Source organism: Haliotis asinina, chromosome 11 (genome assembly GCF_037392515.1).
Source record: "Haliotis asinina isolate JCU_RB_2024 chromosome 11, JCU_Hal_asi_v2, whole genome shotgun sequence".
In the NCBI taxonomy this organism is placed as follows: Eukaryota; Metazoa; Mollusca; class Gastropoda; order Lepetellida; family Haliotidae; genus Haliotis; species Haliotis asinina.
Window position 1 is genome coordinate 30,279,574 of NC_090290.1, and position 144,179 is coordinate 30,423,752.

The window sequence follows — 144,179 nt, forward strand, 5'->3', positions numbered from 1 at the left end:
TACTATCCCTGGGGTGCCAAAGTTGACAATCACGAAACTGTGTTTGGACCCTCTAGCACTCCATCAGGAACCCTCCTCTATCATTTGAGCTGGTTTTAAGAGCTGTACCTCCGATTCACATTTTTACCTATTTCCCAACCATGATTTATCCACTGTTACCCTTTCACGGGATTACTCTTCCTGGGGTACCAAAGTTGACTTTCACAAATTTGTGTTTGGACCCTCTAGCACTCCATCAGGAACCCTCCTCTTTCATTTGAGCTGGCTTTGAGAGCTGTAGCTCCGATTCACATTTTACCTATTTCCAAACCATGATGTATGAACTTTTACCCTTTGACCTGATGACTCTCCCTGGGGTGCCAAAGTTGACTTTCACGAAACTGTGTTTGAACTCTCTAGCACTCCATCAGGAACCCTTCTCTATCATTTGAGCTGGTTTTAAAACCTTTCGCTCCGATTCACATTTTTACCTATTTCCAAACTATGATGTATCCCCTATGACGGTTTCACGGGATTACCCTTCCTGGGGTACCTAAGTTGACTTTCACAAAAATATGTGTTGACCCTCTAGCACTCCATCAGGAACCCTCTTCGATCATTTGAGCTGGTTTTGAGAGCTGTAGCTCCGATTCACATTTTCACCTTTTTCCAAACCATGATGTATCCACTATTACACTTTCACGGGATTACTCTTCCTCAGGTGCTAAATTTGACTTTCACAAAACTGTGTTTGGACCCTCTAGCACTCCATCAGGAACCCTCCTCTATCATTTGAGCTGGTTTTGAGAGCTGTTGCTCTGATTCACATTTTACCTATTTCCAAACCATGATGTATCCACTATGACCCTTTCAAGGGATTACCCTTTATGGGGTGCCAAAGTTGACTTTCACGAAACTGTGTTTGGAACCTCTAGCACTCCATCAGGAACCCTCCTCTATCATTTGAGCTGGTTTTGAGAGCTGTAGCTCTGATTCACATTTTCACCTATTTCCAAACCATGATGTATCCCCTATGACCCTTTCAAGGGATTACCCTTCCTGGGGTGCCAAAGTTGACTTTCACGAAACTGTGTTTGGACCCTCTAGCACTCCATCAGGAACCCTCCTCTATCATTTGAGCTGGTTTTGAGAACTGTGGCTCCGATTCACATTTTCACCTATTTCCAAACCATGATGTAGCTCCGATTCAAAATTTTACCTATTTCCAAACCATGATGTGTCACCTATCACCCTTTAACTTGATTACCCTTCCTGGGGTGAAAAAGTTGACTTTCACAAAACTGTGTTTTGACCCTCTAGCACTCCATCAGGAACACTCCTCTATCATTTGAGCTGGTTTTGAGAGCTGTTGCTCTGATTCACATTTTTACCTATTTCCAAACCATGATGTATCCCCTATGACCCTTTTACCTGAATACCCTTCCTGGGGTGCCAAAGTTGACTTTCACGAAACTGTGTTTTGACCCTCTAGCACTCCATCAGGAACCCTCCTCTATCATGTGAGCTGGTTTTGAGAGCTGTAGCTCCGATTCCCCTTTTTACCTATTTCCCAACCATGATGTATCCCCTATGACCCTTTCAAGGGATTTCCCTTCCTGGGGTGCCAAAGCTGACTTTCACAAAAATGTGTGTTGACCCTCTAGAACTCCAACAGGAACCCTCCTCTATCGTTTGAGCGTGTTTTGAGAGCTGTAGCTCCGATTCACATTTTTACCTATTCCCCAAACATGATGTATCCCCTATGACCTTGTCACCGGACTACCCTTCCTGGGGTGCCAAAGTTGACTTTCGGAAAAATGTGTGCTAAACCTCTAGCACTCCATCAGGAACCCTCTTCGATCATTTGAGCTGGTTTTGAGAGCTGTACCTCCGATTCACATTTTCACCTTTTTCCAAACCATGATGTATCCACTATTATACTTTCACGGGATTACTCTTTCTCAGGTGCTAAATTTGACTTTCACAAAACTGTGTTTGGACCCTCTAGCACTCCATCAGGAACCCTCCTCTATCATTTGAGCTGGTTTATAGAGCTGTAGCTCTGATTCACATTTTCACCTATTTCCAAACCATGATGTATCCCCTATGACCCTTTCAAGGGAATACCCTTCCTGGGGTGCCAAAGTTGACTTTCACGGAACTGTGTTTGGACCCTCTAGCACTCCATCAGGAACCCTCCTCTATCATTTGAGCTGGTTTTGAGAACTGTGGCTCCGATTCACATTTTCACCTATTTCCAAACCATGATGTATCCCCTATGACCCTTTCACGGAATTACCCTTCCTGGGGTGCCAAAGTTGACTTTCACAAAAAAGTGTGTTGACCCTCTAGCACTCCGCCAGGAACCCTCCTCTATCATTTGAGCGATTTTTTAGAACTGTGTCTCCGATTCACCTTTGTACCTATTTCCAAACCATTATGTATACCCTATGACCCTTTCACGGGATCACCCTTCTTGGGGTGGCAAAGTTGACTTTGACGAAACTGTGTTTGGACCCTCTAGCACTCCATCAGGATCCCTCCTCTATCATTTGAGCTTCTTTTAAAACCTGTAGCTCCGATTCCCCTTTTTACCTATTTCCAAACCATCATCTATCCCCTATGACCCTTTCACGGGATTACCCTTCCTGGGGTGCCAAAGTTGACTTTCAGAAAAATGTGTGCTGACCCTCTAGCACTCCATCAGGAACCCTCTTCGATCATTTGAGCTGGTTTTGAGAGCTGTAGCTCCGATTCACATTTTTACCTTTTTCCAAACCATGATGTATCCCCTATGACCCTTTCACGGAATTACCCTTCCTGGGGTGCCAAAGTTGACTTTCACAAAAAAGTGTGTTGACCCTCTAGCACTCCGCCAGGAACCCTCCTCTATCATTTGAGCGATTTTTTAGAACTGTGTCTCCGATTCACCTTTGTACCTATTTCCAAACCATTATGTATACCCTATTACCCTTTCACGGGATCACCCTTCTTGGGGTGGCAAAGTTGACTTTGACGAAACTGTGTTTGGACCCTCTAGCACTCCATCAGGATCCCTCCTCTATCATTTGAGCTTCTTTTAAAACCTGTAGCTCCGATTCCCCTTTTTACCTATTTCCAAACCATCATCTATCCCCTATGACCCTGTCACCGGACTACCCTTCCTGGGGTGCCAAAGTTGACTTTCGAAAAAAATGTGTGCTAAACCTCTAGCACTCCATCAGGAACCCTCTTCGATCATTTGAGCTGGTTTTGAGAGCTGTACCTCCGATTCACATTTTCACCTTTTTCCAAACCATGATGTATCCACTATTATACTTTCACGGGATTACTCTTCCTCAGGTGCTAAATTTGACTTTCACAAAACTGTGTTTGGACCCTCTAGCACTCCATCAGGAACCCTCCTCTATCATTTGAGCTGGTTTTGAGAGCTGTTGCTCCGATTCACATTTTTACCTATTTCCAAACCATGATGTATCCACTATGACCCTTTCAAGGGATTACCCTTTATGGGGTGCCAAAGTTGACTTTCACGAAACTGTGTTTGGACCCTCTAGCACTCCATCAGGAACCCTCCTCTATCATTTGAGCTGGTTTTGAGAGCTGTAGCTCTGATTCACATTTTCACCTATTTCCAAACCATGATGTATACCCTATGACCCTTTCAAGGGAATACCCTTCCTGGGGTGCCAAAGTTGACTTTCACGGAACTGTGTTTGGACCCTCTAGCACTCCATCAGGAACCCTCCTCTATCATTTGAGCTGGTTTTGAGAACTGTGGCTCCGATTCACATTTGTACCTATTTCCAAACAATGATGTATCCCCTATGACCCTTTCACGGAATTACCCTTCCTGGGGTGCCAAAGTTGACTTTCACAAAAAAGTGTGTTGACCCTCTAGCACTCCGCCAGGAACCCTCCTCTATCATTTGAGCGATTTTTTAGAACTGTGTCTCCGATTCACCTTTGTACCTATTTCCAAACCATTATGTATACCCTATGACCCTTTCACGGGATCACCCTTCTTGGGGTGGCAAAGTTGACTTTGACGAAACTGTGTTTGGACCCTCTAGCACTCCATCAGGATCCCTCCTCTATCATTTGAGCTTCTTTTAAAACCTGTAGCTCCGATTCCCCTTTTTACCTATTTCCAAACCATCATCTATCCCCTATGACCCTTTCACGGGATTACCCTTCCTGGGGTGCCAAAGTTGACTTTCAGAAAAATGTGTGCTGACCCTCTAGCACTCCATCAGGAACCCTCTTCGATCATTTGAGCTGGTTTTGAGAGCTGTAGCTCCGATTCACATTTTTACCTTTTTCCAAACCATGATGTATCCCCTATGACTCTTTCACGGGATTACCCTTCCTGGGGTGCCAAAGTTGACTTTCACGAAACTGTGTTTCGACCCTCTAGCACTCCATCAGGAACCCTCCTCTATCATTTGAGCTGGTTTTGAGAGCTGTAGCTCCGACTCCCTTTTTTACCTATTTCCCAACCATGATGTATCCCCTATGACCCTTTAACTTGATTACCCTTCCTGGGGTGCCAAAGTTGACTTTCACAAAACTGTGTTTGGACCCTCTAGCACTACATCAGGAACCCTCCTCTATCATTGGAGGTGGTTTTAAAACCTGTAGCTCCGATTCAAAATTTTACCTATTTCCAAACCATGATGTGTCCCCTATCACCCTTTAACTTGATTACCATTCCTGGGTTGCCAAAGTTGACTTTCACAAAACTGTGTTTGGACCCTCTAGCACTCCATCAGGAACCCTCCTCTATCATTTGAGCTGGTTTTGAGAGCTGTAGCTCCGATTCACATTTGTACCTTTTTCCAAACCATGATGTATCCCCTATGACCCTTTCACGGGATTACCCTTCCTGGGGTGCCAAAGTTGACTTTCACAAAACTGTGTTTGGACCCTCTAGCACTCCATCAGGAACCCTCCTCTATCATTTGAGCTGGTTTTAAAACCTGTAGCTCCGATTCAAAATTTTACCTACTTCCAAACCATGATGTGTCCCCTATCACCCTTTAACGTGATTACCCTTCCTGGGGTGCCAAAGTTGACTTTCACAAAACTGTGTTTGGACCCTCTAGCACTCCATCAGGAACCCTCCTCTATCATTTGAGATGGTTTTAAAACCTGTAGCTCCGATTCACATATTTACCTATTTCCAAAGCATGATGCATCCACTATAACCCTTTCACGTGATTACCCTTTAAGAGGTGCCAAAGTTGACCTTTACAGAACTGTGTTTGGACCCTCTAGCACTCCATCAGGAACCCTCTTCGATCATTTGAGCTGGTTTTGAGAGCTGTAGCTCCGATTCACATTTTTACCTTTTTCCAAACCATGATGTATCCACTATTATACTTTCACGGGATTACTCTTCCTCAGGTGCTAAATTTGACTTTCACAAAACTGTGTTTGGACCCTCTAGCACTCCATCAGGAACCATCCTTTATCATTTGAGCTGGTTTTGAGAGCTGTTGCTCTGATTCACATTTTTACCTATTTCCAAACCATGATGTATCCCCTATGACCCTTTTACGGGATTACCCTTCCTGGGGTGCCAAAGTTGACTTTCACGAAACTCTGTTTGGACCCTCTAGCACTCCATCAGGAACCCTCCTCTATCATTTGAGCTGGTTTTGAGAGCTGTAGCTCCGATTCCCCTTTTTACCTATTTCCCAACCATGATGTATCCCCTATGACCCTTTAAAGGGATTTCCCTTCCTCTGGTGCCAAAGCTGACTTTCACAAAAATGTGTGTTGACCCTCTAGAACTCCAACAGGAACCCTCCTCTATCGTTTGAGCTGGTTTTGAGAGCTGTAGCTCCGATTCACATTTTTACCTATTCCCCAAACATGATATATCCCCTATGACCCTGTCACCGGAGTACCCTTCCTGGGGTGCCAAAGTTGACTTTCGGAAAAATGTGTGCTGACCCTCTAGCACTCCATCAGGAACCCTCTTCGATCATTTGAGCTGGTTTTGAGAGCTGTAGGTCCGATTCACATTTTCACCTTTTTCCAAACCATGATGTATCCACTATTATACTTTCACGGGATTACTCTTCCTCAGGTGCTAAATTTGACTTTCACAAAACTGTGTTTGGACCCTCTAGCACTCCATCAGGAACCCTCCTCTATCATTTGAGCTGGTTTTGAGAGCTGTAGCTCTGATTCACATTTTTACCTATTTCCAAACCATGATGTATCCACTATGACCCTTTAAAAGGATTACCCTTTATGGGGTGCCAATGTTGACTTTCACGAAACTGTGTTTGGACCCTCTAGCACTCCATCAGGAACCCTCCTCTATCATTTGAGCTGGTTTATAGAACTGTAGCTCCTATTTACATTTTTACCTATTTCCAAACCATGATGTATCAGCTATTATACTTTCACGGGATAACCCTTCCTCGGGTACCAAAGTTGACTTTCACGAAACTATGTTTGGACCCTCTAGCACTCCATCAGGAACCCTCCTCTATCATTTGAGCTGGTTTATAGAACTGTAGCTCCGAGTCACATTTGTACATATTTCCAAACCATGATGTATCCCCTATTTCCCTCTCACGGGATTACCCTTCTTGGGGTGCCACAGTTGACTTTCACGAAACTGTGTTTTAAACCTCTAGCACTCCACCAGGAACCCTCCTCTATCATTGGAGGTGGTGTTTTTAGAGCTGTGGCTCCGATTCACATTTTCACCTATTTCCAAACCATGATGTATCCACTATTACCCTTTCAAGGGATTACCCTCAGTGGGGTGCCAAAGTTGACTTTCGGAAAAATGTGTGCTGACCCTCTAGCACTCCATCAGGAACCCTCTTTGATCATTTGAGCTGGTTTTGAGAGCTGTAGCTCCGATTCACATTTTCACCTTTTTCCAAACCATGATGTATCCACTATTATACTTTCACGGGATTACTCTTCCTCAGGTGCTAAATTTGACTTTCACAAAACTGTGTTTTAAACCTCTAGCACTCCACCAGGAACCCTCATCTATCATTGGAGTTGGTGTTTTTAGAGCTGTGGCTCCGATTCACATTTTTACCTATTTCCAAACCATGATGTATCCACTATTACCCTTTCAAGGGATAACCCTCCCTGCGGTGCCAAAGTTGACTTTCGGAAAAATCTGTGCTGACCCTCTAGCACTCCATCAGGAACCCTCCTCTATCATTTGAGCTGGTTTTGAGACCTGTAGCTCTGATTCACATTTTTACCTATTTCCAAACCATGATGTATCCACTATGACCCTTTGAAAGGATTACCCTTTATGGGGTGCCAAAGTTGACTTTCACGAAACTGTGTTTGGACCCTCTAGCACTCCATCAGGAACCCTCCTCTATCATTTGAGCTGGTTTATAGAACTGTAGCTCCTATTTACATTTTTACCTATTTCCAAACCATGATGTATCCGCTATGACCCTTTGACGGCATTACCCTTCCTCGGGTACCAAAGTTGACTTTCACGAAACTGTGTTTGGACCCTCTAGCACTCCATCAGGAACCCTCCTCTATCATTTGAGCTGGTTTATAGAACTGTAGCTCCGAGTCACATTTGTACCTATTTCCAAACCATGATGTATCCACTATTACCCTTTCAAGGGATAACCCTCCCTGGGGTGCCAAAGTTGACTTTCACAAAACTGTGTTTTGACCCTCTAGCACTCCATCAGCAAGCCTCCTCTATCATTTGAGCTGGTTTTAAAACCTGTAGCTCCGATTCACATTTTTACCTATTTCCAAACCATGATGTATCCACTATTATACTTTCACGGGATTACCCTTCTTGGGGTGCCAAAGTTGACTTTCACGAAACTGTGTTTCGACCCTCTAGCACTCCATCAGGAACCCTCCTCTATCATTTGAGCTGGTTTTAAAACCTGTGGCTCCGATTCACATTTTTACCTATTTCCAAACCATGATGTATCCCCTATGACCCTTTCACGGTATTACCCTTCTTGGGGTGCCAAAGTTGACTTTCACGAAACTGTGTTTGGACTCTCTAGCACTCCATCAGGAACCCTCCTCTGTCATTTGAGCTGGTTTTAAAACCTGTAGCTCCGATTCACATTTTTACCTATTTCCAAACCATGATGTATCCACTATTATACTTTCACGGGATTACCCTTCTTGGGGTGCCAAAGTTGACTTTCACGAAACTGTGTTTCGACCCTCTAGCACTCCATCAGGAACCCTCCTCTATCATTTGAGCTGGTTTTAAAACCTGTGGCTCCGATTCACATTTTTACCTATTTCCAAACCATGATGTATCCACTATTACCCTTTCAAGGGATAACCCTCCCTGCGGTGCCAAAGTTGACTTTCGGAAAAATGTGTGCTGACCCTCTAGCACTCCATCAGGAACCCTCCTCTATCATTTGAGCTGGTTTTGAGAGCTGTAGCTCTGATTCACATTTTTACCTATTTCCAAAGCATGATGTATCCACTATGACCCTTTGAAAGGATTACCCTTTATGGGGTGCCAAAGTTGACTTTCACGAAACTGTGTTTGGACCCTCTAGCACTCCATCAGGAACCCTCCTCTATCATTTGAGCTGGTTTATAGAACTGTAGCTCCTATTTACATTTTTACCTATTTCCAAACCATGATGTATCCACTATGACCCTTTGACGGCATTACCCTTCCTCGGGTACAAAAGTTGACTTTCACGAAACTGTGTTTGGACCCTCTAGCACTCCATCAGGAACCCTCCTCTATCATTTGAGCTGGTTTATAGAACTGTAGCTCCGAGTCACATTTGTACCTATTTCCAAACCATGATGTATCCACTATTACCCTTTCAAGGGATAACCCTCCCTGGGGTGCCAAAGTTGACTTTCACAAAACTGTGTTTTGACCCTCTAGCACTCCATCAGCAACCCTCCTCTATCATTTGAGCTGGTTTTAAAACCTGTAGCTCCGATTCACATTTTTACCTATTTCCAAACCATGATGTATCCACTATTATACTTTCACGGGATTACCCTTCTTGGGGTGCCAAAGTTGACTTTCACGAAACTGTGTTTCGACCCTCTAGCACTCCATCAGGAACCCTCCTCTATCATTTGAGCTGGTTTTAAAACCTGTGGCTCCGATTCACATTTTTACCTATTTCCAAACCATGATGTATCCCCTATGACCCTTTCACGGTATTACCCTTCTTGGGGTGCCAAAGTTGACTTTCACGAAACTGTGTTTGGACTCTCTAGCACTCCATCAGGAACCCTCCTCTGTCATTTGAGCTGGTTTTAAAACCTGTAGCTCCGATTCACCTTTTTACCTATTTCCAAACCATGATGTATCCCCTATGACCCTTTCACGTGATTACCCTTCCTGGTGTGCCAAAGTTGACTTTCACGAAACTGTGTTTGGACCCTCTAGCACTTCATCAGGAACCCTCCTCTATCATTTGAGCTGGTTTATAGAACTCTAGCTCAGAGTCAAATTAGCACCTATTTCCAAATCTTGATGTATCCCCTATTTCCCTCTCACGGGATTACCCTTCCTGGGGTGCCAAAGTTGACTTTCACGAAACTGTGTTTTAAACATCTAGCACTCCACCAGGAACCCTCCTCTATCATTGTAGGTGGTGTTTTTAGAGCTGTGGCTCCGATTCACATTTTTACCTATTTCCCAACCATGATGTATCCACTATTACCCTTTCAAGGGATAACCCTCCCTGGGGTGCCAAAGTTGACTTTCACAAAACTGTGTTTTGACCCTCTAGCACTCGATCAGGAACCCTCCTCTATCATTTGAGCTGGTTTTAAAACCTGTAGCTCCGATTCACATTTTTACCTATTTCCAAACCATGATGTATCCACTATTATACTTTCACGGGATTACCCTTCTTGGGGTGCCAAAGTTGACTTTCACGAAACTGTGTTTGGACCCTCTAGCACTCCATCAGGAACCCTCCTCTGTCATTTGAGCTGGTTTTAAAACCTGTAGCTCCGATTCACATTTTTACCTATTTCCAAACCATGATGTATCCCCTATGACCCTTTCACATGATTACCCTTCCTGGTGTGCAGTAGTATAGGGAATGATAGTCCGAAAACACTTTTCAAAAACCCCTCTAAAAAGCCTCATTTACTAAATGAGGCTTTGGTGGGACCCTTAGCTCTTGATACTATTGCCCCTACCACAAAGCCACGCCATCACGTTTACCGTGACTTGGCAGGCGGTAACACTGTGCCGTACGGTACGATCAATAATTCTTCTCTTACAAACCCCCTACCCGGCCCATCCCTCAAGTAGTATAAGTTAGGTTCGTCGGCTTTCATATCCACTTTATCTATGTTGTAAGTTTTGACTGACCATATAGGATCGGTGGCTCGCTTACGGCTATCACCCTCGTGTTCCCCAGGCTGGTACAGATACCTCACTAGGGCCCTATCCGGTATCTGTTTCTCCTTCCCACGCAATGGAGCGGCCGACTCTGCAACTATTGATTTTAGTTTGATAGCGTCTGCCGGTTTCTTACCGGTGAGACGGGTGACTTCATGGTTGATTGCCGACACCACCTCGGGTAACGTCGTGACCCATTCGGTCGATCGTTTTCCAGGGGTGGTCATCTCCCTAGCATACTGATGGCCGAACAAGCGCTCAGCCAAAGTCCTATTAAATCTCTCAACTATAGCTTGGCTGCGATGGGCTCCAGCCGTGCCACGCCTGACCTTCGTATCGTGTTTGGCTAGCAGTTGTGACACGGCACCCATGAACTCCCGTCCGGGATCAACTTGCAGCTCTGTTGGCCAAGTCAGCGGGCTGCGTTTGTATATGCGTTCTAATCCTTTGGCTATTTTGGCCGAATCTTTCGTGGTCAAGGGTTCGGCTTCCTTGTAACGACTGGCTACGTCCACTACGGTTAAGGCATACTTGTACCTCTTATCATGAGGTAGGAACAGTAGGTCTGCCTGGTGAATGCTATTAGGTATGTTAATTCCGAAACTCCTTCTAGGTACGTAGCGTGGCGCCGGCAAATAGATCTGCCACAGGGCTTGTTTTTCAAGCCACGCTTTGGCTTTCTCTGGTGATACTCGTGCCATTTTAGATAGCTTATCTACTGCGCTAGCTCCTTTCCAATATCCACGCGGGCTGTAATAAATAGCCTCAAATTTTTTCATGTCCATACGCGTATGTGTTTATACCATCAATAGCTATCCAACGTTTCGTGTCCATAGGCGATAGGGACGTCTTGTTTATAGTCAGTCCGTATATCTTATGTCCATCACTTCTAAGCGTGTTCATCTTATGCCTAAAGGTACGGGTCTTGAACAGGGCTTCCTTGAATCTGGCGTGTTTGATGTGTTGTTTCACCACATACTTCTTAACCCCTTTAGCTTTTCGGATCTCACTATTGTCGGCTTTCAATATGGAGTACATCTTAGGCCTCAAACCTATGTACTCAGCTATTGGCGTGCCAGCACACTCGTCCTTCATCTTACCTAGGACCTTTTTATTTACCGTGCTGTGTATAGTATGGGTCTTAGGATAGTCGCTGGTGTCGTATAAATCGATGTGTTTTTTCATGTCCTCGTACACGTCCTCGGTTCGAATCTTCATCAGCAGGGAATCCGTGTCAGTGTACAGCACTTCGCACCTGTCGCCGTACTGTTTCTTGAGCTCGTTGTAGTAAAAGTCGTACATCAGGTGTTTGGATAAATCGAGGATACTCATCCCAACGTAAACAGGTCGGTTGAATTTTATGTGGCTTTTCTTCATGTGTATGGCAACTAGGTCGTCTGTGAATATTTTATTACGGTTGAATGCCGGACTGGCTATCAATTTCCTGAGCTTGTCTTCCTCACTAGATCTAACCAGTTTCACGGTTACGCGTTTCCTCAGGTTTTCCATAGTCTTACCAAACACCGAGTTGTTCATGAGTTTGTAGAGATTTTTCTCAAAATCACTGGTGGCTTTTTTTCGTAGGTCTGTGTTCATTCTGATGTAGGGCTCCATCCATGGGCTCTGGTCGAACATGAGCACCCTGTGTATTTTGGTCAGCCTCATACCCAATGACAGGTACAGCTGTAGGTTGCGATAGTGAACTATGTACTTGGTCTTATTCATTAAGTTAGGCACGAGTTTCTCAACGTCCGCCACACGACCACCTGACAAGTTATGTTGGTACTCAGACATCCAGTCTGGGTTAACCCTCATACGTTCGGGTGCAAGGGGATAGCTGTTGTGCGATGCGTGTAATGCCTTGGGATACTCTAAGTCAACTTCGAGGATATACCCTTTGTTCGAATCTGGTGCAATGCTCATAACTTCAACGTTTGGTACCCATTCGAATCCTCCTGTAGGTAGATACTGGCTCATGGCCCAGCCGTACAGGTTATTTGCGTCGAGGTAGAGAATGTGATTGGTTGGTTTGTTAGGATCGTAACCTTTCACGTATTGATTATTTGCTTTCGCGTATCGTTTGGATACCATGGAAATCCCACCTCGCAAGCCTTTCTCAATGAATAGGTGCATGTCGTAATCTGTGAGCAATTCTAAATTAACTCCTGTCTTTTTAAGCAAGGCGTCCCACGACAGACCTGGGCTGGTGTAATACCATGCGGGGTCGAGTTTATACTGCTTTACACATGTTTGCCGAAACGTCTCGAACACGTCGGCTAACAGCAGTACATCTGTCCTCAAGTACAGGTCATGATAATCGCCAAGGTTCTTACAACCCAGTTTATTCCATACGTTAATCGCGTGCGAGTAATCGTCTCGTGAGACGGACGCCTCATTCAGCTTGCTATAAAAGCAGTCGATAGGAGGTAGTCTGGTCTCTGTGAACTTAGCCCAGCTATCCATGTACTCATAGGGGTACACACCCTTCCTCATGAGCAGGTGTCTAGTCTCGGCGTCTGTGTATCGATCTGTGATAGGGAAGGTATTGTTGGCCTTGACCAGACTGTCGAGTGACGACAGGAGGAATTGAAACGAGTCAATGAACCTAAGTCCGTTTAAGCTGAAGGAGATGTATCTCTCCATGTTGTTGGGGATACACGATATATTACCATCAATTTTCGCGATGGCCTGCATGATCAAGTGTGAGTCGTACCCTCTCAAGTTGTGAAAGACAACGGGGATGTTTATTGTCTTAGGGTTGATTTTAAGCTTGAGGTTGCACGCGCTGTGAGCGGCACCTCTATACTTACCAGTTATGTGGCAGTGATCTCTCACCGAATCACCGTTAAGCGGCGAGTCGCACACATGACAGTTAGTGCTACTGGTGTGAGCTATCTTGTCGGCTCTGGTCATACGCATGGGAGCGATTCTATACAATGTATTCCTAATAATTTTTTCTTCCTCCTGCAAGCACTTTAGAAACCTTTCAGCCGCGTCAGGACCTCTATACACTACCGGAGCTTTCGTTTCCCCGTCACAACGGACAACAATGTATCCAAACGAACAGGCTTTATGCTCTTGTGTTTTGTGTGTGAAACTCCCACTGGGGGATGATTCCCCTACCACCAAGGCTTCGAAGTCGGCGTATATTATATAAGGCACAGACATTTGGTTCTTGTGATTGTCGAATTTTAGGATATTTTCACCTTCCTTAGGCATGTCGACTCGTATGGCCGTCTGCCCAACACCTTGGCAATCCTCCAGGTGGGATTCTAATAAATCGGCCCGACTGAAACAGTGTAGGCATCGTACACAAAAGTGTTTTTCCCCAACGTGTTTCGACTGGTCGTGCAACAACCGGCTGAGATGTTTTATCCACGTGTAGTGATACTTTTCACCTTTTTGAATCATGAATAAATTAATAACTTGACAATCCTTCACCGGGCTGACCCTGTGTACTATTGTTGTGTTACCTTCGTGCCCAAAGACATTTATAGCCAGATTATTCTGTTTTTCTACTTTAGTGATCTGGGATATTGGGGTGGGTTCATCTATACCATCCCAGTTGAGCCCATCGTCCTGTGGATAATTAGAAGGCCTGTTCGGATTAGTGGCAGCTGGAAATAAGGCTGACCTGATAGATAACCTCAAGCAATCGTTTCCTCTATTCTTAACGTTTACTATGGCTTGTTTGTTCTTATAGTAGGGAGGCAAGGCTAGGTATGACCCACCTCTGAACGGCACGTAGTTAGCTATATCTAGATAGACGTTATCGATTTTATCTACAGCCCACCCGGACCCCATGTGCGTGTAGCGTTCTAGGTATTCTCGTATCTGCTGAAAACTATTATCGATTGATGCGTCAATGGTCTCTGCATGTGTGACGACCTCTTGTTTGCCTCGGAAGTAAGGTTGAACATACTCAGTGGTACTCCCAACCTGCTTATCGAGCGACATTTTCACTGTGATCTGAAACTTGATACTTCCTAGATTATTTAGTTCCTGGTTGACCTTATCAGCTATCAGAGGCTTAATATCTGTAATGTCTATGTTTCTATCAATGTGCATGCGCCAACCTCTCAAATAATTGCCTACGGCGTGCTCAGTGCGCACAAACTGTAGGTCAATAGCTCTATTCTGTCGTAATAATTCTACAAGCTGTGGTTTTCTCATACGAGAATACCCGCCTAAACCCAAATCGTGTGCCTCGGCTTTCAGTTGTTTTACAGTTGGACGTGCTACTGGGGCATGTGATAACAATGTGGTTAACCCGGCTTTCCCCAGTTTTGAATAACCCGTGTATCCAAGCTGTTTCGCTTGAGCTTTTAACTGTTTTACCGTAGGAGGGACTTCTAAACCTAGTAATCTCAACAATGCTGGCTTCCGCATTCTAGAATACCCGATAACACCTCTCTGCTTTGCGGCCCGCTTGAGCTCGCGCACAGTAGCCATAGTGTTTACACCTAAGAGAATCAATGTCTAATTGGTCGGCAGTAAAGGGGAGGTAACTCTTAAAAAATATTTTCTGGTGGCCGGGTACAATTCTAGACATTCTGTCAAATCACCCCACGTACCTGGTAAAATATATAGTGTGGCTGTTTCAATCCAGTACTCGCCTTGGGTATAGTATTCCTTGTATTCACTTATACTCGAAAAACGTTCTATATGGTATTGAGACGCGATATCCCGCTCCCATTCGAAGGGGCGAGTATACTTAACACCCTCTTTAATCCATACCACGTCCACTATTATCTTAAATCTGAAGCTGCCCCATAAGGCCAGTTCATATTTGAATATGTTTTCCACAGACATAGCTATACGTAGGTGTGTATAATCTCTAATTGGAGTCTATCTTGAGCAGTCGCCTACGTTCTTTTATGTAGCCTTTTTTATTCTCGTATATGAGTTGATGTCTGACTACGTTCGCTCCGTGAGCTTTACATAAACAGTAGTGCCCTTTAACCCCGATACCACACACAGAACACGTGTAGTTAGGACTTCCCATATGGAAACAACAGAACCCCTGATTCCTGCATTTCCTACCACAGGCCTCGGTCTTCCCCATAAGTATATATTCGCATCGGTATGGAGCGGGTCTCATGTTTACTTATATAGGTATTTTAGTTTAATTGCTTAGCAACCAACGCAGTAGCTGCTATACCCAACACTATGAAGCCCAGTTCACGATTCATTTGTCCCTTGGATGGTGTGTAGTACTGAGCGAGTGTGGGTTTATTGAGCGGTTCCAATTGTTTACCAGTTAGTAGATAGTATTCTTTCATTGCTTCATCGACATCGTTGAATGTTTGAACGGCATGGTTTTCACGCGTGAGTTGTTCGTTAATAAAATCGATCCTCTGGAGGCGTTTTTTAGCGTACTCAGCCTGTGCTCTTTGTAATTTCTCAGTAGCGAGATCGTGTCGCTTCCTTTCTTCCTGTATTTCAGCCGCGTGATCATCTCGTAGTTTAGAGAAGAGGAAATTACTCCCGGAAAATGCCAGGGCATTCACTAACGCCCCACCGACCATCATAGCTATCGTGGCCATCCCTATATTTATTTCATTATATTATCAGGTATGATCCCTTGTTTTACTAGGATGTCTTTTGTGGCCATCGCCATACCAAGGTTCATTATGAGCATACCCATATCCTGCAGGTTGAAATCTAGCTTGATAGTTGGTTGTTTAAGCACCATTTTAGTCAACCGAGCGTACCCTACTGCTAGACTGGCTACCACTGTGGCGTGGTATGCGTCGTTGACGAATGTTTTCCCCTCAGACATTATGTATATGATATAAAATATTAAAATTATAACATGATATGCGGGTCGACGGTGGGGGTACCCCCCACAGTGGGGGTTACCACCTCAGGTACCACCTCACGGTGAGGGTTTCCATCACGTGTATATAACCATGTTATAACCACGGCAGCAGTTACGCCTACAGCCAACAACAGTCGGGTTGGGTTGGTCACTTTATGTTGGTTACACCACCGTTTTTTACCGGCAGCTACTCTCTTAGGATTCTTCTGCCTGGTTACTGTTGGAGGTACCTCCACTGGGGTCACTGGTTCCTGTGAAGGGGTCTCCACCGTCACCTCGGGACTCACTGTTTCCTGTGCAGCATCCATCTATACTATTATTATTATTCTTTCTCTCAAATTGACAATGTTTTGCCGTGATAATCGCCGCCGTCACTGGAGCCAACAACATACCATATTTGTGGTACAGCCCGCAGCTGATAGAGCTCACGGCGTGTTCGATAAAAGGGTCTTTCTCGAGGTCTTCCCACAGGTAAAGTCGGCGCTCTGGTGGAATGGGAAGGAATTGTGATACAATACCGGTGTATATCTGGGTCATAGCCGATCCTATTGTCTTTGTCATTTCTGCTCCGAGCCGGGACTCGTATCTAGCGTACAGCTTATCGATTTCTTCGGCTGACATTTTGTGAATTTTATCCGGGGTGTAGTCTCCAAAGTAATGTTTGGCTTTGCCGCCAACAGCCAACGCCACCAGTTTCTCTCGCTTGTCATCAGTGGGGCCTGCGGGCGACAATTGTTCGAGCAATTCCTCACACTCCATCTTATAATATAACAAGTAAGATTTAGTTTTAACTATATAATACCCGATACAAACAAAACACAGAGAAATGAAGGTTAAGTTGCACACGACAAATACTTCAAATATCATAGCTATGCTTAGCATTTGCTTAGCTTTGCTTAGCTTTTACTTAGCTTTGCTTAGCAAACTATATATGCTACTGGTTGGTCGGTCTTTAGAACGAGCTTAGCGTGTTTAGTTTCAGCGAGCTGTTTCTTCACCCGTTCCCGTTCTAATTTACTCATCACATCGTTCTCTCTCAAACACTCCTCGAACGAATCCCTGTCCTTGCAGTGAAATAAGGCCACCCATCGCGTCTGCTCCCTGAGGTCTTTCAACACCGAGTTGAACTTCTGCGTTAGCACCCAGACGCTGTGATTTGCATGCCGGCCGGAGAAGGCCAGGTACGATAGCATGTCTCTCTTTTTTGTTATCTCGCGATTAGCGCTGCAGTCGTCCAGTATAAACAGCGTCGGTTCCCCTTTAAATTTCTCGTGAAGAGCTTTCAACCAGTCCTGCAGGCGTGTTCCAGGGTCGATTTTGTGTACGTCCGGGTCCGTCATCACCCAAGGTCGCGCGTACGTTTTATTCATGCTCAGAGTAGGGCACATGATAACGATGTTATCGAACACATCCTTGTAGTAACCCTCCAACATATCCAACACGAAAACGGTCTTCCCACAGCCAGTCTGCCCGCATATGATAGCGCAGTGTGGGTCAGTGGGTAGTTGTGGGAGACCCCCACTAGTAGATGGCTTGCACAAATCTCCCATTGTCTATATTAAGTTGCGCGTCCATAATAACGTACAGATATAATTTCAACTTACCAGCGGTTTGAGCCTTCTTATTAATCTGGATGGTTATCCCTTCGCTGCCGTTATCTATACGGCGTCCGCTACCGTGCAGTTTATCATCATCCGTGGATCGCATGTCCAACCATAGGGCGTACTTGGTGGTCAGGTATTCACCGATCTGCACGGAGCCTAGGTCCAGGTCCTTTGTTATATAATCCCCCACTGGTAGCTTTTTTATCTCATCCCACTGCTGGTGTGGCCTCATACCATGACTGAACAGCTGGTTGGGCACGCCCTCGATGGTAACTTCCACCTTTTCAATCTCGGGGTTGAAAAACTTCTCGCTGTCCCTCCGGAATGGATCGTAATCCTCCACGGGGACGACCAGGATACCTTTCATCGATCGCGCCGGCACGTTCAGGTTGATATTCCACACAGTGTCGCTCTTATCTCGCACGACTGATCTATGCCTCAGTACGCGATCGTACAGTATAGCCATCTTCCCAGAGTACTGACTTCGAACCTGCCTGGCCAGCTCCGGGCTAGTGACCATGTCGAACTCCAGAGAGATGTTGTCTATGGCATAACTGGCCTCATCACCGTTCGGCGTACGCACTACTTTGCTATAGTCGTTAAACGTGAGCTCGTATTCTAGCCTATCACCCAGCGCGGCCTGGTAAAACGGCGCGTGTCCCGTGAGCAACTCGAAGTCGAGCGGCACGCAGAATCGATTCCCGTATGCTAGAGCGATAGCCTTTTCACCGTCCGATAGCTTGTCTTGCTGGTCTGTCGTGAAGACGTATCCTATGCGCGCCCGGGTTGATTTGCTGATACCCTGGTACACATCATTGACTCGTTCTCTCTCGCTTTTCCAGAGATCCTTGTAGCAGTGAAACACGTCGCTGTCATCGATGCTCAGTACCTCGTTACCGCTTATCTTGACGGTCGTTTTCTTGATGATAGCTCGACCCACGTTCCGCACTAGCTCGCGTTTGTCGTTGTCGGAGGTCAACGTGATATTGAACGCCAGTCGAACAGTGCCTGGTACAATGAGGTCATTCTCACCAAGGTTTGGAAATCTAACCAGCAGAGTTTGGTTCTGGTCTATCTTGCTGGGATTGTTGGTGATGGTCACCGACTGGCGCACGGCTCTGGCACCTAATGGCTCTCTCAATTTTCTGAAAGGATCTAATTTTCTACCGTACATTGTTATATATAAATAAAATATATTTAAATACTAATGGATGAAGACATACCTATGGATGATATGCGGGGCGCTAGTGCCCAGGCATTCAATGATGAGCAGGAGACCTCATTTACTAGTTCACCATTGAGCCAAGAACTCTTGGAAACAACGGTAAATGATTATTACAAAAGTTTAAGAAGAGATAAAAACTACGTTGAACCACAGGGTATATACCATAAGAATTTTTTTGTTGATACAAAGGGTGTTCTACGTCTTAAGTCTGCCCCAGGGGTTGACCTCTTTAACAAGATCAATAAAAAACCACTGGCCTTGTCAACTCTAGCCAGCCGCAATGGTGGTGCTGAATTTATCCGTGAACATCTAAACATGACTGATTACGGTGGTGTAATACCTAAGACCGTTAAAGAAGATCTGCAAGCTACCAGATCCCACCTCACCACTATAGATGAAATGACGCCACAGCGTGCTACAGAAGCCTCGGACAGCATAGAAAAACTGTTGAGCACCTACTGGGACAAACCGTTACCGGGATTTGACTTTCCGGTAAGGGAACTGCGCGGCTTAGACGAAGCCGTGAAACGCGTGCGTGGAGAACTCGTGAACAACATGGGGAAACTGAACGAAATCGACGAGCACATCGCTAGGGAAAAAACCAAACTCACCGAAACTGACGACGATGATATGAAGCGTCGTATCAATGAACGACTACGCGATTTAGAAGACGAGAGACGTACACGATTGGAAGCCGCTTCCTCGAATCGTGAACATCTTCGATCCCAGATCAGTCGCATTCAGGAAACAATCGATAGAATACTGAACGAAGATACAACTTTAGCCAACAGGATTCGGATATTATTCCGGGAGCAAGGGATCACCATCGCCAGCATTCTGACTGCATTGGGTTTAATCATATCAACCCTGGTGGTGTCACTGGTGGGGGGTGCCCCCACACCCCCAAGTGCCGGCGGGGGAGTTACCCCAGGCGGTGGTGGTGGTGGTGTTAAAGACTGGATTAAAAAACTCGGGGAAGGCCTAGCTAAACTGGCTGGTAAAGCCGCCGAAGCCCTTCCCGGCATACTGGGTAGCATCGTCTCGTGGTTGTTGAGCGCTCTATCTAAAACTGCCATGTGGCTCAGTCAAAACCTGTGGGCAGCCATCATCGCCGTGGTGGGTCTGGTGTACGTAGCGGCTAAGAAATCTTTAACCAAATAAGTCCCAAAGTTACCCCACCAACCACCAGGGCCGTTTTATTATTAATATGCTGCTGATAGGTGGTGGAAACCCCCACACCCCCCGGGGGTACCTCCACATGAACTTTAGGCTCCGGTGGTGGCGCAATTATACCCGTTTCACGTGGTTGGGTGTGTGGGATATGTGGGGTGTTAATATCGGGGTTGATACCCAACTTTTGATCCTTCGTGGCTATGACTATTTCGTTGTTATAACCCACCACTTTTTTTATTCTCAGTTGCATATCACTCGGAGCCATGTACAACCCCACGCCGAACACGTAATTGACTTTCGATCTGGCGTATTCTAACACGTTTTGGTAGCGTTCGATGGCCCTCGGGAGATCAACTGGTGAATTGATAGCATCATCAACGTTGGAAACGAATTGTGTCTGAGCGTCGTAAGCAGTTCCCTTACCGAGGATGTTAGAACGCGTCATCGACTGCGCACCCAACAGCGCCCACACGTACGTTCGAATCGAGTCGTTCAAGCGTATTGTACCAGCACGAGTGAATCCTTTCGATGTTTTTGAGATCATTTTAGTCCAGGCTGTGGCTGCATCAGGACTGGTTTGTTTTATACAGCTGACATGGATCTTTTCATTCGTTGTGGGGCCTGTAAATGTATGCCGGTTTGGGTTGTATGAACCATCTTTAGAACCGGCATAATATTTTCCGGACCTGTAGAAGTACACGAGAACTATACCGAGACCATGGTTCACACCAGGAAGGCGAAAGTCTTTATTCGTTGGAATCTCAAACTCCCCACAAATACGTTCATAAGCGCGTCTATCATAGGGGTTATTCGTCATACTCCACGCTTTATCTTGGGGAAGAGGAGCACTTATTTCCTTCAATATTCGTCTCGTTTGATAATAAATATGAAACAAAACAACCGCCTTACTCAGTTCGTCTATACCATAGTCTGGTGTCACACCCGACCCTGTCGTCGCACACCACACAGCAAAGTTGAGTTGGTTCTGCCAAAACTGCATTGGGTTTTGATTCCAGTTTACCACCGCCTGCGCGTTATTAACGGACACGACATACTTTTCAAAGATATCAATAAAGGTTGTTTTAAACCCAGTACCATCTGCATTCACCACGATTTTCAAGTGTGCTAAATCCATATTATAATTTATAATTTATATATTATAATATGTACATAACACTTCCAGGAATAACTAGCGGTGAGGCCGTTCAGCTGACGCACGCGATCGATAACACGTCAGGTCAACTCGAAGTCGCACTCTGTGATATCACCTACCTACCGCAATGGACTAACATTAATATCAGCAACAATAAGCTGTTCGTCAGTGGAACTCGCAGTCAAATAACTGACGGCTACTACAGCGTGTGCTCGCTAAACGACGAGGTCTTCAAACCCCTGGGAGCCGAACTCAAGATGAACGACTCAAACGGCACAGTGGTGTTAATCAACAACGGAAGAACCTCCTTGAGGCTCGGCCGACCATTAGCGAGGATACTCGGTATGTCTCCTGACGAGATAAAACCAACAACAACCGTCACAGGCACGAAGTTACCCGAACTAGTACCGTACCGAGAGCTATACATTCATCTCGGTCAGGTGAGCACAACGTATAACATTCAAGGAGGCCACCCTTCCACTATACTGAGAGCAGTGCCGGTGAAAACTGAGAAATTCAACGACGGTAGAACCGAGTCATTTTCACCACGGCAGTATAAGAGATTAACCCAGGGTAACATACCTGAACTGACAATATCGGTGTTAGATATAAATCATAATCCTGTAAATATAGGATACCTCAGCTTAACACTTCATGTAACATGACCAGCGCACAAGGGCCCGGAGTGAAAAAATGCGTCAATATCGGGATCTCCGACCTCGGAGACACACGCGGTTTCGACGCTCCCGGAGTAGATGGTAAATCGTATGCCTTGCAACTAAAAAAACAACATTTACAAACGTGTTGAAATCCCCTCCGGTGGAGCCCTAAGTGATATGATAGATACCACAGGAGCAACAGCCAACACTAAGTACGCCCTCGTCAACACCGGTGATGACAACTGGAGAATATACCCATCATTCGGAGGTAAACTGTTCGACTTAGACGATGTTGAGAGCACTACCGTCGTCAAAAACAAACCATATATGCTCGTCTTCACCGAAGATGACAAGTGGGTGTTGTTACCCGATAACAAATGGTTTCTCAATATTAGACTCGTCTCCCCTTACGTGTTCACGGATAACAAAGACAACCACCTAAACAAAGTCGTAAACAATGGAACCCTGCTCGTGGCTTACGTCCCAACTCAGAGGCGTAGCATAGTCGTCAGCCCAGTCAACACTATAGCAGCCCACATGCTATCGAGTAAACCAGCCATACAAAACGTGAAATTGCAGTTGGTGTCTGAATTCGAAGGCGTGGTCAAGATACTAGAGAGTCTACCGGCAAACTCAACACTGTTCATCAAAGTCTACCTAGGGGAACCATCGGTGAATGATGTTGAGATCGTGAAGGGGATCAAACTCGGGTGGGTGAAACGACACCAGTATCAAGTTTGCAACGTTTACGTGCGGGTTGGTGTCGACTCCAAGACCAGTCTGCAGGGGGTCAACGTGATCGTAGAAAACAAGATATCACTAATCAATATCTTCCTGCCTGACAACATACACTTCATGGGTATTAAGTTAACCCCTGAATTATTATCAGAAAACCAGTTGGAAATTATATCATAATAGTATAATAATGACCAGTCATCATCCCAACACTACACTTAACGACCTGGGAGATACGGAGGGATTCGATCAGCCTGGTGAGGAAGATGAATTATACATCCTACACTTCAAAGACAACGTGTACAGACCGGTGCCGTTACCAGATTTTACAAAACCTAAATGGCTGATCAACTTAACACCCACCTCACCTTATATCACAATAGACGAAAATAATTGGATCACTAAGATTAGGAACAACGGTATCTGGGCCGGGGATTTCATTCCGGAGAGGGGATTAGGACCCAGACAATCTGATGGTTACGACAAAAATGGGTTATCAACTTTCTTCGAAAATAAATTAACATTTAGTAATCCTGAAATAATAACCCCCCCTTTCACACTCATCATAGAAGTCTTCTTTAAGGATTCATTCGATGAAGACCCCCCAATAGTACACCAAATTTTACCCGGGGTGTCAATACGCTGGGGTTACACAAGAAACCAATATTGTCGTATTGTTATACAACAGGATACCACGGGTCCTATAAACCACTTAATAAACCCCAGTGGGGTTTTTATTAGAATAGGATATTTTATTAGCCTCTCACCTATTGCCCTGACTAGTAGTCTAGAACTTATAGGCTTCAAATACATTGATAGATTTTTAACTGAACCCCAATTAAAATATCTTTCAAAATATATATTATAGGATGGGTCTGTACCCAGTCGTAGAGGAAGTAGCTAAGACGTTAGAAACCGTAGATGGGTTCCGTTTGAGGCAGTTATGTGATGTAAAACGTCAACTAGAACAAGACCGTGACACGCGGAAAGCACTATGTAAAAAATATAATAGAGCTTTCAATATCGTGGATGGGGCTGACACTACCCTTATGGCAACCAGCATGGGACTAGGGGCGGCAGGTGTTGGGTTGTTAACCACCATCGTGGCTGCACCTATAGTGTTAGGTATTGAAATAACGGCTGGGGTGACAGGGTTGGTAGGGTTGGCGCTTAAGTTAGTATCACGCAGACTTAATCGTAAGGCATTGAAACACGACGAGATCAGGGTTCTGGCCGAAGCAAAGCTGAACACAGTGTGTGAGCGAATTTCCACGGCACTCTCTGACAGTAAGATATCAGAAGAGGAGTTTAGTTCAATCCTCTCTGAACTCAAAAAATATAACGGAATGAAACAAGATATTCGATCTAAGTCTCGTAAGTCTGCTATCAGCGAGGACGAGAAAAAAAAGTACATAGCACAGGGAATACAAAAAGCCCAGCAAGCCTTTATTATGAACACCAAAGAGATCGTAGGCGGTTCACGTTAAACTGTTTCATCGATATAAACATAACATAGCCGTAAGCGAGCCACCGATCCTATATGGTCAGTCAAAACTTACAACATAGATAAAGTGGATATGTACTACTTGAGGGGTGGGCCGGGTAGGGGGTTTGTAAGAGAAGAATTATTGATCGTACCGTACGGCACAGTGTTACCGCCTGCCAAGTCACGGTAAACGTGATGGCGTGGCTTTGTAGTAGGGGCAATAGTATCAAGAGCTAAGGGTCCCACCAAAGCCTCATTTAGTAAATGAGGCTTTTTAGAGGGGTTTTTGAAAAGTGTTTTCGGACTATCATTCCCTATACTACTTGTGCCAAAGTTGACTTTCACGAAACTGTGTTTGGACCTTCTAGTACTCCGTCAGGAACCCTCCTCTATCATTTGAGCTGGTTTCTAGAACTGTACCTCCGATTCACATTTTTACCTATTTCAAAACCATGATGTGTCCACTATTACCCTTTCACGGGATTACCCTTGCTGGGGTGCCAAAGTTGACTTTCACAAAACTGTGTTTGTACGCTCTAGCACTCCATCAGGAACCCTCCTCTATCATTTGAGCTGGTTTTAAGGGCTCTATCTCCCATTCACATTTTCACCTATTTCCAAACCATGATGTATCCCCTATGACCCTTTCACGGAATTACCCTTCCTGGGGTGCCAAAGTTGACTTTCACGAAACTGTGTTTGGACCCTCTAGCACTCCGTCAGGAACCCTCCTCTATCATTTGAGCTGGTTTTGAGAGCTGTAGCTCCGATTCATATTTTTACCTATTTCCAAACCATGATGCATGCACTATTACCCTTTCAAGTGATTACCCATCCTGGGGTGCCATAGTTGACTTTCACGAAACTGTGTTTGGATCCTCTAGCACTCCACCAGGAACCCTCCTCTATCATTTGAGCTGGTTGTTGGTGATGCACCATGCATTGGTGGATGTTATGGTGTACTCATGTATGCCGGTGGTGGTGCACCATGCATTGGTGGATGTTGTGGTGTACTCATGTATGTCTGTGCCGGTGTGCCATGCATTGGTGGATGTGATGGTTATGTCTCATGTATGCCTCTGGCGGTGCCCAATGCATTGGTGGATGTTGTGGTGTAGTCATGTATATCAGTGGTGGGGTGCCATTCATTGGTGGATGTGATGGTTATGTCTCTTGTATGAGGCTAGTGGTGCTCCATGTATTGGTGGATGTGATGGTGGTGTACTCATGTATGTCAGTGGCGGTGTGCCATGCATTGATGGATGTTATGGTGTACTCATGTATGCCGGTGGCGGTGCAAAATGCATTCGTCGATGTTGTGGTGTGCTCATGTATACCAGTGGCGGTGTGCCATTCATTGGTGGATGTTGTGGTGTAGTGGTGTATGTCAGTGGTGATGTGCCTTCATTGGTGGACGTGATGGTTATGTCTCTTGTATGAGGCTGGTGGTGCACCATGCATTGGTGGATGTTATGGTGTACTCATGTATGCCAGTGGCGGTGCGCCATGGATTGGTGGATGTCGTGGTGTACTCATGTATGTCATTGGTGGTGTGCCATTCATTGGTGGACGTGATGGTTATGTCTCTTTTATGAGGCTAGAGGTGCGCCATGCATTGGTGGATGTGATGGTGGTGTACTCATGTATGTCGGTGGCGGTGTGCCATGCATTGGTGGATGTTGTGGTGTACTCATGGATGCCGGTGGCGGTGCAAAATGCATTGGTGGATGTTGTGGTGTGCTCATGTATACAAGTGGCGGTGTGCCATTCATTGGTGGATGTTGTGGTGTAGTGGTGTATGTCAGTGGCGGTGTGCCATGCATTGGTGAATGTGATGGTTTTGTCCCATGTATGCATGTGGTGGTGCGCCATGCATTGGTGGATGTTATGGTGTACTCATGTATACCAGTGGCGGTGTGCTTGTATTGGTGGATGTTGTGGTGTACTCATGTATGCCGGTGGCGGTGTGCCATTCATTGGTGGATGTGATGGTTATGTCTCTTGTATGATGCTGGCGGTGCCCCATGCATTGGTGGATGTTGTTGTGTACTCATGTATGCCGGTGTCGGTGCACCATGCATTGGTGGATGTTATGGTGTACTCATGTATGCCGGTGGTGGTGCACCATGCATTGGTGGATGTTGTGGTGTACTCATGTATGTCAGTGCCGGTGTGCCATGCATTGGTGGATGTGATGGTTATGTCTCTTGTATGAGGCTAGTGGTGTGCCATGCATTGGTGGATGTGATGGTGGTGTACTCATGTATGTCGGTGGCGGTGCAAAATGCATTCGTGGATGTTGTGATGTACTCATGTATACCGGTGGAGGTGCCCCATGTCGGTGGGGGTGTGCCATCCATTAGTGGATGTGATGGTTTTGTCTCATGTATGCATGTGGTGGTGCTCCATGCATTAATGGATGTTATGGTGTACTCATGTATGCCGGTGTCGGTGCGCCATGCATTGATGGATGTTGTGGTGTGCTCATGTATACCAGTGGCGGTGTGCCATGCATTGGTGGATGTTGTGGTGTAGTGGTGTATGTCAGTGGTGGTGTGCCATGCATTGGTGGAAGTGATGGTTATGTGTCATGTAAGCCTGTGGTGGTGCACCATGCATTGGTGGATGTTGGGGTGTAGTCATGTATATCAGCGGTGGTGTGCCATTCATTGGTGGATGTGATGGTTATGCCTCTTGTATGAGGCTGGCGGTGTGCCATGCATTGTTGTATATCGTGGTGTACTCATGTATGCCGGTGGTTGTGCGCCATGCATTGGTGGATGTTTTAGTGTCCCATGTAATGCCGGCGGTGGTGCGCCATGCATTAATGAATGTGATGGTGGTGTCTCATTTACATGTATTGTGGTGTACGATGCTGAGATGATTTTTTTTACTTTAAACAAAACTTAAACCAGACTAATTACCAGTGAAATTAATATTTCGAATCCACGTCATTTTATCTTGCAACTGAAAATTTAAGTCTTAGAATTTTATTCAACTTAGGATAGAAGTTGTTTAACAAACGATTATAGATTCAAATCGTGATTACTGGTTTGTATTGCAAGGAGGTAAGCGCAGCAGTTAGAACAGTGAAACAAGTGCACGTGCGGTACGCGATGAGCGTTAACTTAGACCAACCCAATTTCTCGACGTTTTATTTAATGTGCACCCCAAACCCCCTGTAATAGAAACAAAGAAAGTGATTTGAAATTACGATCGTTTGTTTAACAACTTTCATCTTAAGTTGAATAAACTTCTGGGAATTAAATGTTCAATTGGCAAGGTATAAAATTATAAGAAATGTGCCATCGTTATTTCATTTAATTCGATGTACGTTTTTGTTTAAAGAGACATTCATCGGTACGCTTTCACGGCAAACGGACTATAATCACGAAAGCGATGAGCAGTGATAAGCACATCACAATTTACAACATTCCCACCCACGGACGACAGTTTGTTTTAATTCATTTACATTGAATGTTCCATACCCCTATGTCACTTTGGGTTTAACTTGTAATTTTAAATTTACAATGGGTTATACCTGTATTGTATTAGCCGTTGATTATGTTTTAGCTATAATGTCTTACATAAATACATCTGTAATTAATGAAAGAAAATTTTGTTTCGTTTTCTTTCAATAATGAATATTACCAGGTCTTACTTGGCTCACGCTAAATAAGAAAACATGCCTCCGTGCAAACACTTGTGATTGAGGTGCTGTCAATAGCTCTAATCCTTTGTTTCGGGTTCGGCGACTGGGATTAGGTTGCGTAAGCGAGCGACCCGAAGCGAGCGACTGAAGCCCGCTTGGAGTTTGAGCACCCACCTATAGTGACGTGAAATATTCGTCGTGGGGACAGAAAGTCTTGAAATCCTGTAGAGGTAGGACGACTTCAAGGATTCTTCGGAAGGGCGACAGAGGACCATACAGGTAGGTGTTTCCATATCTATTTGGAAGAAAATATGTATCTTCGTGGTTTTTGTTAATATAAAGGGCACACTCATTCTCTCATAGTACACAGCCCTTTAGGTATAGATGGGAAAGGTTGATACTGGTTTCTGCATGTAAACGGAGTGGTAGTGTAGCCTAGTTGTTCAAGTGTTGACACGTCATGTTCAGTACCATTGTTCGAGTCCTCACTAAATATTATGTCCCACGCCCACTTATGAGGCAAGTCGTTGGAATATTGCCCAAAGCGGCAGAAAACCACACTTACTCGCTGTTGTTAATGCAATCTACATCCGCGAGAAATGTGATTACTGATGCTTATGCATGACTCATTTCTTTCAGACGCAGGAACCCTGGCACACTCTGGATTTGGTGTTGTGTCACTCTAAACCCTTCCACCTGGACTTTAGTACACTGGCTTTCCGAGGGTCCGATGGGATGAGCTTTTGTCTCATGGTGGCTCCACTGTGCGTCTGCTCTCCGCGTAGCCCCCTGCCGAGCGTACATGGAGTAGGTTCGGTGCTAGGGCCTGACTGTACAGTCAGGATGGTTGTTACAGCAACCCAGCTAGTTTAGGGTTGGCACACTCTGTGGCCCCAGTCTTTTCAGCACCCCCAGTAGACCCAATGCTGACTGCACTTGACTGGTAGATTAGGGGTTAGTGTAGATAGGGCCCCCTTCGTGCATGCCCTGTACGATGCTATCTATAGATAGTATAACTTAGTGTTAACCCACCATTCCGTCCTTCAATAGGTAGTTCGAGGCAAAGCAAGTCCCGGATGGTCACTTTGAAAGTCAGTGTACTGGCCACCTGCTGGTAAAGCATTCACTATTTCAGTTTAAAACTTAAGTTAAATTTTGTTTTTCACGTCCCGACATATTTGCTTTGCATTTAAATGTAAGGGGATCGTCGAATAACCGAATGGTTAAAGCGTTCGCTCATGACGTTCCAAACAACCTATTTCGATTTCCTATATCTGAATGATGTGTGAAGCATCTATTTGTTGTTTCTCGCCGTGATATAGCTAGTACATTGCTGAACGCGGTGTAAAAGGACACTCATGCAGTCATAATCTGTGTGAGAAGCATAAATTATGTAAAGTGTTCTTTGCCTTTTTAAGTAGAACCGTTGCTTACGCATGCAACTGTTCCTTTCAAACAATCTTTTGAATAAACCATAACATGCAATGCATCCTTGTTTATCATGACGTCTACTGCAAAATCACAACTTGAGTTTCATGTTTGAGATTTTACGTGTAGGCATATAAGTTGCATTTATGCACACAGTAAGTGCCAGCGATGTAAACTATATTCTCTTTACTGTAATGAGCAGGGATGCCATCTACCTGGGGGCGGAAATGGACCCTGAAGTCCCCCAGAGGCAGGACGACTGCCGAGAAGATATTCCGTGGACAGAGGTGGATCAAGGTCTCTTCTGGCGGCAGGACAACGACCACAAAGCCGCCAGACTACCAGGGAGGCAAGTTCTCCAAACTATCGTTTGAAGACAACATACTATATATTCTTGTTGACAATGACGTCATGAGCAAGTTACAACTTGTGTTTCAGGTTACAGCGTTTTCCTGACCAAAAAGCATATGCTTTTAATATTTATTATCTACGTAGTAAGTATCAGTGATGTGAAAAATTAACCTATTCGTTGTCGTCACTATTAGGAACGTGGATGCCATCGTCCTGGGGGCGGAAATGGACCCTGAAGTCCCCCAGAGGCAGGACGACTGCCAAGAAGATATTCCATGGATAGACGTGGACCATGGATTCTTCGGAAGGGTGACAGAGGACCAGACAGGCAGGTGTTTTCAACTCCATTTGGAAGAAAATATTTGCTTCATATATAGTGCACACTAATTCTCTCATACTATACAGCCATTTAGGAGTGAGTGAGTTTAGTTTTACGCCGCACTCAGCAATATTCAGCTATAAGGTGACGGTCTGTAAATAATCGAGTCTGGACAAGACAATCCAGTGATCAACAACACGAGCATCGATCTGCGCAAATGGGAACCGATGACATGTTTCAACCAAGAAGTCAGCGAGTCTGACCACCCGATCCCGTTAGTCGCCTCTTACGACCAGCATAGTCACAGCCATTTAGGAATAGATGGGAAAGGTTGATACTGGTTTCTGCATGTAAACGGAGTTGTAGTGTAGCCTAGTTGTTCAAGTGTTGGCACGTCATGTTCAGTACCATTGTTCGAGTCCTCACTTAAATACTATGCCCCACGCCCACGTACGAGACTCGTCGTTGGAAAATTGCCCAAAGCGGCAGAAAACCACACTTACTCGCTGTTGTTAATACAATCTACATCCGAGAGAAATGTGATTACTGATGCTTATGCATGACTCATTTCTTTCAGACGCAGGAACCCTGGCACACTCTGGATTTGGTGTTGTGTCACTCTAAACCCTTCCACCTGGACTTTAGTACACTGACTTTCCGAGGGTCCGATGGGATGAGCTTTTGTCTCATGGTGGCTCCACTGTGCGTCTGCTCTCCGCGTAGCCCCCTGCCGAGCGTACATGGAGTAGGTTCGGTGCTAGGGCCTGACTGTACAGTCAGGATGGTTGTTACAGCAACCCAGCTAGTTTAGGGTTGGCACACTCTGTGGCCCCAGTCTTTTCAGCACCCCCAGTAGACCCAATGCTGACTGCACTTGACTGGTAGATTAGGGGTTAGTGTAGATAGGGCCCCCTTCGTGCATGCCCTGTACGATGCTATCTATAGATAGTATAACTTAGTGTTAACCCACCATTCCGTCCTTCAATAGGTAGTTCGAGGCAAAGCAAGTCCCGGATGGTCACTTTGAAAGTCAGTGTACTGGCCACCTGCTGGTAAAGCATTCACTATTTCAGTTTAAAACTTAAGTTAAATTTTGTTTTTCACGTCCCGACATATTTGCTTTGCATTTAAATGTAAGGGGATCGTCGAATAACCGAATGGTTAAAGCGTTCGCTCATGACGTTCCAAACAACCTATTTCGATTTCCCATATCTGAATGATGTGTGAAGCATCTATCTGTAGTTACTCGCCGTGATATAGCTAGTATATTGCTGAACGCGGTGTAAAAAGTAAAATCATGCAGTCATAATCTGTGTGAGAAGCATAAATTATGTAAAGTGTTCTTTGCCTTTTTAAGTAGAACCGTTGCTTACGCATGCAACTGTTCCTTTCAAACAATCTTTTGAATAAACCATAACATGCAATGCATCCTTGTTTATCATGACGTCTACTGCAAAATCACAACTTGAGTTTCATGTTTGAGATTTTACGTGTAGGCATATAAGTTGCATTTATGCACACAGTAAGTGCCAGCGATGTAAACTATATTCTCTTTACTGTAATGAGCAGGGATGCCATCTACCTGGGGGCGGAAATGGACCCTGAAGTCCCCCAGAGGCAGGACGACTGCCGAGAAGATATTCCATGGACAGAAGTGGATCAAGGTCTCTTCTGGCGGCAGGACAACGACCACAAAGCCGCCAGACTACCAGGAAGGCAAGTTCTCCAAACTATCGTTTGAAGACAACATACTATATATTCTTGTTGACAATGACGTCATGAGCAAGTTACAACTTGTGTTTCAGGTTACAGCGTTTTCCTGACCAAAAAGCATATGCTTTTAATATTTATTATCTACGTAGTAAGTATCAGTGATGTGAAACATTAACCTATTCGTTGTCGTCACTATTAGGAACGTGGATGCCATCGTCCTGGGGGCGGAAATGGACCCTGAAGTCCCCCAGAGGCAGGACGACTGCCAAGAAGATATTCCATGGATAGACGTGGACCATGGATTCTTCGGAAGGGTGACAGAGGACCAGACAGGCAGGTGTTTTCAACTCATTTTGGAAGAAAATATTTGCTTCATATATAGTGCACACTAATTCTCTCATACTATACAGTCATTTAGGAGTGAGTGAGTTTAGTTTTACGCCGCACTCAGCAATATTCAGCTATAAGGTGACGGTCTGTAAATAATCGAGTCTGGACAAGACAATCCAGTGATCAACAACACGAGCATCGATCTGCGCAAATGGGAACCGATGACATGTTTCAACCAAAACGTTAGCGAGTCTGACCACCCGATCCCGTTAGTCGCCTCTTACGACCAGCATAGTCACAGCCCTTTAGGTATAGATGGGAAAGGTTGATGCTGGTTTCTGCATGTAAACGGAGTTGTAGTGTAGCCTAGTTGTTCAAGTGTTGGCACGTCATGTTCAGTACCATTGTTCGAGTCCTCACTTAAATACTATGCCCCTCGCCCACGTACGAGACTCGTCGTTGGAAAATTGCCCAAAGCGGCAGAAAACCACACTTACTCGCTGTTGTTAATACAATCTACATCCGAGAGAAATGTGATTACTGATGCTTATGCATGACTCATTCCTTTCAGACGCAGGAACCCTGGCACACTCTGGATTTGGTGTTGTGTCACTCTAAACCCTTCCACCTGGACTTTAGTACACTGGCTTTCCGAGGGTCCGATGGGATGAGCTTTTGTCTCATGGTGGCTCCACTGTGCGTCTGCTCTCCGCGTAGCCCCCTGCCGAGCGTACATGGAGTAGGTTCGGTGCTAGGGCCTGACTGTACAGTCAGGATGGTTGTTACAGCAACCCAGCTAGTTTAGGGTTGGCACACTCTGTGGCCCCAGTCTTTTCAGCACCCCCAGTAGACCCAATGCTGACTGCACTTGACTGGTAGATTAGGGGTTAGTGTAGATAGGGCCCCCTTCGTGCATGCCCTGTACGATGCTATCTATAGATAGTATAACTTAGTGTTAACCCACCATTCCGTCCTTCAATAGGTAGTTCGAGGCAAAGCAAGTCCCGGATGGTCACTTTGAAAGTCGGTGTACTGGCCACCTGCTGGTAAAGCATTCACTATTTCAGTTTAAGACTTAGATGAAATTTTGTTTTCCACGTCGCGATATATTTGCTTTGCATTTAAATGTAAGGGGATCGTCGAATACCCGAATGGTTAAAGTGTTCGCTCATGACGCTCCAAACAAACCTATTTCGATTTTCAATATCTGAATGATGTGTGGAGCCGATATTTGTTGTTTCTCACCGTGATATAGCTGGTATGCTGGTTAAAGCAGTGTAAAAACGACACTCATGCAGTCTTAATATGTGCTGGAAGTATAAATTATGATACAGAATACTGTTTACCTTTATTAGCAGAAGCCACTGTGTTTTTCCAAATGATCTTTTAAAGAAAACACACAGTGCCTCCTTGTGTACAATGACGTCTACTGCCAAGTCACAACTTGATTTTTGTGTTTGAGATATGTTCTCGTGGAATCATACATTTTGCATTTATTCACACAGTGCAAATGATGTAAAATATGTTTACCTTTATTATCAGGAGCGTGGATGCCATCGTCCTGGGGGCGGAAATGGACCCTGAAGTCCCCCAGAGGCAGGACGACTGCCGAGAAGATATTCCGTGGACAGAAGTGGATCAAGGTCTCTTCTGGAGCAGCATGTGGATGTTTTACTGTTCGGACATTTTGTGACAATGTACTCTGCGTGTCTACTACTGTAAACCCTCCAGTAGAATAGGTGGCGTTGCATACGTTGAGGGAACACGGTTCCAGAGTTTTTTTTCTCAAAAATGTTTTTTATCTCTGGTTTTACGTGTCGGGCTTCAGTTACCTTTGACCTTGTTCAAATCTCAAATTTGATCAAGATCAATTTAGACACACAATCTGCGACAACAATGTTGGTGTTTCTGTTCGAGGATTTGGTACTGTTCCATGTTGGGAATGATGACATTAATAAAACATAATCCGCACAGCTGGTCCAATTGTACTTGTTTGTTTTGCTGTTTTGTTTGTGAAACTTGTGAACTGGAGAAGAATTGTTTTTGTCCATGGAAATCGGATGTGCACGACTTTATCGCCTTGTAGGAGTGCTTGTTTTTAGCCATACACTGCCATGCACTGCTAAACACCGCCAACACAGAAACACATCACGAAACAAGTCCAACGTTAAAACAATAGATCAATACACGGGGGTATTCTAATGTCTACAAACCAGAACGTACAATACAAAAGCCTATCAACATTACTAGATCACATCGCACAGACCTTTAGTTCAATGTATGTACTCAACAATCCAGTGGTGTCTGTAGATGAGACAATACATTAAATGAAAAGCTCCCACCAACATCCAACAGTCTAGAATATTACATTGCGCAAGTAAACAACCAAGTGCATGTTTGCCAATCATATTCCTTTACCAGTTGACCATGGTTAGAGCATTTGTGATGGTCAGCGTATCCCTGTTCAGGTGTTCTGATGTCGAGAGATGCTGCTCTCCATCGAATGGTTGAACTGACACAGAGTAAATGCAATAAAGTCAGTATGCCATCAGAGAGAGATCTATATCAAAGCAGATAAACTGAACAAATTGTAAGCTTCTGAATGTATCAAAAGTGATTAACAGTTATCTGACAGACCATTTGAATAGCTACTACGAGAGCTTAGAGTCAGTTATCGATCGTGAAGCATAGTTTTCTAATACTTTGGATACTGCTATTTCATCAAATAGTCATTTTCATTATTTTCAAAAGCAAATATCTGTCAAAATTTTTTACACCCTTTACCAATACACATACGTCACAATGACAGTGATCAGATTGATATTAGTTAAACTATCCATGATTAACTTTGAGATGTTGTCGGCCAGCAAACCAAATGTCATGAAAATGCTCACAGACCTCCACCACATAAAATGGCCTGTGAAAACCTGAGTATTAAAGGCCTTTTCATGAGCCAAAGACATCATACTAATTGAAGATAGTGTCAAACAAAGTCAGTACTGGGGAGACTACGACATCACCTGTTTTGTGCCCGAGTCACCACTCTAGAAGATACAAGTGTCAAAAAACATAAAAAGTATCAACATTGGCCGTAAATGGACACATTCGGTGTTAATTTTTATGTAAATGTAACTGCCGAGAAGACAATTCAAAATGGAGGTCATTTCCATTATTTTCAAAAGCAAATATATGTCCAAAAACATATACACACGTTAGCAATACACAAAAGTCACAATGACAGTGATCAGATTGATATTAGTAAAACTATCCATGATTAACTTTGAGATGTTGTCGGCCAGCAAACCAAATGTCATGAAAATGCTCACAGACCTCCACCACATAAAATGGCCTGTGAAAACCTGAGTATTAAAGGCCTTTTCATGAGCCAAAGACATCATACTAATTGAAGATAGTGTCAAACAAAGTCAGTACTGGGGAGACTACGACATCAGATTTTTCAGCTGCCTCCTCCTGTACTACTTCAATACCCTTGGATACAGCAAAGGGGTTCACCTTTTACGGTGTCTTGTCAGGAGTCTCGATCACAAGGAAAAGAGGCCAATACTCAATCGATGCAGAAGGTCTGTGATCAGTATCAATAGGGTCAATTTCAAGTGGACATTTTGGGCTTTTGGGCGGAATTTCATAGGTGTAAGCCATGGTTAGTGTAATATGGTTCATCATCCGAGCCACCCACCCACCACGGAGTATCACAAGGACAATGCTAAAAGCAAGTGGGTCTCCAACTTACAGCACCAATCATACCCGGATGATCTACTCCAGCAGAATAATGAATATTAATATTTCTACCAGATTGGCCCATGAGCCATATTAACTACGAGATCGAAAATATCGGGGCTCATATTTTTCATACGATGACCTAGGGGAAAATATTACTTTGGCATGGTGAGGTGATGTCGTGAGCAATGCAAGGACGCCACGTCTCCTCTATAACGTTGCGTTCTAAATGAGGCCATTGTGGGTAACCAGCCCATGTTTGAAAGTTGAGTTTGGTAATAGATAGGCACACTCGTGGCTAAATATCTGTATATAACTCGCTTCCGTTCGGGGAATACCAACATTCCAAATAGTGTCGTAAAACATAGTTTCACATTAATTAGCAACAGCCTTAACAATAATAAACGTATTGCATCGTGCTTACGTCAACTTTGAGGGTGTATTGCACTCTGTAGTCAGATGAAAGATGGCACCCCAGAAAGGGTAATCCCGTGAATGGGTAACAGTGGATACATCATGGTTTGCAAATAGGCAGAAAGGTGAATCGGGGTTACAGGTTTTCAAACCAGCTCAAATAATAGAGGAGGGTTCCTGATGGAGTGCTAGAGGGTCCAAACACAGTTTCGTGAAAGTCATCTTTGGCACCCCAGGAAGGGTAATCCCGTGAAAGAGTCAGAGTGGATACATTATGGTTTGGAAATAGGTAAAAAAGTGAATCGGAGCTACAGTTCTAAAAACCAGCTCAAATGATAGAGGAGGGTTCCTGATGGAGTGCTAGAGGGTACAAACACGGTTTTGTGAAGGACAACTTTGGCACCCCAAAAAGGGTAATCAAGTGAAAGGGAAATAGTGGATACATCATCGTTTGGAAATAGGTGAAAATGTGAATCGGAGATAGAGCCCTTAAAACCAGCTCAAATGTTAGAGGAGGGTTCCTGATGGAGTGCTAGAGGGTCAAAACACAGTTTCGTGAAAGTCAACTTTGGCACCCCAGGAAGGGTAATCCCGTGAAAGGGTCATAGGGGATACATCATGGTTTGGAAATAGGTGAAAATGTGAATCGGAGATAGAGCCTTTAAAACCAGCTCAAATGATAGAGGAGGGTTCCTGATGGAGTGCTAGAGGGTCAACACACAGTTTTGTGAAAGTCAACTTTGGCACCCCAGGAAGGGTAATCCCGTGAAAGGATCATAGTTGATACATCATGGTTTGGAAATAGGTAAAATTTTGAATCGGAGCTACAGGTTTTAAAACCAGCTCAAATGATAGAGGAGGGTTCTTGATGGAGTGCTAGAGGGTCCAAACACAGTTTCGTGAAGGTCAACTTTGGCACCCAAGGAAGGATAATGCCGTGAAAGTATAATAGTGGATACATCATGGTTTGGAAATAGGTAAAAAGGGGAATCGGAGCTGCAGGTTTCAAAAGCAGCTCAAATGATAGAGGAGGGTTCCTGGTGGAGTGCTAGAGGGTCAACACACATTTTTGTGAAAGTCAACTTTGGCACCCCAGAAAGGGTAATCCCGTGAAAGGCTCATAGTGGATACATCATGGTTAGGAAATAGGCAAAAAGGTGAATCGGAACTACAGCTCTTAAAACCAGCTCAAATGATAGAGGAGGGTTCCTGATGGAGTGCTAGAGCGTCCAAGCACAGTTTCGTGAAAGTCAACTTTGGCACCACAGCAAGGGTAATCCCGTGAAAGGGTCATAGTGGATACATCATGGTTTGGAAATAGGTAAAAAGGGGAATCGGAGCTACAGGTTTCAAAAACCAGCTCAAATGATAGAGGATCGTTCCTGGTGGAGTGCTAGAGGGTCAACACACTTTTTTGTGAAAGTCAACTTTGGCACCCTAGGAAGGGTAATTCGGTCAAAGGGTTATAGTGCATACATCATGGTTTGGAAATAGGTAAAAATGTGAATCGGAGCTGCAGCTCTCAAAACCAGCTCAAATGATAGAGGAGGGTTCCTGATGGAGTGCTAGAGGGTCCAAACACAGTTTCGTGAAAGTCAAATTTCGCACCCCAGGAAGGGTAATCCCGTGAAAGGGTAATAGTGGATACATCATGGTTTGGAAATAGGTAAAAAGGGGAATCGGAGCTACAGGTTTCAAAAACCAGCTCAAATGATAGAGGAGGGTTCCTGATGGAGTGTTTGAGGGTCAACACATTTTTTTGTGAAAGTCAACTTTGGCACCCCAGGAAGGGGAATTCGGTCAAAGGGTCATAGCGGAAACATCATGGTTTGGAAATAGGTAAAATGTGAATCGGAGCTACAGCTCTCAAAACCAGCTCAAATGATAGAGGAGGGATCCTGATGGAGTGCTAGAGGGTCAACACACAATTTTCTGAAAGTCAACTTTGGCACCCCAGGAAGGGTAATACTGTGAAAGGGTCATAGGGGATACATCATGGTTTGTGAAATAGGTAAAAAGGTGAATCGGAGCCACAGTTCTAAAAACCAGCTCAAATGATAGAGGAGGGTTCCTGATGGAGTGCTAGAGGGTCCAAACACAGTTTCGTGAAAGTCAAATTTCGCATCCTAGGAAGGGTAATCCCGTGAATTTATAATAGTGGATACATCATGGTTTGGAAATAGGTATAAATGTGAATCGGAGCTACAGGTTTTAAAACCAGCTCAAATGATAGAGGAGGGTTCCTGATGGAGTGCTAGAGGGTCAAAACACAGTTTCGTGAAAGTCAACTTTGGCACCCCATAAAGGGTAATCCCGTGAAAGGGTAATAGTGGATACATCATGGTTTGGAAATAGGTAAAAATGTGAATCGGAACTACAGCTCTCAAAACCAGGTCAAATGATAGAGGAGGGTTCCTGGTGGAGTGCTAGAGGGTCGAAACACAGTTTCGTGAAAGTCAACTTTGCCACCCCCGGAAGGGTAATCCCATGACAGGGTAATAGGTTATACATCATGGTTTGGAAATAGGTGAAAAGGTGATTCGGAGCTACAGTTCTCAAAACCACCTCAAATGATAGAGGAGGGTTCCTGGTGGAGTGCTAGAGGGTCAACAAAGTTTTTTGTAAAAGTGAACTTTGGCACCCCAGGAAGGGTAATTCGGTTAAAGGGTCATAGGGGATACATCATGTTTTGGAAATAAGTAAAAATGTGAATCGGAGCTACAGGTTTTAAAAGCAGCTCAAATGATAGAGGAGGGTTCCTGATGGAGTGCTAGAGGCTCCAAACACAGTTTCGTGAAAATCAACTTTGGCACCCCAGGAAGGGTAATCCCGTGAAAGGCTCAAAGTGGATACATCATTTTTGGGAAATAAGCAAAAAGGTGAATCGGAACTACAGCTCTTAAAACCAGCTCAAATGATAGATGAGGGTTCCTGATGGAGTGCTAGAGGGTCCAAACACAGTTTCGTGAAAGTCAACTTTGGCACCCCAGAAAGGTAATACCGTGAAAGGGTAAAAGTGGATACATCATGGTTTGGAAATAGGTAAAAATGTGAATCGGAACTACAGCTCTCAAAACTAGCTCAAATGATAGAGGAGGGTTCCTGATGGAGTGCTTGAGGGTCCAAACACAGTTTCGTGAAAGTTAACTTTGGCACCCCAGGAAGGGTAATCCCGTGAAAGGGTAACAGTGGATACATCATGGTTTGGAAATAGGTAAAATTGTGAATCGGAAGTACAGCTCTCAAAACAAGCTCAAATGATAGAGGAGGGTTCCTGATGGAGTGCTAGAAGGTCGAAACACAGTTTCGTGAAAGTCAACTTTGGCAGCCCAGGGAGGGTAATCCCGTGAAAGGGTCATAGTGGATACATCATGGTTTGGAAATAGGTAAAAATGTGAATCGGAGATACAGCTCTCAAAACCAGCTCAAATGATAGAGGAGGGTTCTTGATGGAGTGCTAGAGGGTCCAAACACAGTTTCGTGAAGGTCAACTTTGGCACCCAAGGAAGGATAATGCCGTGAAAGTATAATAGTGGATACATCATGGTTTGGAAATAGGTAAAAAGGGGAATCGGAGCTGCAGGTTTCAAAAGCAGCTCAAATGATAGAGGAGGGTTCCTGGTGGAGTGCTAGAGGGTCAACACACATTTTTGTGAAAGTCAACTTTGGCACCCCAGAAAGGGTAATCCCGTGAAAGGCTCATAGTGGATACATCATGGTTAGGAAATAGGCAAAAAGGTGAATCGGAACTACAGCTCTTAAAACCAGCTCAAATGATAGAGGAGGGTTCCTGATGGAGTGCTAGAGCGTCCAAGCACAGTTTCGTGAAAGTCAACTTTGGCACCACAGCAAGGGTAATCCCGTGAAAGGGTCATAGTGGATACATCATGGTTTGGAAATAGGTAAAAAGGGGAATCGGAGCTACAGGTTTCAAAAACCAGCTCAAATGATAGAGGATCGTTCCTGGTGGAGTGCTAGAGGGTCAACACACTTTTTTGTGAAAGTCAACTTTGGCACCCTAGGAAGGGTAATTCGGTCAAAGGGTTATAGTGCATACATCATGGTTTGGAAATAGGTAAAAATGTGAATCGGAGCTGCAGCTCTCAAAACCAGCTCAAATGATAGAGGAGGGTTCCTGATGGAGTGCTAGAGGGTCCAAACACAGTTTCGTGAAAGTCAAATTTCGCACCCCAGGAAGGGTAATCCCGTGAAAGGGTAATAGTGGATACATCATGGTTTGGAAATAGGTAAAAAGGGGAATCGGAGCTACAGGTTTCAAAAACCAGCTCAAATGATAGAGGAGGGTTCCTGATGGAGTGTTTGAGGGTCAACACATTTTTTTGTGAAAGTCAACTTTGGCACCCCAGGAAGGGTAATTCGGTCAAAGGGTCATAGCGGAAACATCATGGTTTGGAAATAGGTAAAATGTGAATCGGAGCTACAGCTCTCAAAACCAGCTCAAATGATAGAGGAGGGATCCTGATGGAGTGCTAGAGGGTCAACACACAATTTTCTGAAAGTCAACTTTGGCACCCCAGGAAGGGTAATACTGTGAAAGGGTCATAGGGGATACATCATGGTTTGTGAAATAGGTAAAAAGGTGAATCGGAGCCACAGTTCTAAAAACCAGCTCAAATGATAGAGGAGGGTTCCTGATGGAGTGCTAGAGGGTCCAAACACAGTTTCGTGAAAGTCAAATTTCGCATCCTAGGAAGGGTAATCCCGTGAATTTATAATAGTGGATACATCATGGTTTGGAAATAGGTATAAATGTGAATCGGAGCTACAGGTTTTAAAACCAGCTCAAATGATAGAGGAGGGTTCCTGATGGAGTGCTAGAGGGTCAAAACACAGTTTCGTGAAAGTCAACTTTGGCACCCCATAAAGGGTAATCCCGTGAAAGGGTAATAGTGGATACATCATGGTTTGGAAATAGGTAAAAATGTGAATCGGAACTACAGCTCTCAAAACCAGGTCAAATGATAGAGGAGGGTTCCTGGTGGAGTGCTAGAGGGTCGAAACACAGTTTCGTGAAAGTCAACTTTGCCACCCCCGGAAGGGTAATCCCATGACAGGGTAATAGGTTATACATCATGGTTTGGAAATAGGTGAAAAGGTGATTCGGAGCTACAGTTCTCAAAACCACCTCAAATGATAGAGGAGGGTTCCTGGTGGAGTGCTAGAGGGTCAACAAAGTTTTTTGTAAAAGTGAACTTTGGCACCCCAGGAAGGGTAATTCGGTTAAAGGGTCATAGGGGATACATCATGTTTTGGAAATAAGTAAAAATGTGAATCGGAGCTACAGGTTTTAAAAGCAGCTCAAATGATAGAGGAGGGTTCCTGATGGAGTGCTAGAGGCTCCAAACACAGTTTCGTGAAAATCAACTTTGGCACCCCAGAAAGGAAATACCGTGAAAGGGTAAAAGTGGATACATCATGGTTTGGAAATAGGTAAAAATGTGAATCGGAACTACAGCTCTCAAAACTAGCTCAAATGATAGAGGAGGGTTCCTGATGGAGTGCTTGAGGGTCCAAACACAGTTTCGTGAAAGTTAACTTTGGCACCCCAGGAAGGGTAATCCCGTGAAAGGGTAACAGTGGATACATCATGGTTTGGAAATAGGTAAAATTGTGAATCGGAAGTACAGCTCTCAAAACAAGCTCAAATGATAGAGGAGGGTTCCTGATGGAGTGCTAGAAGGTCGAAACACAGTTTCGTGAAAGTCAACTTTGGCAGCCCAGGGAGGGTAATCCCGTGAAAGGGTCATAGTGGATACATCATGGTTTGGAAATAGGTAAAAATGTGAATCGGAGCTACAGCTCTCAAAACCAGCTCAAATGATAGAGGAGGGTTCCTGATGGAGTGCTAGAGGGTCCAAACACAGTTTCGTGAAAGTCAACTTTGGCACCCCAGGAAGGGTAATCACGTGAAAGGGTAATAGTGGATACATCATGGTTTGGAAATAGGTAAAAATGTGAATCGGAGCTACAGCTCTCAAAAGCAGCTCAAATGATAGAGGAGGGTTCCTGATGGAGTGTTAGATGGTCCAAACACAGTTTCGTGAAAGTCAACTTTGGCACCCCAGGGAGGATATTCAGGTCAAAGGGTAATAGTGGATACATCATGCTTTGGAAATAGGTAAAATGTGAATCAGACCTACAGCTCTCAAAACCAGATCAAATGATAGAGGAGGGTTCCTGGTTGAGTGCTAGAGGGTCAACACACATTTTTGTGAAAGTCAACTTTGGCACCCCAGGAAGGGTAATCCCGTGAAAGGGTCATGGGGGATACATCATGGTTGGGAAATAGGTAAAAACGTGAATCGGAGGTTCAGCTCTCAAAACCAGCTCAAATGATAGAGGAGGGTTCCTGATGAAGAGCTACACGGTCAACACACATTTTTGTGAATGTCAACTTTGGCACCCCAGGAAGGGTAATCCCGTGAAAGTATAATAGTGGATACATCATGGTTTGGAAATAGGTAAAATGTGAATCGGAGCTACAGCTCTCAAAACCAGCTCAAATGATAGAGGAGGGTTCCTATGGAGTGCTAGAGGGTCAACACACATTTTTCCGAAAATGAACTTTGGCACCCCAGGAAGGGTAATCCCGTGAAAGGGTAATAGGGGATACATCATGGTTTGGAAATAGGTGAAATGTGAATCGGAGCTACAGCTCTCAAAACCAGCTCATATGATAGAGGAGGGTTCCTGATGGAGTGCTAGAGGGTCCAAACACAGTTTCGTGAAAGTCAACTTTGGCACCCAAGGAAGGGTAATCACGTGAAAGGGTAATAGTGGATATGTCATGCTTTGGAAATATGTAAAAGTGTGAATCGGAGCTACATGTTTAAAAACCAGCTCAAATGATAGAGGAGGGTTCCTGACGGAGTGCTAGAGGGTCCAAACACAGTTTCGTGAAAGTCAACTTTGGCACCCCAGGGAGGGTAATCAGGTCAAAGGGTAATAGTGGACACATCATGGTTGGGAAATAGGTAAAAAGGTGAATCGGAGCCACAGTTCTAAAAACCAGCTCAAATGATAGAGGAGGGTTCCTGATGGAGTGGTAGAGAGTCCAAACACAGTTTCGTGAAAGTCAACTTTGGCACCCCAGGAAGGGTAATCCCGTGAAAGTATAATAGTGGTTACATCATGGTTTTGAAATAGGTAAAAATCGGAATCGGAGCTACAGGTTTGAAAAGCAGCTCAAATGATAGAGGAGGGTTCCTGGTGGAGTCCTAGAGTGTCAACACACTTTTTTGTGAAAGTCAATTTTGGCACCCCAGAAAGGGTAATCCCGTGAAACGGTCATAGGCGATACTTCATGCTTGAGAAATAGGTAAAAACCAGCTCAAATTATAGAGGAGGGTTCCTGATGGAGTGCTAGAGGGTCCAAACACATTGTTGTGAAAGTCAACTTTGGCATACTAGGACGGGTAATTCCGTGAAAGTATAACAGTGGATACATCATGGTTTGGAAACAGGAAAAGCTGTGAATCGGAGCTACAGTTCTAAAAAGCAGCTCAAATGATAGAGGGGGGTTCTTGATGGAGTGCTAGAGGGTACAAACACAGTTTCGTGAAAGTCAAATTTGGCACCCCAGGAAGGGTAATCCCGTGAAAGTATAAAAGTGGATACATAATGGTTTGGAAATAGGTAAAAATGTGAATCGGAGGTACAGCTCTCAAAACCAGCTCAAATGATAGATGAGGGTTCCTGATGGAGTGCTAGAGGGTCAACACACATTTTTGTGAAAGTCAACTTTGGCACCCCAAGAAGGGTAATCCCGTGAAAGTATAATAGTGGATACATCATGATTTGGAAATAGGTAAAAAGGGAAGTCGGAGCCACAGCTCTCAAAACCAGCTCAAATGATAGAGGAGGGATCCTGATGGAGTGCTAGAGGGTCAAGACACATTTTTCTGAAAGTCAACTTTGGCACCCCAGGAAGAGTAGTCAGGTCAAAGGGTAATAGTGGATACATCATGGTTTGGAAAAAGGTACAAAGGGGAATCGGAGCCACAGCTCTCAAAACCAGCTCAAATGATAGAGGAGGGTTCCTGATGGAGTGCTAGAGGGTCAAGACACATATTTCTGAAGGTCAACTTTGGCACCCCAGGAAGGGTAATCCCGTGAAAGGGTCATAAGGGGATACATCATGGTTTGGAAATAGGTAAAACTGTGAATCGGAGCTACAGCTCTCAAAACCAGCTCAAATGATAGAGGAGCGTTCCTGATGGAGTGCTAGAGTGTCAAAACACAGTTTCGTGAAGGTCAACTTTGGCACCCCAGGAAGGGTAATCCCGTGAAAGGGTGATAGTGGATACATCATGGTTTGGAAATAGGTAAAAATGTGAATGTTAGCTATAGATCTCAAAACCAGCTCAAGTGATAGAGGAGGGTTCCTGATGGAGTGCTAGAGGGTCAAGACACTTTTTTCTGAAAGTCAACTTTAGCACCCCATGAAGGGTAATCCCGTGAAAGGGTGATAGTGGATACATCATGGTTTGGAAATAGGTAAAAATGTGAATCGGAGCTACAGCTCTCAAAACCAGCTCAAGTGATAGAGGAGCGTTCCTGATGGAGTGCTAGAGTGTCAAAACACAGTTTCGTGAAGGTCAACTTTGGCACCCCAGGAAGGGTAATCCCGTGAAAGGGTCATAGGGGATACATCATGGTTTGGAAATAGGTGAAAATGTGAATGGGAGCTACAGCTCTTAAAACCAGCTCAAGTGATAGAAGAGGGTTCCTGATGGAGTGCCAGAAGGTCCCAACACAGTTTCGTGAAAGTCAACTTTGGCACCCCAGGGAGGGTAATCAGGTCAAATTGTAATAGTGGACACATCATGGTTGGGAAATAGGTAAAAAGGTGAATCGGAGCCACAGTTCTAAAAACCAGCTCAAATGATAGAGGAGGGTTCCTGATGGAGTGGTAGAGAGTCCAAACACAGTTTCGTGAAAGTCAACTTTGGCACCCCAGGAAGGGTAATCCCGTGAAAGTATAATAGTGGTTACATCATGGTTTTGAAATAGGTAAAAATCGGAATCGGAGCTACAGGTTTGAAAAGCAGCTCAAATGATAGAGGAGGGTTCCTGGTGGAGTCCTAGAGTGTCAACACACTTTTTTGTGAAAGTCAATTTTGGCACCCCAGAAAGGGTAATCCCGTGAAACGGTCATAGGCGATACTTCATGCTTGAGAAATAGGTAAAAACCAGCTCAAATTATAGAGGAGGGTTCCTGATGGAGTGCTAGAGGGTCCAAACACATTGTTGTGAAAGTCAACTTTGGCATACTAGGACGGGTAATTCCGTGAAAGTATAACAGTGGATACATCATGGTTTGGAAACAGGAAAAGCTGTGAATCGGAGCTACAGTTCTAAAAAGCAGCTCAAATGATAGAGGGGGGTTCTTGATGGAGTGCTAGAGGGTACAAACACAGTTTCGTGAAAGTCAAATTTGGCACCCCAGGAAGGGTAATCCCGTGAAAGTATAAAAGTGGATACATAATGGTTTGGAAATAGGTAAAAATGTGAATCGGAGGTACAGCTCTCAAAACCAGCTCAAATGATAGATTAGGGTTCCTGATGGAGTGCTAGAGGGTCAACACACATTTTTGTGAAAGTCAACTTTGGCACCCCAAGAAGGGTAATCCCGTGAAAGTATAATAGTGGATACATCATGATTTGGAAATAGGTAAAAAGGGAAGTCGGAGCCACAGCTCTCAAAACCAGCTCAAATGATAGAGGAGGGATCCTGATGGAGTGCTAGAGGGTCAAGACACATTTTTCTGAAAGTCAACTTTGGCACCCCAGGAAGAGTAGTCAGGTCAAAGGGTAATAGTGGATACATCATGGTTTGGAAAAAGGTACAAAGGGGAATCGGAGCCACAGCTCTCAAAACCAGCTCAAATGATAGAGGAGGGTTCCTGATGGAGTGCTAGAGGGTCAAGACACATATTTCTGAAAGTCAACTTTGGCACCCCAGGAAGGGTAATCCCGTGAAAGGGTCATAAGGGGATACATCATGGTTTGGAAATAGGTAAAACTGTGAATCAGAGCTACAGCTCTCAAAACCAGCTCAAATGATAGAGGAGCGTTCCTGATGGAGTGCTAGAGTGTCAAAACACAGTTTCGTGAAGGTCAACTTTGGCACCCCAGGAAGGGTAATCCCGTGAAAGGGTGATAGTGGATACATCATGGTTTGGAAATAGGTAAAAATGTGAATGTTAGCTATAGATCTCAAAACCAGCTCAAGTGATAGAGGAGGGTTCCTGATGGAGTGCTAGAGGGTCAAGACACTTTTTTCTGAAAGTCAACTTTGGCACCCCAGGAAGGGTAATCCCGTGAAAGGGTGATAGTGGATACATCATGGTTTGGAAATAGGTAAAAATGTGAATCGGAGCTACAGCTCTCAAAACCAGCTCAAGTGATAGAGGAGCGTTCCTGATGGAGTGCTAGAGTGTCAAAACACAGTTTCGTGAAGGTCAACTTTGGCACCCCAGGAAGGGTAATCCCGTGAAAGGGTCATAGTGGATACATCATGGTTTGGAAATAGGTAAAAATGTGAATGGGAGCTACAGCTCTTAAAACCAGCTCAAGTGATAGAAGAGGGTTCCTGATGGAGTGCCAGAAGGTCCCAACACAGTTTCGTGAAAGTCAACTTTTTCACCCCAGGAAGGATAATCCCGTGAAAGAGATATCGAATACATCATGGCTGGGAAATAGGTTAAAATGTGAATCGAAGCTACAGTTCTCAAAACCAGCTCAAATGATAGAGGAAGGTTCCTGATGGAGTGCTAGACGGTCAACACACAGCTTCGTGAAAGTCAACTTTGGCACCCGAGGGAGGGTAATCACGTGAAAGGGTCATGGGGGATACATCATCGTTTGGAAATAGGTAAAAATGTGAATCGGAGGTACAGTTCTCAAAACCAGCTCAAATGATAGAGGAGGGTTCCTGGTGGAGTGCTAGAGGGTGAAGACACATTTTTGTGAAGGTCAACTTTGGCACTCGAGGGAGGGTAATCACGTGAAAGGGTCATAGGGAATACATCATGGTTTGGAAATAGGTAACACAGCAAAAATAACCTGGTTTCCGCAGTGCGGAAACCTGATGGAAAGTGGACTGAAACTTAAGTTTCCACCAAGAATCCAGTGAGTTTCCGTTCTTTTACACTGAGTTTCGGCAATGACGGAAACTGTCAATTACCCACTTTCTAAGGGTTTCCGCACAGTATCCGTTACCCATGCTCCAACAAGTTTCCGTCGAGTTTCAGTTAAGTTAGAGATCCATCAGGTTTCCGCAGGGTTTCAGTCACCAAGACTCCATCAGGTTTCCGCAAAGTTTCAGTTACCAAGACTCCATCAGGTTTCCGCAGAGTTTCTGTTGCCAGAAAACTTTCCACAGCATTTCATTTACTCAGGTTCACAGGAGTCATTCAATGTGTGTCATTGCATATAACATTCTTGTTACTCCTGGTTGGCAAAGACAATATAAGGAGTTTGTGTACAATCACGTATACATAAAGAAAAACAAAAGATACAATAAGATTCACTGTTTTATTTTCAGACAAATATGGATCAAACATATATCTAATAAATAATAAAAAGATATAGCACTAGATAACAGATCAATATTTGTCACTTATGACAAAAATATTTCTGAAAACATGCTAAAACAGTTGCATCCCTTGACTCCTCCTGCACCTCCTCACGCTGACAGAGAAAAACACACCCCAGTCAGTCAATGCTAAACATATAATAACACACACCATGCAATACAATAGAACAATGAAATAAAATGCAATAAAGAACTTAGGTTACATTGAAAGTACAAAAAATGTATTTAAAGTAAATAAAGGTCTCTTGGAAAATGGATAAAAATTAAGATTGAATAAAATTGTATTAATTGAAATACAATCAGAATATCAAAACTATTAAAGTTTTACATTGAGAATAATTCAAATTTAATTGATCACAGATAAAATTACGTTCATGTGATCGATTAGCTATTTACTAGCCCACTTGGGGCATCCTTGAGCGGATATCTCTGTCATTGTGGTTGGATGCCGCATCCTGGTCTTCATGTTGGCCTTAGCTTTGGTGGTGGCGTTGAAAATTGTGGCTGAGTCCAGTGCAGACATCTTGAGTTTAGATTCCCAGGTAAAGGGGTAAGAGAGCAATGAATTGGCATCTTCTTCATCACTCACAACTGGTGAAGTCATTTCCAAGGTAAGTATAGTTGAAACCCTTTCCTTTCGTCGATCTGACCAGTCAATAGTTTTCAGGCTTTTCATGCGCAGTGCAATTTTCTGAAAATTAAACAAAAATCAGTCAACAGATAAACCATAATGCCAAGATGGATTGCAAATTATTAAAAAGGAAGTGTCGTGAAAAATTATTTACTTCATTAATCACCCCGACACAAGTTAAGCAGTTCATCACATTTAATGACATATCCTATTTTCTTATGGACACACAATCTGTTGCTCGGAAGTGACATGAAGTCACTGAAGTGTAATAACATGTTTATATATCACCATTAACTGACTTGATTCTTATGTTATGATTTATGAAATTATGATCTGAATCATGTGTTACATATCTTAAGAATGTAAAAAGCAATAATCCATAAACATTTTAAATGTATATTTCCGGAACTTAGAATCTGTCACACATTGTAATGAGAAGAATTGTTACATGTTATTATTCGAATAGATATACTTACGGATTTCATTCTTTTTGTGTTTTTTTTTTTTTTTTTGCTGCTGTTCTGTGTGACACTTTCTTTCCGGTTTCTTGTCTACTGAGATCATCACGCCTGTTCCGCCACACTCTACAAAGCGCTTCTGAAAATAAATGTTTAAAGTACTATACAGCATGTTTCACACATTTTAGTTCATCTGTTAGGCAAAGGTATTTATATATGCCATGCTGGCTTGGTTACTGAAGTTAACATCCATAAATCTGTCTTTACACTATTATTTAAATCATTAACTATTTATAATGACAGGCAGGTGAGTGAAAATTACCTTCACAAGATCCTATTGACCATCCTTGGTCGTGATATAGTCACTTGTTTCTTTGACTACTATATTCATAGAGTCCTCGTCATCGGCTTTACTGAAATAAAAACAAATGTCATTTTTCTTGCACTTCATTCAATCATGCATTCAACACAATGTCTATTAAAATTAACGATCGTCAGTGAAAATTATACAACCAAGTAAACTGCAGATTTATAACTTTGAATACATATATTGTTCTGAAAGTTTACCATTTTGTAGTTAAATGATTTAAAATAACTTCCAAAAAGGCTAACCATCCTTTGTGTTATTTCGTGCAAATTCTATGTACATCCTGTTTGCCAAAGTTATGCAACCGGTAAGTGAACAACTGACATAAAGATCATGATAAATGAAGTTTAGTTATATCACATGACATAACCTTGCAGCAATTAAGCATTGTAAAATCAAGGGGTCAGTTTGATGGCAATTTCACACAGGTGTAATGTTAAACTGATTTAGTTTACCGGCTATTCAAATCCATTTGCAAATGATACTTTCATGTATTTTTCATTTTGAGAAAACGTACGTAGGGAAGTGAATTAATGAAATATTCAAAGTGAAATTACCTAGTAACATGAGCACATACCTTCGATAGACAAGGGTGATCCTCCAGGAGCAGTCGTGTCCAGATTTTTCTCACAACAGCCTAAAAGATTAAATCAAATACGTTAAATATAACAGGTATACATATATGATTATGCTCAACACGTATGTATTAAATTATTGAAAAATTACATGAAATTTTAAATGTATCCTACGCAGAGCTAACAGTTTCTTATATGAATTTAGTGTTTGCCTCAAATAGTTCAGAAACACATCTGACCCCTCTGAGCGAATTTGGGGGTAAACAATTTCATTTCACTAATGATCCAGGATTGCATTTAATAAATTACACCGAAATGTTGCCATTGTAAAAGCCCATCATTTTTATCATTCTTTAAAATATATCTGAATTGGTGAAATACATCTTGCAATACCCAGTAAACCCATGAGTGAACCACTACATATGGCGGATCTTTTTGATACTTTATAATCTATCCGGATTTCTGTCATTAACGCAATATTTCTTTAAACGTTATTTACAATAAAATACCCTCGGTCTTACCTGACACATCCGAGGTACTCCGAGTTGCTCGCATCCTTTCTCTGCTTTCTTCTCCAAGTCGCGAATTCTTTCGTCGAGTGCTTTTGGGGAAAGTGAGGTGGCCATGGCAAAGTTTACACGACGCAGCCATCTTATGCTTAAAGTTTTGAAAAATAATTGCCAGGAAAACAAATTTGTTCCTACCCGCCAAACAAGATGGCGTCTCGCTAACACTCACGGGAAATAGACAGTTTTGTCATTGTGTTTTTTTAAAATAAATCTAATGTGACCATTTGACAGTAGATTTCCTCGTTCTACAACAAAAGAGGAAGGTACACCCTGTTGTGAGTTGTTTTGTTAACAATTAGATAGTCTCGCGTCGACGTGATCCTGTCGCCATTCGTTTATTTGTTTACATTGCCGACATCAAAGGGGAGTGTGAAAAGTGGAATTCAGCGGATTGAATGTAAGTACTCAAAGTGACAACAGTGAGCAGTTATGGTTTTAGCAGTCTTTTCATCGCATTAGCGTCACTGATTGCTTTTTCTCAGTGTCAAGCATCAATATGTAGACCTTGTGATTATTAACAGTGATTAATTGTGAAAACATGTTCACCTTACTTTAACATGCCCGAGCGTCATGAGTCCTACTGATTTAGCACTCATGGGAAACTTTATTGTGGCAAATAAGTTATTTTCTAAAATCCTGTCAGGAGAAGGTAGTATCCGGATATATTTCTGCTGGATGGACCCCCCCACCCCCCACCCACCCCACGTACTATGTAAGTAATTTACGCACTGTGCTCACAACATGCACGGGGGTTAGAAATATTAACATTGTTTCTTCTTTTCAGTTATACACCCAGATCTACTCTCCCTATCTACCCTTTAAGTTAACTTTACTACTATTACTAATATAATTTGGTGATGTGTCACAATTTCTTTGAAACCTTAATTCATTTGTCAATGTGAATGAAGAATGAAGCACAATCCCACTGACCCTTTGGCTATGATTTGTACATGCATAATTTCTGTAGACTATTCGTGGCACTTTCTGCTGCAGGGACACAGTTCTTTGTGGACATTGCGACAAGTAATTGTCAAGAAAAACAGCCTAAAATCACGAGAAATACGTTTCTGAAATATGGTTGGTTTCTACAATATTTGTTTTAACATGGGTACCCAGAGATATTCCGCATATATGTCTTCGTTATATCTATTCATATAATCTGTACTCCAGAAATATTTCAACCAAGTCACATCCTACATTTATCAGTTCATCAAATTATCTAGTATCTTATGTTCTGTGTCAGTTCTGTGTATCCAGTTGTACCAGTTAATCAGTTTCATGGTTTGATATTTGTTTTATAACCATTAAAACCTTGTCCACCAGTACATGTTGCATGTGTTAGCCCTACAATGCATTGACATTATCATCACACCTCAAGTTTCATATTTCTGAAAGAATCGTTGTGTGTGTGTCAGTTATTTGATTTACAGATATGGATTGTGGACCAACAAACTCGGAGAATGATGCCCGGTAAGGGAATCTCTTTTATAACAATATTATTCATATAGCTTTATAATGAAGCTGACACTATGTTAATACATACAACAAACCTTTTTGACCTCACTCAAAGTGTAACTGTACATGGACTCAAGCATAATATATACATATATTTTAAATTCCAGGAGAAATACGGCTTTTCTGTCCTCACTGCCAGACGTCTGTTTCAAGAAAAACACGTTATCTCCATCTCCGTAACAAGATGTTTGTTAGTTTGTAAAGATTTTTCGGGTGAATGACAAATGTTTCATCAGGTTAGTCATCAAAGAATTTTTAGATTTCACTAAAAATCGAGTTTGCACTGTCACTTTGCTATCCATGTTTAATATATTTAATGTATGTATCATACATGTAACTGTAATAACTGAAAGTGAGCAAATGGTAATACGTATTTAATATTTGTAATACATGTTATCTCCATTATCATATATATTGCTGTGTTTCATTCATTGAATTGTCTCTCAGTTGAATTGATGATTCAAACTGAATGTCCTTTTCCTTTCCAGACACTGACAGTGACCAAGATATTAACAGCACATTCAAGGTTTGCGAGCTATTACCACCACAATGTGAGAGCCTGATTGATTCGGATTCAGATGTTTCGCCAGATATTAACCAGGACTCGCATACACCAACAAACATCTACAGAAGAACAAAGCACTTTGTGTACTGGCTAGCTCGTCTTCATTCAGTGTGCCTACTTCCTGAGCAATGCTTGTGTGCAGAGAATTCTGTTACTCTTCTCTGAGCGCCCCAGTTTCTTAATACAGCGAATTGTGTACTACTGCAACTGCCCTGTTGCATTAAAATGTGAGCTTTTCTAAGAAATGAAACAGTTGGATCATAATATTTCCAGCGTTTGTTTTTTGTTCAAATAAATATGTAATAAATATAACAAGATAATACAACATATTTCAGCTTTCTAAACTAAGCGAACTCTCATTGTCATCTTCCTTGTACAGAAACCTAGCGGAAACCTACATTACCCAAGATCCACAAGGTTTCCGCAAGACCAGAAACTTACTCATTCCAGCTATAAAGGTTTCAGTAAACTGAAACTAAATGGAAACTTCCAACTACAGTTTCAGTTGACGGAAACATGACGGAAACTAAGACTTGTTAGTTTCAGTTGTGGAAACTATGCGGAAACTCTCATTGCGCGTTTCCTGAAACTGAAACCTAGCGGAAACCTACATTACCCAGTATCCATCAGGTTTCCGCAAGAACGGAAACCAAGTTATTTTTGCTGTGTAAAAATGTGAATCGGAGCTACAGCTCTCAAAACCAGCTCAAATGATAGAGGAGGGTTCCTGGAGGAGCAGAGGGTGAACACACATTTTTGTGAAGGTCAACTTTGGCACCCCAGGAAGGGTGATCCCGTGAAAGGGTCATAGGGGATACATCATGGTTTGGAAATAGGTGAAAATGAGAATGGGAGATACAGCCCTTATAACCAGCTCAAATGATAGAGGAGGGTTCCTGATGGAGTGCTAGAGCGTACAAACACAGTTTTGTGAAAGTCAACTTTGGCACCCCAGGAAGGGTAATCCCGTGAAAGGGTGATAGTGGACACATCATGGTTTTGAAATAGGTGAAAATGTGAATCGGAGGTACAGTTCTTCAAACCAGCTCATATGTTAGAGGAGGGTTCCTGACGGAGTGCTAGAAGGTCCAAACACAGTTTCGTGAAAGTCAACTTTGGCACACCAGGAAGGGTAATCACGAAAAAGGGTCATAGGGGATACATCATGGTTTGGAAATAGGTAAAAAGGTGAATCGGAGCTACAGGTTTTAAAACCAGCTGAAATGACAGAGGACGGTTCCTGATGGAGTGCTAGAGGGTCCAAACACAGTTTCGTGAAAGTCAACTTTGGCACCCCAGGAAGGGTAATCCCGTGAAAGGGTCATAGGGGATACATCATGGTTTGGAAATATGTAAAAATGTGAATCGGAGCTACAGGTTTTAAAACCAGCTCAAATGATAGAGGAGGGTTTGTGACGGAGTGCTAGAGGGTCCAAACACAGTTTCGTGAAAGTCAACTTTGGCACCCGAGGAAGGGTAATCACGTGGAAGTGGAAAAGTGGATACATCATGGTTTGGAAATAGGTAAAAATGTGAATCGGAGCTACAGCTCTCAAAACCAGCTCAAATGATAGAGGAGGGTCCCTCATGGAGTGCTAGAGGGTGAACACACATTTTTGTGAAAGTCAACTTTGGCACCCGAGGAAGGGTAATCCCGTGAAAGGGTCACAGGGGATACATCATGGTTGGGAAATAGGTAAAAAGGTGAATCGGAGCCACAGTTCTAAAAACCAGCTCAAATGATAGAGGAGGGTTCCTGATGGAGTGCTAGAGGGTCCAAACACAGTTTCGTGAAAGTCAACTTTGGCACCCCAGGGAGGGTACTCACGTCAAAGGGTAATAGTGGATACATCATGGTTTGGAAATAGGTAAAATGTGAATCGGCGTTAGAGCTCTCAAAACCAGCTCAAATGATAGAGGAGGGTTCCTGGTGGAGTGCTAGATGGTCAATGCACAGTTTCGTGAAAGACAACTTTGGCACCCCAGGAAGGGTAATCAGGTCAAAGGGTTATAGTGGATACATCATGGTTTGGAAATATGTAAAAATGTGAATCGGAGCTACAGGTTTTAAAACCAGATCAAATGATAGAGGAGGGTTCCTGATGGAGTGCTAGAGGGTCCAAACACAGTTTCGTGAAAGTCCAATTTAGCACCCCAGGAAGGGTAATCCCGTGAAAGGGTCATAGGGGATACATCATGGTTTGGAAATAGGTGAAAATGTGAATCGGAGCTACAGCTCTCAAAACCAGCTCAAATGATAGAGGAGGGTTCCTGATGGAGTGCTAGAGGGTCCAAGCACAGGTTCGTGAAAGACAACTTTGCCACCCCCGGAAGGCTAATCACGTGAAAGGGTATAGTGGATGCATCATGGTTTGGAAAAAGGTAAAAAGGTGAATCGGAGCTACAGGTTTTAAAAACCAGCTCAAATGATAGAGGAGGGTTCCTGATGGAGTGCTAGAGGGTCCAAACACAGTTTCGTGAAAGTCAACTTTAGAACCTCAGGAAGGGTAATCACGTGAAAGGGTAATAGTGGATACATTATGGTTGGGAAATAGGCAAAAAGGGGAATCGGAGCTACAGTTGTAAAAACCAGCTCAAATGATAGAGGAGGGTTCCTGATGGAGTGCTAGAGCGTACAAACACAGTTTTGTGAAAGTCAACTTTGGCACCCCAGGAAGGGTAATCCCGTGAAAGGGTAATAGTGGACACATCATGGTTTTGAAATAGGTAAAAATGTGAATCGGAGGTACAGTTCTACAAACCAGCTCAAATGATAGAGGAGGGTTCCTGACGGAGTGCTAGAAGGTCCAAACACAGTTTCGTGAAAGTCAACTTTGGCACACCAGGAAGGGTAATCACGTAAAAGGGTAATAGTGGATACATCATGGTTTGGAAATAGGAAAAATATGAATCGGAGCTACAGCTCTCAAAACCAGCTCAAATGATAGAGGAGGGTTCCTGATGGAGTGCTAGAGGGTCCAAACACAGTTTCGTGAAAGTCAACTTTGGCACCCCAGGAAGGGTAATCCCGTGAAAGGGTCATAGGGGATACATCATGTTTTGGAAATAGGTGAAAATGTGAATGGGAGATAGAGCCCTTATAACCAGCTCAAATGATAGAGGAGGGTTCCTGATGGAGTGCTAGAGCGTACAAACACAGTTTTGTGAAAGTCAACTTTGGCACCCCAGCAAGGGTAATCCCGTGAAAGGGTAATAGTGGACACATCATGGTTTTGAAATAGGTGAAAATGTGAATCGGAGGTACAGTTCTACAAACCAGCTCAAATGATAGAGGAGGGTTCCTGACGGAGTGCTAGAGGGTCCAAACACAGTTTCGTGAAAGTCAACTTTGGCACCCCAGGAAGGGTAATCCCGTGAAAGGGTCATAGGGGATACATCATGGTTTGGAAATATGTAAAAATGTGAATCGGAGCTACAGGTTTTAAAACCAGCTCAAATGATAGAGGAGGGTTTGTGACGGAGTGCTAGAGGGTCCAAACACAGTTTCGTGAAAGTCAACTTTGGCACCCGAGGAAGGGTAATCACGTGGAAGGGGAAAAGTGGATACATCATGGTTTGGAAATAGGTAAAAATGTGAATCGGAGCTACAGCTCTCAAAACCAGCTCAAATGATAGAGGAGGGTCCCTCATGGAGTGCTAGAGGGTCAACACACATTTTTGTGAAAGTCAACTTTGGCACCCGAGGAAGGGTAATCCCGTGAAGCGGTCATAGGGGATACATCATGGTTGGGAAATAGGTAAAAAGGTGAATCGGAGCCACAGTTCTAAAAACCAGCTCAAATGATAGAGGAGGGTTCCTGATGGAGTGCTAGAGGGTCCAAACACAGTTTCGTGAAAGTCAACTTTGGCACCCCAGGGAGGGTACTCAGGTCAAAGGGTATTAGTGGATACATCATGGTTTGGAAATAGGTAAAATGTGAATCGGCGTTAGAGCTCTCAAAACCAGCTCAAATGATAGAGGAGGGTTCCTGGTGGAGTGCTAGATGGTCAATACACAGTTTCGTGAAAGACAACTTTGGCACCCCAGGAAGGCTAATCACGTGAAAGGGTGTTAGTGGATGCATCATGGTTTGGAAAAAGTTAAAAATGTGAATCGGAGCTACAGGTTTTAAAACCAGCTCAAATGATAGAGGAGGGTTCCTGATGGAGTGCTAGAGGGTCCAAACACAGTTTCGTGAAAGTCAACTTTGGCACCCCAGGAAGGGTAATCCCGTGAAAGGGTCATAGGGGATGCATCATGTTTTGGAAATAGGTGAAAATGTGAATGGGAGATGGAGCCCTTATAACCAGCTCAAATGATAGAGGAGGGTTCCTGATGGAGTGCTAGAGGCTACAAACACAGTTTTGTGAAAGTCAACTTTGGCACCCCAGGAAGGGTAATCAGGTCAAAGGGTAATAGTGGACACATCATGGTTTTGAAATAGGTAAAAATGTGAATCGGAGGTACAGTTCTACAAACCAGCTCAAATGATCGAGGAGGGTTCCTTACGGAGTGCTAGAAGGTCCAAACACAGTTTCGTGAAAGTCAACTTTGGCACACCAGGAAGGGTAATCACGTAAAAGGGCCATAGGGGATACATCATGGTTTGGAAATAGGTAAAAAGGTTAATCGGAGCTACAGGTTTTAAAACCAGCTGAAATGACAGAGGAGGGTTCCTGATGGACTGCTAGAGGGTCCAAACACAGTTTCGTGAAAGTCAACTTTTGGCACCCGAGGAAGGGTAATCACGTGGAAGGGGAGAAGTGGATACATCATAATTTGCAAATAGGTAAAAATGTGAATCGGAGGTACAGCTCTCAAAACCAGCTCAAATGATAGAGGAGGGTCCCTCATGGAGTGCTAGAGGGTCAACACACATTTTTGTGAAAGTCAACTTTGGCACCCGAGGAAGGGTAATCCCGTGAAAGGGTCACAGGGGATACATCATGGTTGGGAAATAGGTAAAAAGGTGAATCGGAGCCACAGTTCTAAAAACCAGCTCAAATGATAGAGGAGGGTTCCTGATGGAGTGCTAGAGGGTCCAAACACAGTTTCGTGAAAGTCAACTTTGGCACCCCATTGAGGGTACTCAGGTCAAAGGGTTATAGTGGATACATCATGCTTTGGAAATAGGTACAAATGTGAATCGGAGCTACAGGTTTTAAAACCAGATCAAATCATAGAGGAGGGTTCCTGATGGAGTGCTAGAGGGTCCAAACACAGTTTCGTGAAAGTCCAATTTAGCACACCAGGAAGGGTAATCCCGTGAAAGGGTCATATGGGATACATCATGGTTTGGAAATAGGTGAAAATGTGAATGGGAGCTACAGCTCTCAAAACCAGCTCAAATGATAGAGGAGGGTTCCTGATGGAGTGCTAGAGGGTCCAAGCACAGGTTCGTGAAAGTTAACTTTGCCACCCCCGGAAGGCTAATCACGTGAAAGGGTGTTAGTGGATGCATCATGGTTTGGAAAAAGGTAAAAAGGTGAATCGGAGCTACAGGTTTTAAAACCAGGTCAAATGATAGAGGAGGGTTCCTGATGGAGTGCTAGAGGGTCCAAACACAGTTTCGTGAAAGTCAACTTTAGCACCTCAGGAAGGGTAATCACGTGAAAGGGTAATAGTGGATACATTATGGTTGGGAAATAGGCAAAAAGGGGAATCGGAGCTACAGTTGTAAAAACCAGCTCAAATGATAGAGGAGGGTTCCTGATGGAGCGCCAGAGGGTCAACACACATTTTTGTGAAAGTCAACTTTGGCACCCCAGGAAGGGTAATCCCGTGAAAGGGTCACAGAGCATACATCATGGTTGGGAAATAGGTAAAAATGTGAATCGGAGCCACAGTTCTAAAAACCAGCTCAAATGATAGAGGAGGGTTCCTGATGGAGTGCTAGAGGGTCCAAACACAGTTTCGTGAAAGTCAACTTTGGCACCCCAGGAAGGGTAATCAGGTCAAAGGGTAATAGTGGATACATCATGCTTTGGAAATAGGTACAAATGTGAATCGGAGCCACAGTTCTAAAAACCCGCTCAATTGATAGAGGAGGGTTCCTGATGGAGTGCTAGAGGGTCCAAACACAGTTTCGTGAAAGTCAACTTTGGCACCCCAGGAAGGGTAATCAGGTGAAAGGGTAAAAGTGGATACATCATGGTTTGGAAATAGGTAAAATGTGAATCGGCGTTAGAGCTCTCAAAACCAGCTCAAATGATAGAGGAGGGTTCCTGGTGGAGTGCTAGATGGTCAATACACAGTTTCGTGAAAGACAACTTTGGCACCCCAGGAAGGCTAATCACGTGAAAGGGTGTTAGTGGATGCATCATGGTTTGGAAAAAGTTAAAAATGTGAATCGGAGCTACAGGTTTTAAAACCAGCTCAAATGATAGAGGAGGGTTCCTGATGGAGTGCTAGAGGGTCCAAACACAGTTTCGTGAAAGTCAACTTTGGCACCCCAGGAAGGGTAATCCCGTGAAAGGGTCATAGGGGATGCATCATGTTTTGGAAATAGGTGAAAATGTGAATGGGAGATGGAGCCCTTATAACCAGCTCAAATGATAGAGGAGGGTTCCTGATGGAGTGCTAGAGGCTACAAACACAGTTTTGTGAAAGTCAACTTTGGCACCCCAGGAAGGGTAATCAGGTCAAAGGGTAATAGTGGACACATCATGGTTTTGAAATAGGTAAAAATGTGAATCGGAGGTACAGTTCTACAAACCAGCTCAAATGATCGAGGAGGGTTCCTTACGGAGTGCTAGAAGGTCCAAACACAGTTTCGTGAAAGTCAACTTTGGCACACCAGGAAGGGTAATCACGTAAAAGGGCCATAGGGGATACATCATGGTTTGGAAATAGGTAAAAAGGTCAATCGGAGCTACAGGTTTTAAAACCAGCTGAAATGACAGAGGAGGGTTCCTGATGGACTGCTAGAGGGTCCAAACACAGTTTCGTGAAAGTCAACTTTTGGCACCCGAGGAAGGGTAATCACGTGGAAGGGGAGAAGTGGATACATCATAATTTGCAAATAGGTAAAAATGTGAATCGGAGGTACAGCTCTCAAAACCAGCTCAAATGATAGAGGAGGGTCCCTCATGGAGTGCTAGAGGGTCAACACACATTTTTGTGAAAGTCAACTTTGGCACCCGAGGAAGGGTAATCCCGTGAAAGGGTCACAGGGGATACATCATGGTTGGGAAATAGGTAAAAAGGTGAATCGGAGCCACAGTTCTAAAAACCAGCTCAAATGATAGAGGAGGGTTCCTGATGGAGTGCTAGAGGGTCCAAACACAGTTTCGTGAAAGTCAACTTTGGCACCCCATTGAGGGTACTCAGGTCAAAGGGTTATAGTGGATACATCATGCTTTGGAAATAGGTACAAATGTGAATCGGAGCTACAGGTTTTAAAACCAGATCAAATCATAGAGGAGGGTTCCTGATGGAGTGCTAGAGGGTCCAAACACAGTTTCGTGAAAGTCCAATTTAGCACACCAGGAAGGGTAATCCCGTGAAAGGGTCATATGGGATACATCATGGTTTGGAAATAGGTGAAAATGTGAATGGGAGCTACAGCTCTCAAAACCAGCTCAAATGATAGAGGAGGGTTCCTGATGGAGTGCTAGAGGGTCCAAGCACAGGTTCGTGAAAGTTAACTTTGCCACCCCCGGAAGGCTAATCACGTGAAAGGGTGTTAGTGGATGCATCATGGTTTGGAAAAAGGTAAAAAGGTGAATCGGAGCTACAGGTTTTAAAACCAGGTCAAATGATAGAGGAGGGTTCCTGATGGAGTGCTAGAGGGTCCAAACACAGTTTCGTGAAAGTCAACTTTAGCACCTCAGGAAGGGTAATCACGTGAAAGGGTAATAGTGGATACATTATGGTTGGGAAATAGGCAAAAAGGGGAATCGGAGCTACAGTTGTAAAAACCAGCTCAAATGATAGAGGAGGGTTCCTGATGGAGCGCCAGAGGGTCAACACACATTTTTGTGAAAGTCAACTTTGGCACCCCAGGAAGGGTAATCCGGTGAAAGGGTCACAGAGCATACATCATGGTTGGGAAATAGGTAAAAATGTGAATCGGAGCCACAGTTCTAAAAACCAGCTCAAATGATAGAGGAGGGTTCCTGATGGAGTGCTAGAGGGTCCAAACACAGTTTCGTGAAAGTCAACTTTGGCACCCCAGGAAGGGTAATCAGGTCAAAGGGTAATAGTGGATACATCATGCTTTGGAAATAGGTACAAATGTGAATCGGAGCCACAGTTCTAAAAACCCGCTCAATTGATAGAGGAGGGTTCCTGATGGAGTGCTAGAGGGTCCAAACACAGTTTCGTGAAAGTCAACTTTGGCACCCCAGGAAGGGTAATCAGGTGAAAGGGTAAAAGTGGATACATCATGCTTTGGAAATAGGTGAAAATATGAATCGGAGCTACAGTTCGAAAATCCAGCTCAAATGATAGAGGGGGGTTCTTAATGGAGTGCTAGAGGGTCCAGACACAGTTTCGTGAAAGTCAACTTTGGCATCCCATTGAGGGTAATCCCGTGAAAGTATAATAGTGGATACATCATGCTTTGGAAATAGGTAAAAATGTGAATCGGAGGCACAGCTCTCAAAACTAGCTCAAATGATAGAGGAGGGTTCCTGACGGAGTGCTAAAATGTACAAACACAGTTTTGTGAAAGTCAACTTTGGCACCCCAGCAAGGCTAATCCCGTGAAATTATAATAGTGGATACATCATGGTTTGGAAATAGGTAAAAATGTGAATCGGAGGCACAGCTCTCAAAACCAGCTCAAATGATAGAGGAGGGTTCCTGACGGAGTGCTAGAGTGTACAAACACAGTTTTCTGAAAGTCAACTTTGGCACCCCAGCAAGGGTAATCCCGTGAAAGGGTAATAGTGGATACATCATGGTTTGGAAATATGTAAAAATGTGAATCGGTGGTACAGCTCTCAAAACCAGCTCAAATGATAGAGGAGGGTTCCTGACGAAGTGCTAGAGGGTCCAAACACAGTTTCGTGAAAGTCAACTTTAGCACCCCAGGGAGGGTAATCAGGTGAAAGGTTTACAGGGGATACATCATGGTTGGGAAATAGGTAAAAAGGTGAATCGGAGCCACAGTTCTAAAAACCAGCTTAAATGATAGAGGAGGGTTCCTGATGGAGTGCTAGAGGGTCCAAACACAGTTTCGTGAAAGTCAACTTTGGCACCCCAGGAAGGGTAATCAGGTCAAAGGGTAATAGTGGATACATCATGGTTTGGAAATAGGTAAAAATGTGAATCGGAGCTACAGTTCTAAAAAACAGCTCAAATGATAGAGGAGGGTTCCTCATGGAGTGCCAGAGGGTCAACACACATTTTTCTGAAAGTCAACTTTGGCACCCCAGGAAGAGTAATCCCGTGAAAGGGTCATAGGGGATACATCATGGTTGGGAAATAGGTAAAAAGGTGAATCGGAGCCACAGTTCTGAAAACCCGCTCAAATGATAGAGGAGGGTTCCTGATGGAGTGCTAGAGGGTCCAAACACAGTTTCGTGAAAGTCAACTTTGGCACCCCAGGGAGGGTAATCAGGTCAAAGGGTAATAGTGGATACATCATGCTTTGGAAATCGGTAAAATGTGAATCGGAGCTACAGTTCTTAAAACCAGCTCAAATGATAGAGGAGGGTTCCTGACGAAGTGCTAGAGGGTCCAAACACAGTTTCGTGAAAGTCAACTTTGGCACCCCAGGAAGGGAAATCAGGTGAAAGGGTAAAAGTGGATACATCATGCTTTGGAAAATATGTGAAAAGATGAATCGGAGTTACAGTTCGAAAATCCAGCTCAAATGATAGAGGGGGGTTCTTAATGGAGTGCTAGAGGGTCCAGACACAGTTTCGTGAAAGTCAACTTTGGCACCCCATTGAGGGTAATCCCGTGAAAGTATAATAGTGGATACATCATGCTTTGGAAATAGGTAAAAATGTGAATCGGAGGCACAGCTCTCAAAACCAGCTCAAATGATAGAGGAGGGTTCCTCACGGAGTGCTAAAATGTACAAACACAGTTTCGTGAAAGTCAACTTTGGCACCCCAGCAAGGGTAATCCCGTGAAAGTATAATAGTGGATACATCATGCTTTGGAAATAAGTAAAAATGTGAATCGAAAGCACCGCTCTCAAAACCAGCTCAAATGATACAGGAGGGTTCCTGACGGAGTGCTAGATCGTACAAACACAGTTTTGTGAAAGTCAACTTTGGCAACCCAGCAAGGGTAATCCCGTGAAAGGGTAATAGTGGACACATCATGGTTTTGAAATAGGTAAAAATGTGAATCGGAGGTACAGTTCTAAAAACCAGCTCAAATGATAGAGGAGGGTTCCTGACGGAATGCTAGAAGGTCCAAACACAGTTTCGTGAAAGTCAACTTTGGCACCCCAGGAAGGGTAATCCCGTGAAAGGGTTATAGTGGATACATCATGGTTTGGAAATGTGTAAAAATGTGAATCGGTGGTACAGCTCTCAAAACCAGCTCAAATGATAGAGGAGGGTTCCTGACGAAGTGCTAGAGGGTCCAAACACAGTTTCGTGAAAGTCAACTTTAGCACCGCAGGGAGGGTAATCAGGTGAAAGGGTTATAGTGGATACATCATGCTTTGGAAATAGGTAAAATGTGAATCGGAGCTACAGCTCTCAAAACCAGCTCAAATGATAGAGGAGGGTTCCTGATGGAGTGCTAGAGGGTCAACACACATTTTTCTGAAAGTCAACTTTGGCACCCCAGGAAGGGTAATCCCGTGAAAGGGTCATAGGGGATACATCATGGTTTGTGAAAGAGGTAAAATGGTGAATCGGAGCCACAGTTCTAAAAACCAGCTCAAATGATAGAGGAGGGTTCCTAATGGAGTGCTAGAGAGTCCAAACACAGTTTCGTGAAGGTCAACTTTGGCACCCTAGGAAGGGTAATCCCGTGAAAGAAACATAGTGGATACATCATGGTTTGGAAATGGGTAAAAAGGGGAATCGGAGCTACAGGTTTCAAAAGCAGCTCAAATCATAAAGGAGGGTTCCTGGTGGAGTCCTAGAGGGTCAACACACTTTTTTGTGAAATTCAACTTTGGCACCCCAGGAAGGGTAATCCCGTGAAAGGGTCATAGGGCATACATCATGGTTTGTGAAATAGGTAAAAAGGTGAATCGGAGCCACAGTTCTAAAAACCAGCTCAAATGATAGAGGAGGGTTTCTGGTGGAGTGCTAGAGAGTCCAAACACAGTTTCGTGAAAGTCAACTTTGGCACCCCAGGGAGGGTAATCACGTGAAAGTATAATAGTGGATACATCATGGTTTGGAAATAGGTAAAAAGGGGAATCGGAGCTACAGGTTTCAAAAGCAGCTCAAATGATAGAGGGGGGTTCCTGATGGAGTGCTAGATGGTCCAAACACAGTTTCGTGAAAGACAACTTTGGCACCCCGGAAAGGGTAATCACGTGAAAGGGTAATAGTGGATACATCATGGTTTGGAAATATGTAAAAATGTGAATCGGTGGTACAGCTCTCAAAACCAGCTCAAATGAGATAGAGGAGGGTTCCTGACGAAGTGCTAGAGGGTACAAACACAGTTTCGTGAAAGTCAACTTTGGCACCCCAGGGAGGGTAATCAGGTCAAAGGGTAATAGTGGATACATCATGCTTTGGAAATATTTAAAATGTGAATCGGAGCTACAGCTCTCAAAACCAGCTCAAATGATAGAGGAGGGTTTCTGGTGGAGTGGTAGAGGGTCAACACACTTTTTTGTGAAAGTCAACTTTGGCACCCCAGGAAGGGTAATCTCGTGAAAGTATAATAGTGGATACATCATGGTTTGGAAATAGGTAAAAAGGGGAGTCGGAGCCACAGCTCTCAAAACCAGCTCAAATGATCGAGGAGGGTTCCTGGTGGAGTGCTAGAGAGTCCAAACACAGTTTCGTGAAAGTCAACTTTGGCACCCCAGGAAGGGTAATCCCGTGAAAGGGTAATAGTGGATACATCATGCTATGGAAATATGTAAAAATGTGAATCGGTAGTACAGCTCTCAAAACCAGCTCAAATGATAGAGGAGGGTTCCTGACGAAGTGCTAGAGGGTCCAAACACAGTTTCGTGAAAGTCAACTTTGGCACCCCAGGGAGGGTAATCAGGTGAAAGGGTGATAGTGGATACATCATGCTTTGGAAATAGGTAAAATGTGAATCGGAGCTACAGCTGTCAGAACCAACTCATATGATAGAGGAGGGTTTCTGGTGGAGTGGTAGAGGGTCAACACACTTTTTTGTGAAAGTCAACTTTGGCACCCCAGGAAGGGTAATCTCATGAAAGTATAATAGTGGATACATCATGGTTTGGAAATAGGTAAAAAGGGGAGTCGGAGCCACAGCTCTCAAAAGCAGCTCAAATGATCGAGGAGGGTTCCTGGTGGAGTGCTAGAGAGTCCAAACACAGTTTCGTGAAAGTCAACTTTGGCACCCCAGGAAGGGTAATCCCGTGAAAGGGTAATAGTGGATACATCATGCTATGGAAATAGGTAAAATGTGAATCGGAGCTACAGCTCTCAAAACCAGCTCAAATGATAGAGGAGGGTTCCTGATGGAGTGCTAGAGGGTCAACACACATTTTTCTGAAAGTCAACTTTGGCACCCCAGGAAGGGTAATCCCATGAAAGGGTCATAGGGGATACATCATGGTTTGTGAAATAGGTAAAAAGGTGAATCGGAGCCACAGTTCTAAAAACCAGCTCAAATGATAGAGGAGGGTTCCTAAAGGAGTTCTAGAGAGTCCAAACACAGTTTCGTGAAGGTCAACTTTGGCACCCCAGGAAGGGTAATCCCGTGAAAGTATAATAGTGGATACATCATGGTTTGGAAATGGGTAAAAAGGGGAATCGGAGCTACAGGTTTCAAAAGCAGCTCAAATGATAGAGGAGGGTTCCTGATGGAGTGCTAGAAGATCCAAGCACAGTTTCGTGAGAGGGAACTTTGGCACCCCTTGAAGGGTAATCAGGTGAAAGGGTAATAGTTGATACATCATGCTTTGGAAATAGGTAAAATGTGAATCGGAGCTACAGCTCTCAAAACCAGCTCAAATGATAGAGGAGGGTTCCTGATGGAGTGCTAGAGGGTCCAAGCACAGATTCGTGAAAGTCAACTTTGGAACCCCAGGGAGGGTAATCAGGTCAAAGGGTGATAGCTTATACATCATGGTTTGGAAATAAGTGAAAAGGTGAATCGAAGCTACAGTTTTAAAAACCAGCTCAAATGATAGAGGAGGGTTCCTGATGGAGTGCTAGAGGGTCCAAACACAGTTTCGTGAAAGTCAAACTTAGCACCTTTAGGAAGGGTAATCCCGTGAAAGGGTCATAGTGGATACATCATGGTTTGGAAATAGGTAAAAATGTGAATCTGAGCTACAGCTCTCAAAACCAGCTCAAATGATAGAGGAGGGTTCCTGATGGAGTGCTAGAGGGTCAACACACATTTTTTTGAAAGTCAACTTTGGCACCCCATGAATGGTAATCCCGTGAAATGGTCTTAGGGGATACATCATGGTTTGGAGATAGGTAAAAATGTGAATCGAAACTACAGCTCTCAAAATTACCTCAAATGATAGAGGAGGGATCCTGATGGAGTGCTAGAGGGTCAACACACATTTTTGTGAAAGTCAACTTTGGCACCCCAGGAAGGGTAATCCCGTGAAAGGGTCATAGGGGATACATCATGGTTTGGAAATAGGTGAAAAGGGGAATCGGAGATACAGCTCTCAAAACTAGCTCAAATGATAGAGGAGGGTTCCTGATGGAGAACTAGAGGGTCCAAGCACAGTTTCGTGAGAGTCAACTTTGGCACCCCCGGAAGGGTAATCAGGTCAAAGGGTAATAGTGGATACATCATGGTTTGGAAATAGGTAAAATGTGAATCGTAGCTACAGCTCTCAAAACAAGCTCAAATGATAGAGGAGGGTTCCTGATGGAGTGCTAGAGGGTCAACACACATCTTTGTGAAAGTCAACTTTGGCACCACATGAATGGTAATCCCGTGAAAGGGTCATAGGGGATACATCATGGTTTGGAGATAGGTAAAAATGTGAATCGAAACTACAACTCTCAAAATCACCTCAAATGATAGAGGAGGGTTCCTGATGGAGTGCTAGGGGATCCAAGCACAGTTTCGTGAGAGGCAACTTTGGCACCCCAGTAAGGGTAATCCCGTGAAAGGGTCATAGCGGATACATCATGGTTTGGAAATAGATGAAAATGTGAATCGGAGCTACAGGTTTCAAAACCAGCTCAAATGATAGAGGAGGGTTCCTGATGAAATGCTAGAGGGTCCAAACACAGTTTCGCCAAAGTCAACTTTAGCACCTCAGGAAGGATAATCCCGTGAAAGGGTCATAGTTGATACATCATGGTTGGGAAATAGGCAAAAAGGGCAATCGGAGCTACAGTTGTAAAAACCAGCTCAAATGATAGAGGAGGGTTCCTGATGGAGTGCTAGAGGGTCAATACACAGCTTCGTGAAAGTCAACTTTAGCACCCCAGGAAGGGTAATCAGGTGAAAGGGTAAAAGTGGATACATCATGCTTTGGAAATAGGTGAAAATGTGAATCGGAGCTACAGTTCGAAAATCCAGCTCAAATGATAGAGGGGGGTTCTTAATGGAGTGCTAGAGGGTCCAGACACAGTTTCGTGAAAGTCAACTTTGGCACTGCAGGAAGGGTAATCTCATGAAAGTATAATAGTGGATACATCATGGTTTGGAAATAGGTAAAAAGGGGAATCGAAGCCACAGTTCTAAAAACCAGCTCAAATGATAGAGGAAGGTTCCTGGTGGAGTGCTAGAGAGTCCAAACACAGTTTCGTGAAAGTCAACTTTGGCACCCCAGGAAGGGTAATCCCGTGAAAGGGTAATAGTGGATACATCATGCTATGGAAATATGTAAAAATGTGAATCGGTGGTACAGCTCTCAAAACCAGCTCAAATGATAGAGGAGGGTTCCTGACGAAGTGCTAGAGGGTCCAAACACAGTTTCGTGAAAGTCAACTTTGGCACACCAGGGAGGGTAATCAGGTGAAAGGGTAATAGTGGACACATCATGCTATGGAAATATGTAAAAATGTGAATCGGTGGTACAGCTCTCAAAACCTGCTCAAATGATAGAGGAGGGTTCCTGATGGAGTGCTAGAGGGTCCAAACACAAATTTGTGAAAGTCAACTTTGGCCCCCAGGGAAGGGTTATCCCGTGAAAGTATAATAGTGGAAACATCATGGTTGGGAAATAGGTAAAAATGTGAATCGGAGGTACAGCTCTTAAATCCAGTTTAAATGATAGAGGAGGGTTCCTGATGGAGTGCTAGAGGGTCCAAACACAAATTTGTGAAAGTCAACTTTGGCACCCCAGTTAGGGTAATCAGGTCAAAGGGTAATAGTGGATAAATCATGGTTTGGAAATAGGTAAAAAGGTGAATCGGAGCCACAGTTCTAAAAACCAGCTCAAATGATAGAGGAGGGTTCCTGAAGGAGTGCTAGAGAGTCCAAACACAGTTTCGTGAAGGTCAACTTTGGCACCCTAGGAAGGGTAATCCCGTGAAAGTATAATAGTGGATACATCATGCTTTGGAAATAGGTAAAATGTGAATCGGAGCTACAGCTCTCAAAACCAGCTGAAATGATAGAGGAGGGTTCCTGATGGAGTGCTAGAGGGTCCAAGCACAGATTCGTGAAAGTCAACTTTGGAACCCCAGGGAGGGTAATCAGGTCAAAGGGTGGTAGCTTATACATCATGGTTTGGAAATAAGTGAAAAGGTGAATCGAAGGTACAGTTTTAAAAACCAGCTCAAATCATAGAGGAGGGTTCCTGATGGAGTGCTAGAGGGTCCAAACACAGTTTCGTGAAAGTCAACTTTGGCACCCCAAGAAGGGTAATCCCGTGAAAGGGTAATAGGGGATACATAATGGTTGGGAAATAGGTGAAAAGGTGAATCGGAGCCACAGTTCTAGAAACCAGCTCAAATGATAGAGGAGGGTTCCTGGTGGAGTGCTAGAGGGTCAACACACTTTTTTGTGAAAGTCAACTTTGGCACCCGAGGAAGGGTAATTCGGTCAAACGGTCATAGTGGATATAACATGGTTTCGAAATAGGTATAAATGTGAATCGGAGCCACAGTTGTAAAAACCAGCTCAAATGTTAGAGGAGGGTTCCTGGTGGAGTGCTAGAGGGTCAACACACTTTTTCGTGAAAGTCAACTTTGGCACCCCAGGAAGGGTGATCCCGTGAAAGGGTCATAGGGGATACATCATCGTTTGGAAATAGGTAAAAATGTGAATCGGAGCTACAGGTTTTAAAACCAGCTCAAACGATAGAGGAGGGTTCCTGATGGGAGTGCTAGAGGGTCAACACACTTTTTTGTGAAAGTCAACTTTGGCACCCCAGGAAGGGTAATTCGGTGAAAGGGTCTTAGTGGATACATCATGGTTTGGAAATAGGTAAAAATGTGAATCGGAGCTACAGGTTTTAAAACCAGCTCAAACGATAGAGGAGGGTTCCTGATGGAGTGCTAGAGGGTCCAAACACAGTTTCGTGAAAGTCAACTTTGTCACTCCAGGAAGGGTAATTCAGTCAGAGGGTCATACTGCATACATCATGGTTTGGAAATAGGTAAAATGTGAATCGGAGCTACAGCTCTCAAAACAAGCTCAAATGATAGAGGAGGGTTCCTGATGGAGTGCTACAGGGTCAACACACATTTTTGTGAAAGTCAACTTTGGCACCCTAGGAAGGGTAATGCCGTGAAAGTATATTAGTGGATACATCATGGTTTGGAAATAGGTAAAAATGTGAATCGGAGGTACAGCTCTCAAAACAAGCTCAAATGATAGAGGAGGGTTCCTGATGGAGTGCTACAGGGTCAACACACATTTTTGTGAAAGTCAACTTTGGCACCCTAGGAAGGGTAATGCCGTGAAAGGGTCATAGGGGATACATCATGGTTTGGAAATATGTAAAAATGTGAATCGGAGCTACAGCTCTCAAAATCACATCAAATGATAGATGAGGGTTCCTGATGGACTGCTAGAGGGTCCAAACACAAATTTGTGAAAGTCAACTTTGGCACCCCAGAAAGGGTAATCCCGTGAAAGGGTAATAGTGGATACATCATGGTTGGGAAATAGGTACAAATGTGATTTAGAGGTACAGATCTTAAATCCAGCTCAAATGATAGAGGAGGGTTCCTGATGGAGTGCTAGAGGGTCCAAACACAGTTTCGTGAAAGTCAACTTTGGCACCCCTTAAAGGGTAATCACGTGAAAGGGTTATAGTGGATACATGATGCTTTTAAAATAGGTAAAAATGTGAATCGGAGCTACAGGTTTTAAAACCAGCTCAAATGATAGAGGAGGGTTCCTGATGGAGTGCTAGAGGGTCCAAACACAGTTTCGTGAAAGTCAACTTTAGCACCCCAGTTAGGGTAATCAGGTCAAAGGGTAATAGTGGATACATCATGCTTTGGAAATAGGTAAAATGTGAATCGGAGCTACAGGTTTCAAAACCAGCTCAAATGATAGAGGAGGGTTCCTGATGGAGTGCTAGAGGGTCCAAACACAGTTTCGTGAAAGTCAACTTTGGCACCCCAAGAAGGGTAATCCCGTGAAAGGGTAATAGGGGATACATAATGGTTTGGAAATAGGTAAAAAGGTGAATCGGAGCCACGTTCAAAAAACCAGCTCAAATGATAGAGGAGGGTTCCTGGTGGAGAGCTAGAGGGTCAACACACTTTTTTGTGAAAGTCAACTTTGGCACCCCAGGAAGGGTAATTCGGTCAAAGGGTCTTAGTGGATACATCATGGTTTGGAAATAGGTAAAAAGGTGAATCGGAGCTACAGTTCTGAAAACCAGCTCAAATGATAGAGGAGGGTTCGTGATGGAGTGCTAGAGGGTCCAAACATAGTTTCGTGAAAGTCAACTTTGTCACCCCAGGAAGGGTAATTCAGTCAAAGGGTCATAGGGGACACATCATGGTTTGGAAATAGGTAAAAATGTGAATCGGCGTTAGAGCATTCAAAACCAGCTCAAATGATAGAGGAGGGTTCCTGGTGGAGTGCTAGATGGTCAATACACAGTTTCGTGAAAGTCAACTTTGGCACCCCAGGGAGGGTAATCAGGTCAAAGGGTAATAGTGGATACATCATGGTTTGGAAATCGGTAAAATGTGAATCGGAGGCACAGTTCGAAAATCCAGCTCAAATGATAGAAGGGGGTTCTTAATGGAGTGCTAGATGGTCCAGACACAGTTTCGTGAAAGTCAACTTTGGCATCCCATTGAGGGTAATCCCGTGAAAGTATAATAGTGGATACATCATGCTTTGGAAATAGGTAAAAATGTGAATCGGAGGCACAGCTCTCAAAACCAGCTCAAATGATAGAGGGGGGTTCCTGACGGAGTGCTAGAGTGTACAAACACAGTTTTGTGAAAGTCAACTTTGGCACCCCAGCAAGGGTAATCCCGTGAAAGTATGATAGTGGATACATCATGCTTTGGAAATAGGTAAAAATGTGAATCGGATGCACAGCTCTCAAAACCAGGTCAAATGATAGAGGAGGGTTCCTGACGGAGTGCTAGAGTGTACAAACACAGTTTTGTGAAAGTCAACTTTGGCACCCCAGCAAGGGTAATCCCGTGAAAGGGTAATAGTGGACACATCATGGTTTTGAAAGAGGTAAAAATGTGAATCGGAGCTACAGCTCTCAAAACCAGCTCAAATGATAGAGGAGGGTTCCTGATGGAGTGCTAGAGGGTCCAAACACAGTTTCGTGAAAGTCAGCTTTGGCACCCCAGTTAGGGTAATCAGGTCAAAGGGTAATAGTAAATACATCAAGGTTTGGAAATAGGTAAAAATGTGAATCGGAGCTACAGGTTTCAATACCAGGTCAAATGATCGAGGAGGGTTCCTGATGGAGTGCTAGAGGGTCCAAACACAGTTTCGTGAAAGTCAACTTTGGCACCCCAGTTAGGGTAATCAGGTCAAATGGTAATAGTGGATACATCATGGTTTGGAAATAGGTAAAAATGTGAATCGGAGCTACAGGTTTCAAAACCAGCTCAAATGATAGAGGAGGGTTCCTGGTGGAGTGCTAGAGGGTCAACACACTTTTTCGTGAAAGTCAACTTTGGCACCCCAGGAAGGGTAATCCCGTGAAAGTGTCATAGGGGATACATCAGGGTTTGGAAATAGGTAAAAATGTGAATCGGAGGTACAGCTCTTAAAACCAGCTCAAATGATAGAGGAGGGTTCCTGATGGAGTGCTAGAGGGTCCAAACACAGTTTCGAAAAAAAACTCAACTTTGGCCCCCCAGGTAGGGTAATCAGGTCAAAGGGTTATAGTGGATACATCATGGTTTGGAAATAGGTAAAATGTGAATCGGAGCTACAGGTTTCAAAACCAGCTCAAATGATAGAGGAGGGTTCCTGATGGAGTGCTAGAGGGTCAACACACTTTTTTGTGAAAGTCACCTTTGGCACCCAAGGAAGGGTAATCCCGTGAACGGGTCATATGTTATACATCATGGTTTCGAAATAGGTAAAAATGTGAATAGGAGCTACAGTTCTGAAAACCAGCTCAAATGATAGAGGAGGGTTCGTGATGGAGCGCTAGAGGGTCCAAACACAGTTTCGTGAAAGTCAACTTTGGCACCCCAGGAAGGGTAATTCAGTGAAAGGGTCATGCTGCATACATAATGGTTTGGAAATAGGTAAAATGTGAATCGGAGCTACAGCTCTCAAAACCAGCTCAAATGATAGAGGAGGGTTCGTGCTGGAGTGCTAGAGGGTCCAAACACAGTTTCGTGAAAGTCAACTTTGACACCCCAGGGAGGATAATTCAGTCAAAGGGTCATACTGCATACATCATGGTTTGGAAATAGGTCAAATGTGAATCGGAGCTACAGCTCTCAAAACCAGCTCAAATGATAGAGGAGGGTTCCTGGTGGAGTGCTAGAGGGTCCAAACACAGTTTTGTGAAAGTCAACTTTGGCATCCCAGGAAGGGTAATCCCGTGAAAGGGTAAAAGTGGATACATCATGGTTTGGAAATAGGTAAAAATGTGAATCGGAGGTACAACTCTTAAAACCAGCTCAAATGATAGAGGAGGGTTCCTGTCGGAGTGCTAGAGGGTCCAAACACAGTTTTGTGAAAGTCAACTTTGGCACCCCAGGAAGGGTAATCCCGTGAAAGTGTCATAGGGGATACATCAGAGCTTGGATATAGGTAAAAATGTGAATCGGAGGTACAGCTCTTAAAACCAGCTCAAATGATAGAGGAGGGTTCCTGATGGAGTGCTAGAGGGTCCAAGCACAGTTTCGAAAAAAAACTCAACTTTGGCACCCCAGGTAGGGTAATCAGGTCAAAGGGTAATAGTGGATACATCATGGTTTGGAAATAGGTAAAATGTGAATCGGAGCTACAGGTTTCAAAACCAGCTCAAATGATAGAGGAGGGTTCCTGATGGAGTGCTAGAGGGTCCAAACACAGTTTCGTGAAAGTCAACTTTGGCACCCCAAGAAGGGTAATAACGTGAATGGGTAATAGGGGATACATCATGGTTTGGAAATAGGTAAAAATGTGAATCGGAGCTACAGTTATAAAAACCAGCTCAAATGATAGAGGAGGGTTCCTGATGGAGTGCTTGAGCTTCCAAACACAGTTTCGTGAAAGTCAACTTTGGCACCCCAGGAAGGGTAATCAGGTCAAAGTATGATAGTGGAAACATCATGGTTGGGAAGTAGGTAAAAAGGAGATTCGGAGCCACAGGTTCTAAAACAAGCTCAAATGATAGAGGAGGGTTCCTGATGGAGTGCTAGAGGGTCCAAAGACAGTTTCGTGAAAGTCAACTTTGGCACCCCAGGGAGGGTAATCCCTTGAAAGGGTCATAGGGGATACGTCATGGTTTGGAAATAGGTAAAAATGTGAATCAGAGCTACAGCTCTCAAAACCAGCTCAAATGATAGAGGAGGGTTCCTGATGGAGTGCTAGAGGGTCCAAACACAGTTTCGTAAAAGTCAAATTTAGCACCTGAGGAAGGGTAATCCCGTGAAAGTATAATAGTGGATACATCATGGTTTGGAAAAAGGTAAAAATGTGAATCGGAGCTACAGCTCTCAAAACCAGCTGAAATGATCAAAGAGGGTTCCTGTAGGAGTGCTAGAGGGTCAACACACTTTTTCGTGAAAGTCAACTTTGGCACTCCAGAGAGGGTAATCAGGTCTAAGGGTAAAAGGGGATACATCATGGTTTGGAAATAGGTAAAAATGTGACTTTCACGAAAGTGTTTGTTAAATCTCTAGCACTCCATCAGGAACCGTCCTCTATCATTTGAGCTGGTTTTGAGAGCTGTAGCTCCGATTCACATTTTACCTATTTCCAAACCATGATGTATATACTACTACCCTTTGAGCTGATTACCCTCCCTGGGGTTCCAAAGTTGACTTTCACAAATAAGTGTGTTGACCCTCTAGCATTCCACCAGGAACCCTCGTCTCGCATTTGAGGAGGTTTTTAGAACTGTGGCTCCGATTAACATGTTTACCTATTTCGAAACCATGATGTATCCACTATGACGCTTTCACGGGATTACCCTTCCTGGGGTGCCAAAGTTGACTTTCACGAAACTGTGTTTGGACCCTCTAGCACTCCATCAGGAACCCTCCTCTATCATTTGAGCTGGTTTTTAGAACTGTAGCTCCGATTCACATTTTTACCTATTTCCCAACCATGATGTATCCCCTATGACCCTTTGACCGAATTACCCTTCCTGGGGTGCCAAAGTTGACTTTCACAAAAAAGTGTGTTGACCCTCTGGCACTCCATCAGGAACCCTCCTCTATCATTTGAGCTGGTTTTGAGAGCTGTAGCTCCGATTCACATTTTACCTATTTGTAAAGCATGATGTATCCACTATTACCCTTTGACCTGATTACCCTCCCTGGGGTGCCAAAGTTGACTTTCTCGAAACTGTGTTTGGACCCTCTAGCACTCCATCAGGAACCCTCCTCTATCATTTGAGCTGGTTTTGAGAGCTGTAGCTACGATTCACATTTTACCTATTTCCAAAGCATGATGTATCCACTATTACCCTTTGACCTGATCACCCTCCCTGGGGTGCCAAAGTTGACTTTCACGAAACTCTGTTTTGACCCTCTAGCACTCCATCAGGAACCCTCCTCTATCATTTGAGCTAGTTTATGGAATTGTAGCTCCGATTCACATTTTCACCTATTATCCATAGCATGATGTATCCACTATTATACTTTCACAGGATTACCCTTCCTGGGGTGCAAAATTTGACTTTCACAAAACTGTCTTTGGACCCTCTAGCACTCCATCAGGAACCCTCCTCTATCATTTGAGGTGGTTTTAAAACCTGTAGCTCCGATTCCCCTTTTTACCTATTTCCAAACCATGATGTATCCACTATTATACTTTCACGGGATTAGCCTTCCTGGGGTGCCAAAGTTGACTTCCACAAAAATGTGTTTGGACCCTCTAGCACTCCATCAGGAACCCTCCTCTGTCATTTGAGCTGGTTTTAAAACCTGTAGCTCCGATTCACATCTTTACCTATTTCCAAAGCATGATCTATCCACTATTATACTTTCACGGGATTACCCTGCCTGGGGTGCTAAATTTTACTTTCACGAAACTGTGTTTGGACCCTCTAGCACTCCATCAGGAACCCTCCTCTATCATTTGAGCTGGTTTTGAGAGCTGTAGCTCCGATTCACATTTGACCTATTTCCAAAGCATGATGCATCCACTATTACCCTTTGACCTGCTTACCCTCCCTGGGGTGCCAAAGTTGACTTTCACCAAACTGTGCTTGGACCCTCTAGCACTCCATCAGGAACCCTCCTCTATCATTTGACCTGGTTTTGATTGCTGTAGCTCCGATTCACATTTTTACCTATTGCCCAACCATGATGTATCCACTATTACTCTTTCACGGGATCAACCTTCCTGGGGTCCCAAACTTGACTTTCAGAAAAATGTGTGTTGACCCTCTAGCACTCCATCAGGAACCCTCCTCGATCATTTGAGCTGGTTTTGAGAGCTGTAGCTCCGATTCACATTTTTACCTTTTTCCAAACCATGATGTATCCACTAGTATACTTTTACGGGATTACCCTTCCTCAGGTGCTAAATTTGACTTTCACGAAACTGTGTTTGGACCCTCTAGCACTCCATCAGGAACCGTCCTGTATCATTTGAGCTGGTTTTGAGAGCTGTAGCTCCGATTCACATTTTTACCTATTTCCAAACCATGATGTATCCACTATCACCCTTTGACCTGATCACCCTCCCTAGGGTGCCAAAGTTAACGTTCACTAAACTCTGTTTTTACCCTCTAGCACTCCATCAGGAACTCTCCTCTATCAGTTGAGCTAGTTTTTAAAACTGTAGCTCCGATTCACATTTTTACCTATTTCCAAAAAAATGATGTATCCACTCTTTTACTTTCACGGGATTACCCTTCCCGGGGTGCCAAAGTTGACTTTCACGAAACTGTGTTTGGACCCTCTAGCACTCCATCAGGAACCCTCCTCTATCAGTTGAACTGGTTTTCAGAACTGTAGCTCCGATTCACATTTTTACCTATTGCCAAGCCATGATGTATCCCCTATGACCCTTTGACCGAATTACCGTCCCTGGGGTGCCAAAGTTGACTTTCACGAAACTGTGCTTGGACCCTCTAGCACTCCATCAGGAACCCTCTTCTATCATTTGAGCTGGTTTTTAGAACTGTATCTCCGATTCCCCTTTCTACCTATTTCCCAACCATGATGTATCCCCTATGACCCTTTCACGTGATTACCCTTTCTGAGGTGCTAAATTTGACTTTCACGAAACTGTGCTTGGACCCTCTAGCACTCCATCAGGAACCCTCCTCTATCATTTGAGGTGATTTTGAGAGCTGTAGTTTCGATTCACATTTTTACCTATCTCCAAACCATGATGTATCCCCTATGACCCTTTTTACGGAATTACCATTCATGGGGTGCCAAAGTTGACTTTCACAAAAATGTGTGTTGACCCTCTAGCACTCCATCAGGAACCCTCCTCTATCATTTGAGCTGGTTTTGAGAGCTGTAGCTCCGATTCACATTTTTACCTATTTCCAAACCATGAGGTATCCACTATGACCCTTTCACGGGATTACCCTTCCTGATGTGCTAAGTTTGACTTTCACGAAACTGTGTTTGGACCCTCTAGCACTCCATCAGGAACCCTCCTCTATCATTTGAGCTGGTTTTTAGAACTGCAGCTTCGATTCACCTCTTTACCTATTTCCAAACCATGATGTATAAGCTATTACCCTTTGACCTGATTACCCTTTCTGGGGTGCCAAAGTTGACTTTTACGAATCTGTGCTTGGACCCTCTAGCACTCCATCAGGGACCCTCCTCTATCATTTGAGCTGGTTTTGAGAGCTGTAGCTCCGATTCACATTTTACCTATTTCGAAAGTATGATGTATCAACTATTACCCTTTGACCTGATTACCCTTTAAGGGGTGCCAAAGTTTCCTCTCACGAAACTGTGCTCGGACCCTCTAGCACTCCATCAGGAACCCTCCTCTATCATTTGAGGTGATTTTGAGAGCTGTAGTTTCGATTCACATTTTTACCTATTTCCAAACCGTGATGTATCCACTATGACCCTTTCACGGGATTACCATTTATGGGGTGCGAAAGTTGACTTTCACAAAAATGTGTGTTGACCCTCTAGCACTCCATCAGGAACCCTCCTCTATCAATTGAGGTGGTTTTGAGAGCTGTAGCTCCGATTCACACTTTACCTATTTCAAAAGCATGATGTATCCACTATTACCCTTTGAACTGAGTACCCTCCCTGGGGTGCCAAAGTTGACTTTCACGAAACTGTGTTTGGACCCTCTAGCACTCCATCAGGAACCCTCCTCTATGACTGGAGGTGGTTTTAAAACCTGTAGCTCCGATTCAAAATTTTACCTATTTCCAAACCATGATGTATCCCCTATGACCCTTTGACCGAATTACCCTTCCTGGGGTGCCAAAGTTGACTTTCACAAAAAAAGTGTGTTGACCCTTTAGCACTCCATCAAGAACCCTCCTCTATCATTTGAGCTGGTTTTGAGAGCTGTAGCTACGATTCACATTTTACCTATTTCCAAAGCATGATGTATCCACTATTACCCTTTGACCTGATTACCCTCCCTGGGGTGCCAAAGTTGACTTTCACGAAACTCTGTTTTGACCCTCTAGCACTCCATCAGGAACCCTCCTCTATCATTTGAGCTAGTTTATCGAATTGTAGCTCCGATTCACATTTTCACCTATTATCCAAAGCATGATGTATCCACCATTATACTTTCACAGGAATACCTTTCCTGGGGTGCAAAATTTGACTTTCACAAAACTGTGTTTGGACCTTCTAGCACTCCATCAGGAACCCTCCTCTATCATTTGAGGTGGTTTTAAAACCTGTAGCTCCGATTCCCCTTTTTACCTATTTCCAAACCATGATGTATCCACTATTATACTTTCACGGGATTAGCCTTCCTGGGGTGCCAAAGTTGACTTCCACAAAAATGTGTTTGGACCCTCTAGCACTCCATCAGGAACCCTCCTCTGTCATTTGAGCTGGTTTTAAAACCTGTAGCTCCGATTCACATCTTTACCTATTTCCAAAGCATGATCTATCCACTATTATACTTTCACGGGATTACCCTGCCTGGGGCGCTAAATTTTACTTTCACGAAACTGTGTTTGGACCCTCTAGCACTCCATCAGGAACCCTCCTCTATCATTTGAGCTGGTTTTGAGAGCTGTAGCTCCGATTCACATTTTACCTATTTCCAAAGCATGATGCATCCACTATTACCCTTTGATCTGCTTACCCTCCCTGGGGTGCCAAAGTTGACTTTCACCAAACTGTGCTTGGACCCTCTAGCACTCCATCAGGAACCCTCCTCTATCATTTGAGCTGGTTTTGAGAACTGTACCTCCAATTCACATTTTTACCTATTTCCAAACCATGATGTATCCCCTATGACCCTTTCACGGGATAACCCTTCCTGGGGTGCCAAAGTTGACTTTCACAAAAAAGTGTGTTGACCCTCTAGCACTCCACCAGGAACCCTCCTCTATCATTTGAGCTGGTTTTTAGAACTGTGGTTCTGATTCACCTTTTCACCTATTTCCAAACCATGATGTATCCCCTGTGACCCTTTCACGGGATTACCCTTGCTGTGGTGCCAAAGTTGACTTTCACGAAACTGTGTTTGGACCCTCTAGCACTCCATCAGGAACCCTCCTCTATCATTTCAGCTGGTTTATAGAACTGTAGCTCCGAGTCACATTTGTACCTATTTCCAAACGATGATGTATCCCCCATGACCCTTTCACGTGATTACCCTCCCTCGGGTGCCAAAGTTGACTTTCACGAAGCTGTGTGTTGACCGTCTAGCACTCCATCAGGAACCTTCCTCTATCATTTGAGCTGGTTTTGAGAACTGTGCCTCCGATTCACATTTTTACCTATTTCCAAAGCATGATGTATCCACTATTATACTTTCACGGGATTACCCTCAATGGGTTGCCAAAGTTGACTTTCACGAAACTGTGTCTGGACCCTCTAGCACTCCATTAAGAACCCCCCTCTATCATTTGAGCTGGATTTTCGAACTGTAGCACCGATTCACATTTTCACCTATTTCCAAAGCATGATGTATCCACTTTTACCCTTTCACATGATTACCCTTCCTGGGGTGCCAAAGTTGACTTTCACGAAACTGTGTTTGGACCCTCTAGCACTCCATCAGGAACCCTCCTCTATCATTTGAGCTGGTTTTGAGAACTGTAGCTCCGATTCACCTTTTTCCGATTTCCAAACCATGATGTATCCACTATTACCCTTTGACCTGATTACAGTCCCTGGGGTGCCAAAGTTGACTTTCACGAAACTGTGTATTCACCATCTAGCACTCCACCAGGAACCCTCCTCTATCATTTGAGCTGGTTTTGAGAGCTCTAACGCCGATTCACATTTTACCTATTTCCAAACCATGATGTATCCACTATTACCCTTTGACCTGAGTACCCTCCCTGGGGTGCCAAAGTTGACTTTCACGAAACTGTGTTTGGACCCTCTAGCACTCCATCAGGAACCCTCCTCTATCATTTGAGCTGGTTTTTAGAACTGTGGCTCCGATTCACCTTTTTACCTATTTCCCAACCATGATGTATCCCCTGTGACCCTTTCACGGGATTACCCTTCCTGGGGTGCCAAAGTTGACTTTCACAAAATTGTGTGTTGACCCTCTAGCACTCCATCAGGAACCCTCCTCTATCATTTGAGCTGGTTTTGAGAGTTGTAGCTCCGATTCACATTTTTACCTATTTCCAAACCATGATGTATCCACTATTATACCTTCACGCGATTACCCTTCCTCGGGTGCCAAAGTTGACTTTCACGAAACTGTGTTTGGACCCTCTAGCACTCCGTCACAAACCCTCCTCTGTCATTTGAGCTGGTTTTGAAACCTGTAGCTCCGATTCACATTTTTACCTATTTCCAAACCATGATGTATCCCCTATGACCCTTTCACGTGATTACCCTTCCGGGTGTGCCAAAGTTGACTTTCACGAAACTGTGTTTGGACCCTCTAGCACTCCATCAGGAACCCTCCTCTGTCATTTGCGCTGGTTTTAAAACCTGTAGCTCCGATTCACCTTTTTACCTATTTCCAAACCATGATGTATCCCCTATGACCTTTTCACGTGATTACCCTTCCTGGTGTGCCAAAGTTGACTTTCACGAAACTGTGTTTGGACCTTCTAGCACTCCGTCAGGAACCCTCCTCTGTCATTTGAGCTGGTTTTTAGAACTGTACCTCCGATTCACATTTTCACCTATTTCAAAACCATGATGTGTCCACTATTACCCTTTCACGGGATTACCCTTGCTGGGGTGCCAAAGTTGACTTTCACGAAACTCTGTTTGTACACTCTAGCACTCCGTCAGGAACCCTCCTCTATCATTTGAGCTGGTTTTGAGAGCTGTGCCTCCGATTCACATTTTTACCTATTTCCAAAGCATGATGTATCCACTATGACCCTTTCACGGGATTACCCTTCCTGGGGTGCCAAAGTTGACTTTCACGAAACTGTGTTTGGACCCTCTAGCTCTCCATCAGGAACCCTCCTCTATCATTTGAGCTGGTTTTGAGAGCTGTAGCTGGGATTCATATTTTTACCTATTTCAAACCATGATGTATCCACTATTACCCTTTCACGTGATTACCCTTCCTGGGGTGCCAAAGTTGACTTTCACGAAACTGTGTTTGGACCCTCTAGCACTCCATCAGGAACCCACCTCTATCATTTGAGCTGGTTTTAAAAACTGTAGCTCCGATTCACATTTTACCTATTTCCAAAGCATCATGTATCCACTATTACCCTTTGATCTGATTACCCTCCCTGGATTGCCATAGTTGACTTTCACGAAACTGTGTTTGGACCCTCTAGCACTCCACCAGGAACCCTCCCTTATCATTTGAGCTGGTTTTGAGAGCTGTGGCTCCGATTCACCTTTTTACCTATTTCCAAACCATGATGTATCCACTATTATACTTTCATGGGATTGTACTTCCTGGGGTGCCAAAGTTGACTTTCACAAAAAGGTGTGTTGACCCTCTAGGACTCCACCTGGAACCCTATTCTATCATTTGAGCTGGTTTTGAGAGCTGTAGCTCTGATTCACATTTTTACCTATTTCCAAACCATGATGTATCCACTATCATACTTTCACGGGATTACCCTTCCTGAAGTGCTAAATTTGACTTTCACGAAACTGTGTTTGGACCCTCTAGCACTCCATCAGGAACCCTCCTCTATCATTTGAGCTGGTTTTTAGAACTGTGGCTCCGATTCACCTTTTTACCTACTTCCCAACCATGATGTATCCAAAATGACCCTTTCACGGGATTACCCTTCCTGAGGTGCCAAAGTTGACTTTCAGAAAAATGTTTGTTGACCCTCTGGCACTCCATCAGGAACCCTCCTCTATCATTTGAGATGGTTTTTAGAACTGTAGCTCCGATTCACATTTTTACCTATTTCCAAAACATGATGTATCCACTTTTACCCTTTCACATGATTACCCTTCCTGGGGTGCCAAAGTTGACTTTCACGAAACTGTGTTTGGACCCTCTAGCACTCCATCAGGAACCCTCCTCTATCATTTGAGCTGGTTTTGAGAACTGTAGCTCCGATTCACATTTTACCGATTTCCAAACCATGATGTATCCACTATTACCCTTTGACCTGATTACAGTCCCCGGGGTGCCAAAGTTGACTTTCACGAAACTGTGTATTGACCATCTAGCACTCCACCAGGAACCCTCCTCTATCATTTGAGCTGGTTTTGAGAGCTCTAACGCCGATTCACATTTTACCTATTTCCAAACCATGATGTATCCACTATTACCCTTTGACCTGAGTACCCTCCCTGGGGTGCCAAAGTTGACTTTCACGAAACTGTGTTTGGACCCTCTAGCACTCCATCAGGAACCCTCCTCTATCATTTGAGCTGATTTTTAGAACTGTGGCTCCGATTCACCTTTTTACCTATTTCCCAACCATGATGTATCCCCTGTGACCCTTTCACGGGATTACCCTTCCTGGGGTGCCAAAGTTGACTTTCACAAAATTGTGTGTTGACCCTCTAGCACTCCATCAGGAACCCTCCTCTATCATTTGAGCTGGTTTTGAGAGTTGTAGCTCCGATTCACATTTTTACCTATTTCCAAACCATGATGTATCCACTATTATACCTTCACGCGATTACCCTTCCCGAGGTGCCAAAGTTGACTTTCACGAAACTGTGTTTGGACCCTCTAGCACTCCGTCACAAACCCTCCTCTGTCATTTGAGCTGGTTTTGAAACCTGTAGCTCCGATTCACATTTTTACCTATTTCCAAACCATGATGTATCCCCTATGACCCTTTCACGTGAATACCCTTCCGGGTGTGCCAAAGTTGACTTTCACGAAACTGTGTTTGGACCCTCTAGCACTCCATCAGGAACCCTCCTCTGTCATTTGATCTGGTTTTAAAACCTGTAGCTCCGATTCACCTTTTTACCTATTTCCAAACCATGATGTATCCCCTATGACCTTTTCACGTGATTACCCTTCCTGGTGTGCCAAAGTTGACTTTCACGAAACTGTGTTTGGACCTTCTAGCACTCCGTCAGGAACCCTCCTCTGTCATTTGAGCTGGTTTTTAGAACTGTACCTCCGATTCACATTTTCACCTATTTCAAAACCATGATGTGTCCACTATTACCCTTTCACGGGATTACCCTTGCTGGGGTGCCAAAGTTGACTTTCACGAAACTCTGTTTGTACACTCTAGCACTCCGTCAGGAACCCTCCTCTATCATTTGAGCTGGTTTTGAGAGCTGTGCCTCCGATTCACATTTTTACCTATTTCCAAAGCATGATGTATCCCCTATGACCCTTTCACGGGATTAACCTTCCTGGGGTGCCAAAGTTGACTTTCACGAAACTGTGTTTGGACCCTCTAGCACTCCATCAGGAACCCTCCTCTATCATTTGAGCTGGTTTTGAGAGCTGTAGCTGGGATTCATATTTTTACCTATTTCCAAACCATGATGTATCCACTATTACCCTTTCACGTGATTACCCTTCCTGGGGTGCCAAAGTTGACTTTCACGAAACTGTGTTTGGACCCTCTAGCACTCCATCAGGAACCCACCTCTATCATTTGAGCTGGTTTTAAAAACTGTAGCTCCGATTCACATTTTACCTATTTCCAAAGCATGATGTGTCCACTATTACCCTTTGATCTGATTACCCTCCCTGGATTGCCATAGTTGACTTTCACGAAACTGTGTTTGGACCCTCTAGCACTCCACCAGGAACCCTCCCTTATCATTTGAGCTGGTTTTGAGAGCTGTGGCTCCGATTCACCTTTTTACCTATTTCCAAACCATGATGTATCCACTATTATACTTTCATGGGATTGTACTTCCTGGGGTGCCAAAGTTGACTTTCACAAAAAAGTGTGTTGACCCTCTAGGACTCCACCTGGAACCCTATTCTATCATTTGAGCTGGTTTTGAGAGCTGTAGCTCTGATTCACATTTTTACCTTTTTCCAAACCATGATGTATCCACTATCATACTTTCACGGGATTACCCTTCCTGAAGTGCTAAATTTGACTTTCACGAAACTGTGTTTGGACCCTCTAGCACTCCATCAGGAACCCTCCTCTATCATTTGAGCTGGTTTTTAGAACTGTGGCTCCGATTCACCTTTTTACCTATTTCCCAACCATGATGTATCCAAAATGACCCTTTCACGAGATTACCCTTCCTGGGGTGCCAAAGTTGACTTTCAGAAAAATGTTTGTTGACCCTCTGGCACTCCATCAGGAACCCTCCTCTATCATTTGAGATGGTTTTTAGAACTGTAGCTCCGATTAACATTTTTACCTATTTCCAAAACATGATGTATCTACTATTATACTTTCACGCGATTACCCTCAATGGGATGCCAAAGTTGACTTTCACGAAACTCTGTCTGGACCCTATAGCACTCCATCAAGAACCCCCCTCTATCATTTGAGCTGGATTTTCAAACTGTACCTCCGATTCACATTTTCACCTATTTCCAAAGCATGATGTATCCACTATTACCCTTTGACCTGATTACCCTTCCTGGGGTGCCAAAGTTGTCTTTCACGAAACTGTGTATTGACCATCTAGCACTCCACCAGGAACCCTCCTCTATCATTTGAGCTGGTTTTGAGAGCTCGAACGCCGATTCACATTTTACCTATTTCCAAACCATGATGTATCCACTATTATACTTTGACCTGAGTACCCTTCCTGGGGTGCCAAAGTTGACTTTCACGAAACTGTGTTTGGACCCTCTAGCACTCCATCAGGAACCCTCCTCTATCATTTGAGCTGGTTTTTAGAACTGTGGCTCCGATTCACCTTTTTACCTATTTCCCAACCATGATGTATCCCCTGTGACCCTTTCACGGGATTACCCTTCCTGGGGTGCCAAATGTGGCTTTCACAAAAATGTGTGTTGACCCTCTAGCACTCCATCAGGAACCCTCCTCTATCATTTGAGTTGGTTTTGAGAGCTGTAGCTCCGATTCACATTTTAACCTATTTCCAAACCATGATGTATCCACTTTTCCCCTTCCACGTGATTACCCTTTCTCGGGTGCCAAAGTTGACTTTCACGAAACTGTGTCTGGACCCTCTAGCACTCCGTCAGAAACCCTCCTCTATCATTTGAGCTGGTTTTAAAACCTGTAGCTCCGATTCACATTTTTACCTATTTCCAAACCATGATGTATCCCCTTTGACCCTTTCACGGGATTACCCTTCCTGGGGTGCCAAAGTTGACTTTCACGAAACTGTGTTTGGACCCTCTAGCACTCCATCAGGAACCCTCCTCTGTCATTTGAGCTGGTTTTAAAACCTGTAGCTCCGATTCACATTTTTACCTATTTCCAAACCATGATGTATCCCCTATGACCCTTTCACGTGATTACCCTTCCTGGTGTGCCAAAGTTGACTTTCACGAAACTGTGTTTGGACCTTCTAGCACTCCGTCAGGAACCCTCCTCTATCATTTGAGCTGGTTTCTAGAACTGTACCTCCGATTCACATTTTTACCTATTTCAAAACCATGATGTGTCCACTATTACCCTTTCACGGGATTACCCTTGCTGGGGTGCCAAAGTTGACTTTCAGAAAACTGTGTTTGTACGCTCTAGCACTCCATCATTAACCCTCCTCTATCATTTGAGCTGGTTTTAAGGGCTCTATCTCCCATTCACATTTTCACCTATTTCCAAACCATGATGTATCCCCTATGACCCTTTCACGGAATTACCCTTCCTGGGGTGCCAAAGTTGACTTTCACGAAAATGTGTTTGGACCCTCTAGCACTCCGTCAGGAACCCTTCTCTATCATTTGAGCTGGTTTTGAGAGCTATAGCTCCGATTCATATTTTTGGTGCAAAATGCATTGGTGGATGTTGTTGTGTGCTCATGTATACAAGTGGCGGTGTGCCATTCATTGGTGGATGTTGTGGTGTACTGGTGTATGTCAGTGGCGGTGTGCCATGCATTGGTGAATGTGATGGTTTTGTCCCATGTATGCATGTGGTGGTGCTCCATGCATTGGTGGATGTTATGGTGTACTCATGTATACCAGTGGCGGTGTGCTTGTATTGGTGGATGTTGTGGTGTACTCATGTATGCCGGTGGCGGTGTGCCATTCATTGGTGGATGTGATGGTTATGTCTCTTGTATGATGCTGGCGGTGCCCCATGCATTGGTGGATGTTGTTGTGTACTCATGTATGCCGGTGTCGGTGCACCATGCATTGGTGGATGTTATGGTGTACTCATGTATGCCGGTGGTGGTGCACCATGCATTGGTGGATGTTGTGGTGTACTCATGTATGTCAGTGCCGGTGTGCCATGCATTGGTGGATGTGATGGTTATGTCTCTTGTATGAGGCTAGTGGTGTGCCATGCATTGGTGGATGTGATGGTGGTGTACTCATGTATGTCGGTGGCGGTGCAAAATGCATTCGTGGATGTTGTGATGTACTCATGTATACCGGTGGAGGTGCCCCATGTCGGTGGGGGTGTGCCATCCATTAGTGGATGTGATGGTTTTGTCTCATGTATGCATGTGGTGGTGCTCCATGCATTAATGGATGTTATGGTGTACTCATGTATGCCGGTGTCGGTGCGCCATGCATTGATGGATGTTGTGGTGTGCTCATGTATACCAGTGGCGGTGTGCCATGCATTGGTGGATGTTGTGGTGTAGTGGTGTATGTCAGTGGTGGTGTGCCATTCATTGGTGGATGTGATTGCTATGTCTCTTGTATGAGGCTAGTGGTGCGCCATGCATTGGTGGATGTGATGGTGGTGTACTCATGTATGTCGGTGGCGGTGCAAAATGCATTGGTGGATGTTGTTGTGTACTCATGTATGCCGGTGGTGGTGCACCATGCATTGGTGGATGTTGTGGTGTACTCATGTATGTCAGTGCCGGTGTGCCATGCATTGGTGGATGTGATGGTTATGTCTCATGTATGCCTGTGGCGGTGTGCCAGGCTTTGGTGGATGTTGTGGTGTAGTCATGTATATCAGTGGTGGGGTGCCACTCATTGGAGGATGTGATGGTTATGTCTCATGTATAAGGTTAGAGGTGCGCCATGCATTGGTGGATGTGATGGTGGTGTACTCATGTACGTCGGTGGCGATGTGCCATGCATTGGTGGATGTTGTGGTGTACTCATGGATGCCGGTGGCGGTGCAAAATGCATTCGTGGAGGTTGTGATGTACTTATGTATGCCGTTGGTGGTGCCCCGTGCATTGGTGCATTTTGTGGTGTACTCATGTATGCCGGTGGTGGTGCACCATGCATTGGTGGATGTTGTGGTGTAGTCATGTATATCAGTGGTGGGGTGCCATTCATTGGTGGATGTGATGGTTATGTCTCTTGTATGAGGCTAGTGGTGCGCCATGCATTGGTGGATGTGATGGTGGTGTACTCATGTATGTCGGTGGCGGTGTGCCATGCATTGGTGGATGTTGTGGTGTACTCATGGATGCCGGTGGCGGTGCAAAATGCATTGATGGATGTTGTGGTGTGCTCATGTATACCAGTGGCGGTGTGCCATTCATTGGTGGATGTTGTGGTGTAGTGGTGTATGTCAGTGGCAGTGTGCCATGCATTGGTGGAAGTGATGGTTATGTGTCATGTAAGCCTGTGGTGGTGCACCATGCATTGGTGGATGTTGGGGTGTAGTCATGTATATCAGCGGTGGTGTGCCATTCATTGGTGGATGTGATGGTTATGCCTCTTGTATGAGGCTGGCGGTGTGCCATGCATTGTTGGATATCGTGGTGTACTCATGTATGCCGGTGGTTGTGCGCCATGCATTGGTGGATGTTTTAGTGTCCCATGTAATGCCGGCGGTGGTGCGCCATGCATTAGTGAATGTGATGGTGGTGTCTCATTTACATGTATTGTGGTGTACGATGCTGAGATGATTTTTTTGACTTTAAACAAAACGTAAACCAGACTAATTACCAGTGAAATTAATATTTCGAATCCACGTCATTTTATCTTGCAACTGAAAATTTAAGTCTTAGAATTTTATTCAACTTAGGATAGAAGTTGTTTAACAAACGATTATAGATTCAAATCGTGATTACTGGTTTGTATTGCAAGGAGGTAAGCGCAGCAGTTAGAACAGTGAAACAAGTGCACGTGCGGTACGCGATGAGCGTTAACTTAGACCAACCCAATTTCTCGACGTTTTATTTAATGTGCACCCCAAACCCCCTGTAATAGAAACAAAGAAAGTGATTTGAAATTACGATCGTTTGTTTAACAACTTTCATCTTAAGTTGAATAAACTTCTGGGAATTAAATGTTCAATTGGCAAGGTATAAAATTATAAGAAATGTGCCATCGTTATTTCATTTAATTCGATGTACGTTTTTGTTTAAAGAGACATTCATCGGTACGCTTTCACGGCAAACGGACTATAATCACGAAAGCGATGAGCAGTGATAAGCACATCACAATTTACAACATTCCCACCCACGGACGACAGTTTGTTTTAATTCATTTACATTGAATGTTCCATACCCCTATGTCACTTTGGGTTTAACTTGTAATTTTAAATTTACAATGGGTTATACCTGTATTGTATTAGCCGTTGATTATGTTTTAGCTATAATGTCTTACATAAATACATCTGTAATTAATGAAAGAAAATTTTGTTTCGTTTTCTTTCAATAATGAATATTACCAGGTCTTACTTGGCTCACGCTAAATAAGAAAACATGCCTCCGTGCAAACACTTGTGATTGAGGTGCTGTCAATAGCTCTAATCCTTTGTTTCGGGTTCGGCGACTGGGATTAGGTTGCGTAAGCGAGCGACCCGAAGCGAGCGACTGAAGCCCGCTTGGAGTTTGAGCACCCACCTATAGTGACGTGAAATATTCGTCGTGGGGACAGAAAGTCTTGAAATCCTGTAGAGGTAGGACGACTTCAAGGATTCTTCGGAAGGGCGACAGAGGACCATACAGGTAGGTGTTTCCATATCTATTTGGAAGAAAATATGTATCTTCGTGGTTTTTGTTAATATAAAGGGCACACTCATTCTCTCATAGTACACAGCCATTTAGGTATAGATGGGAAAGGTTGATACTGGTTTCTGCATGTAAACGGAGTGGTAGTGTAGCCTAGTTGTTCAAGTGTTGACACGTCATGTTCAGTACCATTGTTCGAGTCCTCACTAAATATTATGTCCCACGCCCACTTATGAGGCAAGTCGTTGGAATATTGCCCAAAGCGGCAGAAAACCACACTTACTCGCTGTTGTTAATGCAATCTACATCCGCGAGAAATGTGATTACTGATACTTATGCATGACTCATTTCTTTCAGACGCAGGAACCCTGGCACACTCTGGATTTGGTGTTGTGTCACTCTAAACCCTTCCACCTGGACTTTAGTACACTGGCTTTCCGAGGGTCCGATGGGATGAGCTTTTGTCTCATGGTGGCTCCACTGTGCGTCTGCTCTCCGCGTAGCCCCCTGCCGAGCGTACATGGAGTAGGTTCGGTGCTAGGGCCTGACTGTACAGTCAGGATGGTTGTTACAGCAACCCAGCTAGTTTAGGGTTGGCACACTCTGTGGCCCCAGTCTTTTCAGCACCCCCAGTAGACCCAATGCTGACTGCACTTGACTGGTAGATTAGGGGTTAGTGTAGATAGGGCCCCCTTCGTGCATGCCCTGTACGATGCTATCTATAGATAGTATAACTTAGTGTTAACCCACCATTCCGTCCTTCAATAGGTAGTTCGAGGCAAAGCAAGTCCCGGATGGTCACTTTGAAAGTCAGTGTACTGGCCACCTGCTGGTAAAGCATTCACTATTTCAGTTTAAAACTTAAGTTAAATTTTGTTTTTCACGTCCCGACATATTTGCTTTGCATTTAAATGTAAGGGGATCGTCGAATAACCGAATGGTTAAAGCGTTCGCTCATGACGTTCCAAACAACCTATTTCGATTTCCTATATCTGAATGATGTGTGAAGCATCTATTTGTTGTTTCTCGCCGTGATATAGCTAGTACATTGCTGAACGCGGTGTGAAAGGACACTCATGCAGTCATAATCTGTGTGAGAAGCATAAATTATGTAAGGTGTTCTTTGCCTTTTTAAGTAGAACCGTTGCTTACGCATGCAACTGTTCCTTTCAAACAATCTTTTGAATAAACCATAACATGCAATGCATCCTTGTTTATCATGACGTCTACTGCAAAATCACAACTTGAGTTTCATGTTTGAGATTTTACGTGTAGGCATATAAGTTGCATTTATGCACACAGTAAGTGCCAGCGATGTAAACTATATTCTCTTTACTGTAATGAGCAGGGATGCCATCTACCTGGGGGCGGAAATGGACCCTGAAGTCCCCCAGAGGCAGGACGACTGCCGAGAAGATATTCCATGGACAGAGGTGGATCAAGGTCTCTTCTGGCGGCAGGACAACGACCACAAAGCCGCCAGACTACCAGGGAGGCAAGTTCTCCAAACTATCGTTTGAAGACAACATACTATATATTCTTGTTGACAATGACGTCATGAGCAAGTTACAACTTGTGTTTCAGGTTACAGCGTTTTCCTGACCAAAAAGCATATGCTTTTAATATTTATTATCTACGTAGTAAGTATCAGTGATGTGAAAAATTAACCTATTCGTTGTCGTCACTATTAGGAACGTGGATGCCATCGTCCTGGGGGCGGAAATGGACCCTGAAGTCCCCCAGAGGCAGGACGACTGCCAAGAAGATATTCCATGGATAGACGTGGACCATGGATTCTTCGGAAGGGTGACAGAGGACCAGACAGGCAGGTGTTTTCAACTCCATTTGGAAGAAAATATTTGCTTCATATATAGTGCACACTAATTCTCTCATACTATACAGCCATTTAGGAGTGAGTGAGTTTAGTTTTACGCCGCACTCAGCAATATTCAGCTATAAGGTGACGGTCTGTAAATAATCGAGTCTGGACAAGACAATCCAGTGATCAACAACACGAGCATCGATCTGCGCAAATGGGAACCGATGACATGTTTCAACAAAGAAGTCAGCGAGTCTGACCACCCGATCCCGTTAGTCGCCTCTTACGACCAGCATAGTCACAGCCATTTAGGAATAGATGGGAAAGGTTGATACTGGTTTCTGCATGTAAACGGAGTTGTAGTGTAGCCTAGTTGTTCAAGTGTTGGCACGTCATGTTCAGTACCATTGTTCGAGTCCTCACTTAAATACTATGCCCCACGCCCACGTACGAGACTCGTCGTTGGAAAATTGCCCAAAGCGGCAGAAAACCACACTTACTCGCTGTTGTTAATACAATCTACATCCGAGAGAAATGTGATTACTGATGCTTATGCATGACTCATTTCTTTCAGACGCAGGAACCCTGGCACACTCTGGATTTGGTGTTGTGTCACTCTAAACCCTTCCACCTGGACTTTAGTACACTGACTTTCCGAGGGTCCGATGGGATGAGCTTTTGTCTCATGGTGGCTCCACTGTGCGTCTGCTCTCCGCGTAGCCCCCTGCCGAGCGTACATGGAGTAGGTTCGGTGCTAGGGCCTGACTGTACAGTCAGGATGGTTGTTACAGCAACCCAGCTAGTTTAGGGTTGGCACACTCTGTGGCCCCAGTCTTTTCAGCACCCCCAGTAGACCCAATGCTGACTGCACTTGACTGGTAGATTAGGGGTTAGTGTAGATAGGGCCCCCTTCGTGCATGCCCTGTACGATGCTATCTATAGATAGTATAACTTAGTGTTAACCCACCATTCCGTCCTTCAATAGGTAGTTCGAGGCAAAGCAAGTCCCGGATGGTCACTTTGAAAGTCAGTGTACTGGCCACCTGCTGGTAAAGCATTCACTATTTCAGTTTAAAACTTAAGTTAAATTTTGTTTTTCACGTCCCGACATATTTGCTTTGCATTTAAATGTAAGGGGATCGTCGAATAACCGAATGGTTAAAGCGTTCGCTCATGACGTTCCAAACAACCTATTTCGATTTCCCATATCTGAATGATGTGTGAAGCATCTATCTGTAGTTACTCGCCGTGATATAGCTAGTATATTGCTGAACGCGGTGTAAAAAGTAAAATCATGCAGTCATAATCTGTGTGAGAAGCATAAATTATGTAAAGTGTTCTTTGCCTTTTTAAGTAGAACCGTTGCTTACGCATGCAACTGTTCCTTTCAAACAATCTTTTGAATAAACCATAACATGCAATGCATCCTTGTTTATCATGACGTCTACTGCAAAATCACAACTTGAGTTTCATGTTTGAGATTTTACGTGTAGGCATATAAGTTGCATTTATGCACACAGTAAGTGCCAGCGATGTAAACTATATTCTCTTTACTGTAATGAGCAGGGATGCCATCTACCTGGGGGCGGAAATGGACCCTGAAGTCCCCCAGAGGCAGGACGACTGCCGAGAAGATATTCCATGGACAGAAGTGGATCAAGGTCTCTTCTGGCGGCAGGACAACGACCACAAAGCCGCCAGACTACCAGGAAGGCAAGTTCTCCAAACTATCGTTTGAAGACAACATACTATATATTCTTGTTGACAATGACGTCATGAGCAAGTTACAACTTGTGTTTCAGGTTACAGCGTTTTCCTGACCAAAAAGCATATGCTTTTAATATTTATTATCTATGTAGTAAGTATCAGTGATGTGAAACATTAACCTATTCGTTGTCGTCACTATTAGGAACGTGGATGCCATCGTCCTGGGGGCGGAAATGGACCCTGAAGTCCCCCAGAGGCAGGACGACTGCCAAGAAGATATTCCATGGATAGACGTGGACCATGGATTCTTCGGAAGGGTGACAGAGGACCAGACAGGCAGGTGTTTTCAACTCATTTTGGAAGAAAATATTTGCTTCATATATAGTGCACACTAATTCTCTCATACTATACAGTCATTTAGGAGTGAGTGAGTTTAGTTTTACGCCGCACTCAGCAATATTCAGCTATAAGGTGACGGTCTGTAAATAATCGAGTCTGGACAAGACAATCCAGTGATCAACAACACGAGCATCGATCTGCGCAAATGGGAACCGATGACATGTTTCAACCAAAACGTTAGCGAGTCTGACCACCCGATCCCGTTAGTCGCCTCTTACGACCAGCATAGTCGCAGCCATTTAGGTATAGATGGGAAAGGTTGATGCTGGTTTCTGCATGTAAACGGAGTTGTAGTGTAGCCTAGTTGTTCAAGTGTTGGCACGTCATGTTCAGTACCATTGTTCGAGTCCTCACTTAAATACTATGCCCCACGCCCACGTACGAGACTCGTCGTTGGAAAATTGCCCAAAGCGGCAGAAAACCACACTTACTCGCTGTTGTTAATACAATCTACATCCGAGAGAAATGTGATTACTGATTACTCATTCCTTTCAGACGCAGGAACCCTGGCACACTCTGGATTTGGTGTTGTGTCACTCTAAACCCTTCCACCTGGACTTTAGTACACTGGCTTTCCGAGGGTCCGATGGGATGAGCTTTTGTCTCATGGTGGCTCCACTGTGCGTCTGCTCTCCGCGTAGCCCCCTGCCGAGCGTACATGGAGTAGGTTCGGTGCTAGGGCCTGACTGTACAGTCAGGATGGTTGTTACAGCAACCCAGCTAGTTTAGGGTTGGCACACTCTGTGGCCCCAGTCTTTTCAGCACCCCCAGTAGACCCAATGCTGACTGCACTTGACTGGTAGATTAGGGGTTAGTGTAGATAGGGCCCCCTTCGTGCATGCCCTGTACGATGCTATCTATAGATAGTATAACTTAGTGTTAACCCACCATTCCGTCCTTCAATAGGTAGTTCGAGGCAAAGCAAGTCCCGGATGGTCACTTTGAAAGTCAGTGTACTGGCCACCTGCTGGTAAAGCATTCACTATTTCAGTTTAAAACTTAAGTTAAATTTTGTTTTTCACGTCCCGACATATTTGCTTTGCATTTAAATGTAAGGGGATCGTCGAATAACCGAATGGTTAAAGCGTTCGCTCATGACGTTCCAAACAACCTATTTCGATTTCCCATATCTGAATGATGTGTGAAGCATCTATCTGTAGTTACTCGCCGTGATATAGCTAGTATATTGCTGAACGCGGTGTAAAAAGTAAAATCATGCAGTCATAATCTGTGTGAGAAGCATAAATTATGTAAAGTGTTCTTTGCCTTTTTAAGTAGAACCGTTGCTTACGCATGCAACTGTTCCTTTCAAACAATCTTTTGAATAAACCATAACATGCAATGCATCCTTGTTTATCATGACGTCTACTGCAAAATCACAACTTGAGTTTCATGTTTGAGATTTTACGTGTAGGCATATAAGTTGCATTTATGCACACAGTAAGTGCCAGCGATGTAAACTATATTCTCTTTACTGTAATGAGCAGGGATGCCATCTACCTGGGGGCGGAAATGGACCCTGAAGTCCCCCAGAGGCAGGACGACTGCCGAGAAGATATTCCATGGACAGAAGTGGATCAAGGTCTCTTCTGGCGGCAGGACAACGACCACAAAGCCGCCAGACTACCAGGAAGGCAAGTTCTCCAAACTATCGTTTGAAGACAACATACTATATATTCTTGTTGACAATGACGTCATGAGCAAGTTACAACTTGTGTTTCAGGTTACAGCGTTTTCCTGACCAAAAAGCATATGCTTTTAATATTTATTATCTATGTAGTAAGTATCAGTGATGTGAAACATTAACCTATTCGTTGTCGTCACTATTAGGAACGTGGATGCCATCGTCCTGGGGGCGGAAATGGACCCTGAAGTCCCCCAGAGGCAGGACGACTGCCAAGAAGATATTCCATGGATAGACGTGGACCATGGATTCTTCGGAAGGGTGACAGAGGACCAGACAGGCAGGTGTTTTCAACTCATTTTGGAAGAAAATATTTGCTTCATATATAGTGCACACTAATTCTCTCATACTATACAGTCATTTAGGAGTGAGTGAGTTTAGTTTTACGCCGCACTCAGCAATATTCAGCTATAAGGTGACGGTCTGTAAATAATCGAGTCTGGACAAGACAATCCAGTGATCAACAACACGAGCATCGATCTGCGCAAATGGGAACCGATGACATGTTTCAACCAAAACGTTAGCGAGTCTGACCACCCGATCCCGTTAGTCGCCTCTTACGACCAGCATAGTCACAGCCCTTTAGGTATAGATGGGAAAGGTTGATGCTGGTTTCTGCATGTAAACGGAGTTGTAGTGTAGCCTAGTTGTTCAAGTGTTGGCACGTCATGTTCAGTACCATTGTTCGAGTCCTCACTTAAATACTATGCCCCACGCCCACGTACGAGACTCGTCGTTGGAAAATTGCCCAAAGCGGCAGAAAACCACACTTACTCGCTGTTGTTAATACAATCTACATCCGAGAGAAATGTGATTACTGATTACTCATTCCTTTCAGACGCAGGAACCCTGGCACACTCTGGATTTGGTGTTGTGTCACTCTAAACCCTTCCACCTGGACTTTAGTACACTGGCTTTCCGAGGGTCCGATGGGATGAGCTTTTGTCTCATGGTGGCTCCACTGTGCGTCTGCTCTCCGCGTAGCCCCCTGCCGAGCGTACATGGAGTAGGTTCGGTGCTAGGGCCTGACTGTACAGTCAGGATGGTTGTTACAGCAACCCAGCTAGTTTAGGGTTGGCACACTCTGTGGCCCCAGTCTTTTCAGCACCCCCAGTAGACCCAATGCTGACTGCACTTGACTGGTAGATTAGGGGTTAGTGTAGATAGGGCCCCCTTCGTGCATGCCCTGTACGATGCTATCTATAGATAGTATAACTTAGTGTTAACCCACCATTCCGTCCTTCAATAGGTAGTTCGAGGCAAAGCAAGTCCCGGATGGTCACTTTGAAAGTCAGTGTACTGGCCACCTGCTGGTAAAGCATTCACTATTTCAGTTTAAAACTTAAGTTAAATTTTGTTTTTCACGTCCCGACATATTTGCTTTGCATTTAAATGTAAGGGGATCGTCGAATAACCGAATGGTTAAAGCGTTCGCTCATGACGTTCCAAACAACCTATTTCGATTTCCCATATCTGAATGATGTGTGAAGCATCTATCTGTAGTTACTCGCCGTGATATAGCTAGTATATTGCTGAACGCGGTGTAAAAAGTAAAATCATGCAGTCATAATCTGTGTGAGAAGCATAAATTATGTAAAGTGTTCTTTGCCTTTTTAAGTAGAACCGTTGCTTACGCATGCAACTGTTCCTTTCAAACAATCTTTTGAATAAACCATAACATGCAATGCATCCTTGTTTATCATGACGTCTACTGCAAAATCACAACTTGAGTTTCATGTTTGAGATTTTACGTGTAGGCATATAAGTTGCATTTATGCACACAGTAAGTGCCAGCGATGTAAACTATATTCTCTTTACTGTAATGAGCAGGGATGCCATCTACCTGGGGGCGGAAATGGACCCTGAAGTCCCCCAGAGGCAGGACGACTGCCGAGAAGATATTCCATGGACAGAAGTGGATCAAGGTCTCTTCTGGCGGCAGGACAACGACCACAAAGCCGCCAGACTACCAGGAAGGCAAGTTCTCCAAACTATCGTTTGAAGACAACATACTATATATTCTTGTTGACAATGACGTCATGAGCAAGTTACAACTTGTGTTTCAGGTTACAGCGTTTTCCTGACCAAAAAGCATATGCTTTTAATATTTATTATCTATGTAGTAAGTATCAGTGATGTGAAACATTAACCTATTCGTTGTCGTCACTATTAGGAACGTGGATGCCATCGTCCTGGGGGCGGAAATGGACCCTGAAGTCCCCCAGAGGCAGGACGACTGCCAAGAAGATATTCCATGGATAGACGTGGACCATGGATTCTTCGGAAGGGTGACAGAGGACCAGACAGGCAGGTGTTTTCAACTCATTTTGGAAGAAAATATTTGCTTCATATATAGTGCACACTAATTCTCTCATACTATACAGTCATTTAGGAGTGAGTGAGTTTAGTTTTACGCCGCACTCAGCAATATTCAGCTATAAGGTGACGGTCTGTAAATAATCGAGTCTGGACAAGACAATCCAGTGATCAACAACACGAGCATCGATCTGCGCAAATGGGAACCGATGACATGTTTCAACCAAAACGTTAGCGAGTCTGACCACCCGATCCCGTTAGTCGCCTCTTACGACCAGCATAGTCACAGCCCTTTAGGTATAGATGGGAAAGGTTGATGCTGGTTTCTGCATGTAAACGGAGTTGTAGTGTAGCCTAGTTGTTCAAGTGTTGGCACGTCATGTTCAGTACCATTGTTCGAGTCCTCACTTAAATACTATGCCCCACGCCCACGTACGAGACTCGTCGTTGGAAAATTGCCCAAAGCGGCAGAAAACCACACTTACTCGCTGTTGTTAATACAATCTACATCCGAGAGAAATGTGATTACTGATTACTCATTCCTTTCAGACGCAGGAACCCTGGCACACTCTGGATTTGGTGTTGTGTCACTCTAAACCCTTCCACCTGGACTTTAGTACACTGGCTTTCCGAGGGTCCGATGGGATGAGCTTTTGTCTCATGGTGGCTCCACTGTGCGTCTGCTCTCCGCGTAGCCCCCTGCCGAGCGTACATGGAGTAGGTTCGGTGCTAGGGCCTGACTGTACAGTCAGGATGGTTGTTACAGCAACCCAGCTAGTTTAGGGTTGGCACACTCTGTGGCCCCAGTCTTTTCAGCACCCCCAGTAGACCCAATGCTGACTGCACTTGACTGGTAGATTAGGGGTTAGTGTAGATAGGGCCCCCTTCGTGCATGCCCTGTACGATGCTATCTATAGATAGTATAACTTAGTGTTAACCCACCATTCCGTCCTTCAATAGGTAGTTCGAGGCAAAGCAAGTCCCGGATGGTCACTTTGAAAGTCGGTGTACTGGCCACCTGCTGGTAAAGCATTCACTATTTCAGTTTAAGACTTAGATGAAATTTTGTTTTCCACGTCGCGATATATTTGCTTTGCATTTAAATGTAAGGGGATCGTCGAATACCCGAATGGTTAAAGTGTTCGCTCATGACGCTCCAAACAAACCTATTTCGATTTTCAATATCTGAATGATGTGTGGAGCCGATATTTGTTGTTTCTCACCGTGATATAGCTGGTATGCTGGTTAAAGCAGTGTAAAAACGACACTCATGCAGTCTTAATATGTGCTGGAAGTATAAATTATGATACAGAATACTGTTTACCTTTATTAGCAGAAGCCACTGTGTTTTTCCAAATGATCTTTTAAAGAAAACACACAGTGCCTCCTTGTGTACAATGACGTCTACTGCCAAGTCACAACTTGATTTTTGTGTTTGAGATATGTTCTCGTGGAATCATACATTTTGCATTTATTCACACAGTGCAAATGATGTAAAATATGTTTACCTTTATTATCAGGAGCGTGGATGCCATCGTCCTGGGGGCGGAAATGGACCCTGAAGTCCCCCAGAGGCAGGACGACTGCCGAGAAGATATTCCGTGGACAGAAGTGGATCAAGGTCTCTTCTGGAGCAGCATGTGGATGTTTTACTGTTCGGACATTTTGTGACAATGTACTCTGCGTGTCTACTACTGTAAACCCTCCAGTAGAATAGGTGGCGTTGCATACGTTGAGGGAACACGGTTCCAGAGTTTTTTTTCTCAAAAATGTTTTTTATCTCTGGTTTTACGTGTCGGGCTTCAGTTACCTTTGACCTTGTTCAAATCTCAAATTTGATCAAGATCAATTTAGACACACAATCTGCGACAACAATGTTGGTGTTTCTGTTCGAGGATTTGGTACTGTTCCATGTTGGGAATGATGACATTAATAAAACATAATCCGCACAGCTGGGCCAATTGTACTTGTTTGTTTTGCTGTTTTGTTTGTGAAACTTGTGAACTGGAGAAGAATTGTTTTTGTCCATGGAAATCGGATGTGCACGACTTTATCGCCTTGTAGGAGTGCTTGTTTTTAGCCATACACTGCCATGCACTGCTAAACACCGCCAACACAGAAACACATCACGAAACAAGTCCAACGTTAAAACAATAGATCAATACACGGGGGTATTCTAATGTCTACAAACCAGAACGTACAATACAAAAGCCTATCAACATTACTAGATCACATCGCACAGACCTTTAGTTCAATGTATGTACTCAACAATCCAGTGGTGTCTGTAGATGAGACAATACATTAAATGAAAAGCTCCCACCAACATCCAACAGTCTAGAATATTACATTGCGCAAGTAAACAACCAAGTGCATGTTTGCCAATCATATTCCTTTACCAGTTGACCATGGTTAGAGCATTTGTGATGGTCAGCGTATCCCTGTTCAGGTGTTCTGATGTCGAGAGATGCTGCTCTCCATCGAATGGTTGAACTGACACAGAGTAAATGCAATAAAGTCAGTATGCCATCAGAGAGAGATCTATATCAAAGCAGATAAACTGAACAAATTGTAAGCTTCTGAATGTATCAAAAGTGATTAACAGTTATCTGACAGACCATTTGAATAGCTACTACGAGAGCTTAGAGTCAGTTATCGATCGTGAAGCATAGTTTTCTAATACTTTGGATACTGCTATTTCATCAAATAGTCATTTTCATTATTTTCAAAAGCAAATATCTGTCAAAAAATTTTACACCCTTTACCAATACACATACGTCACAATGACAGTGATCAGATTGATATTAGTTAAACTATCCATGATTAACTTTGAGATGTTGTCGGCCAGCAAACCAAATGTCATGAAAATGCTCACAGACCTCCACCACATAAAATGGCCTGTGAAAACCTGAGTATTAAAGGCCTTTTCATGAGCCAAAGACATCATACTAATTGAAGATAGTGTCAAACAAAGTCAGTACTGGGGAGACTACGACATCACCTGTTTTGTGCCCGAGTCACCACTCTAGAAGATACAAGTGTCAAAAAACATAAAAAGTATCAACATTGGCCGTAAATGGACACATTCGGTGTTAATTTTTATGTAAATGTAACTGCCGAGAAGACAATTCAAAATGGAGGTCATTTCCATTTTTTTCAAAAGCAAATATATGTCCAAAAACATATACACACGTTAGCAATACACAAAAGTCACAATGACAGTGATCAGATTGATATTAGTAAAACTATCCATGATTAACTTTGAGATGTTGTCGGCCAGCAAACCAAATGTCATGAAAATGCTCACAGACCTCCACCACATAAAATGGCCTGTGAAAACCTGAGTATTAAAGGCCTTTTCATGAGCCAAAGACATCATACTAACTGAAGATAGTGTCAAACAAAGTCAGTACTGGGGAGACTACGACATCAGATTTTTCAGCTGCCTCCTCCTGTACTACTTCAATACCCTTGGATACAGCAAAGGGGTTCACCTTTTACGGTGTCTTGTCAGGAGTCTCGATCACAAGGAAAAGAGGCCAATACTCAATCGATGCAGAAGGTCTGTGATCAGTATCAATAGGGTCAATTTCAAGTGGACATTTTGGGCTTTTGGGCGGAATTTCATAGGTGTAAGCCATGGTTAGTGTAATATGGTTCATCATCCGAGCCACCCACCCACCACGGAGTATCACAAGGACAATGCTAAAAGCAAGTGGGTCTCCAGCTTACAGCACCAATCATACCCGGATGATCTACTCCAGCAGAATAATGAATATTAATATTTCTACCAGATTGGCCCATGAGCCATATTAACTACGAGATCGAAAATATCGGGGCTCATATTTTTCATACGATGACCTAGGGGAAAATATTACTTTGGCATGGTGAGGTGATGTCGTGAGCAATGCAAGGACGCCACGTCTCCTCTATAACGTTGCGTTCTAAATGAGGCCATTGTGGGTAACCAGCCCATGTTTGAAAGTTGAGTTTGGTAATAGATAGGCACACTCGTGGCTAAATATCTGTATATAACTCGCTTCCGTTCGGGGAATACCAACATTCCAAATAGTGTCGTAAAACATAGTTTCACATTAATTAGCAACTGCCTTAACAATAATAAACGTATTGCATCGTGCTTACGTCAACTTTGAGGGTGTATTGCACTCTGTAGTCAGATGTAAGATGGCACCCCAGAAAGGGTAATCCCGTGAATGGGTAACAGTGGATACATCATGGTTTGCAAATAGGCAGAAAGGTGAATCGGAGCTACAGGTTTTCAAACCAGCTCAAATAATAGAGGAGGGTTCCTGATGGAGTGCTAGAGGGTCCAAACACAGTTTCGTGAAAGTCATCTTTGGCACCCCAGGAAAGGTAATCAGGTGAAAGAGTCAGAGTGGATACATTATGGTTTGGAAATAGGTAAAAAATTGAATCGGACCTACAGTTCTAAAAACCAGCTCAAATGATAGAGGAGGGTTCCTGATGGAGTGCTAGAGGGTACAAACACGGTTTTGTGAAGGACAACTTTGGCACCCCAAAAAGGGTAATCAAGTGAAAGGGAAATAGTGGATACATCATCGTTTGGAAATAGGTGAAAATGTGAATCGGAGATAGAGACCTTAAAACCAGCTCAAATGTTAGAGGAGGGTTCCTGATGGAGTGCTAGAGGGTCAAAACACAGTTTCGTGAAAGTCAACTTTGGCACCCCAGGAAGGGTAATCCCGTGAAAGGGTCATAGGGGATACATCATGGTTTGGAAATAGGTGAAAATGTGAATCGGAGATAGAGCCTTTAAAACCAGCTCAAATGATAGAGGAGGGTTCCTGATGGAGTGCTAGAGGGTCCAAACACAGTTTCGTGAAGGTCAACTTTGGCACCCCAGGAAGGATAATCCCGTGAAAGTATAATAGTGGATACATCATGGTTTGGAAATAGGTAGAAAGGGGAATCGGAGCTGCAGGTTTCAAAAGCAGCTCAAATGATAGAGGAGGGTTCCTGGTGGAGTGCTAGAGGGTCAACACACATTTTTGTGAAAGTCAACTTTGGCACCCCAGAAAGGGTAATCCCGTGAAAGGCTCATAGTGGATACATCATGGTTGGGAAATAGGCAAAAAGGTGAATCGGAACTACAGCACTTAAAACCAGCTCAAATGATAGAGGAGGGTTCCTGATGGAGTGCTAGAGGGTCCAAGCACAGTTTCGTGAAAGTCAACTTTGGCACCACAGCAAGGGTAATCCCGTGAAAGGGTAATAGGGGATACATCATGGTTGGGAAATAGGTGAAAAGGTGAATCAGAACCACAGTTCTAAAAAACAGCTCAAATGATAGAGGAGGGTTCCTGGTGGAGTGCTAGAGGGTCAACACACTTTTTTGTGAAAGTCAACTTTGGAACCCCAGGAAGGGTAATTCGGTCAAAGGTTTATAGTGCATACATCATGGTTTGGAAATAGGTAAAAATGTGAATCGGAGCTACAGCTCTCAAAACCAGCTCAAATGATAGAGGAGGGTTCCTGATGGAGTGCTAGAGGGTCCAAACACAGTTTCGTGAAAGTCAAATTTCGCACCCCAGGAAGGGTAATCCCGTGAAAGTATAATAGTGGATACATCATGGTTTGGAAATAGGTGTAAATGTGAATCGGAGCTACAGGTTTTAAAACCAGCTCAAATGATAGAGGAGGGTTCCTGATGGAGTGCTAGAGGGTCAACACACATTTTTGTGAAAGTCAACTATGGCACCCCAGGAAGGGTAATCCCGTGAAAGTATAATAGTGGATACATCATGGTTTTGAAATAGGTAAAAAGGGGAATCGGAGCTACAGGTTTCAAAAACCAGCTCAAATGATAGAGGAGGGTTCCTGATGGAGTGCTAGAGGGTCAAAACACAGTTTCGTGAAAGTCAACTTTGGCACCCCATAAACGGTAATCCCGTGAAAGGGTAATAGTGGATACATCATGGTTTGGAAATAGGTAAAAATGTGAATCGGAACTACAGCTCTCAAAACCAGCTCAAATGATAGAGGAGGGTTCCTGGTGGAGTGTTTGAGGGTCAACACACTTTTTTGTGAAAGTCAACTTTGGCACCCCAGGAAGGGTAATACCGTGAAAGGGTCATAGGGGATAAATCATGGTTTGGAAATAGGTAAAATTGTGAATCGGAACTACAGCTCTTAAAACCAGCTCAAATGATAGATGAGGGTTCCTGATGGAGTGCTAGAGGGTCCAAACACAGTTTCGTGAAAGTCAACTTTGGCACCCCAGGAAGGGTAATCACGTGAAAGGGTAAAAGTGGATACATCATGGTTTGGAAATAGGTAAAAATGTGAATCGGAACTACAGCTCTCAAAACTAGCTCAAATGATAGAGGAGGGTTCCTGATGGAGTGCTAGAGGGTCCAAACACAGTTTCGTGAAAGTTAACTTTGGCACCCCAGGAAGGGTAATCCCGTGAAAGGGTAATAGTGGATACATCATGGTTTGGAAATAGGTAAAATTGTGAATCGGAAGTACAGCTCTCAAAACAAGCTCAAATGATAGAGGAGGGTTCCTGGTGGAGTGCTAGAGGGTCAACACACTTTTTTGTGAAAGTGAACTTTGGCACCTCAGGAAGGGTAATTCGGTCAAAGGGTCATAGGGGATACATCATTTTTTGGAAATAGGTAAAAAGGTGAATCGTAGCTACAGGTTTTAAAAGCAGCTCAAATGATAGAGGAGGGTTCCTAAAGGAGTGCTAGAGGGTCCAAACACAGTTTCGTGAAAGTCAACTTTGGCACCCCAGGAAGGGTAATCAGGTGAAAGGGTCATAGGGGATACATCATGGTTTGGAAATAGGTAAAAATGTGAATCGGAGCTACAGCTCTCAAAACCAGCTCAAATGATAGAGGAGGGTTCCTGATGGAGTGCTAGAGGGTCCAAACACAGTTTCATGAAAGTCAACTTTAGCACCACAGGGAGGGTAATCCCGTGAAAGGGTGATAGTGGATACATCATGGTTTGGAAATAGGTAAAAATGTGAATCGGAGCTACAGCTCTCAAAACCAGCTCAAGTGATAGAGGAGGGTTCCTGATGGAGTGTTAGAGGGTCCAAACACAGTTTCGTGAAAGTCAACTTTGGCACCCCAGGGAGGATAATCAGGTCAAAGGGTCATAGTGGATACATCATGCTTTGGAAATAGGTAAAATGTGAATCAGACATACAGCTCTCAAAACCAGATCAAATGATAGAGGAGGGTTCCTGGTTGAGTGCTAGAGGGTCAACACACATTTTTGTGAAAGTCAACTTTGGCACACCAGGAAGGGCAATCCCGTGAAAGGGTCATGGGGGATACATCATGGTTGGGAAATAGGTAAAAATGTGAATCGGAGGTTCAGCTCTCAAAACCAGCTCAAATGATAGAGGAGGGTTCCTGATGAAGTGCTACACGGTCAACACACATTTTTGTGAATGTCAACTTTGGCACCCCAGGAAGGGTAATCCCGTGAAAGTATAATAGTGGATACATCATGGTTTGGAAATAGGTAAAATGTGATTCGGAGCTACAGCTCTCAAAACCAGCTCAAATGATAGAGGAGGGTTCCTATGGAGTGCTAGAGGGTCAACACACATTTTTCCGAAAATCAACTTTGGCACCCCAGGAAGGGTAATCCCGTGAAAGGGTAATAGGGGATACATCATGCTTTGGAAATAGGTAAAATGTGAATCAGACCTACAGCTCTCAAAACCAGATCAAATGATAGAGGAGGGTTCCTGGTTGAGTGCTAGAGGGTCAACACACATTTTTGTGAAAGTCAACTTTGGCACCCCAGGAAGGGTAATCCCGTGAAAGGGTCATGGGGGATACATCATGGTTGGGAAATAGGTAAAAATGTGAATCGGAGGTTCAGCTCTCAAAACCAGCTCAAATGATAGAGGAGGGTTCCTGATGAAGTGCTACACGGTCAACACACATTTTTGTGAATGTCAACTTTGGCACCCCAGGAAGGGTAATCCCGTGAAAGTATAATAGTGGATACATCATGGTTTGGAAATAGGTAAAATGTGATTCGGAGCTACAGCTCTCAAAACAAGCTCAAATGATAGAGGAGGGTTCCTATGGAGTGCTAGATGGTCAACACACATTTTTCCAAAAATCAACTTTGGCACCCCAGGAAGGGTAATCCCGTGAAAGGGTAATAGGGGATACATCATGGTTGGGAAATAGGTAAAATGTGAATCGGAGCTACAGCTCTCAAAACCAGCTCAAATGATAGAGGAGGGTTCCTGATGGAGTGCTAATGGGTCCAAACACAGTTTCGTGAAAGTCAACTTTGGCACCCCAGGAAGGGTAATCCCGTGAAAGGGTAATAGTGGATACATCATGGTTTGGAAATAGGTAAAATTGTGAATCGGAAGTACAGCTCTCAAAACAAGCTCAAATGATAGAGGAGGGTTCCTGATGGAGTGCTAGAGGGTCCAAACACAGTTTCGTGAAAGTCAACTTTGGCACCCCAGGAAGGGTAATCACGTGAAAGGGTAAAAGTGGATACATCATGGTTTGGAAATAGGTAAAAATGTGAATCGGAACTACAGCTCTCAAAACTAGCTCAAATGATAGAGGAGGGTTCCTGATGGAGTGCTAGAGGGTCCAAACACAGTTTCGTGAAAGTTAACTTTGGCACCCCAGGAAGGGTAATCCCGTGAAAGGGTAATAGTGGATACATCATGGTTTGGAAATAGGTAAAATTGTGAATCGGAAGTACAGCTCTCAAAACAAGCTCAAATGATAGAGGAGGGTTCCTGGTGGAGTGCTAGAGGGTCAACACACTTTTTTGTGAAAGTGAACTTTGGCACCTCAGGAAGGGTAATTCGGTCAAAGGGTCATAGGGGATACATCATTTTTTGGAAATAGGTAAAAAGGTGAATCGTAGCTACAGGTTTTAAAAGCAGCTCAAATGATAGAGGAGGGTTCCTAAAGGAGTGCTAGAGGGTCCAAACACAGTTTCGTGAAAGTCAACTTTGGCACCCCAGGAAGGGTAATCAGGTGAAAGGGTCATAGGGGATACATCATGGTTTGGAAATAGGTAAAAATGTGAATCGGAGCTACAGCTCTCAAAACCAGCTCAAATGATAGAGGAGGGTTCCTGATGGAGTGCTAGAGGGTCCAAACACAGTTTCATGAAAGTCAACTTTAGCACCACAGGGAGGGTAATCCCGTGAAAGGGTGATAGTGGATACATCATGGTTTGGAAATAGGTAAAAATGTGAATCGGAGCTACAGCTCTCAAAACCAGCTCAAGTGATAGAGGAGGGTTCCTGATGGAGTGTTAGAGGGTCCAAACACAGTTTCGTGAAAGTCAACTTTGGCACCCCAGGGAGGATAATCAGGTCAAAGGGTCATAGTGGATACATCATGCTTTGGAAATAGGTAAAATGTGAATCAGACATACAGCTCTCAAAACCAGATCAAATGATAGAGGAGGGTTCCTGGTTGAGTGCTAGAGGGTCAACACACATTTTTGTGAAAGTCAACTTTGGCACCCCAGGAAGGGCAATCCCGTGAAAGGGTCATGGGGGATACATCATGGTTGGGAAATAGGTAAAAATGTGAATCGGAGGTTCAGCTCTCAAAACCAGCTCAAATGATAGAGGAGGGTTCCTGATGAAGTGCTACACGGTCAACACACATTTTTGTGAATGTCAACTTTGGCACCCCAGGAAGGGTAATCCCGTGAAAGTATAATAGTGGATACATCATGGTTTGGAAATAGGTAAAATGTGATTCGGAGCTACAGCTCTCAAAACCAGCTCAAATGATAGAGGAGGGTTCCTATGGAGTGCTAGAGGGTCAACACACATTTTTCCGAAAATCAACTTTGGCACCCCAGGAAGGGTAATCCCGTGAAAGGGTAATAGGGGATACATCATGCTTTGGAAATAGGTAAAATGTGAATCAGACCTACAGCTCTCAAAACCAGATCAAATGATAGAGGAGGGTTCCTGGTTGAGTGCTAGAGGGTCAACACACATTTTTGTGAAAGTCAACTTTGGCACCCCAGGAAGGGTAATCCCGTGAAAGGGTCATGGGGGATACATCATGGTTGGGAAATAGGTAAAAATGTGAATCGGAGGTTCAGCTCTCAAAACCAGCTCAAATGATAGAGGAGGGTTCCTGATGAAGTGCTACACGGTCAACACACATTTTTGTGAATGTCAACTTTGGCACCCCAGGAAGGGTAATCCCGTGAAAGTATAATAGTGGATACATCATGGTTTGGAAATAGGTAAAATGTGATTCGGAGCTACAGCTCTCAAAACCAGCTCAAATGATAGAGGAGGGTTCCTATGGAGTGCTAGAGGGTCAACACACATTTTTCCAAAAATCAACTTTGGCACCCCAGGAAGGGTAATCCCGTGAAAGGGTAATAGGGGATACATCATGGTTGGGAAATAGGTAAAATGTGAATCGGAGCTACAGCTCTCAAAACCAGCTCAAATGATAGAGGAGGGTTCCTGATGGAGTGCTAATGGGTCCAAACACAGTTTCGTCAAAGTCAACTTTGGCACCCCAGGAAGGGTAATCACGTGAAAGGGTAAAAGTGGATAGATCATGGTTTGGAAATAGGTAAAAATGTGAATCGGAACTACAGCTCTCAAAACTAGCTCAAATGATAGAGGAGGGTTCCTGATGGAGTGCCTGAGGGTCCAAACACAGTTTCGTGAAAGTTAACTTTGGCACCCCAGGAAGGGTAATCCCGTGAAAGGGTAATAGTGGATACATCATGGTTTGGAAATAGGTAAAATTGTGAATCGGAAGTACAGCTCTCAAAACCAGCTCAAATGATAGAGGAGGGTTCCTGGTGGAGTGCTAGAGGGTCAACACACTTTTTTGTGAAAGTGAACTTTGGCACCCCAGGAAGGGTAATTCGGTCAAAGGGTCATAGGGGATACATCATTTTTTGGAAATAGGTAAAAAGGTGAATCGGAACTACAGGTTCTAAAAGTAGCTCAAATGATAGAGGAGGGTTCCTAAAGGAGTGCTAGAGGGTCCAAACACAGTTTCGTGAAAGTCAACTGTGGCACCCCAGGAAGGGTAATCCCGCGAAAAGCTCATAGTGGATACATCATGGTTTGGAAATAGGCAAAAAGGTGAATCGGAACTACAGCTCTTAAAACCAGCTCAAATGATAGATGAGGGTTCCTGATGGAGTGCTAGAGGGTCGAAACACAGTTTCGTGAAAGTCAACTTTGGCAGCCCAGGGAGGGTAATCCCATGAAAGGGTCAAAGTGGATACATCATGGTTTGGAAATAGGTAAAAATGTGAATCGGAACTACAGCTCTCAAAACCAGCTCAAATGATTGAGGAGGGTTCCTGATGGAGTGCTAGAGGGTCAAAACACAGTTTCGTGAAAGTCAACTTTGGCACCCCAGGAAGGATAATCAGGTCAAAGGGTAATAGTGGATACATCATGCTTTGGAAATAGGTAAAATGTGAATCAGACCTACAGCTCTCAAAACCAGCTCAAATGATAGAGGAGGGTTCCTGGTTGAGTGCTAGAGGGTCAACACACATTTTTGTGAAAGTCAACTTTGGCACCCCAGGAAGGGTAATCCCGTGAAAGGGTCATGGGGGATACATCATGGTTGGGAAATAGGTAAAGATGTGAATCGGAGGTTCAGCTCTCAAAACCAGCTCAAATGATAGAGGAGGGTTCCTGATGAAGTGCTACACGGTCAACACACATTTTTGTGAATGTCAACTTTGGCACCCCAGGAAGGGTAATCCCGTGAAAGTATAATAGTGGATACATCATGGTTTGGAAATAGGTAAAATGTGAATCGGAGCTACAGCTCTCAAAACCAGCTCAAATGATAGAGGAGGGTTCCCATGGAGTGCTAGAGGGTCAACACACATTTTTCCGAAAATCAACTTTGGCACCCCAGGAAGGGTAATCCCGTGAAAGGGTAATAGGGGATACATCATGGGTGGGAAATAGGTAAAATGTGAATCGGAGCTACAGCTCTCAAAACCAGCTCACATGATAGAGGAGGGTTCCTGATGGAGTGCTAGTGGGTCCAAACACAGTTTCGTGAAAGTCAACTTTGGCACCCAAGGAAGGGTAATCACGTGAGAGGGTAATAGTGGATATGTCATGCTTTGGAAATATGTAAAAGTGTGAATCGGAGCTACATGTTTAAAAACCAGCTCAAATGATAGAGGAGGGTTCCTGACGGAGTGCTAGAGGGTCCAAACACAGTTTCGTGAAAGTCAACTTTGGCACCCCAGGGAGGGTAATCAGGTCAAAGGGTAATAGTGGATACATCATGGTTGGGAAATAGGTAAAAAGGTGAATCGGAGCCACAGTTCTAAAAACCAGCTCAAATGATAGAGGAGGGTTCCTGATGGAGTGGTAGAGAGTCCAAACACAGTTTCGTGAAAGTCAACTTTGGCACCCCAGGAAGGGTAATCCCGTGAAAGTATAATAGTGGGTACATCATGGTTTTGAAATAGGTAAAAATCGGAATCGGAGCTACAGGTTTGAAAATCAGCTCAAATGATAGAGGAGGGTTCCTGGTGGAGTCCTAGAGTGTCAACACACTTTTTTGTGAAAGTCAATTTTGGCACCCCAGGAAGGGTAATCCCGTGAAACGGTCATAGGCGATACTTCATGCTTGAGAAATAGGTAAAAACCAGCTCAAATTATAGAGGAGGGTTCCTGATGGAGTGCTAGAGGGTCCAAACACATTGTTGTGAAAGTCAACTTTGGCACCCCAGGAAGGCTAATCCCGTGAAAGTATAATAGTGGATACATCATGCTTTGGAAATAGGTAAAAATGTGAATCGGAGCTACAGTTCTACAAAGCAGCTCAAATGATAGAGGGGGGCCTCTGATGGAGTGCTAGAGGGTCAACATACATTTTTGTGAAAGTCACCTTTGGCATACTAGGACGGGTAATTCCGTGAAAGTATAATAGTGGATACATCATGGTTTGGAAACAGGAAAAGCTGTGAATCGGAGATACAGTTCTAAAAAGCAGCTCAAATAATAGAGGAGGGTTCCTGATGGAGTGCTATAGTGTACAAACACAGTTTTGTGAAGGTCAACTTTGGCACCAACTGAAGGGTAATCCCGTGAAAGGGTGATAGGGGATACATCATGGTTTTGAAATAGGTAAAAATGTGAATCGGAGCTACAGGTTTTAAAACCAGCTCAAATGATAGAGGAGGGTTCCTGATGGAGTGCTAGACGGTCAACAAACAGCTTCGTGAAAGTCAACTTTGGCACTCGAGGGAGGGTTATTACGTGAAAGGGTCATGGGGGATACATCATGGTTTGGAAATAGGTAAAACTGTGAATCGGAGGTACAGGTCTCAAAACCAGCTCAAATGATAGAGGAGGGTTCCTGATGGAGTCCTAGAGGGTCCAAACACAGTTTCGTGAAAGTCAACTTTGCCACCCCCGGAAGGGTAATCCCATGACAGGGTAATAGGTTATACATCATTGTTTGGAAATAGGTGAAAAGGTGATTCGGAGCTACAGGTCTCAAAACCAGCTCAAATGATAGAGGAGGGTTCCTGATGGAGTGCTAGACGGTCAACAAACAGCTTCGTGAAAGTCAACTTTGGCACTCGAGGGAGGGTAATCACGTGAGAGGGTCATGGGGGATACATCATGGTTTGGAAATAGGTAAAACTGTGAATCGGAGGTACAGTTCTCAAAACCAGCTCAAATAATAGAGGAGGGTTCCTGATGCAGTGCTATAGTGTACAAAAACAGTTTTGTGAAGGTCAACTTTGGCACCAACTGAAGGGTAATCCCGTGAAAGGGTAATAGGGGATACATCATGGTTTGGAAATAGGTAAAAATGTGAATCGGAGCTACAGCTCTCAGAACCACCTCAAATGATAGAGGAGGGTTCCTGGTTGAGTGCTAGAGGGTCAACACACATTTTTGTGAAAGTCAACTTTGGCACCCCAGGAAGCGTAATCCCGTGAAAGGGTCATGGGGGATACATCATGGTTTCGAAATAGGTAAAAATGTGATTCGGAGCTACAGCTCTCAAAACCAGCTCAAATGATAGAGGAGGGTTCCTGATGGAGTGCTAGAGGGTCAACACACATTTTTCTGAAAGTCAACTTTGGCACCCCAGAAAGGGTAATCCCGTGAAAGGGTAATAGTGGATACATCATGGTTTGGAAATATCTAAAAAGGGGAATCGGAGCCACAGTTCTAAAAACCAGCTCAAATGATAGAGGAGGGTTCCTGGTGGAGTGCTAGAGAGTCAAAACACAGTTTCGTGAAAGTCAACTTTGGCACCCCAGGAAGGGTAATCACGTGAAAGTATAATAGTGGATACATCATGGTTTGGAAATAGGTAAAAAGGTGAATCGGAGCTACAGGTTTCAAAAGCAGCTCAAATGATAGAGGAGGGTTCCTGATGGAGTGCTAGAGGGTCCAAACACAGTTTCGTGAAAGTCAACTTTGGCACCCCAGGGAGGGTAATCAGGTGAAAGGGTAATAGTGGGTACATCATGGTTTGGAAATAGGTAAAATGTGAATCGGACCTACAGCTCTCAAAACCAGCTCAAATGATAGAGGAGGGTTCCTGATGGAGTGCTAGAGGGTCAACACACATTTTTTTGAAAGTCAACTTTGGCACCCCAGGAAGGGTAATCCCGTGAAAGGGTCATAGGGGATACATCATGGTTTGTGAAATAGGTAAAAAGGTGAATCGGAGCCAGAGTTCCAAAAACCAGCTCAAATGAAAGAGGAGGGTTCCTAATGGAGTGCTAGAGAGTCCAAACACAGTTTCGTGAAGGTCAACTTTGGCACCCTAGGAAGTTTAATCCCGTGAAAGTATAATAGTGGATACATCATGGTTTGGAAATGGGTAAAAATGTGACTCGGAGCTACAGGTTTCAAAAGCAGCTCAAATGATAGAGGAGGTTTCCTGATGGAGTGCTAGAGGGTCCAAACACAGTTTCGTGAAAGTCAACTTTGGCACCCCAGGAAGGGTAATCCCGTAAAAGTGTAATAGTGGATACATCACGGTTTGTAAATGGGTAAAAAGGGGAATCGGAGCTACAGGTTTCAAAAGCAGCTCAAATGATAGAGGAGGGTTCCTGGTGGAGTCCTAGAGGGTCAACACACTTTTTTGTGAAATTCAACTTTGACAGGTCAGGAAGGGTAATCCCGTGAAACGGTCATAAGGGATACATCATGGTTGGGAAATAGGTACAAATGTGAATCGGAGCTACAGCTCTCAAAACCAGCTCAAATGATAGAGGAGTGTTCCTGGTGAAGTGTTAGAGCGTCAACACACTTTTTTGTGAAAGTCAACTTTGGCACCCCAGGAAGGGTAATAAAATGAAAGTATAATAGTGGACACATCATGGTTTGGAAATAGGTAAAAAAGGGAAATCGGAGCCACAGCTCTCAAGACCAGCTCAAATGATCGATGAGGGTTCCTGGTGGAGTGCTAGAGGGTCAACACACATTTTTCTGAAAGTCAACTTTGGCACCCCAGGAAGGGTAATCCCGTGAAAGGGTCATAGGGCATACATCATGGTTTGGGAAATAGGTAAAAAGTTGAATCGGAGCTACAGTTCTAAAAACCAGCTCAAATAATAGAGGAGGGTTCCTGGTGGAGTGCTAGAGAGTCCAAACACAGTTTCGTGAAAGTCAACTTTGGCACCATAGGAAGGGTAATCCCGTGAAAGTATAATAGTGGATACATCATGGTTTGGAAATAGGAAAAAGGGGAATCGGAGCTACAGGTTTCAAAAGCAGCTCAAATGATAGAGGAGGGTTCCTGATGGAGTGCTAGAGGGTCCAAACACAGTTTCGTGAAAGTCAACTTTGGCACCCCAGGAAGGGTAATCACGTGAAAGGGTAATAGTGGATACATCATGCTTTGGAAATATGTAAAAATGTGAATCGGTGGTACAGCTCTCAAAACCAGCTCAAATGATAGAGGAGGGTTCCTGACGAAGTGCTAGAGGGTCCAAACACAGTTTCGTGAAAGTCAACTTTAGCACCCCAGGGAGGGTAATCAGGTGAAAGGGTAATAGTGGATACATCATGGTTTGGAAATAGGTAAAAAGGTGAATCAGAGCTACAGGTTTCAAAAGCAGCTCAAATGATAGAGGAGGGTTCCTGATGGAGTGCTAGAGGGTCCAAACACAGTTTCGTGAAAGTCAACTTTGGCACCCCAGGGAGGGTAATCAGGTGAAAGGGTAATAGTGGATACATCATGGTTTGGAAATAGGTAAAATGTGAATCGGACCTACAGCTCTCAAAACCAGCTCAAATGATAGAGGAGGGTTCCTGATGGAGTGCTAGAGGGTCAACACACATTTTTTTGAAAGTCAACTTTGGCACCCCAGGAAGGGTAATCCCGTGAAAGGGTCATAGGGGATACATCATGGTTTGTGAAAAAGGTAAAAAGGTGAATCGGAGCCAGAGTTCCAAAAACCAGCTCAAATGAAAGAGGAGGGTTCCTAATGGAGTGCTAGAGAGTCCAAACACAGTTTCGTGAAAGTCAACTTTGGCACCCCAGGAAGGGTAATCACGTGAAAGTATAATAGTGGATACATCATGGTTTGGAAATAGGTAAAAAGGTGAATCGGAGCTACAGGTTTCAAAAGCAGCTCAAATGATAGAGGAGGGTTCCTGGTGGAGTCCTAGAGGGTCAACACACTTTTTTGTGAAAGTCAACTTTGGCACCCCAGGAAGGGTAATCCCGTTAAAGTGTAATAGTGGATACAACATGGATTGTAAATGGGTAAAAAGGGGAATCGGAGCTACAGGTTTCAAAAGCAGCTCAAATGATAGAGGAGGGTTCCTGGTGGAGTCCTAGAGGTTCAACACACTTTTTTGTGAAATTCAACTTTGACAGGTCAGGAAGGGTAATCCCGTGAAACGGTCATAAGGGATACATCATGGTTGGGAAATAGGTAAAAATGTGAATCGGAGCTACAGCTCTCAAAACCAGCTCAAATGATAGAGGAGTGTTCCTGGTGAAGTGTTAGAGCGTCAACACACTTTTTTGTGAAAGTCAACTTTGGCACCCCAGGAAGGGTAGTAAAATGAAAGTATTATAGTGGACACATCATGGTTTGGAAATAGGTGAAAAGGGGAATCGGAGCCACAGCTCTCAAAACCAGCTCAAATGATCGAGGAGGGTTCCTGGTGGAGTGCTAGAGGGTCAACACACATTTTTCTGAAAGTCAACTTTGGCACCCCAGGAAGGGTAATCCCGTGAAAGGGTCATAGGGCATACATCATGGTTTGGGAAATAGGTAAAAAGGTGAATCAGAGCTACAGGTTTCAAAAGCAGCTCAAATGATAGAGGAGGGTTCCTGATGGAGTGCTAGAGGGTCCAAACACAGTTTCGTGAAAGTCAACTTTGGCACCCCAGGGAGGGTAATCAGGTGAAAGGGTAATAGTGGATACATCATGGTTTGGAAATAGGTAAAATGTGAATCGGACCTACAGCTCTCAAAACCAGCTCAAATGATAAGGGAGGGTTCCTGATGGAGTGCTAGAGGCTCAACACACATTTTTTTGAAAGTCAACTTTGGCACCCCAGGAAGGGTAATCCCGTGAAAGGGTCATAGGGGATACATCATGGTTTGTGAAAAAGGTAAAAAGGTGAATCGGAGCCAGAGTTCCAAAAACCAGCTCAAATGAAAGAGGAGGGTTCCTAATGGAGTGCTAGAGAGTCCAAACACAGTTTCGTGAAAGTCAACTTTGGCACCCCAGGAAGGGTAATCACGTGAAAGTATAATAGTGGATACATCATGGTTTGGAAATAGGTAAAAAGGTGAATCGGAGCTACAGGTTTCAAAAGCAGCTCAAATGATAGAGGAGGGTTCCTGGTGGAGTCCTAGAGGGTCAACACACTTTTTTGTGAAAGTCAACTTTGGCACCCCAGGAAGGGTAATCCCGTTAAAGTGTAATAGTGGATACAACAGGGATTGTAAATGGGTAAAAAGGGGAATCGGAGCTACAGGTTTCAAAAGCAGCTCAAATGATAGAGGAGGGTTCCTGGTGGAGTCCTAGTGGTTCAACACACTTTTTTGTGAAATTCAACTTTGACAGGTCAGGAAGGGTAATCCCGTGAAACGGTCATAAGGGATACATCATGGTTGGGAAATAGGTAAAAATGTGAATCGGAGCTACAGCTCTCAAAACCAGCTCCAATGATAGAGGAGTGTTCCTGGTGAAGTGTTAGAGCGTCAACACACTTTTTTGTGAAAGTCAACTTTGGCACCCCAGGAAGGGTAGTAAAATGAAAGTATAATAGTGGACACATCATGGTTTGGAAATAGGTAAAAAGGGGAATCGGAGCCACAGCTCTCAAAACCAGCTCAAATGATCGAGGAGGGTTCCTGGTGGAGTGCTAGAGGGTCAACACACATTTTTCTGAAAGTCAACTTTGGCACCCCAGGAAGGGTAATCCCGTGAAAGGGTCATAGGGCATACATCATGGTTTGGGAAATAGGTAAAAAGTTGAATCGGAGCCACAGTTCTAAAAACCAGCTCAAATAATAGAGGAGGGTTCCTGGTGGAGTGCTAGAGAGTCCAAACACAGTTTCGTGAAAGTCAACTTTGGCACCATAGGAAGGGTAATCCCGTGAAAGTATGATAGTGGATACATCATGGTTTGGAAATGGGTAAAAAGGGGAATCGGAGCTACAGGTTTCAAAAGCAGCTCAAATGATAGAGGAGGGTTCCTGATGGAGTGCTAGAGGGTCCAAGCACAGTTTCGTGAGAGGGAACTTTGGCACCCCTTGAAGGGTAATCAGGTCAAAGGGTAATAGTTGATACATCATGCTTTGGAAATAGGTAAAATGTGAATCGGAGCTACAGCTCTCAAAACCAGCTCAAATGATAAGGGAGGGTTCCTGATGGAGTGCTAGAGGGTCCAAGAACAGATTCGTGAAAGTCAACTTTGGAACCCCAGGGAGGGTAATCAGGTCAAAGGGTAATAGCATATACATCATGGTTTGGAAATAAGTGAAAAGGTGAATCGAAGCTACAGTTTTAAAAACCAGCTCAAATGATAGAGGAGGGGTCCTGATGGAGTGCTAGAGGGTCCAAACACAGTTTCGTGAAAGTCAAACTTAGCACCTCAGGAAGGGTAATCCCGTGAAAGGGTCATAGGGGATACATCATGGTTTGTGAAAAAGGTAAAAAGGTGAATCGGAGCCAGAGTTCCAAAAACCAGCTCAAATGAAAGAGGAGGGTTCCTAATGGAGTGCTAGAGAGTCCAAACACAGTTTCGTGAAAGTCAACTTTGGCACCCCAGGAAGGGTAATCACGTGAAAGTATAATAGTGGATACATCATGGTTTGGAAATAGGTAAAAAGGTGAATCGGAGCTACAGGTTTCAAAAGCAGCTCAAATGATAGAGGAGGGTTCCTGGTGGAGTCCTAGAGGGTCAACACACTTTTTTGTGAAAGTCAACTTTGGCACCCCAGGAAGGGTGATCCCGTTAAAGTGTAATAGTGGATACAACATGGATTGTAAATGGGTAAAAAGGGGAATCGGAGCTACAGGTTTCAAAAGCAGCTCAAATGATAGAGGAGGGTTCCTGGTGGAGTCCTAGAGGTTCAACACACTTTTTTGTGAAATTCAACTTTGACAGGTCAGGAAGGGTAATCCCGTGAAACGGTCATAAGGGATACATCATGGTTGGGAAATAGGTAAAAATGTGAATCGGAGCTACAGCTCTCAAAACCAGCTCAAATGATCGAGGAGGGTTCCTGATGGAGTGCTAGAGGGTCCAAGCACAGTTTCGTGAAAGTCAACTTTGGCACCCCAGGGAGGGTAATTCGGTCAAAGGGTCATAGGGGATACATCATGGCTTGGCAATAGGGAAAAATGTGAATCGGAGCTACGGTTCTGAAAACCAGCTCAAATGATAGAGGAGGGTTCCTGATGGAGTGCTAGAGGGTCCAAACACAGTTTCGTGAAAGTCAACTTTGGCACCCCGGGAAGGGTAATCCCGTGAAAGTAAAATAGTGGATACATCATTTTTTTGAAATAGGTAAAAATGTGAATCGGATCTACAGTTTTAAAAACTAGCTCAACTGATAGAGGAGGGTTCCTGATGGAGTGCTAGAGGGTCAAAACAGAGTTTAGGGAACGTCAACTTTGGCACCCCAGGGAGGGTGATCAGGTCAAAGGGTAATAGTGGATACATCATGCTTTGGAAATAGGTAAAATGTGAATCGTAGCTACAGCTCTCAAAACCAGCTCAAATGATCGAGGAGGGTTCCTGATGGAGTGCTAGAGGGTCAACACAAATTTTCTGAAAGTCAAGTTTTGCACCCCAGGAAGGGTAATCCCGTGAAAGGGTAATAGTGGATACATCATGGTTGGGGAATAGGTAAAAATGTGAATCGGAGCTACAGCTATCAAAACCAGGTCAAATGATAGAGGAGGGTTCCTGATGGAGTGCTAGAGGGTCCAAACACAGTTTCGTGAAATTCAACTTTGGCACCCCAGGGAGGGTAATCAGGTCAAAGGGTAATAGTGGATACATCATGCTTTGGAAATAGGTAAAATGTGAATCGTAGCTACAGCTCTCAAAACCAGCTCAAATGATAGAGGAGGGTTCCTGATGGAGTGCTAGAGGGTCAACACACTTTTTTGTGAAAGTCAACTTTGGCACCCCAGGAAGGGTAATTCGGTCAAAGGGTCATAGGGGATACATCATGGTTTGGAAATAGGTAAAATTTTGAATCGGAGGTACAGCTCTCAAAACCACCTCAAATGATAGAGGAGGGTTCGTGCTGGAGTGCTAGAGGGTCCAAACACAGTTTCGAGAAAGTCAACTTTGGCACCCCAGGGAAGGTAATCAGGTCAAAGGGTAATAGTGGATACATCATGCTTTACAAATAGGTAAAATGTGAATCGGAGCTACCGCTCTCAAAACCAGCTCAAATGATAGAGGAGGGTTCCTGATGGAGTGCCAGAGGGTCAACACACTTTTCTGTGAAAGTCAACTTTGGCACCCCAGGAAGGGTAATTCGGTCAAAGGGTCATAGGGGATACATCATGGTTTGGAAATAGGTAAAAATGTGAATCGGAGCTACAGTTCTAAAAACCAGCTCAAATGATAGAGGAGGGTTCCTGATGGAGTGCTAGAGGGTCCAAACACAGTTTCGTGAAAGTCAACTTTGGCACCCCAGGAAGGGTAATCCCGTGAAAGCGTCATAGTGGATACATCATGGTTTCGAAATAGGTAAACATGTTAATCGGAGCCACAGTTCTAAAAACCTCCTCAAATGAGAGACGAGGGTTCCTGGTGGAATGCTAGAGGGTCAACACACTTTTTTGTGAAAGTCAACTTTGGAACCCCAGGGAGGGTAATCAGGTCAAAGGGTAGTAGTGGATACATCATGGTTTGGAAATAGGTAAAATGTGAATCGGAGCTACAGATCTCAAAACCAGCTCAAATGATAGAGGAGGGTTCCTGATGGAGTGCAAGAGGGTCAACACACTTTTTTGTGAAAGTCAACTTTGGCACCCCAGGGAGGGTAATCAGGTCAAAGGGTAATAGTGGATACATCATGCTTTTGAAATAGGTAAAGTCTGAATCGGACCTACAGCTCTCAAAACCAGCTCAAATAATAGAGGAGGGTTCCTGATGGAGTGCTAGAGGGTCCAAACACAGTTTCGTGAAAGTCAAATTTAGCACCTCAGAAAGGGTAATCACGTGAAAGGGTCATAGTGGATACATCATGGTTTGGAAATAGGTAAAAAGGGCAATCGGAGCTACAGGTTTTAAAACCAGCTCAAATGATAGAGGAGGGTTTCTGATGGAGTGCTAGAGGGTCCAAGCACAGTTTCGTGAAAGTCAACTTTGGCACCCCAGGGAGGGTAATTCGGTCAAAGGGTCATAGGGGATACATCATGGCTTGGCAATAGGGAAAAATGTGAATCGGAGCTACGGTTCTGAAAACCAGCTCAAATGATAGAGGAGGGTTCCTGATGGAGTGCTAGAGGGTCCAAACACAGTTTCGTGAAAGTCAACTTTGGCACCCCGGGAAGGGTAATCCCGTGAAAGTAAAATAGTGGATACATCATTTTTTTGAAATAGGTAAAAATGTGAATCGGATCTACAGTTTTAAAAACTAGCTCAACTGATAGAGGAGGGTTCCTGATGGAGTGCTAGAGGGTCAAAACAGAGTTTAGGGAACGTCAACTTTGGCACCCCAGGGAGGGTGATCAGGTCAAAGGGTAATAGTGGATACATCATGCTTTGGAAATAGGTAAAATGTGAATCGTAGCTACAGCTCTCAAAACCAGCTCAAATGATAGAGGACGGTTCCTGATGGAGTGCTAGAGGGTCCAAACACAGTTTCGTGAATGTCAAATTTAGCATCTGAGGAATGGTGATCCCGTAAAAGTATACTAGTGGATACATCATGGTTTGGAAAAAGGTAAAAATGTGAATCGGAGCTACAGCTCTCAAAACCAGCTCAAATGATCGAGGAGGGTTCCTGATGGAGTGCTAGAGGGTCAACACAAATTTTCTGAAAGTCAAGTTTTGCACCCCAGGAAGGGTAATCCCGTGAAAGGGTAATAGTGGATACATCATGGTTGGGGAATAGGTAAAAATGTGAATCGGAGCTACAGCTATCAAAACCAGGTCAAATGATAGAGGAGGGTTCCTGATGGAGTGCTAGAGGGTCCAAACACAGTTTCGTGAAATTCAACTTTGGCACCCCAGGGAGGGTAATCAGGTCAAAGGGTCATAGGGGATACATCATGGCTTGGCAATAGGTAAAAATGTGAATCGGAGCTACAGTTCTAAAAAACAGCTCAAATGATAGAGGAGGGTTCCTGATGGAGTGCCAGATGGTCAACACACATTTTTCTGAAAGTCAACTTTGGCACCGCAGGAATTGTAATCCCCTGAAAGGGTCATAAGGGATACATCATGGTTGGGAAATACGTAAAAAGGTGAATCGGAGCCACAGTTCTAAAAACCCCCTTAATTGATAGAGGAGGGTTCCTGATGGAGTGCTAGAGGGTCCAAACACCGTTTCGTGAAAGTCAACTTTGGCACCCCAAGAAGGGTAATCAGGTCAAAGGGTAATAGTGGATACATCATGGTTTGGAAATCGGTAAAATGTGAATCGGAGCTACAGTTCTCAAAACCAGCTCAAATGATAGAGGAGGGTTCCTGATGGAGTGCTAGAGGGTCCAAACACAGTTTCGTGAAAGTCAACTTTGGCACCCAAGGAAGGGTAATCAGGTGAAAGGGTAAAAGTGGATACATCATGCTTTGGAAACAGGTGAAAATATGAATCGGAGCTACAGTTCGAAAATCCAGCTCAAATGATAGAGGGGGGTTCTTAATGGAGTGCTAGAGGGTCCAGACACAGTTTCGTGAAAGTCAACTTTGGCATCCCATTGAGGGTAATACCGTGAAAGTATAATAGTGGATACATCATGCTTTGGAAATAGGTAAAAATGTGAATCGGAGCTACAGCTCTCAAAACCAGCTCAAATGATAGAGGAGGGTTCCTAAAGGAGTGCTGGAGGGTCCAAACACAGTTTGGTAAAAGTCAACTTTGGCACCGAAGGACGGGTAATTCAGTGAAGGGGTCATAGGGGATACATCATGGTTTGGAAATAGGTGAAAATGTGAATCGGAGCTTCAGTTCTAAAAACCAGCTCAAAAGATAGAGGAGGGTTCCTGATGGAGTGCTAGAGGGTCCAACCACAGTTTCGTGAAAGTCAACTTTGGCACCCCAGGGAGAGTAATCAGGTCAAATGGTACTAGTGCATACATCATGGTGTGGAAATAGGTAACAATGTGAATCGGAGCTACAGTTCTCAAAAAAAGCTCAAATGATAGAGGAGGGTTCCTGATGGAGTGCTAGAGGGTCCAAACACAGTTTCGTGAAAGTCAAATTTAGCACACCGGGAAGGGTAGTCCCGTGAAAGGGTCATAGGGGATACATCATGGTTTGGAAATAGGTAAAATGTGAATCGGAGCTACAGATCTCAAAACCAGCTCAAATGATAGAGGAGGGTTCCTGATGGAGTGCAAGAGGGTCAACACACTTTTTTGTGAAAGTCAACTTTGGCACCCCAGGGAGGGTAATCAGGTCAAAGGGTAATAGTGGATACATCATGCTTTTGAAATAGGTAAAGTCTGAATCGGACCTACAGCTCTCAAAACCAGCTCAAATAATAGAGGAGGGTTCCTGATGGAGTGCTAGAGGGTCCAAACACAGTTTCGTGAAAGTCAAATTTAGCACCTCAGAAAGGGTAATCACGTGAAAGGGTCATAGTGGATACATCATGGTTTGGAAATAGGTAAAAAGGGCAATCGGAGCTACAGGTTTTAAAACCAGCTCAAATGATAGAGGAGGGTTTCTGATGGAGTGCTAGAGGGTCCAAGCACAGTTTCGTGAAAGTCAACTTTGGCACCCCAGGGAGGGTAATTCGGTCAAAGGGTCATAGGGGATACATCATGGCTTGGCAATAGGGAAAAATGTGAATCGGAGCTACGGTTCTGAAAACCAGCTCAAATGATAGAGGAGGGTTCCTGATGGAGTGCTAGAGGGTCCAAACACAGTTTCGTGAAAGTCAACTTTGGCACCCCGGGAAGGGTAATCCCGTGAAAGTAAAATAGTGGATACATCATTTTTTTGAAATAGGTAAAAATGTGAATCGGATCTACAGTTTTAAAAACTAGCTCAACTGATAGAGGAGGGTTCCTGATGGAGTGCTAGAGGGTCAAAACAGAGTTTAGGGAACGTCAACTTTGGCACCCCAGGGAGGGTGATCAGGTCAAAGGGTAATAGTGGATACATCATGCTTTGGAAATAGGTAAAATGTGAATCGTAGCTACAGCTCTCAAAACCAGCTCAAATGATAGAGGACGGTTCCTGATGGAGTGCTAGAGGGTCCAAACACAGTTTCGTGAATGTCAAATTTAGCATCTGAGGAATGGTGATCCCGTAAAAGTATACTAGTGGATACATCATGGTTTGGAAAAAGGTAAAAATGTGAATCGGAGCTACAGCTCTCAAAACCAGCTCAAATGATCGAGGAGGGTTCCTGATGGAGTGCTAGAGGGTCAACACAAATTTTCTGAAAGTCAAGTTTTGCACCCCAGGAAGGGTAATCCCGTGAAAGGGTAATAGTGGATACATCATGGTTGGGGAATAGGTAAAAATGTGAATCGGAGCTACAGCTATCAAAACCAGGTCAAATGATAGAGGAGGGTTCCTGATGGAGTGCTAGAGGGTCCAAACACAGTTTCGTGAAATTCAACTTTGGCACCCCAGGGAGGGTAATCAGGTCAAAGGGTCATAGGGGATACATCATGGCTTGGCAATAGGTAAAAATGTGAATCGGAGCTACAGTTCTAAAAAACAGCTCAAATGATAGAGGAGGGTTCCTGATGGAGTGCCAGATGGTCAACACACATTTTTCTGAAAGTCAACTTTGGCACCGCAGGAATTGTAATCCCCTGAAAGGGTCATAAGGGATACATCATGGTTGGGAAATACGTAAAAAGGTGAATCGGAGCCACAGTTCTAAAAACCCCCTTAATTGATAGAGGAGGGTTCCTGATGGAGTGCTAGAGGGTCCAAACACCGTTTCGTGAAAGTCAACTTTGGCACCCCAAGAAGGGTAATCAGGTCAAAGGGTAATAGTGGATACATCATGGTTTGGAAATCGGTAAAATGTGAATCGGAGCTACAGTTCTCAAAACCAGCTCAAATGATAGAGGAGGGTTCCTGATGGAGTGCTAGAGGGTCCAAACACAGTTTCGTGAAAGTCAACTTTGGCACCCAAGGAAGGGTAATCAGGTGAAAGGGTAAAAGTGGATACATCATGCTTTGGAAACAGGTGAAAATATGAATCGGAGCTACAGTTCGAAAATCCAGCTCAAATGATAGAGGGGGGTTCTTAATGGAGTGCTAGAGGGTCCAGACACAGTTTCGTGAAAGTCAACTTTGGCATCCCATTGAGGGTAATACCGTGAAAGTATAATAGTGGATACATCATGCTTTGGAAATAGGTAAAAATGTGAATCGGAGCTACAGCTCTCAAAACCAGCTCAAATGATAGAGGAGGGTTCCTAAAGGAGTGCTGGAGGGTCCAAACACAGTTTGGTAAAAGTCAACTTTGGCACCGAAGGACGGGTAATTCAGTGAAGGGGTCATAGGGGATACATCATGGTTTGGAAATAGGTGAAAATGTGAATCGGAGCTTCAGTTCTAAAAACCAGCTCAAAAGATAGAGGAGGGTTCCTGATGGAGTGCTAGAGGGTCCAACCACAGTTTCGTGAAAGTCAACTTTGGCACCCCAGGGAGAGTAATCAGGTCAAATGGTACTAGTGCATACATCATGGTGTGGAAATAGGTAACAATGTGAATCGGAGCTACAGTTCTCAAAAAAAGCTCAAATGATAGAGGAGGGTTCCTGATGGAGTGCTAGAGGGTCCAAACACAGTTTCGTGAAAGTCAAATTTAGCACACCGGGAAGGGTAGTCCCGTGAAAGGGTCATAGGGGATACATCATGGTTTGGAAATAGGTAAAAAGGGCAATCGGAGCTACAGGTTTTAAAACCAGCTCAAATGATAGAGGAGGGTTTCTGATGGAGTGCTAGAGGGTCCAAGCACAGTTTCGTGAAAGTCAACTTTGGCACCCCAGGGAGGGTAATTCGGTCAAAGGGTCATAGGGGATACATCATGGCTTGGCAATAGGGAAAAATGTGAATCGGAGCTACGGTTCTGAAAACCAGCTCAAATGATAGAGGAGGGTTCCTGATGGAGTGCTAGAGGGTCCAAACACAGTTTCGTGAAAGTCAACTTTGGCACCCCGGGAAGGGTAATCCCGTGAAAGTAAAATAGTGGATACATCATTTTTTTGAAATAGGTAAAAATGTGAATCGGATCTACAGTTTTAAAAACTAGCTCAACTGATAGAGGAGGGTTCCTGATGGAGTGCTAGAGGGTCAAAACAGAGTTTAGGGAACGTCAACTTTGGCACCCCAGGGAGGGTGATCAGGTCAAAGGGTAATAGTGGATACATCATGCTTTGGAAATAGGTAAAATGTGAATCGTAGCTACAGCTCTCAAAACCACCTCAAATGATAGAGGAGGGTTCTTGATGGAGTGCTAGAGGGTCAACACACTTTTTTGTGAAAGTCAACTTTGGCACCCCAGGAAGGGTAATTCGGTCAAAGGGTCATAGTGGATACATCATGGTTTGGAAATAGGTAAAATTTTGAATCGGAGCTACAGGTTTTAAAACCACCTCCAGTCATAGAGGAGGGTTCCTGATGGAGTGCTAGAGGGTCCAAACACAGTTTCGTGAAAGTCAACTTTGGCACCCCAGGGAGGGTACTCAGGTCAAAGGGTAATAGTGGATACATCATGCTTTTGAAATAGGTAAAGTGTGAATCGGAGCTACAGCTCTCAAAACCAGCTCAAATGATAGAGGAGGGTTCCTGATGGAGTGCTAGAGGGTCCAAACACAGTTTCGTGAAAGTCAACTTTGGCACCCCAGGGAGGGTAATCAGGTCAAAGGGTAATAGTGGATACATCATGCTTTGCAAATAGGTAAAATGTGAATCGGAGCTACAGCTCTCAAAACCAGCTCAAATGATAGAGGAGGGTTCCTGATGGAGTGCAAGAGGGTCAACACACTTTTTTGTGAAAGTCAACTTTGGCACCCCAGGGAGGGTAATCAGGTCAAAGGGTAATAGTGGATACATCATGCTTTTGAAATAGGTAAAGTCTGAATCGGACCTACAGCTCTCAAAACCAGCTCAAATGATAGAGGACGGTTCCTGATGGAGTGCTAGAGGGTCCAAACACAGTTTCGTGAATGTCAAATTTAGCATCTGAGGAATGGTGATCCCGTAAAAGTATACTAGTGGATACATCATGGTTTGGAAAAAGGTAAAAATGTGAATCGGAGCTACAGCTCTCAAAACCAGCTCAAATGATCGAGGAGGGTTCCTGATGGAGTGCTAGAGGGTCCAAGCACAGTTTCGTGAAAGTCAACTTTGGCACCCCAGGGAGGGTAATTCGGTCAAAGGGTCATAGGGGATACATCATGGCTTGGCAATAGGGAAAAATGTGAATCGGAGCTACGGTTCTGAAAACCAGCTCAAATGATAGAGGAGGGTTCCTGATGGAGTGCTAGAGGGTCCAAACACAGTTTCGTGAAAGTCAACTTTGGCACCCCGGGAAGGGTAATCCCGTGAAAGTAAAATAGTGGATACATCATTTTTTTGAAATAGGTAAAAATGTGAATCGGATCTACAGTTTTAAAAACTAGCTCAACTGATAGAGGAGGGTTCCTGATGGAGTGCTAGAGGGTCAAAACAGAGTTTAGGGAACGTCAACTTTGGCACCCCAGGGAGGGTGATCAGGTCAAAGGGTAATAGTGGATACATCATGCTTTGGAAATAGGTAAAATGTGAATCGTAGCTACAGCTCTCAAAACCAGCTCAAATGATCGAGGAGGGTTCCTGATGGAGTGCTAGAGGGTCAACACAAATTTTCTGAAAGTCAAGTTTTGCACCCCAGGAAGGGTAATCCCGTGAAAGGGTAATAGTGGATACATCATGGTTGGGGAATAGGTAAAAATGTGAATCGGAGCTACAGCTATCAAAACCAGGTCAAATGATAGAGGAGGGTTCCTGATGGAGTGCTAGAGGGTCCAAACACAGTTTCGTGAAATTCAACTTTGGCACCCCAGGGAGGGTAATCAGGTCAAAGGGTAATAGTGGATACATCATGCTTTGGAAATAGGTAAAATGTGAATCGTAGCTACAGCTCTCAAAACCAGCTCAAATGATAGAGGAGGGTTCCTGATGGAGTGCTAGAGGGTCAACACACTTTTTTGTGAAAGTCAACTTTGGCACCCCAGGAAGGGTAATTCGGTCAAAGGGTCATAGGGGATACATCATGGTTTGGAAATAGGTAAAATTTTGAATCGGAGGTACAGCTCTCAAAACCACCTCAAATGATAGAGGAGGGTTCGTGCTGGAGTGCTAGAGGGTCCAAACACAGTTTCGAGAAAGTCAACTTTGGCACCCCAGGGAAGGTAATCAGGTCAAAGGGTAATAGTGGATACATCATGCTTTACAAATAGGTAAAATGTGAATCGGAGCTACCGCTCTCAAAACCAGCTCAAATGATAGAGGAGGGTTCCTGATGGAGTGCCAGAGGGTCAACACACTTTTCTGTGAAAGTCAACTTTGGCACCCCAGGAAGGGTAATTCGGTCAAAGGGTCATAGGGGATACATCATGGTTTGGAAATAGGTAAAAATGTGAATCGGAGCTACAGTTCTAAAAACCAGCTCAAATGATAGAGGAGGGTTCCTGATGGAGTGCTAGAGGGTCCAAACACAGTTTCGTGAAAGTCAACTTTGGCACCCCAGGAAGGGTAATCCCGTGAAAGCGTCATAGTGGATACATCATGGTTTCGAAATAGGTAAACATGTTAATCGGAGCCACAGTTCTAAAAACCTCCTCAAATGAGAGACGAGGGTTCCTGGTGGAATGCTAGAGGGTCAACACACTTTTTTGTGAAAGTCAACTTTGGAACCCCAGGGAGGGTAATCAGGTCAAAGGGTAGTAGTGGATACATCATGGTTTGGAAATAGGTAAAATGTGAATCGGAGCTACAGATCTCAAAACCAGCTCAAATGATAGAGGAGGGTTCCTGATGGAGTGCAAGAGGGTCAACACACTTTTTTGTGAAAGTCAACTTTGGCACCCCAGGGAGGGTAATCAGGTCAAAGGGTAATAGTGGATACATCATGCTTTTGAAATAGGTAAAGTCTGAATCGGACCTACAGCTCTCAAAACCAGCTCAAATAATAGAGGAGGGTTCCTGATGGAGTGCTAGAGGGTCCAAACACAGTTTCGTGAAAGTCAAATTTAGCACCTCAGAAAGGGTAATCACGTGAAAGGGTCATAGTGGATACATCATGGTTTGGAAATAGGTAAAAAGGGCAATCGGAGCTACAGGTTTTAAAACCAGCTCAAATGATAGAGGAGGGTTTCTGATGGAGTGCTAGAGGGTCCAAGCACAGTTTCGTGAAAGTCAACTTTGGCACCCCAGGGAGGGTAATTCGGTCAAAGGGTCATAGGGGATACATCATGGCTTGGCAATAGGGAAAAATGTGAATCGGAGCTACGGTTCTGAAAACCAGCTCAAATGATAGAGGAGGGTTCCTGATGGAGTGCTAGAGGGTCCAAACACAGTTTCGTGAAAGTCAACTTTGGCACCCCGGGAAGGGTAATCCCGTGAAAGTAAAATAGTGGATACATCATTTTTTTGAAATAGGTAAAAATGTGAATCGGATCTACAGTTTTAAAAACTAGCTCAACTGATAGAGGAGGGTTCCTGATGGAGTGCTAGAGGGTCAAAACAGAGTTTAGGGAACGTCAACTTTGGCACCCCAGGGAGGGTGATCAGGTCAAAGGGTAATAGTGGATACATCATGCTTTGGAAATAGGTAAAATGTGAATCGTAGCTACAGCTCTCAAAACCAGCTCAAATGATAGAGGACGGTTCCTGATGGAGTGCTAGAGGGTCCAAACACAGTTTCGTGAATGTCAAATTTAGCATCTGAGGAATGGTGATCCCGTAAAAGTATACTAGTGGATACATCATGGTTTGGAAAAAGGTAAAAATGTGAATCGGAGCTACAGCTCTCAAAACCAGCTCAAATGATCGAGGAGGGTTCCTGATGGAGTGCTAGAGGGTCAACACAAATTTTCTGAAAGTCAAGTTTTGCACCCCAGGAAGGGTAATCCCGTGAAAGGGTAATAGTGGATACATCATGGTTGGGGAATAGGTAAAAATGTGAATCGGAGCTACAGCTATCAAAACCAGGTCAAATGATAGAGGAGGGTTCCTGATGGAGTGCTAGAGGGTCCAAACACAGTTTCGTGAAATTCAACTTTGGCACCCCAGGGAGGGTAATCAGGTCAAAGGGTAATAGTGGATACATCATGCTTTGGAAATAGGTAAAATGTGAATCGTAGCTACAGCTCTCAAAACCAGCTCAAATGATAGAGGAGGGTTCCTGATGGAGTGCTAGAGGGTCAACACACTTTTTTGTGAAAGTCAACTTTGGCACCCCAGGAAGGGTAATTCGGTCAAAGGGTCATAGGGGATACATCATGGTTTGGAAATAGGTAAAATTTTGAATCGGAGCTACAGCTCTCAAAACCACCTCAAATGATAGAGGAGGGTTCGTGCTGGAGTGCTAGAGGGTCCAAACACAGTTTCGAGAAAGTCAACTTTGGCACCCCAGGAAGGGTAATCAGGTCAAAGGGTCATAGGGGATACATCATGGTTTGGAAATAGGTAAAAATGTGAATCGGAGCTACAGTTCTAAAAACCAGCTCAAATGATAGAGGAGGGTTCCTGATGGAGTGCTAGAGGGTCCAAACACAGTTTCGTGAAAGTCAACTTTGGCACCCCAGGAAGGGTAATCCCGTGAAAGCGTCATAGTGGATACATCATGGTTTCGAAATAGGTAAACATGTTAATCGGAGCCACAGTTCTAAAAACCTCCTCAAATGAGAGACGAGGGTTCCTGGTGGAATGCTAGAGGGTCAACACACTTTTTTGTGAAAGTCAACTTTGGAACCCCAGGGAGGGTAATCAGGTCAAAGGGTAGTAGTGGATACATCATGGTTTGGAAATAGGTAAAATGTGAATCGGAGCTACAGCTCTCAAAACCAGCTCAAATGATAGAGGAGGGTTCCTGATGGAGTGCTAGACGGTCAACACACAGCTTCGTGAAAGTCAACTTTCGCACCCCAGGAAGGGTAATCCCGTGAAAGGGTCATGGGGGATACATCATGGTTTGGAAATAGGTAGAACTGTGAATCGGAGCTACAGCTCTCAAAACCAGCTCAAATGATAGAGGACGGTTCCTGATGGAGTGCTAGAGATTTAACAAACACTTTCGTGAAAGTCACATTTTTACCTATTTCCAAACCATGATGTATCCCCTTTTACCCTTAGACCTGATTACCCTCTCTGGAGTGCCAAAGTTGACTTTCACAAAACTGCAGTTTGTACCCTCTAGCACTCCATCAGGAACCCTCCTGTATCATTTGAGCTGGTTTTGAGAGCTGTAGCTCCGATTCACATTTTTACCTATTCCCCAAACATGATATATCCCCTATGACCCTTTGACCGAATTACCCTTCCTGGGGTGCCAAACTTGACTTTCAGAAAAATGTGTGTTGAACCTCTAGCACTCCATCAGGAACCCTCCTCGATCATTTGAGCTGGTTTTGAGAGCTGTACCTCCGATTCACATTTTTACCTTTTTCCAAACCATGATGTATCCACTATTATACTTTCACGGGATTACTCTTCCTGGGGTGCCAAATTTGACTTTCACAAATTTGTGTTTGGACCCTCTAGCACTCCATCAGGAACCCTCCTCTATCATTTGAGGTGATTTTGAGAGCTGTAGCTTCGATTCACATTTTTACCTATTTCCAAAGCATGATGTATCCACTATTACCCTTTGACCTGATTACCCTCCCTGTGGTGCCAAAGTTGACATTCACGAAACTGTGTTTTGACCCTCTAGCACTCCATCAGGAACCCTCCTCTATCATTTGAGCTGGTTTTGAGAGCTGTAGCTCCGATTCACATTTTCACCTATTTCCAAACCATGACGTGTTCACTACTATACTTTCAAGGGATTACCCTTTCTGGGGTGCCAAAGTTGACTTTCACAAAAATGTGTTTTGACACTCCAACACTCTATGAGGAACCCTCCTCTATCACTTGAGCTGGTTTTGAGAGCTGTACCTCCGATTCACATTTTTACCTATTTCCAAACCATGCTGTATCCACTAATATACTTTCACGGGATTACCCTTCCTGGGGTGCCAAAGTTGACTTTCACAAAAAAGTGTGTTGACCCTCTAGCCCTCCATCAGGAACCCTCCTCCATCGATTGAGCTGGTTTTAATACCTGTAGCTCCGATTCACATTTTCACCTATTTCCAAACCATGATATATCCCCAATGACCCTGTCAAAGGATTACCCTTCCTGGGGTGCCAAAGTTGACTTTCAGAAAAATGTGTGCTGACCCTCTAGCACTCCATCAGGAACCCTCTTTGATCACTTCAGCTGGTATTGAGAGCTGTAGCTCCGATTCACATTTTTACCTTTTTCCAAACCATGATGTATCCACTATTATACTTTCACGGGATTACCCTTCCTCAGGTGCTAAATTTGACTTTTACGAAACTGTGTTTGGACCCTCTAGCACTCCATCAGGAACACTCCTCTATCATTTGAGCTGGTTTTGAGAGCTGTAGCTCTGATTCACATTTTTACCTATTTCCAAACTATGATGTTTCCACTATCATAATTTGACCTGATTACCCTCCCTGGGGTGCCAAAGTTGACTTTCACGAAACTGTCTTTGGACCCTCTAGCACTCCATTAGGAACCCTCCTCTATCATTTGAGCTTGTTTTAAAACCTGTGGCTTCGAATCTCCTTTTTACCTACTTCCCAACCATGATGTTTCCACTATCATACTTTGACCTGATTACCCTCCCTGGGGTGCCAAAGTTGACTTTCACGAAACTGTGTTTGGAAGCTCAAGCACTCCATCAGGAACCCTCCTCTATCATTTGAGCTGGTTTTCAGAACTGTAGCTCCGATTCACATTTTTACCTATTTCCAAACCATAATGTATCCACTAAGACCCTTTCACCGAATTACCCTTCCTGGGGTGCCAAAGTTGACTTTCACAAAAATGTGTGTTGACCCTCTAGCACTCCACCAGGAACCCTCCTCTATCATTTGAGCTGGTTTTAAGAGCTGTACCTCCGATTCACATTTTTACCTATTTCCAAACCATGATGTATCCCCTATGACACTTTCACGGGATTACCCTTCCTGGGGTGCCAAAGTTGACTTTCACAGAACTGTGTTTGGACCCTCTAGCACTCCGACAGGAACCCTCCTCTATCATTTGAGCTGGTTTTAAGAGCTGTACCTCCGATTCACATTTTTACCTATTTCAAAACCATGATGTATCCACTATTACCCTTTCACGGGATTACCCTTCCTGGGATGCCAAAGTTGACTTTCACAAAACTGTGTTTGGACCCTCTAGCACTCCATCAGGAACCCTCCTCTATCATTTGAGCTGGTTTTGAGAGCTGTAGCTCCGATTCACATTTTACCTATTTCCAAACCATGATGTATGCAGTATGACCCTTTGACTGAATTACCCTTTCTGGGGTGCCAAAGTTGACTTTCACGAAACTGTGTTTGGACCCTCTTGCACTCCAGCACGAACCCTCCTCTATCATTTGAGCTGGTTTTGAGAGCTGTAGCTCCGATTCACATTTTACCTATTTCCAAACCATGATGTATGCAGCATGACCCTTTCACTGAATTACCCTTCCTGGGGTGCCAAAGTTGACTTTCACGAAACTGTGTTTGGACCCTCTAGCGCTCCATCACGAACCCTCCTCTATCATTTGAGCTGGTTTTCAGAACTGTAGCTCCTATTCACATTTTTACCTATTTCGAAACCATGATGTATAACATATGACCCGTTCACGGGATTACCCTTCCTTGGGTGCCAAAGGTGACTTTCACAAAAAAGTGTGTTGACCCTCTAGCACTCCACCAGGAACCCTCCTCTAGCATTTCACTGGTTTTTAGAACTATGGCTCCGATTCACATTTATACCTATTTCCAAACCATGATGTATCCCCTATGACCCTTTCACGGGATTACCCTTCATGGGGTGTCAAAGTTGACTTTCACAAAACTGTGTTTGGACCCTCTAGCACTCCGTCAGGAACCCTCCTCTGTCATTTGAGCTGGTTTTGAGAGCTATAGCTCCGATTCACATTTTACCTATTTCCAAACCATGATGTATGCAGTATGACCTTTTGACTGAATTACCCTTCCTGGGGTGACAAAGTTGACTTTCACGAAACTATGTTTGGACCCTCTAGCACTCCATCACGAACCCTCCTCTATCATTTGAGCTGGTTTTCAGAACTGTAGCTCCGATTCACCTTTTTACCTATTTCCAAACCATGATTTATCCTACATGACCCTTTCACGGGATCACCCTTCCTGGGGTGCCAAAGTTGACTTTCACAAAAAAGTGTGTTGACCCTCTAGCTCTCCACCAGGAACCCTCCTCTATAATTTGAGCTGGTTTTTAGAACTGTGGCTCCGATTCACATGTATAGCTATTTCCAAACCATGATGTATCCACTAAGACCCTTTGACCGAATTACCCTTCCTGGGGTGCCAAAGTTGACTTTCACAAAAAAGTGTGTTGACCCTCTAGCACTCCACCAGGAACCCACCTCTATCATTTGAGCTGGTTTTGAGAGCTGTAGCTCCGATTCACATTTTTACCTAATTTCCAAACCATGATGTATCCACTATTATACTTTCACGGGATTACTCTTCCTGGGGTGCCAAAGTTGACTTTCACGAAACTGTGTTTGTACCCTCTAGCGCTCCATCACGAACCCTCCTCTATCATTTGAGCTGGTTTTCAGAACTGTAGCTCCTATTCACATTTTTACCTATTTCGAAACCATGATGTATAACATATGACCCGTTCACGGGATTACCCTTCCTTGGGTGCCAAAGGCGACTTTCACAAAAAAGTGTGTTGATCCTCTAGCACTCCACCAGGAACCCTCCTCTATCATTTGACTGGTTTTTAGAACTATGGCTCCGATTCACATTTATACCTATTTCCAAACCATGATGTATCCCCTATGACCCTTTCACGGGATTACCCTTCAAGGGGTGTCAAAGTTGACTTTCACAAAACTGTGTTTGGACCCTCTAGCACTCCGTCAGGAACCCTCCTCTATCATTTGAGCTGGTTTTGAGAGCTATAGCTCCGATTCACATTTTACCTATTTCCAAACCATGATGTATGCAGTATGACCCTTTGACTGAATTACCCTTCCTGGGGTGACAAAGTTGACTTTCACGAAACTATGTTTGGACCCTCTAGCACTCCATCACGAACCCTCCTCTATCATTTGAGCTGGTTTTCAGAACTGTACCTCCGATTCACCTTTTTACCTATTTCCAAACCATGATTTATCCCATATGACCCTTTCACGGGATCACCCTTCCTGGGGTGCCAAAGTTGACTTTCACAAAAAAGAGTGTTGACCCTCTAGCTCTCCACCAGGAACCCTCCTCTATAATTTGAGCTGGTTTTTAGAACTCTGGCTCCGATTCACATGTATAGCTATTTCCAAACCATGATGTATCCACTAAGACCCTTTGACCGAATTACCCTTCCTCGGGTGCCAAAGTTGACTTTCACAAAAAAGTGTGTTGACCCTCTAGCACTCCACCAGGAACCCACCTCTATCATTTGAGCTGGTTTTGAGAGCTGTAGCTCCGATTCACATTTTTACCTTTTTCCAAACCATGATGTATCCACTATTATACTTTCACGGGATTACTCTTCCTGGGGTGCCAAATTTGACTTTCACAAATTTGTGTTTGGACCCTCTAGCACTCCATCAGGAACCCTCCTCTATCATTTGAGGTGATTTTGAGAGCTGTAGCTTCGATTCACATTTTTACCTATTTCCAAACCATGATGTATCCACTATTACCCTTTGACCTGATTACCCTCCCTGTGGTGCCAAAGTTGACATTCACGAAACTGTGTTTTGACCCTCTAGCACTCCATCAGGAACCCTCCTCTATCATTTGAGCTGGTTTTGAGAGCTGTAGCTCCGATTCACATTTTCACCTATTACCAAACCATGACGTATTCACTACTATACTTTCAAGGGATTACCCTTTCTGGGGTGCCAAAGTTGACTTTCACAAAAATGTGTTTTGACACTCCAACACTCTATGAGGAACCCTCCTCTATCACTTGAGCTGGTTTTGAGAGCTGTACCTCCGATTCACATTTTTACCTATTTCCAAACCATGATGTATCCACTAATATACTTTCACGGGATCACCCTTCCTGGGGTGCCAAAGTTGACTTTCACAAAAAAGTGTGTTGACCCTCTAGCCCTCCATCAGGAACCCTCCTCCGTCGATTGAGCTGGTTTTAATACCTGTAGCTCCGATTCACATTTTCACCTATTTCCAAACCATGATATATCCCCAATGACCCTGTCAAAGGATTACCCTTCCTGGGGTGCCAAAGTTGACTTTCAGAAAAATGTGTGCTGACCCTCTAGCACTCCATCAGGAACCCTCTTTGATCATTTCAGCTGGTATTGAGAGCTGTAGCTCCGATTCACATTTTTACCTTTTTCCAAACCATGATGTATCCACTATTATACTTTCACGGGATTACCCTTCCTCAGGTGCCAAATTTGACTTTTACGAAACTGTGTTTGGACCCTCTAGCACTCCATCAGGAACCCTCCTCTATCATTTGTGCTGGTTTTGAGAGCTGTAGCTCTGATTCACATTTTTACCTATTTCCAAACCATGATTTATCCCCTATGACCCTTTCAAGGGATTACCCTCCCTGTGGTGCCAAAGCTGACTTTCACGAAACTGTCTTTGTACCCTCTAGCACTCCATTAGGAACCCTCCTCTATCATTTGAGCTTGTTTTAAAACCTGTGGCTCCGAATCTCCTTTTTACCTACTTCCCAACCATGATGTTTCCACTATCATACTTTGACCTGATTACCCTCCCTGGGGTGCCAAAGTTGACTTTCACAAAACTGTGTTTGGAAGCTCAAGCACTCCATCAGGAACCCTCCTCTATCATTTGAGCTGGTTTTTATAACTGTAGCTCCGATTCACATTTTTACCTATTTCCAAACCATAATGTATCCACTAAGACCCTTTGACCGAATTACCCTTCCTGGGGTGCCAAAGTTGACTTTCACAAAAATATGTGTTGACCCTCTAGCACTCCACCAGGAACCCTCCTCTATCATTTGAGCTGGTTTTTAGAACTCTGGCTCCGATTCACCTTTTTACCTATTTCCAAACCATTATGTATCCCCTATTACCCTTTGACCTGATTACCCTACCTGGGGTGCATAAGTTGAGTTTTTTTTCGAAACTGTGTTTGGACCCTCTAGCACTCCATCAGGAACCCTCCTCTATCATTTGAGTTGGTTTTAAGAGCTGTACCTCCGATTCACATTTTTACCTATTTCCAAACCCTGATGTATCCCCTATGACACTTTCACGGGATTACCCTTCCTGGGGTGCCAAAGTTGACTTTCACAGAACTGTGTTTGGACCCTCTAGCACTCCGACAGGAACCCTCCTCTATCATTTGAGCTGGTTTTAAGAGCTGTACCTCCGATTCACATTTTTACCTATTTCAAAACCATGATGTATCCACTATTACCCTTTCACGGGATTACCCTTCCTGGGATGCCAAAGTTGACTTTCACAAAACTGTGTTTGGACCCTCTAGCACTCCACCAGGAACCCTCCTCTATCATTTGAGCTGGTTTTGAGAGCTGTAGCTCCGATTCACATTTTACCTATTTCCAAACCATGATGTATGCAGTATGACCCTTTGACTGAATTACCCTTTCTGGGGTGCCAAAGTTGACTTTCACGAAACTGTGTTTGGACCCTCTAGCACTCCAGCACGAACCCTCCTCTATCATTTGAGCTGGTTTTGAGAGCTGTAGCTCCGATTCACATTTTACCTATTTCCAAACCATGATGTATGCAGCATGACCCTTTCACTGAATTACCCTTCCTGGGGTGCCAAAGTTGACTTTCACGAAACTGTGTTTGGACCCTCTAGCGCTCCATCACGAACCCTCCTCTATCATTTGAGCTGGTTTTCAGAACTGTAGCTCCTATTCACATTTTTACCTATTTCGAAACCATGATGTATAACATATGACCCGTTCACGGGATTACCCTTCCTTGGGTGCCAAAGGTGACTTTCACAAAAAAGTGTGTTGACCCTCTAGCACTCCACCAGGAACCCTCCTCTATCATTTGACTGGTTTTTAGAACTATGGCTCCGATTCACATTTATACCTATTTCCAAACCATGATGTATCCCCTATGACCCTTTCACGGGATTACCCTTCATGGGGTGTCAAAGTTGACTTTCACAAAACTGTGTTTGGACCCTCTAGCACTCCGTCAGGAACCCTCCTCTATCATTTGAGCTGGTTTTGAGAGCTATAGCTCCGATTCACATTTTACCTATTTCCAAACCATGATGTATGCAGTATGACCCTTTGACTGAATTACCCTTCCTGGGGTGACAAAGTTGACTTTCACGAAACTATGTTTGGACCCTCTAGCACTCCATCACGAACCCTCCTCTATCATTTGAGCTGGTTTTCAGAACTGTACCTCCGATTCACCTTTTTACCTATTTCCAAACCATGATTTATCCCATATGACCCTTTCACGGGATCACCCTTCCTGGGGTGCCAAAGTTGACTTTCACAAAAAAGTGTGTTGACCCTCTAGCTCTCCACCAGGAACCCTCCTCTATAATTTGAGCTGGTTTTTAGAACTGTGGCTCCGATTCACATGTATAGCTATTTCCAAACCATGATGTATCCACTAAGACCCTTTGACCGAATTACCCTTCTTGGGGTGCCAAAGTTGACTTTCACAAAAAAGTGTGCTGACCCTCTTGCACTCCACCAGGAACCCTCCTCTATCATTTGAGCTGGTTTTTAGAACGTGGCTCCGATTCACCTTTTTACCTATTTCCAAACCATTATGTATCCCCTATTACCCTTTCACGGGATTACCCTTCTTGGGGTGCCAAAGTTGACTTTCACGAAACTGTGTGTTGACCCTCTAGCACTCCATCAGGAACCCTCCTCTATCATTTGAGCTGGTTTTGAAACCTGTAGCTCCGATTCACATTTTACCTATTTCCAAAGCATGATGTATCCACTATTACCCTTTGACCTGATAACCCTAACTGGGGTGCCAAAGTTGACTTTCACGAAACTGTGTTTTGACCCTCTAGCACTCCATCAGGAACCCTCCTCTATCATTTGAGCTGGTTTTAAAACCTGTAGCTCCGATTCACATTTTTACCTATTTCCAAAGCATCATGTATCCACTATAACCCTTTCACGTGATTACCCTTTAAGGGGTGACAAAGTTGACTTTCACGAAACTGTGTTTGGACCCTCTAGCACTCCATCACGAACCCTCCTCTATCATTTGAGCTGGATTTAAGATCTGTACCTCTAAATCACATTTTTACCTATTTCCCAACCATGATGTATCCACTATTACCCTTTCACGGGATTACCCTTTCTGGGGTGCCAAAGTTGACTTTCACAAATTTGTGTTTGGACCCTCTAGCAGTCCATCAGGAACCCTCATCTATCATTTGATGTGATTTTGAGAGCTGTAGCTCCGATTCACATTTTTACATATTTCCAAACCATGATGTATCCCCTATGACCCTTTCACGGCATAACCCTTCCTAGGGTGCCAAAGTTGACTTTCACAAAAATGTGTGTTGACCCTGTACCACTCCATCAGGAACCCTCCTCTATCATTTGAGCTGGTTTTGAGAGCTGTACCTCCGATTCACATTTTTACCTATTTCCAAACCATGATGTATCCACTAATATACTTTCACGGGATTACCCTTCCTGGGGTGCCAAAGTTGACTTTCACAAAAAAGTGTGTTGACCCTCTAGCACTCCATCAGGAACCCTCCTCTATCGTTTGAGCTGATTTTAAAACCTGTAGCTCCGATTCACATTTTTACCTATTTCCAAACCATAATGTATCCCCTATGACCGTTTCACGGGATTACCCTTCCTGGGGTGCCAAAGTTGACTTTCACGAAAAAGTGTGTTGACCCTCTAGCACTCCACCAGGAACCCTCCTCTATCATTTGAGCTGGTTTTTGGAACTGTGGCTCCGATTCACATTTATACCTATTTCCAAACCATGTTCTATCCACTATGACCGTTTGAGCGAATTACCCTTCCTGGGGTGCCAAAGTTGACTTTCATAAAAAAGTGTGTTGACCCTCTAGCACTCCACCAGGAACCCTCCTCTATCATTTGAGCTGGTTTTGAAACCTGTAGCTCCGATTCACATTTTTACCTATTTCCAAACCATGATGTATCCACTATTACCCTTTGACCTGATTACCCTAACTGGGGTGCCAAAGTTGACTTTCACGAAACTGTGTTTGGACCCTCTAGCAATCCAGCACGAACCCTCCTCTATCATTTGAGCTGGTTTTGAGAGCTGTAGCTCCGATTCACATTTTACCTATTTCCAAACCATGATGTATGCAGCATGACCCTTTCACTGAATTACCCTTCCTGGGGTGCCAAAGTTGACTTTCACGAAACTGTGTTTGGACCCTCTAGCGCTCCATCACGAACCCTCCTCTATCATTTGAGCTGGTTTTCAGAACTGTAGCTCCTATTCACATTTTTACCTATTTCGAAACCATGATGTATAACATATGACCCGTTCACGGGATTACCCTTCCTTGTGTGAAAAAGGTGACTTTCACAAAAAAGTGTGTTGACCCTCTAGCACTCCACCAGGAACCCTCCTCTATCATTTGACTGGTTTTTAGAACTATGGCTCCGATTCACATTTATACCTATTTCCAAACCATGATGTATCCCCTATGACCCTTTCACGGGATTACCCTTCATGGGGTGTCAAAGTTGACTTTCACAAAACTGTGTTTGGACCCTCTAGCACTCCGTCAGGAACCCTCCTCTATCATTTGAGCTGGTTTTGAGAGCTATAGCTCCGATTCACATTTTACCTATTTCCAAACCATGATGTATGCAGTATGACCCTTTGACTGAATTACCCTTCCTGGGGTGACAAAGTTGACTTTCACGAAACTATGTTTGGACCCTCTAGCACTCCATCACGAACCCTCCTCTATCATTTGAGCTGGTTTTCAGAACTGTACCTCCGATTCACCTTTTTACCTATTTCCAAACCATGATTTATCCCATATGACCCTTTCACGGGATCACCCTTCCTGGGGTGCCAAAGTTGACTTTCACAAAAAAGTGTGTTGACCCTCTAGCTCTCCACCAGGAACCCTCCTCTATAATTTGAGCTGGTTTTTAGAACTGTGGCTCCGATTCACATGTATAGCTATTTCCAAACCATGATGTATCCACTAAGACCCTTTGACCGAATTACCCTTCCTGGGGTGCCAAAGTTGACTTTCACAAAAAAGTGTGTTGACCCTCTAGCACTCCACCAGGAACCCTCCTCTATCATTTGAGCTGGTTTTTAGAACGTGGCTCCGATTCACATTTTTACCTATTTCCAAACCATTATGTATCCCCTATTACCCTTTCACGGGATTACCCTTCTTGGGGTGCCAAAGTTGACTTTTACGAAACTGTGTGTTGACCCTCTAGCACTCCATCAGGAACCCTCCTCTATCATTTGAGCTGGTTTTGAAACCTGTAGCTCCGATTCACATTTTACCTATTTCCAAAGCATGATGTATCCACTATTACCCTTTGACCTGATTACCCTAACTGGGGTGCCAAAGTTGACTTTCACGAAACTGTGTTTGGACCCTCTAGCACTCCATCAGGAACCCTCCTCTATCATTTGAGCTGGTTTTAAAACCTGTAGCTCCGATTCACATTTTTACCTATTTCCAAAGCATCATGTATCCACTATAACCCTTTCACGTGATTACCCTTTAAGGGGTGCCAAAGTTGACTTTCACGAAACTGTGTTTGGACCCTCTAGCACTCCATCAGGAACCCTCCTCTATCATTTGAGCTGGATTTAAGATCTGTACCTCTAAATCACATTTTTACCTATTTCCCAACCATGATGTATCCACTATTACCCTTTCACGGGATTACCCTTTCTGGGGTGCCAAAGTTGACTTTCACAAATTTGTGTTTGGACCCTCTAGCAGTCCATCAGGAACCCTCATCTATCATTTGATGTGATTTTGAGAGCTGTAGCTCCGATTCACATTTTTACATATTTCCAAACCATGATGTATCCCCTATGACCCTTTCACGGCATTACCCTTCCTAGGGTGCCAAAGTTGACTTTCACAAAAATGTGTGTTGAAACTGTAGCACTCCATCAGGAACCCTCCTCTATCGTTTGAGCTGATTTTAAAACCTGTAGCTCCGATTCACATTTTTACCTATTTCCAAACCATAATGTATCCCCTATGACCGTTTCACGGGATTACCCTTCCTGGGGTGCCAAAGTTGACTTTCACGAAAAAGTGTGTTGACCCTCTAGCACTCCACCAGGAACCCTCCTCTATCATTTGAGCTGGTTTTTGGAACTGTGGCTCCGATTCACATTTATACCTATTTCCAAACCATGTTGTATCCACTATGACCGTTTGAGCGAATTACCCTTCCTGGGGTGCCAAAGGTGACTTTCACAAAAAAGTGTGTTGACCCTCTAGCACTCCACCAGGAACCCTCCTCTATCATTTGAGCTGGTTTTGAAACCTGTAGCTCCGATTCACATTTTTACCTATTTCCAAACCATGATGTATCCACTATTACCCTTTGACCTGATTACCCTAACTGGGGTGCCAAAGTTGACTTTCACGAAACTGTGTTTGGACCCTCTAGCACTCCATCAGGAACCCTCCTCTATCATTTGACCTGGTATTGAAACCTGTAGTTCCGATTCACATTTTTACTTATTTCCAAACCATGATGTATCCACTATTACCCTTTGACCTGATTACCCTAACTGGGGTGCCAAAGTTGACTTTCACGAAACTGTGTTTGGACCCTCTAGCACTCCATCAGGAACCCTCCTCTATCATTTGAGCTGGTTTTGAGAGCTGTAGCTCCGATTCACATTTTTACCTATTTCAAAACCATGATGTGTCCACTGTTACCCTTTCACGGGATTACCCTTGCTGGGGTGCCAAAGTTGACTTTCACAAAACTGTGTTTGTACGCTCTAGCACTCCGTCAGGAACCCTCCTCTATCATTTGAGCTGGTTTTGAGAGCTGTGCCTCCGATTCACATTTTTACCTATTTCCAAAGCATGATGTATCCACTATCATACTTTCACGGGATTACCCTTGCTGGGGTGCCAAAGTTGACTTTCACAAAACTGTGTTTGTACACTCTAGCACTCCGTCAGGAACCCCCCTCTATCATTTGAGCTGGTTTTGAGAGCTGTGGCTCCGATTCACACTTTTACCTATTTCCAAAGCATGATGTATCCACTATTATACTTTCACGGGATTACCCTCAATGGGATGCCAAAGTTGACTTTCACGAAACTGTGTTTGGACCCTCTAGCACTCCGTCACAAACCCATCTCTATCATTTGAGCTGGTTTTAAAACCTGTAGCTCCGATTCACATTTTACCTATTTCCAAAGCATGATGTATCCACTATTACCCTATGATCTGATTACCCTCCCTGGATTGCCATAGTTGACTTTCACGAAACTGTGTTTGGACCCTCTAGCACTCCATCAGGAACCCTCCTCCATCATTTGAGCTGGTTTTGAGAGCTGTGGCTCCGATTCACCTTTTTACCTATTTCCAAACCATGATGTATCCACTATTATACTTTCATGGGATTATACTTCCTGGGGTGCCAAAGTTGACTTTCACAAAAAAGTGTGTTGACCCTCTAGCACTCCATCAGGGACCCTCCTCTATCATTTGAGCTGGTTTTGAGAGCTGTAGCTCCAATTCACATTTTTACCTAGTTCCAAACCATGATGTATCTACTATTATACTTTCACGCGATTACCCTCAATGGGATGCCAAAGTTGACTTTCACGAAACTGTGTCTGGACCCTCTAGCACTCCATCAAGAACCCTCCTCTATCATTTGAGCTGGATTTTAGAACTGTAGCTGGGACTCACATTTTTACCTATTTCCAAAGCATGATGTAACCACTTTTACCCTTTGACCTGATTACCCTTCCTGGGGTGCCAAAGTTGACTTTCACGAAACTGTGTTTGGACCCTCTAGCACTCCATCAGGAACCCTCCTCTATCATTTGAGCTGGTTTTGAGAACTGTAACTCCGATTCACATTTTACCGATTTCCAAACCATGATGTATCCACTATTACCATTTGATCTGATTACCCTCCCTGGGGTGCCATAGTTGACTTTCACAAAACTGTGTTTTGACCCTCTAGCACTCCATCAGGAACCCTCCTCTATCCTTTGAGCTGGTTTTGAGAGCTGTGGCTCCGATTCACCTTTTTACCTATTTCCAAACCATGATGTATCCACTATTACCATTAGATCTGATTACCCTCCCTGGGGTGCCATAGTTGACTTTCACGAAACTGTGTTTTGACCCTCTAGCACTCCATCAGGAACCCTCCTCTATCATTTGAGCTGGTTTTGAGAGCTGTAGCTCCGATTCACCTTTTTACCTATTTCCAAACCATGATGTATGCACTATAACCCTTTGACCGAATTACCCTTCCTGGGGTGCCAAAGTTGACTTTCACAAAAAAGTGTTTTGACCCTCTAGCACTCCACCTGGAACCCTCCTCTATCATTTGAGCTGGTTTTTTGAACTGTGGCTCCGATTCACCTTTTTACCTATTTCCAAACCATGATGTATCCCGTATGACCCTTTCAAGGGATTTCCCGTCCTGGGGTGCCAAAGTTGACTTGCACAAAACTGTGTGTTGACCCTCTAGCACTCCATCAGGGACCCTCCTCTATCATTTGAGCTGGTTTTGAGAGCTGTAGCTCCGATTCACATTTTTACCTAGTTCCAAACCATGATGTATCTACTATTATACTTTCACGCGATTACCCTCAATGGGATGCCAAAGTTGACTTTCACGAAACTGTGTCTGGACCCTCTAGCACTCCATCAAGAACACTCCTCTATCATTTGAGCTGGTTTTTAGAACTGTGACTCCGATTCACCTTTCTACCTATTTCCAAACCATGATGTATCCCCTATGACCCTTTCACGGGATTTCCCGTCCTGTGGTGCCAAAGTTGACTTTCACAAAACTGTGTTGACCCTCTAGCACTCCATCAGGGACCCTCCTCTATCATTTGAGCTGGTTTTGAGAGCTGTAGCTCCAATTCACATTTTTACCTAGTTCCAAACCATGATGTATCTACTATTATACTTTCACGCGATTACCCTCAATGGGATGCCAAAGTTGACTTTCACGAAACTGTGTCTGGACCCTCTAGCACTCCATCAAGAACCCTCCTCTATCATTTGAGCTGGATTTTAGAACTGTAGCTGGGACTCACATTTTTACCTATTTCCAAAGCATGATGTAACCACTTTTACCCTTTGACCTGATTACCCTTCCTGGGGTGCCAAAGTTGACTTTCACGAAACTGTGTTTGGACCCTCTAGCACTCCATCAGGAACCCTCCTCTATCATTTGAGCTGGTTTTGAGAACTGTAACTCCGATTCACATTTTACCGATTTCCAAACCATGATGTATCCACTATTACCATTTGATCTGATTACCCTCCCTGGGGTGCCATAGTTGACTTTCACGAAACTGTGTTTGGACCCTCTAGCACTCCATCAGGAACCCTCCTCTATCATTTGAGCTGGTTTTGAGAGCTGTGGCTCCGATTCCCCTTTTTACCTATTTCCAAACCATGATGTATGCACTATAACCCTTTGACCGAATTACCCTTCCTGGGGTGCCAAAGTTGACTTTCACAAAAAAGTTTGTTGACCCTCTAGCACTCCACCAGGAACCCTCCTCTATCATTTGAGCTGGTTTTGAGAACTGTGGCTCTGATTCACCTTTTCACCTATTTCCAAACCATTATGTATCCCCTATCACCCTTTCACGGCATTACCCTTGCTGTGATGCCAAAGTTGACTTTCGCGAAACTGTGTTTGGACTTTTTTAGCACTCCATCAGGAACCCTCCTCTATCACTTGAGCTGGTTTTGAGAGCTGTAGCTCCGATTCACATTTTTACCTATTTCCAAACCATGATGTATCCACTAAGACCCTTTGACCGAATTACCCTTCCTGGGGTGCCAAAGTTGACTTTCACAAAAAAGTGTGTTGACCCTCTAGCACTCCACCAGGAACCCTCCTCTATCATTTGAGCTGGTTTTTAGAACGTGGCTCCGATTCACCTTTTTACCTATTTCCCAACCATGATGTATCCCCTATTACCCTTTCACGGGATTACCCTTCTTGGGGTGCCAAAGTTGACTTTCACGAAACTGTGTGTTGACCCTCTAGCACTCCATCAGGAACCCTCCTCTATCATTTGAGCTGGTTTTGAGAACTGTAACTCCGATTCACATTTTACCGATTTCCAAACCATGATGTATCCACTATTACCATTTGATCTGATTACCCTCCCTGGGGTGCCATAGTTGACTTTCACAAAACTGTGTTTTGACCCTCTAGCACTCCATCAGGAACCCTCCTCTATCCTTTGAGCTGGTTTTGAGAGCTGTGGCTCCGATTCACCTTTTTACCTATTTCCAAACCATGATGTATCCACTATTACCATTAGATCTGATTACCCTCCCTGGGGTGCCATAGTTGACTTTCACGAAACTGTGTTTTGACCCTCTAGCACTCCATCAGGAACCCTCCTCTATCATTTGAGCTGGTTTTGA

The 144,179-nt window shown here is 44.0% G+C and overlaps 2 protein-coding genes and 2 long non-coding RNA genes across 5 annotated transcripts; 3 read left to right on the top strand and 1 right to left on the bottom strand.

The window, feature by feature from the left end:
- The first annotated feature begins 14,877 nt into the window (after positions 1-14,877).
- On the top strand, positions 14,878-33,989 carry LOC137256575 (uncharacterized). 2 transcript variants are annotated; one of them, XM_067794442.1, is made up of 7 exons: positions 14,878-15,061; positions 27,979-28,144; positions 30,541-31,015; positions 31,533-31,679; positions 31,876-32,009; positions 32,578-33,052; positions 33,549-33,989. In XM_067794442.1, exons 3-6 carry the CDS (start codon positions 30,978-30,980, stop codon positions 32,622-32,624), a joined length of 366 nt encoding a protein of 121 aa, XP_067650543.1. In that variant the 5' UTR covers positions 14,878-15,061; positions 27,979-28,144; positions 30,541-30,977; the 3' UTR covers positions 32,625-33,052; positions 33,549-33,989. The 2 variants fall into 2 exon arrangements, with proteins under 2 accessions (XP_067650543.1, XP_067650544.1); XM_067794443.1 differs by lacking the exons at positions 14,878-15,061; positions 30,541-31,015 and adding an exon at positions 28,505-28,979 and having other exon boundaries at positions 28,015-28,144.
- A 14,261-nt stretch (positions 33,990-48,250) lies between these two features.
- Positions 48,251-49,276, bottom strand: LOC137256585 (uncharacterized). The gene is made up of 3 exons (XR_010954568.1): positions 49,190-49,276; positions 48,886-49,006; positions 48,251-48,469 (listed from the first exon to the last, which is right to left on the bottom strand). It is a non-coding gene; the product is annotated as an uncharacterized lncRNA (long non-coding RNA).
- Positions 49,277-50,704: 1,428 nt separating this feature from the next.
- Positions 50,705-52,722, top strand: LOC137256242 (uncharacterized). Its single transcript, XR_010954557.1, has 4 exons — positions 50,705-50,775; positions 51,809-51,848; positions 52,001-52,129; positions 52,382-52,722. It is a non-coding gene; the product is annotated as an uncharacterized lncRNA (long non-coding RNA).
- Positions 52,723-88,532: 35,810 nt separating this feature from the next.
- LOC137255215 (uncharacterized) lies at positions 88,533-98,546 on the top strand. Its single transcript, XM_067792634.1, has 6 exons — positions 88,533-88,662; positions 95,113-95,587; positions 96,105-96,251; positions 96,448-96,581; positions 97,140-97,614; positions 98,111-98,546. Exons 2-5 carry the CDS (start codon positions 95,550-95,552, stop codon positions 97,184-97,186), a joined length of 366 nt encoding a protein of 121 aa, XP_067648735.1. The 5' UTR covers positions 88,533-88,662; positions 95,113-95,549; the 3' UTR covers positions 97,187-97,614; positions 98,111-98,546.
- The last annotated feature ends 45,633 nt before the right edge of the window (positions 98,547-144,179 follow it).

What these genes read in the sequence shown, in the direction of transcription:
- LOC137256575 (XM_067794442.1), top strand. Translation starts at nt 30,978, where the DNA reads ATGGTCACTTTGAAAGTCAGTGTACTGGCCACCTGCTG. An exon ending in AGTGTACTGGCCACCTGCTG is followed by an intron (nt 31,016 to 31,532) that starts GTAAAGCATTCA and finishes TGTAATGAGCAG; the next exon opens with GGATGCCATCTACCTGGGGG. An exon ending in GGTGACAGAGGACCAGACAG is followed by an intron (nt 32,010 to 32,577) that starts GCAGGTGTTTTC and finishes CATTCCTTTCAG; the next exon opens with ACGCAGGAACCCTGGCACAC.
- LOC137255215 (XM_067792634.1), top strand. Translation starts at nt 95,550, where the DNA reads ATGGTCACTTTGAAAGTCAGTGTACTGGCCACCTGCTG. An exon ending in GCCGCCAGACTACCAGGAAG is followed by an intron (nt 96,252 to 96,447) that starts GCAAGTTCTCCA and finishes CGTCACTATTAG; the next exon opens with GAACGTGGATGCCATCGTCC. An exon ending in GGTGACAGAGGACCAGACAG is followed by an intron (nt 96,582 to 97,139) that starts GCAGGTGTTTTC and finishes CATTCCTTTCAG; the next exon opens with ACGCAGGAACCCTGGCACAC.